Source organism: Meles meles, chromosome 2 (assembly GCF_922984935.1).
Source record: "Meles meles chromosome 2, mMelMel3.1 paternal haplotype, whole genome shotgun sequence".
Classification (NCBI taxonomy): Eukaryota; Metazoa; Chordata; class Mammalia; order Carnivora; family Mustelidae; genus Meles; species Meles meles.
This window is the reverse complement of record NC_060067.1, coordinates 195,403,806-195,525,701: the sequence shown is the minus strand read 5'-3', so window position 1 is coordinate 195,525,701 and position 121,896 is coordinate 195,403,806. Positions and strand designations below refer to the sequence as shown.

Genomic DNA, 121,896 nt, shown 5'->3' with positions numbered 1-121,896 from the left:
TGGGGTCATGCATTTGAGCTCTGGGGTCCTCAGTGGCAAATCCTTGAATTAATCCAAGTCTGGGAAAGAATGGGTAATTTGGAATCAGCCCTCCAAAATATGGATATTAGCTATTTTATATACAGGTGGATGGTTGATAAAAATGAATGCCTACAATATGCCCCATATTTTTATACCATCATCTTACTTAATGCTTACAGCATCCTTCCAAGTGAGGTGCTAATACCCCATTTTATATATACAAAGAAGCCACTTCTCATAGATCTTAGGAGATTGCCCAAAGTCATCAATAAGTGAGAGCTAAGCCTAGGTTCATCTGATTTCAAAAACCTAACGTCCTCCCACTACACGATGTTGCCTTCCCATATACCCTGGCTACAAAGGATGAAGTCTCCATTCCCTGGACAGTCTTACCTGGGGTTTCCTACTTTCTTTGGTGTTCCTGGCAGAGTGGCTTCTTCGAGGTGCATGGATGTCTTGAGTAGGCACTGAGTACCCATTCCCAATTCCTTCTAGTGTACCTTTCTCTAATGGAGAGCTTGGAAATCTAGCACCGCGTTTCCTAGTCCTTTTTGTATCTGGGCTTCTAACTGTGAGTGATGTTCAACTAATTAAATGCATTTCTATGAGACCGGAAGTCAGCATGGCAGCAAAATCCACCTTCCTGCTGATTTGGCTGAAACCCTTGGTGAATATGACTGTGGAGACACTGGGGCTTCCGGTCACTAATTCAGGGGGTGCCAGGACACAGTCAGAATAAGGGTGACAGGGACTTCCTGATTCTTATATTTCAAGGACAGCCATGTGTTTCCAGGGACAGTCTCTTGATCGCCAACCTTCACAGCCACGGCAGACGTGGAAGCAGCCCGAAAGTCGGCTCCTCCAGCCTTTCACACAATGCTAGAAACACCTGCTTCTCTCTGTTCATTGCCTTTCTGCTTAAAATAGCTAGAGTGGTTTCTGTTTCCTGCAACTGAACCCTGCTGATACACATGGTTTTCCTTCTTTCCCACTAACTGGGGGCCTTTGCAACTGCCATCATTTCAACTGATCCTTCAAGTTCTAAAATGAAAGTTTAAATATCCCCCATTCACTCCCTATCTCTCTTACCCAGCTTTATTTTTCTCCATAGTTTATTGTCACTCAGAGATGACTTATGGGTTGAATGTCCACCCCTCCTAGAATTTAAGCTCCACTGGAACAAGGACTTGGTTTTGTTCATGTCTATACAGTTCTCTAACACTGAGAACAGCCCTGGCAAAGAGTGGGAACGTAGTACACGGTGTTGAATCTATGAAACCAGCCTGTGGTTTCCTTCCCATATCATGGTGGTGTTGCAAATGATCCCTGAACCCATCAGGTGGAATTTGGGCAAAGGCTTTGAGCTGTATTTCACAATTTTACCACGATTCCTGTGTCTATCCCCTGGATGTGCCAGAGCTCAGCCTGGGAAATGAAATCTCTTCTGTATTTCATAATTACATTAAAACTACGATTCGTCAACGTCGCAGAGAAAAAAGGTGCTGCAGAATTTACAGCACGAGATCCCATGGAGAACGAAAGAGAAGTCAAAGTCCATAATCTCTTTGGGAGTCAGAAGAGTGAACTCCAGAGAATATTTTTATTTTATTTTTCCAGGGGTGGGCAGAGGGAATTATAACCAGGCTCCACATCCAGCGTGGAGCCTGACATGGGACTTGAACCCATGACCCTGAGATCGTGACCTGAGTTGCAACCAAGAGCAGAAGGCTTAACTGACTAGGCTACCCAGCCACCCCTAGGAGATATTTATCAATGTTATTTTTTTTTAAAGATTTTATTTATTTATTTGACAGACAGAGATCACAAGTAGGCAGAGAAGCAGGCAGAGAGAGAAGAGGAAGCAGGGTCCCCGCCGAGCAGAGAGCCCGATGTGGGGCTCGATCCCAGAACCCTGGGATCATGACCTGAGCCGAAGGCAGAGGCTTTAACCCACTGAGCCACCCAGGCGCCCCTGTCAATGTTATTTCTAAACCACTTCTATTTCCTGATAGATTAGTTCCCTAATGCCAAGGAACTCACCCCCTTTCTCCTGAAACTTCAGACAGTGGGTTCAAACATAACTTGGGGATTGGAAATGTCAGAACCTTTGAACTGGTGCATTAGAGAGAATCTGGAGAGTATAAGCCTTCTCTGATCTATGACCCAGGCTCCCGGCAGATGGAACATCTTGGGTATTCTCTTTCCCCGATGATTCACAGGGACGGGTGTTTGGGTATTTGAATTTTAAAACATTCTTCTCAACCAAAACTGAAACTGAGAGGCGCAATCACTCTGGAATTTTTTGCACCTGCAAAAACAGCCGTGTTACTAAAATCAGCTGCTTTTGCCGTGCAGGCTGCTGCGTGTGATGGTGGTGTTTCTCCAGCCATGCGTTGTTAGGGGTTCACCACGGGGCGCTTACACAGTCCCGGCATGGGACCTCTCGTGGAGCCAGCATTCTCTGCTCCGATGCGTTTATCAAGCAGATCTGGAGCAACGGACCAAATCTCCAAAGAGCAGCTCGCTTAGAGCCACAGAAGTTCCCGTGCAGCTTCTCTCGGTAAGAAATTGGTCAGAGGACTCCAGAAAATGCTTTTCAGACCGTGTGCACTCTGAAATGTCCTACATCTTGATCCTTCCACAGCATGACTCAAGTTCTTGGACAGACTTAACATTTCTGCTAAAACCAGCTATTAGGCCCGGCCACTTCCTTCCTTCCTGGCACTATTTTCAGGAGGAGAGACCCGGAGCCCCTGCACCTGTTGCCGGTGCGGCCACAGGAGGAAACGTCTACAAACCCTCATTTGTCCCCACAGCACAGCCAGGGGTGCCCCGAGCTGCGGCAGGGGCCAGAGTCAGTGTCCAAAGGGGCCGGCTGGGACTCCGAGGCCAGGCAGCCTCGGGAGGGAACATTTCCCCTGGCACTTCCGGCCCGCAGCTGGCCACATTCCCCGGGGGCACAGCCAAGAATTCTAGCCCTGTTCTTTTGATGCTGGGATGGCTGATCCCATGGAAGGAGGAGGAGGTTCTGGGGGTGGCTGCCAACCTTGTTCGTCATGTTGGGATGCAAATGTGACTGAGATGCAGCTCTGAGATGCTTACAGTCCCTCGGGCCGTGACGCTCTTAGGGAGGGGTCCTCTGCCCTGGGAATGGGTGGCGAACTGGCTCCTGCCCCCCTTGGCTGGTCAAGGGTCGGGTCCCGCTGGCTCTGATCATCCTGGCCCTGGGTATGCCACTGCGTGGAATTTTAGCATGAGGTAACTAAACACCACCAGGTCAAAACCGATTTCTGCTTCTGTTCTCTTTCCAAACCAAAACTAGTACGGAGACATCGGATATCTGGCATTGCATGCCAGGGACCCATCTGGCTACCTACTTGAAAACCTCTTCCTGGCATGCTTTTTGTCTTTCTTCAGTAGAAATCTGGCAGAAGAGCGGGGTTCTTATTCTCACCTTTTATCTGGGTCTGTTTGTCCACAGCTAGAATAACAGGGGCTTTTAAAAAACCTAATGAATTCAACGTTCAAAGAATGGCCTCAAGCAAATGGAATGTCTAATGGTCCCTCTCCTCGGCTTAGGGCAGCAGGGAGGCCGCAGGGGTTTAACATCATTTTCATTCACATTCAAAATATTTCCAAAAGCACAAGTTTTAAAATTCAGCATCCTGAGCCTGAATCCCTAATAATCTTCCTCGTTCCTAAAATGTTTATCTCAGTAGCGGGTCCCTGATAGTTTTAATATATTTTAGATGTGAAGAAAAAGGAATGGATACGGTTTGGGGGTTTTGATGTCCGGTGGATTTGTGTGTATTTCTTATCCATGTGTATTTCTTCTTCTCTATAAATACATTTGAATAGACTAAACACCTCCTTTGGCCAGCTACTTCATCAAAACATTGAAAAAATGCTCCTCTTGAGCACGGATTTATTTAGATATTTGCAAATGGGGTTCTGGAAGCCCTCTGCAGTTGGAGGATGGGCTGGGTTCTCTCAGCCTTCTGACTGGGAGGAAGTTGCTGTCACTGGATTCACAGTTCACAGCTATACCAAGCTCCTGTTATCAGCGGAGAGAACTGAGCGCCAGCTGCAGAGAATGGAGATGATTGTCCCAAAGGTTGCTAACATTAAACTTGCTACTTAGACACACACACACCCACACCCACACGCGCACACACACACACACGCCTATCATAAAAGCCTATCAGCTCACACAGATGCTGGCCAAATGAAGCACGTGTCCCTAGTACTTCCTCTAAGCGACAACAACAAGGCCTGAGGCTCGAGTCCCTGAGATGCCCCATCTCATCTGCCCTTCTTCCTCACGTCAACCCTGGGCTTCGTAGAACTAGCTTGTCTTCCTACACTCCCGGCAAGTAACACTTAGAAATGATGCGGCAGATGATTATCCCTTTAGTACTTCAATTGTGCATTCCAAATCCTGAATTTTCTTTCAGCTGGTAAGCTTCTGCAGTGTGGTTACAGCCACAGAGGAGGAGGGCGTAAGCGGGGATGGCGTCTGGGGATGGCGTCTGAGCGCCGCAGGGCTGCGGAAAGGGACAGGATGGCAGGATGTGAGCTGGTGCCTCTGCTTTCCGAAGGGGGAAGGGGTCCCGGGATCAGGAGCCACCCTTAACCCTCTGACTGCCAGACCACGTGGCGTAGGGCCACTTTCTGCTATTATTTTTTCAATTGATTTTAAAACAGGATGACTAAATATTAAGAGGACTTGGAAGTCACAACTGGGACGCCTGGGTGGCTCAGTTGGTGAAGCAGCTGCCTTTGGCTCAGGTCATGATCCCAGCGTCGTGGAATCGAGTCCCACATCGGGCTCCTTGCTCGGCAGGGAGCCTGCTTCGCCCTCTGCCTCTGCCTGCAACTCTGTCTGCCTGTGCTCGCGCGCTCTAATAAATAAATAAAATCTTAAAAAAAAAAAGAAGTCACAAGAAACCAGACTCCTTTATTTAGGACTCGGGGGAAGAGCAGGTCTTCACTGAAGAACAGAGGGCTTACGAGGCTGGGAACATCTCCTTCGTCTTCAGGACTTTTTTCACTAAGAAAGTGAGGCTTCCCCATGAAATTGAGGTAAACACACAGTCAACAAAAGGGCTCCTCATGGAAGCAGTCAACCATCAAGATGTGGCATTTCAACCCAACACATCAACCAGTAAAATGCTTCGGTTAATTTCTGTTCTGAGCTGGATAATTTTATGACCACTAATTATGTCTGCAGCCACACATGGGGAAAAGCATAAAAATAGCTCTCTGTCCTTTCACTGAAAGAACCTTTTCAAAGATGAACTTAGCAATCTCCTCCACAACGCCAGGAGTAGATGGGCAGGTAAGTCTTGGTTTTCTGATTTTACAGACATCCTGGACGCATGAGAGGTTTGTGCAGTGGTTCTCCCAAGGTCAGGGACGCACCTTGAGATGACAAATGGGTGACGGAGTCTGGAGTTCTATCATGTAGAAAGGCATGCCCTAAGAACCAAAGATGGCTTCTCTGGGGCCCTGGGTCCTAGAAAGAAGACTGAGGTAGACCAGAAGCCCAACGTGTATTTCCTGTTACTGGAAACGTCTTGCCAGTGGGCCTGCTATGTGACATAAATACAAAGTTTTCATCATACATATATGCCCATGGATAAGAACAGGAAAAGCACAGAAGTGGGTGGAATGGGCCCACAGTAGAGAAGGACATAGTGGGGTGGCTTTGGACTCCCTCCATAATCACACCAAACTTGGCCTTCACTCACGGCCTTGACTCTTATGACCCAGATGACCTTGAGGAAAGGCATTCTTTATTTGAAGCCTCCATTTCTTCCACATGAAATGGAGCTTGGTCCCTATCTGGGACACGACCTTGATGAGTGAAGAAGGTAGCTCATCCAAACGTGCAGGCCAGCACCTGGCTCAGGGCGAACACTGGAAACAGGAGGCTATTTGATCTTCATAGTCAGGACCCTTTTGGGGCTTCTTGTGGTTGAAACGGGAGAAAGTTTTGATCCCCAAGAAGCACGGACGCTTTGCCACCCCTGTCCCATGGTGGTACTCTCAAGCAGACACAGACAAAGTCAGGCACGATGCCCATTAAAAATTTAACTATATATCATATTCATTTATTATCAATCCACAGGATAATTTGATTGCTACATGAGCTCATAAAAGCTTTTTCACCTTTACAAAATTAAAAAAAAAAAATGTGCCACAAGGATGTAATAACAACTGCTGATAAACAAGAAAAGGAAATCTTAAAATTATAAATTTGCTGTAGAAAAGATAAAAAACAATTATATTTTCTTTAGAATTTTACCTTGAATAAAATATTCCCCTGTATAAAAAATAAAAAAGCTTGCTCTGGTTAGAATTAGAATATTTTTGTCTTCAAATCTGGGAATTTGCATAATATCTCCATGATAGTTTTCCTTTGTACCGCGTGGCATTCAAGCACAGCAGATTAGATTTTCTCTTTCTTTTTTTTTTCTTTTAAAGCAGTCTTAAAAATGGGATCTCCGTGGAGAAGCTCCTTTTCTTCTTCTCCTCCTCCTCAGGGATGTGGAACACAGCCTTTGCAGGGAGGAAAAGGAGGAAAGGAACTGGATGGGAGGGGCCGGGAAGCAGGACAAAGGGCCATGGTGGGGACGGGGGTGGGGGGCGCTGAATGTGCTGAGAAATAGAGCAAGGTCACAAGAAGAAGGTCTATCTGTAAGTGCTTTAAGATAAGGTGCAGAAGCAGACGGCCGCGTCGCTAGTACTGCCCTATGTACATATTCACAAGAATAAAAAATTCCAGCTAGTTCACATTTTCTCATCCGTTCCGAGGCATCCACTCCACCATGCTGGCCTTGACCGCAGGCAATGCAGCACCTCGCCGCCCGTGTTGAGTGTTGGTCCTATGACGTCCTTGAACTTGAGGGAGCAGCCCTGGGAGATCCAGCAGGCTCTAGAGATACGCGTCTACCAATGGGCTGGAGTCCTGAGTTAAGAGAAGCCCCAGTACTGGAGTTGGACACAGCAATCAATGTTCTATTGTCAAGGCTTTTTCCCTTAGATTTGTCTAAAATAGGCGTCAGAGAGGAAGAAAAATAAAATACAAACAAACAACAAAACAAAGCCAAGAAATCCCAACAACCACTGGGGGAAGTCGAAGGCCTAACAGCTCTTGACGCGGGCCTGGGTGATGTCCGACGTCTTCTTGATGACGCTGGCCCGAGTCTCCCGGTCCGGCCGACTGCTGCTGGGCGCTGGGGTCACAGAGGGAGGGAGGGGGAGGTCTGGTAGAGTGGGCCACGAGCTGTTGTAAGGCACCGGACAGCTCTCCTCTTTGATGGTGACCTGGAGGTCAGGTTTGTTGGAAGTCACGAAGGTCGCCATGCTGGGCAGCAGGTAGGTGCTTCGTGTCCCCATGTTGCTGAGGTACTGTTTGCCTTCAATGTTCCTCTTCCGCCAGTGTGGTCGTCCCTTTCAAAGAAAAAGAATCAAGAGACATATTTTTTTTCCTTTGCCTTCTATCGAATGGCTTAAAAAAAAATAATAAATAAGCCCCCTTGTTCCCACATGTTGGTGAGTTAACTGAGCTTCTTAAGAGGCGTGGAATGAACAGAAGCTTAGCGACCTGACGTCCCTTAGCGGAGACCAAACAATGGTTTCTCTTCCCTTTTTATCAATTCCCATTTGCTACCTCCCAGAAAAATAGGCAAAACAGTTCTATGAAGGCAGGAAAACAAGGCAGCAAGTTGGTTTCTGGTTCCCCTCTCCTCTGGCCCCCCAGCCTGATCAGGAGGTAGGTGTTAGGTCATCCTGGCTGGTCTGTCACAGAGTCTTGCTTCCTCACTCATGGCCCAGTCCAGTCTTTTGAGTCAATCTGTGCTTTCAGAGAAAGGGAAGTGAGGAGGAACTCGGAGGGCGAATGCCTTCCCACTGTGTTCAAACGGGTACGGATTTAGAGCTCCAACGTGCCAAGCAAACAGGGGGTCTCAGGGGTGACTTCACTCAAAGAAGGAGCTGGAATTTCTGACCTGGAAGAAACAGGGTTGGAATGTCTGTGAGCAGCTACACTTCCTGTCTTTTCAGAGTTCCTGGACTCCAGTTGAAGTGTCTAGTAACCGGGAAATCACGAACTGAAACCACCATCAGTCAGTCTCTCTCTCTTTCTCTCTCAAACACAGACATGAAGCAGGCGGTTACAGCCATTTCCTGCCATTGTGTGAATCCAGCCTGGAGCAGGGGAATGGGAAGCAGGAGACTCTGAATCCGGACTGAACACACATCTAGCCTCTGGGCACGGACCACCAAGGGAGGGGACCCCAGGTTCACGTGGAGATAGTTTAGCTGAGCCCTTTCTGATGCTGACTTCCGGTCACTGATGTTGGCCACTCGGCCCTTCTGTTTCTGCTGGTGAATCGGGACGTGTACAGTGGTGAGAATATCAACAATATCAACAATGGCCTCACTTGAGTCTCCCATTTCCTGCCATCATAGCCTCTTTTCCTAAAAGGAACACCTTACTGTCTCTCCTCCCATTCAGCTCCCAAAGCTTAAATGTAGAATTCAAGATCCAAAAGTATGGTCAATTTTCATGTGTATTTGATGACACTCCCCCCACACACAAACTCTTCTGGTAGAACCCATGATCGGATGTAGAGAAACGTAACCAGCACCAAGGAACCCGAAGTGGTGGTGGGGGGACGCTTTCCCACAGCGTCTGTTGGAGCCAAGCGGTGGCCGCCATGCTTACCTCGACGCTCTCTTCATCACTGGGCACACTATCGGTAGTTTCGCTTTCTGTTCACAGAGAGAAAAACACAGGGCCATCATTCCTGCCGCTCAAACCGTGGTGAGGCTCAGGCAGTGTTTAAAAAATATATCCGCACTTCTTTTTTTTCAAAAAAGAGAAATGGGTCAGTGAACTCATGATCTTCACCCCCTTCGTGAGGCTCAATAAACACTTGTACTTGGGAGATGCTAGAGCGGATTTTATTTCTCTGATTTTGGCCGTTCGTCGGAGAAAGGTTTCAGAGTCGGGGGTAGCTCCCTCTCCGAGGGCCAGGCTATGTCTTCTCACGGCCGCTACCTCCCAGGATTGGGGTGTTGGCCCCCGCGGTGCCAATCCGCTCTCTGCTTCCCGGGACCTCTGCTCACTCCCTTTCCTCAGGGCGGTTCTATCCACACCCCCACGGGTGCTTTTTCCCACTTCACTTCAGTCCCGACTCAGAGCCTTCCTGGATCACCCCCACTTACTTGGATCCCTCCTTCACCTCACATCCTTTTCATACTTCTATCTGGGGTTTATAAAGTTGCCCCTTCCACCCAGGGTACCGTGGTGGACAGATTCTGGGGGGCTCCCATGGTCCTCCTCTCCTGGTGTCTACTCGCTTGTTGGGGCTCCCTCCTCTGGAATGTAGCAGGGACCTGTGACTCGCTTTGAGGCAACAGAACACAGTGAGCGATGGGATGTTACATTAAGTAACTGAGCCCTGTCTCATGAGCAGAATTTCTCCCTTGTTGGCTTTGAGGAAACAAGGAGCCATGTTGGGAAGGTTTGCATGACGAAGAACAACAAAGAGCTGCTTCTGACTGACAGCTGGCAAGAAACCAAGGCTCTCAGTTGGAAAACCCACACCTACGTTCCACCCCAAACCATGTGGGCTTAGAAGTAGACCTCCTCCCTGCCATTCTGCCCTCAGACAAGCTAGCAGCCCCGGACCGCACCTTGACCACAGGTCTGTGCGGGGACTGGGCTGAGCAGAGAACCCCACTCAGCCATGCCTGCACTCTCGACCCTCAGAAGCTGGGCTGGGAGTGTAAATGTGTGTTGTCTGAAGCCACAGAGTTTCTGGTTATGTTGTGACGCAGCAACAGATAACTAATTCGCTTATCATCCTGAGCCAGTGTGCCAGCTGCGAGACACAGAACAGCTTCCCTGACTCCACAGAGTGTAGCTTCCTCGTCTGTAAGACGCGAGTATGAACATCTTCCAGAGAGGACTGAGTGATGAATCTATGGGAGGATGTGTGGGAAAAGGCCGAGCACAGGGCCTGGCCCTCAGCGTACACTCAACGAGCGACAGCACGCCTTCGTCCCGAGCTCATCAGCCTTGCTCAACACTGGCTTTGCACAACAAGCTAGATGAACAGAGTCAAAGTCGATAGCCAGTGATTACACATCATCTGTACCAATAATACAAGATTTTTTAAAATAGAAAAATTTAAGTTAAAATTTTTAATTTTTTAAAATATTTGTCATTTCTTTAAATAAAAAATTGATGGTGGGCAGCTCTTCAGTGTCTACGGCAGTGGGAAATGAAAGCACGGAGGGTAGAGAAATACACTGAGCCTTAGCGATCCCTGAGTCTGGGTCCTTCCTCTGCAGACAGGGCCTACAGAGAGCATCACGGGGAACGTTTATAGAGAGCTGGGGGCCCAGGCTGTGCCCCTGCAGAGATCCTCAGTGGGAAGCAGCTCCTACCGCCACCCCCGCCCCTGGTGCAGAAGAGCTCGGGTGCTCTAGCTCCGTCCCAAACCTACGGAGCAGCTGACCTCCTGCTCCCATCTGGCTGGTGGCACAGCAGGGACCAGATGCCTCGGCCCAGACGGAGCCTTTTCGACCATTCAGAGCACTAGCCCCATAGGACTTAAAGGCTAAAGAACAAATGGCCAAAGTGACCCCCAGGGTCATCCCTTCAACAATGAAAGCGAGAACGATGATCGGCCTGAGCCATTCTCCAGGGATGTCCCCTGGCATGATCGACCCCCAAGGGCCTACTGGGAGCAACCAGAGCATGGTCCTGGCCTCGCCTCTCCTCAGACCTCCCCAAAGCCTCCCTAGCTGGGAGCAACAGCCGCCTGGAGAAGGCTTTGTCTTAGCTGACCATGGCCATGACATGCTGACGGACGATAGCAGCCAAGTGCACAGCAAGGTAGAAACCTTGCTCCCCTAACCCTCGTGCTGGCCCAGTATCCCACCGAGGCAGCTAATCAGTATGGCCACTCCCAGGAAGAATGAGGAACAGAGATGTTGAAAACCCTGCCAAAGCTGTGGCCTGAGTCAGCACGGAGGACAGAAAACAAAACTACACGTCCGACTCCAGGGCCCCGGGCACAGAACGCAACAGCTCCGCTCCCGCTGCGCTCCTGCCGCCCCGGCTGAAATTTCAAGATCCCCTTTCCATTTTTGTGCTTAGCTCTCTGTGCCCTAAAGCCAGGGTTCCTCTTCCTCCCATACGTGTCTAGACCCTCTTTGCTCCTAATTACCTTCCATAAATACTGTCATCTTCTGTTCCTTTTCCCCCTTTGAATAGAAACAAGCAAACAGACGCCAACAGACATGGGGGGGCGGGGCAGGGACAGCTGGAAATCCGTGGAAATGAGCAATTACCACCAAGGTTCTGGGATCCAGCCCCAGCCCCTGCCCCAGTCCCAGCTGTGGGAGGAGGTGGAAGGCAGAGCCCGGGCAGACTCCTTGGTAAGACCCCGCAGAGACCCTGAACATGATCGGCATGCTCACTGCCCTTAAGGACCCAGTTTTCAAAGCTTCGGGGAACCAGTCTGTGACCAAAAAAGACATACATGTTCTGAACTGACATTTTCGGCTAATGCAAATGTTCGTCAAGAGCGTGCCTTCTAAATTAAGATCACCTGCTTCTGGAGTGACTCTGAAGGCTCTCCATATTAGCAAGCTGAGGTTTCCAGCTTTCATTGCTTCAAACCATGGGCCTGCGTGCCTTTCCCCCAGGAGCACGAGATGCCTCAAGCTCCAGCCTGAGGACTCGAGAGCCTTCTCTCTGGAGTAAGCCTGGCTCTCACAGCTGCCCCAACACCACTGGCTCCCGGGGCTTTGCTGGGCACGCACAGACCCGTGTTCCTCTGTTTTTCTGGTTCTCCTTCACTGTTGCTGTTCTCAACATCCCTTCCTATATCGCACGTGGGTTCATGGCGGCTGCTGTGTCCGGGTCACGGCCACCACCGAGTATCAGCATGCACTATTATTTCATTTTCCCTTTTGAAGAGTTTAGATCTGTTTTTTTTTTTTTAATTGGTTGTGAATACAATGGAATAAAAAGAAACTGCAGTTGCTTCCGTAGTGTGGCATGACTAAGCGGAAAAGCAGGTACGTTGAGTACCTGTAACAGGTACACAAGTAGCTCCGATTTAACACTGTGGTCCCAGGGTCCCTGAAAGTGACTGGTGAGAGGGAAGGGGATCGACCCTGGGACAGGCTGATCTCAGAGGTCCTTCTTCCAGAGCTGTGGTTCTGGGGAGACACTAGTTTTCGCTTCAAATGCCCCTTCAGCCCCATTTTGACTGTTCAACCACTCAGGAACATTCCTGGGGAGGGAGACAGGAGGCCTAGTGTGAAAGCCCTTTTTGCATTCTGACATCCTGGTACGTTTGCTGGAAGGCTCTTGTTCAACAAGTTTTACTAATAAGATTGGCAGGGATTCCTCTCCCTCCGTCCTTTTCCTCAACTTGCTAGAAAGTTCAATCAAAAGGTCCAAATCAGAGGCTTCCTCGTTTCAGAGCACGTTTAATTTTGCCCCACCCAGCAAAAGGGTCCTCTGGTTTCCATGGGGACCCAAAGTCTTCATTGCTAGTTGCTGGGCAAGAGGCAATCTCCACTCTCTCAGTGACAACCAGTTAATCCTTTCTTCCAAGCTCTCTTCTCCATCCCCTCGCCCAGTCCTCCATAAAAATCCTCCTTGGGCTTTCTTTTATTAAACCATCAATAATCTAGTAAAATCTTGGGGTCATACACACATCAGGCAAGAGACCACCACACAGAAGACCTTGAAACAGAAACTGACTGTCCGCCGGAGTTTCCCAAGGCTGGGCTCTGGCATCTCTCTCGGCAGCATGTAAGTTCGAATAATCCAATGAGAATTTTACATTGTCTTAGAACATCCCATGCAAGTACCTCCTCCACTCAGGGAAACCTCCTCTCTTCTTGCTCACCACTTAGACCATAGAGAAGATGGACTTGCAAAACAGACCGTGGTTTTGTAATACTACTGGATTATACTTCAGTGATCAGTAAGGATAAAAAAAAAAAAAAAAAAAATCGCCAACAACAGCCTCCAAATACCAGTTTCCTAAGCAAGTGAATGAAATGGTGAGAGGAAGCTGAAATTCAGTTGAATTTCAGTCCAAACAAAGGAAACTTATCACCAAAACCACCCCCCCAGAAAATAACAACAACAAAAAAAACCCCAACCAACAACAACACAAACCAAAAAACAAAAACAAAAAACCAGACAAGCAGTAAGAGGGGTGAATGACAACCCAAAAGCTGCCTTTCCCAGCAGAATGCTATAAAGTTCCTCGACCAAAAGATCTCAACCGGCCACGGTCCCTAACAGGTAAACTCCAGGTCTTTAAGCTCTGGAAAAGCAGCAGTGATGAAACATCTTAGCTCCAACCAATAAGCCTCACTCCAGAAGGTTCTGGAGAATTCAGACAATGAAAACAAGGGAGAGAACTAAAGGCTAGACTGAAGAGCCAGGCTCCGACAAAACTCCTGCTGCCTGCCAGGCTGGCACTGCGATCCTTCTTTTCTAATCTATGCAAATGTCCTGAAAAGGGTAATGAAATTTTCATCTCTCTCTGCACGGCTCAGCTGTTCCTGGGATTCTTCTGCTGAGGCAAAATGCCACTGAGGGCAGAACAGCAAGACGACATCTTTGCAGAAGCCTCCAGAAGGCTTCAGGAAGGCTCTAACAGATACACAGAGAAGTTGGTTCTGAAGCTCCAACCCTTGCAAAAATTTGAAACAGCCACATGGGTTGGAATAATGCCCACAGCAGCACCATGGAGGAGAAAGTCACACGTTTCCAGCCATAGCTGTGCAAAGTAAGCAAAATAGTCTAGTGTTATCTCAACTGTAAAACAAAGGCATAAACATGCTACTCTGGCCCCTTTGGTGGGTCCTGAAGATGGGGGACGAAGACGCGTTCTGCACCATAGAGCCCTGTGCACGTGTCTGGGGAAGGGTTGAGCACAGGCTTCTGGTACCAGCGACATGCAGGGAATATCACCGTTCCTCTCCGGACACGCTGCCTTACCCACACCGGCCTTAGCTCCCTGATTTTTTTTTTTTTTTTTTTTTTTTTTTTTTAAAGATTTTATTTATTTATTTATTTGACAGAGAGAGATCACAAGTAGATAGAGAGGCAGGCAGAGAGAGAGAGAGGGAAGCAGGCTCCTTGCTGAGCAGAGAGCCCGATGCGGGACTCGATCCCAGGACCCCGAGATCATGACCTGAGCCGAAGGCAGCGGCTTAACCCACTGAGCCACCCAGGCGCCCCAGCTCCCTGATTTTTAAAGAGGGACTAACGATGATACCCAGGCTGATGGAACACAGCTCCCAGGACACCATAACCCTGCAGCAAATAGGAGTTTATATCTTAGCAAAGACCACCAAGGATCTCAAACAGGGAGGGGCTCAAAATGTGATGACGAAACAACCCGCGACCAGCTTATCCTCTTTGACAGATTATAGGCTTCCCGTAGCCAAGAGTCACTCTCACGTTCCTTCTATGTTCTAGGCATAGAAGAAAGTCAGGATCTTGACGACCTTAGGCAGAATCAGCCCATCACCAAAGGACAAGCACGGTATGATTCCACTTCCGTGACTTACCCAGAGTAGCCAAATTCATGGAGGCAGAAAGTAGAGCAGGGCGTTGCCAGAGGGTAGGGGGAGGAGAGAGGGGGCAATTGGTGTTTCACGAGGACAGAGTTTCAGTTGTGTAAGATGAGAAAGTTCTGGAGCCAGATGGTGGTCATGGTTGCACAACAAGGCGAATGCACTTACTGCCACCAAAATGTGCCCTTAAAAATAGCAAAAACGGGGGCGCCTGGGTGGCTCAGTGGATTAAGCCGCTGCCTTCGGCTCAGGTCATGATCTCAGGGTCCTGGGATCGAGCCCCGCATCGGGCTCTCTGCTCTGCGGGGAGCCTGCTTCCTCCTCTCTCTCTGCCTGCCTCTCTGCCTGCTTGTGATCTCTCTCTCTGTCAAATAAATAGATAAAATCTTTAAAAAAAAAAAAAAAAAAGCAAAAATGGCAAATTCTGGGCTACGTCCATTTAACCACAATTTTTTAAAAATCAGCTAAAGATATAGAAAGTTGGTGTTCAGAAAATTGAAGGTTAGGTCAGTGGCTGACAATTCACAAAGACCCTGTCATTTGAAGAAACCTAATTCTAATACTGACCGTGTGCCAGCCACCGGAGGGGCACCCGAACTAAAGGGCTGTCTGGAGGCACATAATGGACACTGGGAAGATTCCTGAACATGTACGAGAGATGACTACAGTTCCCGGGGACAGGGCCTCTGTTTTCTATTTTTAATGTTTGCAAGCAGTAACACTGACTCAGAATTTATATTTCTAAGTATAATCGAGTCCCCAGAAAATGAAGCGGAGATTGTGGGAGAGCGTAAGATGACGTAATGGTGGTAGACAAGGGAGCCACCACTTTGTTCTGCGAAGATGCAAGAGCCGCCTGAATCCAGTTCTAATCCTAGGACTGCCTGGGTCCATTCCTGGGTCGTTATGTGGTCCTTCCCCGGGGAATCAGAGCCGGGCCCAGGCACCTGGCCTGATGAGAAGCTGCACTGAATTGAAAGAGAAAGGGAAATAAGTGGGAACTAGTAAACACGGTGGGATGGAATGAGGCTCCGGGTCTCAAGGCTAAGTTCAAGTCCTGACCCAAACACTCACTGGCCATGTAACCTAGTACACCTGCCTTCACTCCAAAAATTCTGAAGGAGCTGAAGGAATGGTCTTCGAGGTTCTATCCAGCTTGGTCCGACTCAGATTCCACTGAAAACACCCTTCCGGATTTCTGATCATTTATGCAAATAAAATAGACATTGATGAACTACTTCTCCAAAGAAAAATTGTTAGTCTTGCATGAAAATGTTATGAGTGATCGAGTCAAGAAATGCTGTGCCCACAGTCTTCTGAGAACACAATTACCCAAGAAGATGTTCGTGGAGAAAATAAAGCAAGAATAATTCCCAGGATGGAGGAAAGGTTCTTTGCTGTGTAGCGAAGCGGTTGGCCCCATGGGAGGGGCTGCCTCCCATCCCCCATCCTTGCTCAGCTCCAAAGGTTCCCTCCGACCCTCTTACCTGCATAGGAGGACACGGGGGAAATCTGCAGAGGGTAGAGCTCACTCATGCTGACCGGCTGTTCATCACTCTCGGTGGTCACCTCTACAACCTGGCAGATGTCCGGAGGATTAGCGACAATCTCTTGATCCTCGATGTTGCTGTCCAGGTGTGACTGTCCTACAACTTCAAAGACAAGATAGCCATAATGCACCGATGCCTGACTCCCCACGCTAGCAGGCACTCTCAAGAAAGACAACCTTTCCCCAAAGAGTTGAAGAGTCAGGAATCAAATTCTCAGTCACCATACATCATCGGCCGTGAAACTGAAGAACTCGGCCTTAGCTTTGGGTTAATATCTCCGGAAAAACAGCTTTGCCAGGAACCTGGCTCCCCGGGGCCATTTCCAGCAAGCTGGCCCATGGTGCTTACATGTGGCAATGTCCCAAACTCAATCCGGTCATAGCCAAGCCTGCAGGACCAGAGGTTGCACCCAGAACTAGCCCCAAGGCCAGACAGACAGTGCTTTGAACTTGACCCATTTTTGTCCTCTGCTCTTGCTTTGAAGGAAGCTGCTGTGCTGTGTGCCAGGTCCTGGGTCCAGAGAGACAAAATCAAATCTTACTAAGGAGAAAGGACCACCAGAATGCACTCCACTGTATCATTTCCAGCTGTGGGGGCTCTGTTCATGCCCCAGCCCTTTCCTACCCTCTAGGCAACGCAACCAGGGGAGGAAATACCAGACAATGGGCCAGAATGCTTGCCGGAGCTTCACACCCGCTAACTAGGACACTGAGATGAATTCCCACCACCCTGGTTCTGAAGCCCACTTCAACTTTTTGTTAATTAAACTTTTTAGTCTGAGTTTGTTATAGATTCACATACAGTGGGAAGAAATAATAGAGACAGATCCTGGGTGCCCTTCATCCAGTTTCCTCCAATGGAAACATCTTGGAAAACTCTAGCACAGCAGCAGGGTACTGAGACTGATAACATTCTACACGTTTTGTTCAGATTTGCCCAGTCTCACTCGTACTCCTGTGTGTGTGTGTGCGCGCGCGCGCGTGCGTGTGCGTAGTTAGTTTTATGCAATTTGATCACAGACGTCATCTCATGTGTTCCCCAGCACGGTCAAAATACAAAACAGGTCCATCATCACAAGCATCACCGATACACACCTTCCATCGGCCTCTCCTCCCCACCGTCTCCGACCCCCGACAGCCACTCATCTGTTCCCAGTTCCGTAATTTTTTGTCCTTTCAAGGATGTTTCATAAACGAGCTCATCCAGTAACCTTGAGAGAGCAGTTTTTTTCACTGCCTAATTCACTGGAAATTCATCCCTGCCGCTGTGTAGTGTACTATTAATAGTTGGTTCCTCTCCACGGCTGAGTAATATTCCCCAGTGTGGACATACCACAGTCTGTTTAACAAGTCAGCTCACTGGTGGTCTTCCGGGTAATTTCCATTCTTTGGCTATTACAAATAAGGCCGCCAAGAACATTGGTGTATGGGTTTTATATAAATGTAAGTTTCCATTTCTCTGGGATCAAGACCCAAGAGTGCTGGATCACATGGTAACTCTGCGTTAAGGAAACCACCAGACTACTGCTTGGCATGGCTACACTGTTTCACGTTCCCGGCAATGTATGGATGACCTGAGTCACGCACATTCTCACCAGCTTTTGGTGTGGTCACTATTTTCCTATTTCGGCCACTCTGAAACCTCTCAGAGTTTTCACTGTAGTGGTATCTCACTGTCGTGTTAATCTGAAAGCCCCTAAGGCCCTCCCCTACTTTTAAACAGAACTGACCTTATAGTTCCGTTGGCAACTGACTGAATGAAATGTCCTTGAAAACTGGCACCGATAAACAAATGGAAACAACAAAGCAATCACAATGTTTCCCCAAGGGCCTCAAAATACTTTGCCACCATAATCACCATTTTACTCAGACCTGTGTAAGTTATTTTAACATTTCCACTCCTGAGAATGACAGGCAAGCCGTCCTAATCCTTTTATCAATGAAGAAGCTCAGGTACAGAGAGGCAGATTAACCTCCCCAAAGTCACACAGCTCAGGTCCTGAGCAGGGCTCCCCATCCCTCCCATTTTCTTGACCATCGGGTTAGGCTAAGAGGCCACCACCACGTCCCTATCTTCTTGAGAAGTCTGCCATCGTGGACAAGTTCTTGTCTTAACCACTCAGTATTTTAATTGCTCCAGTATTTTTTGTTTATAAATGAGTTCCTGTTTTAATTGCTTTTTGGAGAGAGATGAAATGACTAGCACGAGGTAGAGAGAACATGACCTGATTCTATTCAGAGAAGCCTTGAGAGAGGAGTGAGAATTCTCGGGTTCTGGAATGAAGAGAGGGAAGGCACCCAAGAGGCTGGGGAAGGAGATGTGGGGATGTGCTAACCGTCCACAGAGCCGCAGCACTTCCTCAGAGAGGAAGGGAAATGGAGTGTTGTTCAGGTTCTTCTGGAGGGGATACAACTAAAGAAAAGGCAGGCAGGCTATAAGCGGCAGGCAGTCTCCCAAATTCTTATTTTATGCCTTGGACTATCCTACTTGAACCCAAAGAGCATCAGTTATGCTGTTCGCCAGACCCAGACTGAGCGCAGACACTGACCTCTCTCAAGTCTCTTCTTCCTCTTCTCCCAGGGAAGATAAAATGGCAGGAAAACTAGGTTTCCCAAGTCCTAAAAGCAGCTGGCAGATAGAAAGCAAACGGGGTGTGCATGCATGTGTCTGAGGAGGGCCTGGCGACAAGCGACACCCTGCCCACTGAGGCAACTGAGGTCTTCTATAAACTCGATTTAAATCAAAGCCGCTCTCACTTGCAACCCTCTAAAATTCACTTCTCTTTTGCCTTGTCATTCCAAGTAGACCGCAAGCGAGCCGGGAGCACACATAACGGCAGCAACTCAAGTGTCTTCCTGTCCTCACAGGCCCTCGCTCTGACCAGGAAGTCTCTCCCTCGCTGCTTCTCCCCACAGTGCCCAACTCAGCCAGTCATTCAACTCACGGGAGATTTACTGAGCAGCTACTTTGTGGGGGACATTGTTGTCAAGTATGAGGAGGGGCACAGCACCATCAACCCAGTCAAGGGCCTGGTTTGTGAGAACTCTGGGCTCTGGGCCAGCACAGAATGCTCTAGAAGTTAAGTTTAGGACAGTTGTGAAAAGAAGCAGAAGGGAAGGGGGCCAGGGAGAGGCCACATGAAAAGAGTTGAGAAAGTGGAGTATTTTTTTCCAGTCTGAGGACTCTGAGGCTTCACTGAGGCAGGAGCACATGGGCTGAAGTGTGGGGGGTGGGGGGGGGTGAGCAACAGGCAGTATTCAGAACGCCTCCGCTTTCTGGAGCCTTCTCCTGACCACCCCAGAACAGAAGGACTTCACCTTCCAGAGCGCCTCTCCCTCACTGTCCCCAGTGCTCAGCTGAAACTATAGCGTGACACGACCTTGTCCCACTTCTTGACTTTCTGCCTCATGGCAAGTTAATTCTGTATCTCTCCCTGTAACTTTTTTTTTTTTTTTTTTTTTTTTTTTAAAGATTTATTTATTTGACAGAGAGAGATCACAAGTAGGCAGAGAGGCAGGCAGAGAGAGAGAGGAGGAAGCAGGCTCCCAGCCAAGCAGAGAGCCCGATGCGGGGCTCGATCCCAGGACCCTGGGATCATGACCTGAGCTGAAGGCAGAGGCTTTAACCCGCTGAGCCACCCAGGCGCCCCACTCTCCCTGTAACTTTTTATTTGTGTGCCTCATTTCCCAACCAAGCCTCGGCTCCTGAGAGAGTTGAAAAGCGGGATTAGAACCTTCTGTACCAAGTTCCAGCACAGGTTCACGGTCTCCGCCTCAAGAGGCCCATGAAGCTCTGCTAAACAGACCGACCCGAGCCCAAGTCCTGCAGGAGGTCACGGCCATATGCAGACACCACATGCGACACCGAAAGCTTCCTAGTGAATTTCAAGACTTCTGGCAAGGGGGCTTTTCAGAACCTAGAGAAAGTGATGGAAACAGAGGGGGCCATAGCAGCCAGAAACTAGGGGGAAAGGGGAGGAAATGTTTCGGGGGGGGGGGGGGGGGAGTAACCAAATGTCCTGGGTCTTGAACATAGTGGTGGTCACACAACTGAGTGCTTCTGTCAAAATTCACAGAACAGTACACTGCAAGGGGTTCATTTCAGTCTATTTCGTGTAACATCTGAACATCATGGGGGGCCCAGCTCACAAGCGGCAAACCCAAAGCAGAAGCAAGGACTTGCCAACGTCTGAGATGCTCTCTGGATGCTCTCTAGGCACTAGCCCTAATCACCTGACCGATCTCTCTCTCTCATGAGTTTCCTGATCCACCAGCCTTTGCCCCGAGTGACAACACAGACAGCAACACTGACTCCGGACAGTCAAAAAGACACATGCATCGCAAGCCGTCAGCAATCTGCTACAGCGAATCAAACCAGAACGGACACCACGTGGGGCGGGGCGCCTGGGTGGCTCAGTCATTAAGCATCTGCCTTCGGCTCAGGTCATGATTCCAGGGTCCTGGGATGGAGCCGGCTCCCTGCTCAGCGGGGAGCCCGCTTCTCCCTCTGCCTACTGCTTCCCCTGTTTGTGCCCTCTCTATCTCCCTCCACTTTCAAATAAATAAATAAATATATTTTTTTAAAAAGTGGCACCGTGCGGGGCACCCGAGTACCCTGACTGATAATTAAGGGTAACAAAACCGAACACTTCCTGAGCACTTACCTTTGCCTTTCCCACTCTCCCCTGACCTCCCACCTGGAAGGTTCCACGACCCCACAGGGAGGGTACAATGATCACCCCCATTCTAGATATGAGGAAAGGCATCATGGAGAGTTAAATTTTAATTCAAGGTCAGAGGGCCCGTAAGTGGCAGAACCAGGAATCAAATTCCATTCTCCCCGACTGATGCTCAGCTCCAATGCTCTGCCGGGCGGTCTCCCCCAACCGAAAGGGCTCAGCAAGTTCCCACCCGGCTGCTCCCACCTTCTAAGCCCATCTGAGGCTGAGGACTCTCACCTTCATGAGACTCAGGACTCATAACCAGTAGGGAAATTGCTTTTTCAGCAGCCGAGGAAATTCTCTAATGGTTGGAGGGGCTAGGAACCCACTAGAGGTTCTCCAGTACATCGGGTCAGCCCATCAGGAAAAGAGTCACCCACAGGAATGCAGTTTTATCTGGACCTAGCTGCTAAGAATTGCAACAATATTATTCATGGCTGCTTACTGATACACCAGTTTGGTTCCTTAAAAGGTCATTCTAACTTTATGAACAATTGCTAACTTAGTGTGGGCCTCCACCTGAGAGAGCCGTTCCCCCCCCATACCTCACAGAAAGCTCTCAGAGCAGAGACTGTTAGAAATGAAGACACGGGGCTCTGGAAGGGAGGAGTGGGGTGGTCCTACCACTTTATAGCTAAAGAAAGCTGAAACCCAGAGAGGCCAGCCAGACTGCCAAGGTCACCCAGGTCCTTGTAGGGTTCAGCATAAAGCTTATCAGCAGGTATACAAAATCAGGCTATCCACGGTACTGTGGAGAGAAATTTCTTCTTGATCCTATCTGAAAGTTCGAGAATTGAAAGCAGCTATGCTCACCACTATACCACCAACGCTGAAAGTTCGAGAATTGAAACTGTTACTGTTAGTGCCGATGCAGCACAGACGAGGCTACACTCCCTACTCAAATATATTTCAATATAATTTTGATAATATCATAATCATAACATTATTTTGCCACCTTCTAACTACACAGTGATTTTTCCACTATGCTCATTTTGTGCTCCCAACAACCCTGGGAAGTAGGTAAGATCAGTATTATTATTACTTCCGTTTTATATTTCAGGAAATCGAGTCTCAGAGAGTTGAGAGACTTTGCCCAAGGTCATGTGGTAAGTAAAAAAACTGTGGGAGTAGGTCTAGAAACTATGTCTTTTAATTCCTAATCTTTGTGCTTTTTATTTTATTTTTTATAATAAAACGTAGCCATGATTTGGGTTAGATGCCCAGGAGCCATGGTGGGAAAGACGGTCACTATGGGGTTAATGGAGAACGGACCTCTGTCCTTGCATGGGCCAAATGTCCCAGCTGCAGCCTGTGCCCACCTCAACAGGCTGCTGTAGGTCAAGGCAAAGCCAGAGTTGACTGGGGCAGTACACACTCTTCATTCCCATGAGAAAACAGCACTGCGTGCTACCGTAAAAGGAAGCAAATAATCTGTCCCAGGAAAATCTCAGTTGACTTAATCAACACATCTCAAGGGCCGATGGGGTGGGAGCGGAGATGTGGATGAGACTTCCTGGGGTAGCGGCTTACACTTCCCAGCAGAAGTACCAAACGTCCATGTCCGTCTGGGTCATGTGGACGAGCCCTCACAGCCACTCTGCAAGGATGACACGAACAGCCCACCTCGCTTTCTCAAGGGACAGGCACATGGAAGTCAAAATGTTCAGAATAATTCAAGTTCAAAAACAAATCTAAAAGGGGTCGGCAGAGACCAGGTAGCAGGACTCTGGGGACACAAGAGAGACTCGGGTCTTCACCTTGCAGGCAATGGTGACATGGTGAGACTGGCATTTAAAAAAAATCCCCTGGGGGTGCTCAGCGGGCTAAGCATCTGCCTTCCACCCAGGTCATGATCTCAGAGTCCTGGGATTGAGCTCTGAGTTGGGCTCCCTGCTCAGCAGGGAGTCTGCCTCGCCCTCTCCCTCTGTCCCTCCCCCTGCTCATGCTCTCTCTCTCACAAATAACTAAATAAGATCTTTAAACAACTTTTTTTTTAATTTAAAAATTACAAGTTAAAGAAAAAAAATCTGTCCACATGGAGAATGAATGGGGAGGGGGCAGAACGGAAGCAGAACCCCGGCAACAGTGAAGGTGACTGGGGGTGATGTCAAAAAGAGAAAGAAGGGGCTGGATTTGGGAAGTATGAGGGGAGACAGGAGGAGCCGATGGTTAATTATAAATGAGGGGGGTGGCAAGGGAGAGGGGAGGGTGAGAAATATATAGCCTCATAAAACAAGATGGCAGGTTTCTTGGGCAAATAAAAACTTCTCAAGGTTGAAGGGCAACAGCCAAACCACTGCCAAGGCTCGTGCTGGGGCATGGCAACCGAGAGCATCCCGTGCAGTCCCGCATCTGTGACCAGGCTTCCCCAGGTCCAGTCCCCTGAAGGAAAATAAGGTTCACTATCGGTTCTGGGTCTGGGTCTATTGTGATGTTTGGGTTTCACATCTCACATGGAGTTTCACACTGCTCAGAGTTTTCTAGGAGTTCTGGTAAAATTGGATGCTTTGTCCCTGAGGGGCAGAGAGCTCAGCCCTCCCCGAAGAAGGCACGCGGCACGGCACACCGCCCACCGAGAAGGAGCACGGGAGACCTTCACTCCCTCCCCCTGCTGAGGGGGGCGCCTTCCATCTAAAAATCTACCTCAAGCTATTTTGTATCTTGTAGATGGAGTTTCTAACATGGTACACACCAGGAAAAATAGCAAAAAAGAAGAGTGGACATAGGGGCTGGAAAAAGATGAAGACACAATTCAATAGCCTAGCAGCACTTCTGGTCACCCTCAAATCATTGTGAATTCTGGTACCCGAGGCTGCCAACCTCGAGTCACAACCACGAGGACCCCATAGGGACCCGAAGATGGTCTCTACGTTGTGAATCTGTTCTCTTGCAACTGCAAGTCCTCTCTGGTTATACCTGAGTTTCTAAGCTTGTCCAAAAGAGCTACTCAAACTTTACTTTTCAAATCAGTCCAACTTGGGAGCCATTACCAAAAATGTACATCCCATAAGGTGCACTGTGGGCAGACAAAATCCAAATCGTGTTATTTCCTAATGGCTGTACGTCTAGTCACCGAGGATTGCTTGATTGACTTGGGAGTACTGAACAGCCTCCCTGAGTCCCAGCAATCTCTGCTTTATTGAAGGGCGGGGTCACCTTTTACCAAGAAACACAATGGGCTTATAAAGCATTGCCCAGCGAGCCTAACAAAGCATCCGCACCTGCAAACTTTTTACCCTGGCTTGGAGATGATTTCCAATCCAGCTCAGCAACAGCTCTGCTAACCCGGGCAAGACGCCAGCAGGGTCTCGTCAGAACCATTCAACATGTTGCTGGCGTCTTCCGCTTCCTAAAAACAGAAGTCACCGCACACAAAAAAGAATTCAATGCTAAAGAAAAGTAAAAATAAAAACGAGGTTTTTCTGCTTTGTTTTGCTTTGTTCTGTTTTGTTTTGTTTTGTTTCTGCCAACCTTCAAAGGAAAGCAGGCTTAGGCCTTTGGGCCTGCTCACCCGGGCCATTTCATCATCCAGGAGAGACGGAACGTTAGAAGACAAGACTTAAGTGCTGAGACACCGCACTCCTTTTTGGGGTCCCTGCCCAACTGGCTAAATCGGAAAGTGTGCTCGGCTGTCGAGGACAAGACCAGGGCCCAGCCCACCAACAGCCATAAGCGTGCACCCGTGTGTGTGTGTGTGTGTGTGTGTGTGTTTCTGCTGTGTAATTCGTGGCAAAAATAAAAGTCAACCACAGCAGCCGTCAAGCAAGAGTTCCCGTGTCACAGCGACTGTTTCGTTCACTGGCTGGTTTCACTCACAGCAACCTCCAACCGGCCTGGAATGAAAATGTACTAGGCGGCTGGACTCTGCTAGCTTAACTTAACTAATTTTCAATCGATTTTCCTCGCTAGGAACCGAGAGACCATGTGAAAACCTGCTACCATACAAAACACTCATTTCAGTTCCCAATTTAAAATCTTATCCACATATACGCTTATAAAAGCAGAATGAAAAACACCTAGAAGCTTCCTTCTTGGGGCCTGAAGACAAAACTGGAATGAACTCCGGGCTCAGAGACGCATGAACTGACAGCAAGGAACGGTGTCATTTTTTAAAATCAGGCATTTTTAAAAGGTCAAGAGAGACAATCTCTCAAATTCCACTGTGGCCTTGGGAGTCAGAATCCCTGTGTTCTCATCTCGGTCCACAAATCACAAAGGCTGGGGATGGCTAATTAATGGTCATGGCAGGAGTGGACACAAAAGCTCTAGGAAGGGTTTAAAAATCCGAGGTGGTGCTACCATTCACAATGATCACAAATTACCCCCTTCTTTAAAATACTTGCATGGATCCACTTGCTGTATTATTATGCACCTTTGTAAGGACCACCAGCTAATTAGAGATATTCAAACTCCTTTAACTGCCCTCATTATTATTTTATTATTAGGCCAAGGAAGAGACTCAATTAATCCAGCAGGTGATTTTCTAACCAAACTGGGCATCCGGCTTCCGGCTTTGCCCCGGAAGTAAGGACTCATTAAATCAGCACCAACCCCCATAGCAGCAATCATACCAAAGGGCAAAGAACAATCAACCTGACAGAGAATTTACACGCCAAAGACTCAACCAGATGGTTTGTGTTTTGTTTTGTTTTGTTTTTGAAGGTAAAGAAAGCTCTGCACTACTGTGACTTTTGTCCTCCGTTTTATCCCAGGCTGAATTCACCTCATAATTGAAGGAGAGCTCCAAACCAACCAGCTCACTCGACAGAGCTGAATCTTAAGAAAAAGTGCCTGGAGTCTTGGCAAATATTTTCTTTCTTTCTTTTTTTTAAAGGGCTCATTGGGCCAGGCTTTCCAGAGGCTGCCGGCTGAGGACGGGAAGAGTGTTGAGAACCCAGGAGGGGTTGAAGCAGCTCTAGGCAATGACGGGAGTGCTGGTCACTCCCCAGGGGAGGTGAGAAGCCGACTGGCAGGCACGGGCTCCCATCCTTCCCTCACCCTGCGCTCCGCCACAGCCCTCAGCGTTCAAGGGAGTCCCTGCACACACCACCAGACTTCCCAAACTCCAAAACCCAGGGGAAGAGGGGGGAGGAGGGACTAACATTTGTAGCATCTGAGGGTCCGGAAGTGAAGGTACCTGGACGGGAGGTTTGCGCTCCTAGTTCTGTGTGATCTCGCTGGTTTTACCAGCATCAGAAGCCCTGACAGTCTACAAAACGGAGAAGAGTTTAATGAACCACAAGGTGCCCAAGGGCAAAGCCTTTGCTTCTGGATTCTGGGGCTGGCGCTGGAAGATGAGATCACTGCAAGGCCTCCACTATCCACTAAGCACCGTGGCCCAGTGGGATCTGGCTGAGATAAAATTCACTCTGGTCCCCCTCTTGCCTGAAACCCTCCAAGAGGTGGGGTTTACTGTGTGTCTGTGTGTGTGTGTGTATGTGTGTGTGTGCGCGCGTGCGCAAAACAGTTGTGTATTTGACTGTCTCTCATACTTTAATTAAAAAAAATTTTGTTTCTAAACATACCCTCCAGCAGTTCGGCAATGAAACCCAATGTCCTTCTCATGGCCGGAAAAGTCCCCAGGACCCCACCTTTCACCCCTCTCTGACAGACCTTCGTGCCCCTCTCCCCAGGCTCACCAGCACTCTGCCACTCTGGACTTCCTTAGCCCTCCAAGCAGGTTCCTACATGGGGATCCACGCCAGGCCATCCTGGGGCTCCCCCTCACCCACCCACTTCAGGGGAAATGCCACTCCTTCCAGAAGCTTCCAGAAGCCTCCCATCTGACTCTGGCCCCAGATATTCTCCCTTGTTCTCTTCTTTGCAGCATTTCCCACACATGCTAGTGCGGTAGTCATCTGTGGCCGTAGGTGTTTACTGTCTCCTTCCACGGAACTAGGGATGGGGCTTGTCCTGTTCCCCAACCTATTTCTACACTGTCTGGTGGTCTGTGGAAGGTGCTCAAGAATCTTGGTGGAATCAAAATGTGCCATTTGGCCACAGGTGTCTGTGCCTCAGTTCCTTCATTTGTCAGAAGAGCTCCCCCTTTGTGGCAGGTTGTGCCACGGACCACGTTCTGAGAGGACCCTCTCCTTGTTCCCGAGTTCAAAGAGTTAACACTTTTGTCCATGGGACTCCTTACTGAAAGATGGAGAACCGCTAATCATGAGGGCGGAAGAAACCCATTTCATCTACTGGAGTCTCCTGGGAAGTCACTCTTGGCCTATTTTCTTGAGGCTGACCCATCAAAAGTTCCTTTATCTGGTCCTCAAAGGCCTTTATTCTTCAGCCCTGAAATCCGGGGGCTGGAACTTCACATTTTGAGATGGTTCCAAGACCTCCTCCCACTGACTATGTTATTTCAAATCACGTTTTACAAATTTTAGACCCCCGGGGGCTGCTGGTGTAGATAAAAAATGAGATGTCAAAACAGTTTACCTATGATGTTCACCGTACTATCCACTTCATTTTTTATAGCTGAAGTCAGGACGGCATACTCAGGAGAAAGATCACTTACTCCATTACTAAGCCCCAAAGATGACTCAACTGGTTCTTGCTAGGAAGAAGAAAAGAAAAAAGAATTGAGAATACTTCCTTCCCCCTCCTTTTTCTTAGCTTAAATTCTACCCTCTGTCTACTTTTTTTTTTTTTTTTTACTACTGCTACGGTCACATTCATCCCCTGAATGCATTCCCTGGTAATTTCAATCAGCCTGGAGCTAAAGCAGCACATTTCTGCATGGAATGTACTGTAGGTATTTCCCTGCTTTCATTTTCCTTCGAGGAAATGGTACGAGCACATCCGGTCGGCTTTTCTGAAAGGCTTACACCTGTAGACAACAGTCTGGGGGTTCAGTGGGGCTGTGCAACTATCTATGGAAAGAACCACGTGCCCAGCTTCCAGGTAGAGGGAGAGAGTGCTCAAAAGGATCAACTCCTGGCTTTCTAAGGAAGAAAAGCTTCCAGAAGCTTCCTTTACAACAACTTCGGAGGAAAAGGTCTGCCTCCCCCATTGCCAAGAGCAGGAAGCGGGGGAGACTTTGTGAATAACTTCTCAGATACGGTTTGCCCTGGACGCTGGCCACCTGAGCACTTGTCACTGAGGGGGTGGTCGGTAATGAGCCAGGCTGCTCAGAAGGCCACCTCCCCCTGTGGAGTCTAGTTGGGCAACTCCACAGCCATGGCGTCCCACAAATGCCTTTCGAGTGTCTGAATGTTCCAGACAGCCCGAGAGGTTATTCGTTCATACTAATGAAATGATGCAACAAGTTCCTCATCCTTAGTGTAGCTCTTACTTCCGGTCAAGTGCCTTGGAACCCTCCCACCTCTGAGAGGGTTGGGGGACTTTGGGGGAGCCAGTCCTGAGGTACACATGGACTTTCAGGACGTTGACGAGAAGAGTTTTTCCTCATGGGAAGATTGCATCTTCATCTATGACAGCAATCGAGTCAGACAAAAAAAAAGCCACACAGGACAGCTCCTTTGGGAAACCAAGATGGAGAACGGGGGCAGAGAGAACACAAGACGGGAGCAGAAGGTCATTAGAGGCAGACACGCCTGTGATTTGAAAAACCCAGAGAGGTGGGCATCTCTCAGGCATGCACAGTGTTCTTACCATTTATGGGTTACCCGGAATCAGGGATGAGCCCACAAAATCTTAGGGAAGCCACACAGGGTAGGAGGGGGAAAGCACCTCTTCCTTCATGATCCCCACCTGGCAAACTCCCATCATGAGAAAGAACTTCAACTTGGAAGACATCACTTCAGTATACAGCTCAGTCCTAAGAACTCTCCCACACGCACGCTGACAAGAGGCACCAAAGGGCAGGGGAGGGGCCCAGGACCCAGGCCAGACCCCCACTCCCCCAAGTGGAGTCTTTGTCATTTGCATTTGCCCATTTTGCAAGGCTTTTCTGGGGAAAAGTCGCTTGCCTGGGACTTGAGTCTCCATCCTTTCTCCTCCTCCCCTACGCCCCGTTAGAGCCTGTGGTGGGTCTGGCCGCCCCTCTAGCCTCGGCCTCAAGCTCCAGGCTCCCGCGGGGCTGGAATGACAAGCCTGTTGTCTGTCAGGCTTTGCTGTCACGCAGGGGTCAGAGCCTGACTCCTCACCTCGCGCTGGATGCGGGACCAGACTGAACCCTCTTGGAGCCTCTCCCGGGGCTGTGCAGACAGCGGGAACCTGAGGACAGAGCGGACTCCCCCCCAGGGACCACGTGAAGATTGAGATAAACAAGCACCTGGCACTTACTATCAAGTTAACACTTTCCACTATCCAAGCCTAAATAAATGAGGCTGATGAAACTGCTCTCAAGTACAGGGACCTGTCTTCCAGGCCTGTCACCCAACCCCACACACTGACATCCAGCAGGGAGGAAGGACTGCGCTGTCCCTCTTGACAACGCGACTGTCCCATGTTACCGTAATTCTCCGCCTTCTCATGGCACCTGCCTCTCTCACTGCCCCCTCCAGAGGCTCCTATTCCAGGCCTCCCGCCAGCCCCCAGTCATGCCCCAGATTTCATTCTGCCACTTCCTTTTCCTCGATGGTCCCAAAGGAACCATGTCAGAACATCTAAAGGAATTGTCGAAAGACCCCCCCCCAATCTGTACGGGTTCCTTCTGTTGTCAAGTTTTTTTTTTTTTTTTTAACTCATTCTGCTTCTAGGTTTCTGATAAAAGTCGTGCGGCAGTCAGACTTGCATATATTTAAAAACCTAAATTATCTTGCTCTCAGCGGAAGGCCTCTGTTTCACATGATCTACTGTTTAATTAGTGGCAAGTGATACTTCTATCACTTTCCACTTGAGAAAACTATGACTCAGAGACTAAATTAATTTTCCAAGATCACACTACTTCTGGCCTAAGGAGACACAAGAATTGAGCTTGGTCTTCGGTCATGCGACATGAGCCCATTCCAGAAGCTTTCTGCCTTAATGAACCCCACGTGCATCCCAACAGAAATTCAGACAGAACCATTTTCCACGTCGCTGTCCCTGCCTCACCCTGACCTTGTGTCCTGCGCTGCTTCTCTGATGGAACCGTACGCTCTACCACTGGAGACCACGTTGGACTATTTTGGACGAGGTTTTATTCCTCCCATCCTGCTTCAAAAAATGCCCTGTTGCTTCCGAAGTCTCCAGTGCAAACCATCTCGCGGGTTCTAGCACTCCGGAAGGAGAGTAGTGAACCGTCCCATGAGGGGCAGCAACCAGCATCTCTCCGAAAGTTCTCTGCTCAGGGTCCAAAACAAGGATCTCCACTGGACTCAGGCCTCAACGAGACACTTTTTTTTTTTTTAAGCAAGGAACTCAAAATTATGAAAAGGAGTGCACAGTTCTCTGTGGAACAAGCACACAGAGGTCTCTGTTCCGCATCTCCCGGTCCTATACGGTGCCCGCTCCCGCTCTGTCCCCTGCCTTGCTGTACCATGGCCTGGCCTGACCGACACTCAGCCAGACGCCTTTCTGTTCCCTTCCTGGCTTTAGACATAGGCTCTCCTGTGAATCAACTAGTTTTGGTTTCTAATCCGCCCCAGAGAAAGCCAATCCGAGACCATGTTTAAGTTCAGACCCCTCCGTGGTGTGTTAACTCTGTCAAATCTGTATGCCCAAGAACCTTCCTCCTCCATGTAGAATCTAAACTTTGGCCTGCAGTTTAAGGGGTCTGAGGCAAAAGCAAACAAACCGGCATGAGAGAGTCCAAAGGCAGGAGCCAGTCTCTTTCGACCTCTAACGTCTCAAAAGCTGAGCTTGCTGGAGGGTTTTGGGTGGGGGGGGGGGGCAAGTCAGAGGACAGCAAGGCCGCTCAGCCTCCGCTCCAAGTCCACTCCATCTCATCCCTGTGCCACAGCCCCTTGTCTAGATGTCCCTTGCCTAGAGGCAAGATTCAGTGGCCGTCTGAGGTTTTTCATCTACAACCCAGTCCCCTGAGATGCCCTAATTCATCTGCGCAAAGCCAGTCTCTCTGCAGCCCAATTGAAGGACATCTCTAGATCTCTCTACTAACTACAATTTCAGGCTGCCTGCTGGGCTTCATAGAAATAGCCTGGGGGGAGGGGCGCCTGGGTGGCTCAGTCAGTTGAGCATCTGACTCTTGATCTCAGCTCAGGTCTTGATCTCAGGGTCGTGAGTTCAAGCTCAGCATGGAGCCTACTTAAAAACGTAAAAAGTGGCCTGGAGGGGTAGGGTGAGGGGTTTGTACACTCCACACCATGGGACCACTAGTAAAATAGGTTGACGCCTCCTGCCCAGTCCTACGACATCTTCTTTCCTTCCTTCCCTGGAACTAGACTGTCTTCATCTTCTTCCTACTCTCATCACAACCTCCCTTTGACTTCTCTCCTTGGCTCCCTTTCCTCTCTATCTTGTCCTTGGGGCTCATTCTTCTCATTCAGCTTCTCTTCTTCTTTTTCTACTGTCAAGGCCCCCAATGTCATTCCTGAGTACCTGACCACACAGCTGCCGTCCCACACCTACCGGAACTCTGGGCCCGTTAGATCCCACTGTCATCTCACACTCAACACGTTCCAAGTTGAACTCACGTCCTCCTCCACAAAACATGCTCCAGTCCCAACTTTCCCTTCTATAAGGCTTGAAACTTTGATCCGCTGTTGTCTACACCCTCTGTATCCTCTCCAACATCTCCCCCTCTCCATTCTGAGGGCCCCCAACTTCATCTACACCTGCACTGCGCCTTCCTCCCCCCCCATTCCTTCCCACCACCATGAGAAAGACCTCCCCCCCTTAAATATAACTCCACTGTGCACTGCTCTTACCCAAGGAACTCAACCAAGCCTCGTTTCACATCATCCCCCGAGGTTACTCAGCCACAGAGCCTTCGGACTGAGCTCTGAGCGGTACCCCCAAGAGCCACCAAGAGCAGAAGGAGGCAGCGGCCCCAAGCAGGCAGGCAGGCAGGCAGGCGGGCCCTCTCTCCGGCTCCATCCGGGGCAGCTCGGAGTCTGCCTGTGTTCCAGGCGGGCTGCCAGTCTGTGTTTTCACCTGATGAAGACCTCTTCCAACCAATGATGGGAACACTCCAGTACCAGCCCTGAGAGGTGGTCTCTGGACAGTGACCGGGAGCTTGTTGCTTTTAATCCAGCTCAAGGTCACCGTTAGAGCCAACAGCTTGATTAGAATGTTCTGCTAAAAACCAGGACCTGCTTTTCTGTAACTTCTACCCAGAGGTCTAGGTTCAGAACTAATACAGACCGGGCCTGCTCTCTCCCGGGTGACTTGAGACACCCTCCTGGAATATAGTTCCCATCACAGCACCAATGCTTTGATCTGGAAGCATGCAACAAAGCATGCATGTTTCATCGCCAAACAATCCTAGGAGGCAGAACTATTCATTTCTAACCCTCCCCACCCACCGTCTTTTGTTTGCCACTGTTGCCTCACACCGACTCCTGCTCTAATTAAGCCAGTTTCCTGACTCATCCCGGGGAGACCAAACAGCAACTCTGACTTCCCGGCCTTCACGTTATGCTCCTGGTGCTGGGCACTGACCGCTGTGTTACTCCATTCACGCCCCAAAGCCTGGCTCAGGTCCCACCGCTTCCGAAAGGCCGAGAGGCACCAGGTGTGGAGAAAGAGTGTGGGATTTGGAGCTGGACTGACCTGGATTCAAATCCCAGCAGTGCTACCTTGGAGAAAATTATTCAACCTCCCTGTACCTCCAACTCCTCATATGCAAACAGGAGATGACCTGCCCATCCCAGGAAGAGCGAGATGACATATTAATTAGAGCTCAGAACTTGGTAGGGGCTCAAAAATGTCAGCTTCCCCTCCTCTGTTTATCCCCTTCTCTCCTTACTGATCTTGGCCCTGTGACCTTTTTTTTTGAAACACGCACAGTATGGGACTGTCCGCACTCCTGGGTCTTAAGTCTTACTTCCTTAGATGGCCAGTTACCTCCACACGGGCAAGGCCCGGCTCAAGTAAAACACAGCGCACGGAGTTCAGAGCATATATATTCACAACAGAGAACACTGAGCAATATCGAGGCAGAGTTTCTGCACCTACTACATGGCCGGTAGGCCTCAGTTTCCCAGTCTCGGGGGAAGCGATCTGCTGAGGGAACTTACAGCATGGAAGTTAAACTGCCTGAGTGACCTCAGAAAAATTCTGACACTTAGCCCACAGGTTCTAAACCTCATTTGCTAGTTAAAACTTCAAGTCGAACTGAATGAAGATTGGGAGGAGTTTGTCGCAATAGCAAATTTTCCCACCTGGTTCCTACACAGAAGACCAACGTTCTTGGTGGAAGAAGCCTATCTAGTCTCCCCTGTCACACAATGGCATGGGACCTATTAACTCAGAGCTTGGGCATTGTGACAACAAAAAGTCATGTATTAATAGCTCAGTAAGGATAAAGTCCTTCAACTGTACAATTCCGGACAAGCTGGAGAGATCCCCTGGGAAAACGTTCTACTGAAACATTCTATGAACGCCTGTCGGGAGCCAGAGAGCTTGGGAAGGCTACTGGCCTTATCTACGTTCAGAGGCCATATTGTGGGACAGATACAAGCAGATTTAAAGTCAGAAGTGAGGCTGTGCTTCTTTCTGATGAACCGCCTGCCTTCTGCTGAAGGGACAATGTCCCTCTGAGGGACAAATCTCAGGTATTAACCACATTGCTGTCACCGGAGGATTCCACGGTATACGCTTCACTGGGGACTCTCACTTGCTTCCCTGGGCCACCCTGGCCAAGCCTCACCCGGGGATGTCCCTTCCAACCCCTGCTCAACTTGCAGCCACATGGAAGACACCGCCACATCCCGTGCTTATGAGAACAGCCCGTGTCATCAACTCGAAGATGAACATCTCCCCGGATGTCCCCAGCCCTGAAACAGAATGTGCCCTGTCATCAAGTGTGGGCCATGGTCTCATCGCAAGCAGTTTTTCTTGCTCAAACCTAAACTGATGGTGTCCTCTCACTGCGGTATCTGATGTTCGATGGAGCATGGAAGGCATGTTTGAGTAAGGTTTGCTGACGGCGAATGTCGGTTACTCCCTTCTCACTGTCTGTTAACTGAGATGAGGAAATTAAATCTGTGCTGTGATGTAACACCCCACTCCGGCCTCACGCGTTCTATTTATGCATCTACGTAGTGATCGAATATGTACTGATTATCTGTTCTGTACCAGGCACTGAGCTAGATGCTATGAAAATAGTAGTAAATACGACACAGTCATACTCAAGATTGCAGCAAAGTCTTCCAAGTCACCTACCTGTGGGGAAGTCATACTTTTCTGACTAAACAATACTCATTAACGTGTAGGGCCCCGCAAAAAATCCCAGCTCTGGGAAACTTGATACAAATAATAACTAGTGGGGTTTTTTTTTCAATTGCAAGGAAAAATTAATTTTTAAAAAGATTTTATTTATTTATTTGACAGAGAGAGAGCACAAGTAGGCAGAGCTGCAGGCAGAGGGAGAGGGAGAAGCAGGCTTCCCGCTAAGCAGGGAACCTGATGTGGGGCTCGATCCCAGGACCCTGGCATCATGACTGGAGCCAAAGGCAGATGCTTAACGCACTGAGCCACCCAGGTGCCCAGAAAAATAAATTTTTTTAAAAAGTGATGTTAGGGCCCCTGGGTGGCTTAGTCGTTGGGCATCTGCCTTTGGCTCAGGTCATGATTCCAGAGTCCTGGGATCAAGGCCAGTGTTGGGCTCCCTGCTGAGTGGGAAGCCTGCTTCTCTCTCTCCTACTGCCCGTTTGTGTTCCCTCTCTCTGTGTGTCATTGTCAAATAATTAAATAAAAAATCTTTTAAAAAAATTAATAAATAAATAAAAAGTGATGTTAAAGGAGACCTACAGATTAAGAGAAAACTTAAGAGGGGCACCTGGAGGGGCTCAGTCAGTTAAGCATCTGCCTTCAGCTCAGGTTGTGATCCCAGGGTCCTGGAACTGAGTTCCACATCGGGCTTTCTGCTCAGTGGGGAGTCTGCTTCTCCCCCGCCTCTGCCTCCCTTTCTCTCTCTGTCTCTTGTGAATAAATAAAATCTTTTATTTTTTTTTTCAAAGATTTTATTTATTTATTTGACAGAGAGAGATCACAAGTTGGCAGAGAGGCAGGCAGAGAGAGAGGAGGAAGCAGGCTCCCCGCAGAGCAGAGAGCCCGATGCGGGGCTCGATCCCAGGACCCCGAGATCATGACCTGAGCCAAAGGCAGCGGCTTAATCCACTGAGCCACCCAGGCGCCCTGAATAAATAAAATCTTTAAAAAAAAAAATTAAAATAAAATAAAATAAAACGTAAGAGACATACTCCCAAATCACAATGTGTGAACCTTAGATGGATTTTAATTCCAATAAACAGACTGTATAAAAATGACATCATTTATGAGACAACTGGAAATCTGAACACTATTTTTTATGATATTTGATGAGACTGAGGAATTACTGTTAATTCTTCAGCTGCAATAATGATACTGTGTTATTTTTAAAGAGTATCCATATTTTGAAGGTAATTGAACCAGTTATTAGGGGAAAATCATATGATATGGGATCTGCTTCAAAATAGTGCGCTGAACCATACGAAATGGTTTCTTTTGAGTCAAAAATGGCCAAATATCGGTCACTCTCATGGGCTGGAAGGACGTGGATGGCGGCACCCACTCCTGAAACAAAAAAGCCCCGAGCTATTAATGTGGAAATTGGGGTGAAGGTCACAGAGCAAATTCTCCTCAGTTGTCTCCTTCTTGTGTGTATAAAATTTTTCCACAATAAAAAAGTTAAAACAAAATTAGGCCTCAGTACTGTGCTGTATTTAAAATAAGTCGCAAACTAAAAATATTTAGGATGAAACTGGACATGTCACTTCTGAAATACTCTGCTGAAAGTATTTGTTTTCCATTCTGAAATGAGCACTTCCGAAACTTTAACAGTCTACCTCAGCTGCCCCTCAAATTCTATCCACCTTCACAAGTCTCCCTTTATCTCAGAAGTAAATACTGTTGTGTTTTGTCTACTGGGACTAAGTGGCTTGTTTTTAAACACCGTGCTGTCTGGACAGTTGGGGTTGTTCCTCTGACAGCAATTCTGGCTTAGGAATTAAAGTAGTTGGCATTGGGCGCCGGGGTGGCTCAGTGGGTTAAGCCTCTGCCTTCAGCTCAGGTCATGAACTCAGGGTTCTGGGATCGAATCCCGCATCAGGCTCTCTGCTCAGCAGGGAGCCTGCTTCCCCCTCTCTCTCTGTCTGCCTCTCTTCCTACTTGTGATCTCTCTCTGTGTGTCAAATAAACAAATAAAATCTTTTTTAAAAAATTTAAAAAAAAAAAAGAATAGTTGGCATCACCTTAAAGTTCCGTTCTCAAGGACCGTGCCACTTTGGCCACGTGTGCCACCGCCCTTGGACCCATGTCACTCAACTCTCTTGAACCTCAGTTTCTCTATCTGCAAACCGAGTGCCGTGAGCCCTAAGACAATCTGACGATCTTCTCTCTGTCGGTCTGTAGGCCTGGGAGTGTCTGCTCTCCTGTCCACCACTGAAACTCATCCTCAATTTGGCACGGGTATTTGGCTATTCTCTGACTGTTTGACAAGGCCATGCCACGTAGGCACAAAGACCCTCACACTGCAGGGGGTTCCAGACCACACACCTACTGAAAGGCTCACCCGTGCGTGTGCACACAAGCACACACACACACACACACACACCCCTATGAAAAGGCTTGGGGAGTCGTGAGAGTTAGTTCTGAGGTGGGGCAGAGACTAGTGAGAACCACACGGACAGGGTATTCGAAGAGAACTCTGTGCCCCCAACCTTAGGGCCTGTCATGGAATATAAGCAGAACACGGAGATGATACATTTTAACATAAGTATATAATACTTAATAGAGACTTTAAGGTCTATTTATGAGCCTGAAAACATAACGATATCATCAGATCGTAGCTGGTTGCTAGAGCTCAGCTAGAACTAAGGGACCAGCTGGCAACAGTCGTGGGGACCAGATGGCGGCTGGAGTCCAGCTCAGTGTGAATTTGCGACTTCATTCATCAACTGCTCAGTGACACTGGGTTAAGCAGGGGAACAGGTACCAGAGTCTGTGCTAGGGGATAAGCCAAAGAGGAGACATGAAAAGCACACATAACACAAGAGCCAAAGAAGAAAGATGAAATACTTCACAGTGATCACGTTGCTTGTTTTTATGAGACAGAACAGGAATCATTAATATGGTCAAACTTTGGCTTTCTCTCTGAACAACAAAGATTACCTTGATGTGCTTAACTCTGTCTTCTTTTTCTGTCTTTGGTTTCTTTCCTGTGGCAACAAAAAACAGTCTGGGGTTAATGCACGAGGAACATACAGAGAACGGTTTCCCCTCAATTCTTTCTGGAACTTTCGATGAACCTGTACGTGCTTTCACCCACACATGGCCAAGTTTCTCTGACCGCCTTCAGCAACCTGACGGTCACTTCCCCTAGCCAGATAGGGGAGGACTATCACCCACAGTGTGAACAACTGTTCTCTCCTCGGAGTGACCACAGATGTGGAAATAAAGAAACCACAGAGATACTACAATATATATGACGTGACCATCGTTTTGGTCAGTAAATATCTACCTTTCTTCGAAGGTCGCTCAGATAAGGGCAACATCCGGTATACTCTGAATGCGTTGTTTCCCTTCTTTATACTTTTATCCTTGACTTCTTCAATGTCAGGCAAGGAGTTCATGGCACATCGAAAATTCGCCTTCCACGTTTTGGGATCAGGTTTATCTACTCCGGGCTGATGCTTTCCTAACAAGAGAGTCAAAAGAATGAAGGTTAAGAAAAAGAGCAGGGAAAAATAGAGCGTAGAAGTTTCTGGAAACATATAGGCTTGCTGGCCAGATAGCGCAGACATCCCTTTTTAATTCCAGGCTACTACAGTGACCAGCCATGCTGCTTTGTCTGGGACCAAGACCGAATTCCTGGGATGTGAAAATTTTTGTTTTAAAACCTAGACAGTTCTGGGCAAACTGGGACAAACTGGTCACCCCAGCTCTACCTAACAGCTTGAGAAAAGAATAATGGTAGAATGGAGAGTCAAGGTAAGTATCAGAGAAAGCTGGCAGGCTGGGGAGGTCTTTAAGCCCAGGTAACTAGAGTGTCCTTTTTCATCGAACTCTCAAATACTAGTAAAAAGTCTAATTCCTGTAAATAGCATTCCCTCCTTAAATTCTGTTATAAATAAATATATTCTTGACTACCTTTTGGAGAGAGAAATTCAAACCAAGTTTACCACTCCAGAACAAATAAGTTTATGGGGAACATGCTCAGAACCCCACATTCACAGGAAATTTAAGGACTAAGTGTCATTTCTGAGCAAAGCATCCCTTCCGAGTGAGGGAGTTCGGTCCCCCAGGCTGTGCCTGGGGACACGCCACAGGTTTTTCAGAGCTGTCTTCACGAGGCCATAAGCCTTATGTGTATAGTAAAAAAGAAAATATTTTCAATGGTTAACACTGTATTGTATAATCGAAATTTGCTAAGAGAGTAGAACATCAACGTTCTCACCAAAACCAAAAACAATGAAAGGTAAATATAAGAGGTGATAGGTGTGTTAATTAATTTGATGGGGGGAATCTTGTCATAGCGTAGACGTCAAATCATCACGTGGTATACTTTAACTATCTTATAATTTTATTTGTCCATTATATCGAAAAAAAAAAAAAAAAAGACACTGGGACGCCTGGGTGGCTCAGTCAGTTAAGCGTCTGCCTGCAGCTCAGGTCATGATCCTGGGGTCCTGGGATCGAGTCCTGCGCCAGGGTCCCTGCTCATCGTGGAGTCTGCTTCTCCTTCTCCTGCCCCTCCCACCACCCATTTGTTCTCACGCTGTAATAAATAAAATCTTAAAAAAAAAAAAAAAAGAAGGCATGAAATCAACAATAAACAACTGTCTGCTTCTGTGCCCCATGTGGGGGCTTTAATACCTGTGTGAATTGCCCAGTTTCTAAAAAGGGGCGCATCTTTTTCGACATCCCACCCATGTCTAGCCGCGTGCATCCAAGGGATCTGGAAAATCTTCTTTTCCTAAAAAAAAAAAAAAAAGAAAAAAAAAGTAAAAAATGAAAAAAAAAAACAAAACCCACAGCCATGGGGTTCAGGCCACCTTTGCAGAAGGTTCTTACATCCTAGCCAGTAAGATGCTCTCCTCCGTGACACTGGGTTTGTGGGGTGCCTACAATAAAATCCACTAGGAACCAAACCCGCCTCCCCCACTGGGCTCCAGATCTCGACAGCCCATTCAGGACAGATTCAGAGTCCTGTGGAGTCTGGCACAATAGGAATGCATTCCAAGTTCAGAGGAGTTGATTTTGGGCTATGCCAATGTGTTCTGTTATCTGTGCCATTTTTCCTTAAAGGACCACAGGGAGCTGGCCACTGACTGAAACCTCTAATGCTTATTGTTATCGTTGGTTTCCATCATTTGCTAGAGAGGAACTCCAGTTGCCTTAGGTAAATTAAAACTTGGGCAACTTTCCAAAATTACACCCATTTGTGCTCCTAAAGGGAAATCGGGGTTATCCGAGGTCACTGCCACAGAGATCAGATACCTCAATCTACTGTGCAGCCAACAGAAAAACACTGGGTTTACTGCCCTGCATGAAACAGCAAGAAATGCAAATAAAGATGTATTAAATGCGTGGAGATACTACTTTTTTAGAGAAAAGTCTCTTGGTACAATTTCTACAATAGACCATTTTCCATCTCTTTTACTGCTCAAGAGGTAACTCAAAATAGCTTACATCAGCCCTGGCCTTTAAACACGGGATTAGGAACCAGTGCTTTGGAAACAAAGTCACACTCATGAGCAACTTCTTCAACTAGCTCTCTCTCACCAGTCTCGGCAGTTAGTGATTTCCCACGGCACTTTACATGTGACTGCCCATGTGTTCACGTGGTCTTGGTTTCATTTTTTGCAAGAACCTACAGAGCTCCATGGACGCCATTATCTCTGCCCTACAGGTGAGGAAACTGAGGAACAGAATTAGATTCTACGACCAAGGAAATGATGGTAGCAGGCATCCGAATTCAAAACCAGGCCACGTGATCCCGTCCGTACTCAATCACTATATCACACTACACATTGTCTCCCAGTGGTCAGATTGAGGTTTCCCGTCTTATGACACATCCGTTGTCTTGACTTCTGTGGAAACCAAGCCCAGGAAAACTGTCCATTTTTAAGCCCTAAAGGTAGTTCAGGTAGTTTCTAGGTATGGGGATCTGGGGGAGGAAAGAAAATGTCAGTAGGGATTTTCCAACCACTCTGGTCTCTCACACAACGAAAGATAGAAACGATCCCAACTGACCCCAAAGGGACTTGATGCCTCTATAGAAGCCTGAACTAAAAATATTTCAGAATATTTGAGAGTTCCCCAAGAACCGTTAAAAAGGGAACATTCTACTGTATTTAAAACTCAGTTAATAAAGAACTGAAAGCAAGAGACTTCTCATAAACCCCTCCTCGTTCGGTCTGTCTCACCCACCGAGATAGCATGGTTTCAGGTTAGCCATTTCCAAAGAGCAGTGATCAGCCAAGGGCTGAGGGAAATTTTATTTTTTAACGTAGATGAAAATCAGAGCACAAAATCATAAGGCAGTTTTTGGTGTTGACGTGAAAATGAAAAAAATAAATTTATTTCGGTGAAAGAAACTTCTCCCGAAAGAGCGACCAGATCTAAAGGTTTACACTTAAACAGGCAGACCCTTTACAGAACCTGCTATTGCACATTTTTTTTTTTTTAAAGATTTTATTTATTTATTTGACAGAGAGAGACCACAAGTAGATAGAGAGGCAGGCAGAGAGAGAGAGAGGGAAGCAGGCTCCCTGCTGAGCAGAGAGCCCGATGCGGGACTCGATCCCAGGACCCTGAGATCATGACCTGAGCCGAAGGCAGCGGCTCAACCCACTGAGCCTAGGTCAGGGGAGTTCAGAGGGGACACAATCTAAAGTCTAGCTCATGAAACACAAAGTTGGTGCTGGTAAGTAGGTCTTTTTTTTTTTAAGATTTTATTTATTTATTTGACAGAGATTACAAGTAGGCAGAAAGGCAGGCAGAGAAAGAGAGAGAGAGAGAAAGAGAGAAGGAAACAGGCTCTCTACAGAGCGGAGAGCCTGATGTGGGGCTCGATCCCAGGACCCTGGGATCATGATCTGAGCTGAAGGCAGAGGCTTTAACCCACTGAGCCCCCCAGGCGCCCCTAAGTAGGTCTCTTTAAGCATTTGCACACGTGTAGTTACATGCACACACGCATGCTCTCACGCACACACCTACCAAACCACGTCTCACAGAAACTGTGCCCAAATCACGAACCCACAAACAGAGCGGCTAAACCTAGCAATCATCTACCATGTATCCACGGATCATCTTTCCTGGGCAAAAGGTCTGAGGGGACCTTTTTCGAAAGACGATAACTAAATGGCCAATAAGCACATGAAGACACCCAACACTGCGAAGCATCAGGCCAGTGCCAATCAAAACGACGACCAGATACCATTTCCTACCCCCAGGGTGGCTAGATTAAATTATTTAAATAATTAAATAAGAAGTTGGCGGTAATGAGGTGGAGAAACTGGAGCCTTCCTACATGGCTGGTGGGAATGTCACCCAGCATAGACACTGTGGAAACCAATCTGGCTATCCTTCAAAAAGTTACACACAGAATACCCACATGACCCAGTAATTTCACTCAAAGACTTATAAACGGGCGTCGAAACAAGTATTTATACATGAATGTTCAAAACAGCACTATTCACACTAGCCAAATGTCCACCAACTGATGAATGGATAAAGGAAATGTTGTACATGCATAAAATGGAATATTATTCAGTCACAAAAAGGAAGGCAGTGTTAACAGGTGCCACAACACGAATGACCCTTGAAGGTCACGTTCAGTGAAAGCAGCTTTCTACAAAAGGCCACATCGTGAACGGTTCCACTTAAATCCAAAGAGGCAGAAAGCAGATTAGTGAATACCTTTGCACAAGGAAAGGACGAGAAATGCTTTGCAATGGAAAGTGACCGCTTAATGGCCAAGTGTTTCCTTTCGGGGTGATGACAATTCTGGGATTATAGTCATGATGACTGTAGATAACATTGTGAGCAGACAAGTCCACCAAATTGCACATTCAAAAATAGATAAGTGGTAAATTAAACAGAAACCACGTGTAACTTTTTTTGGGCTGGGGTTTATAATAGAATTTATTTTTCTTCCTTATCTTTTTTTAAAAATTTTATTTTATTTCTTTTCAGTGTTCCAAAATTCATTGTTTATGCGCCACACCCAGCGCTCCATGCAATCTGTGCCCTCCTGAATACGTGTAACTTTTAACTAGTTTTTCATATTGCAAAAAATAAACTGCTACTAAACATATCACATCTCTCTCTCTCTTTTTTTTTTTTTTTAAGATGATGCTGAAAGACAAGGAAGGTAAAACTAGAAGAGATTCTGAGCAGCAAACATTCTGGTCTTCGGTCACTGTGTCCTATAGGACGGTGATGGTGTTGCTCCGTGTCTGTGTGGACCCCGGGCCATCAGTCTGTGCTACCAGAAGCCCTGGGTGCCCCATTCACAGAGGCTGTTCACACCGTGTTTGGAGAGACAGCATGTTCTAGACTCAACCCATGTTTATAGACAGAGGACTGTGCCCACCTGAGGGAAGGAGAGAGAAGCAGTGCTTGAGCTGACAAGAACATTTACGATTATCTTGAGGAATGCAGAACATACCTTGGCCCTACGTGGCAACTAGCTTTATTCATTTCCTCTGCCTCTTCTCTCCTCCAGTGTTTAGAAGATGTTCCGATTTACTCTGCTATTTTTGCTGGGGCTCCTCACCTTGTTCTGAGATGGCCTAACATTTAGACAAGCATGAGCCTGCTTTCAAAGTGAACAGAAGAATAAGGTCTGAAACTACCTGGTGACGCCACAGGCCCGGGGAGTGGCCTCGGCCCCCGGGGTCCAGGCGGATCTCCCACATGCAATGAGCATGTCAATAACCAGAGTGGAAATCGATCAGAGCTCCAAGAGAAACAATGAACCTGGTTGTGGCTGCCTCCTTCATTCCTCAAGAAATGGCCCAGAGAAACCACAAGCAAGCATTTGGACCAGCCCAACATGGACCTGGTCTCTTCGACAAGTCAAAGGCAAGAAGGGGGGAGAAAAAAGGGAGGGGTTACTGTTCATAATCAGGACAATCAGGAGACACTTCAAGGCTGAACAGCCTTCTCTGGATTCTGACTGAACTGATCAACTGTAAAAAACACATTCCGGGGAACACACAAGGCATGCCGAATATGGACGTGCGGTGATGATATTAAAAGTTATGATTAATGAGGAGTAATCTATGGTTAGTGGATTGATAATGGTATTGTGAACATACAGAAAATGGTCTTAAGTCTTAGAGACAGACATATGCTGTCACAGAGTTGCTTTCAAATGCCCCCGCCCACAGGAATATTCTAAATGTCAGTAATTTTTAAATCTGAATGTGAATTTTGAAAGCACAGGAGAATTTGCTATACTATTCTTTCTAGTCATTAGACAATTCAAACCTGCCATGGATGTTTATAAATACTCATAATAAGAAGTAACGGGCCCAAGCCAAGGCCTTCCGCACGGCCTTCCTCGCCGAACTTCCTCACTGCTCCCTCAGAGGACACATGCCATCACCGTCCTCCTCAGCATGCAGATGGAGACCAATTTAAGGCATTTATTAACCACCTATTTGTCTCTTACTAAGAATGTCCCAAATACGATGGACTCTCCACTTGACAGAAACATGCCAACTGCCAACCCAATGTTCTTAAGTCCATTTATCTTCACAGAACAAAGACCTGCTCACCAATGGTGCTCCTCTTCAAGTAAACATCGTTCTCTCATTTACGCATGGAACAGTGTTCACCCAGAACTTCCTCAGGTGCCCTAGCACTGAGCCAGCAAGCAGCAACATCAAGACAGGCCTGGCCCGCCCGCCGGGGCCGTCCAGCATGGAGTACTTCACCCCCAACACCAACACATTCCGAACAAGGCAGCTAAGGCGTAAGTGAATGACAAAGCCCCACAGTGATTTCTGAGTTATAACCAGTCTTCAGAGGGAGAAGAGATATTACAAAGACCTCAAACCACTCAACACACCATCGGGGACTCTCAGGCAGAATGCTTCTGAATAAGAAGGAAATAATAGGGGGCACCTGGGTGGCTCAGTCAGCTAAGCAACTGCTTTCAGCTCAGGTCATGATCCTGGGGTCCTGGGATGGAGCCCCACATCGGGCTCCCTGCTCAGCGGGGAGTCTGCTTCTCCTTCTCCCTCTACCCCCCCACCGCCCCCCTCTCTCTCATATAAATAAATAAAATCTTAAAAAAAAAAAAAGAAGATGGAAACAACAGTAAGGTCTCCAGTGAAATCTTTACATGGGCAGAAGAATGCCAAAGCCAAAGTTAATAGAAACCTATAAAAAGATGACCTGAGGAGGTGCAGGTATGGAGAGAAAACGTCCACAGTGACTGGGACAGCCCTGCCTGCACGCACAGACACAGCCACAGGCACATTCCACCCAGGCCAGGGCATGGCCTGCCTGACCGGTCCCCTGGCCCCTCAGCTCCCCCCTGGCCTCATGAGACGCGTCATCTGCTGAAGCCAAGGTCTGCTCACATTGAGGCCAAACCAGGTAGGTCAGGGGTCTCCTTTCCCTCCCTGCTGGAAGAGACCTCACAAGCCAGGGGCCGGGAGGACCACCTATGAGGGCCCAAGTGTTCCCACGCCCTTTCTAGTCGTCTATCAGAAAAACACGGACAGAGCGGACGGAAGAAAAGGTGTCTTAATGGAGAGTCCCGGTGAAGAAGCAACCACAAGAGGGTGGATTCGTTTCCCAGAGCTCTCCTAACAACTGACAACTGCCAGAAAGCGGGCAGCTTACACCACAGAAATCCATCCTACCACAGGTGTGGAGGCCAGCAATCTAGAAGCAAGATGTCAGCAGGGCCGCATTCCCCTCAGAGGCTGCAAAGACAATCTTTGCTGGACGCTTCTGGCTTCCGGTGGTCCCGGGCATTCCTTGGCTCATGGCTGCGTCTCGGTAATCTCAACATCTGTCTTCACGTGGCCTTCTGCTCTTCTGTCTTACGTGGACACTCGTCACTGGACTGGCCCAGCTAGATACCACGGGGTCATCCTGAGATCCTTCATCTTTTCCAAAGACCCTTTTTCCAAGTCAGCTCACGCCCACAGTTTCCGGGGCCGAGGGCGTGGATATATCGTTGTGGAGAGAGGGGGCGGGAGGCACAATTCAACCTACTAGAAGGACAGTTAACTGCGCCGTATCTAGTGCCTTCTCGTGCAGGGGACGCGATAACACGGTAAGTTTGCCCCTGCATCAGGGCAGCCAAAATTGGTGGATGTACTTTTTAAAAAGAAAAAAAAAATGACTTCTCTTCAGAAATCAGGAACTTCTGTTTCAATGTCACACTCTGTATCAATATAGGCGATGCCATCTTGTTCTTTAAATATAATCCTACTTGGGGCGCCTGGGTGGCTCGGTGGGTTAAGCCTCTGCCTTTGGCTCAGGTCATGATCCTGGGGTCCTGGGATCGAGCCCCACATTAGGCTCCCCGCTCAGTGGGGAGCTTGCTTCCTCTTCTCTCTCTCTGCCTCCCTCTCTGCCTACTTGTGATCTCTTCTGTCAAATAAATAAATAAAATCTTTAAAAATATATATATAATCCAACTTAATGTCTCTGTGCCTTGGCTTCCTTGCCTATAAAATGGAAAACATCACAGCATCTCCCCATTGTGGGGATTATGTGAGTCAACACACGTGTCTCGCTTAGAGGAGCAGCTGGCACTTCATAAGCATTAATTTTTATGATTATTATCATTATCGAGTACCCTATGTTTCTTCAATTCTCCTTGACGACAGTCTCCCCGCCCCTTCCTGTACCACCACCTGTGGCCTGCTAACCAAGCAGGCCAAGACCCGACCTGACTTCTTGTTTGCGTCTTTGGAGCAGGCTAATTACAAAACCCCTCCAGGATACAAATCTGAAACACCATGGATATAGCACGCCTAGAAAAAGAAACTATTTGCCCAGAGACCTTAAGATAAGGGGCCAGTTCCCATGGAGCGACTATATGGTTTACTTATTTCCATTCACTTGTTACCCTCACCTTGTTTCAGAAAAGGACCCACTGAAACCGTGCACTCAAATACAATACCATTATAGTTAAAATAAGTGAAAAGAAAAATAAGTGGGTGAGGGAAAAAGAAATAAGGCTGAGAGATATCTGAAAAGATAAGACGAAGCCAGGAGAGACAGGAGTAAGCACAATGTTACAGGACCCTCCACACTTGTTAGAAGTGGGCCACAATCAGGCTCGAGGCTCTCAAGCACGCCCTACGAGGAGAAAGCCTGACCAGCTGAATTATTCATCAGGTCCTTGAGATCAAAATGAGGAGGAGGCAGAAGAGGAAAAGGAAATTTACTCAGAAGAACTGCAATATTCCTGGTAGCGGGAGAGAAACTTCTCCCTTGGGCCCTCTTAAAGAAGGCGTGATATATTAGTGGCTTTCCTAGGTGATAACTATATATTTTCAGGTGTTCTTTATTTTGACAACCACTCTCTCCCTGTTTCACTCCTAACAGGTAGGATCAATGAGATTGAGAGTCTGAGGTTGACAAAGGGAGGATCTAGGTACGTGTGTGTGTGTGTGTGTGTACATGGAGGGTTGTAAATGACAGCCTGCTTTCTTAGGACCACATCACATGTTTCATGATAAAAAGAGGAGACTTTTTTTAAAGACGACAAACCAGAAAGTTCTCTTTACACAGACAATACTGAGAAGAGAGCCAAGAACTTTCTTTCCCAACACAGACCCCCAGAGTTTCCATGTTCTCCAATCCCAGAAGCCAGGAGAAGCAAGAGAGGCATTTAGAGAAGGAAGGGGGTCAGAATCATTAAAGAATAACACAGATCATTTTAGGTTGGTTGGTTTTGTAATTAATAAGCATAAGATTTTGAACACAAAGAACACAATTTTACTTTTTGGCCGTTTCCAGGCACATCTTAGTAAGGACCTCTCTCTCTCTCTTTCACACACACACACACACACACACACACACACACACACACGGGCACCCGCACACTTACCTTGTTAAGCCACTTCAGCCCGGGTATCGTATTTGAATTGATCTGTTCCTCCAGCCACGGGCGCATTCGCATCCTTTCCACTGGCATGGTACCCTTTGCAGAAGAAAAACACAGCATTAGGTAATTCTGCTAGCGATCGTCAGGTCTGACAAGTTCTACACCCCTGCCTGACCCTCTTCCGCTGTCCCCTTCCCCAAAATCACACAGCTGACGTGGTCAGGGGATAAGAGGGCCAGGTCGGGCCTGAGGGGGCCCTGCCCGCTGGGGCACACTCAGTCCCGAGGAGCCCTCTCAGTGGGGCGATGGTTCGGGCTAAGCCTGCTCTCAGCTGAGAAGGTTCCATGGGTGTAGGAGGCCTGGACTGGCAGAAAGTCTGGACACCCAAGTGACCTGGCCTAAAGAGAGATCTTAGCCCCATCCCAACCCGGTCGTGTTGATAGCAGACCCCTTCTGTATATCAGGCGGGTACTGGGGGAACCAGCAGTTTACAAGTAACTTTTGGGTGTTACCTTTCCAAGAGCCCAGGGTGGACCCAGCAGAACAGTTTTGGGAAACAGTGCTTAGAACCAACTCATGGCTCTCAGGCATCGAGGTGACAGAAATGTTCTGAACCACAAATGTTCATACTTGAATGTCGAAGAGCATCCATTCACTTGGTATGCTTTCTACTTTCAGAGCCCAGCGGCATCTTTGGCCTGGCTTCAGCTCGGGGCTCAGGTTCATGTCCTCTCGTGCTCCCTCCATCAAGGGTCTCCCATCATGGCCACCTCCCTGTGACCCGAGATCCTCCTCCCTTTCCTTTAACTAACCTTCCCTCTGGAAACGGCTGCCTGGTCTAAACACGGTTCTGGTACCAGCCCGCACACCGCCTCTCTTCCCTCCCTGCAGGTACATTTCTAGATAGTCTTTCCCGTGGCCACTCAAATACATCCCGAGTTCAGTCACTGACGAAGGGCTGTCTAGCACTCATCTTCATCCTATTTGCATGTAACTTAAATGGGATGTGGGATTCAAAAGCAAAGATGAGCTCCGTTCAAGCCTCCCCTCTACAAAACTTCATGGGCAATGCGACATCATCTTCTTTTCAACTCTTAGCTGTGTCTTCCTTCTTTACTCATTTCTTCCTCCAAAAATGAGCTCCGAAAACTCTACTGGGATGAACTTGGGTTGCAATGATCAAAGTCTCGGTCACCCTCTCTTCTAGCTTGCAGGAACTTCTCTCCCCTCCGTGCCTCCCCCAGTTCATGCCCGTGTGCGAGCATCACTATGTGAGCCATGTACGACCACAGCCTTGGCCTCGAGAGCCTGATGACGTTCTAGAACTCGACTCCAGAACCTGCACATCTCTCCCAGTTCAGATCTGTTGCAGGTGCCCCCTCAGAATCCTTGCTCACACGACGCTCTCTGCTCCTCCTTTCCAGGCCCTGCCCCTCCTCCCCCATCCTCCAAGACCCAGTTTCTGCCCTCCTGCTCCACAGGCCTTCCCAGACCACCCCAGCCTGAAGAAATCCTCCTCTTGGACTTCTCCAACAGTCACTGATCTTACATGGCTCATATGAAAAATCTAACATCGCTTGAGAGCAGACAAGCCGTGCTGTCTTTATTCTGTTCCGACTCTTGCCTGAACTATAAACTCTTGCACTGTGTACACCTCTCTTCCTAACCAAACTCTTCAGTTCTTTGAGAGCAGGAACTCTACCCCTTGTAGGTCTTTTTATTCCTATGAAGCCCAAACACTGTCTTCCACCCAGGAGATATTCAAACAAGATCCAGGCCAGTTCTGAAGGTCAGCCAAGCTGGGCTGCCATTGCTGGTTGGTCCTGTCCACTCATGTGGAGGCTTCAGGCCATGATTCTTTGAGATAAGTAGCAGGAAGCTCAGAGACCCCAGGGGGCACCCCCGGCACCGCTCCTCTTAGTGGTTCACAAGTCATTCTAGCACCTCGTGCATTCAATCCACCTTTTCAAGCTCATTTGTTGAGAACAATATTCCAGGAACAGGAAAAGGCAAGACATCCTCTAGCATCTAAAAACTCCTAGTCTAATAGGGGACAGGAAGGAAGAGATGACCATACCACGCGAAGAGTCCTGCGTAGAGAATGATACTAGAAAGCAGTTGGCAACAGGGAGGGTGCCAGAGACAGGGCCTGGAAAGCCATGCCTCGGGATTGTGGTCATCATCCCAAGACTGGAGGGGAAACTGGGGATTGATGAAAATGAATGAGACAAACGATTTTGTGGACAGTAAAGGGAAGAGTGGATGCCAAAATCCAGACCAGTACGCCACAGCAGTCCGCCATATTTAACGGGCACACAAACATTGACTTGGCAGGTCTAGGTGAGCCCTGTGATTCTCTACTTCTAATAAGCTCCAAAGTCCTTGGACCAGACTCTGAGGAGCAAGGCTCTAGATCGACTTCTATTTTTAATTACGAGCCCCCTGCTCTTCTCTGCTCTTCCTGAAAAGTCTGGTCATTCTGGCAGGCAGACCCCCTCCATTATGCTGAAAGTATCACGTTCTGTATCACCTGTCAGTCCATCCCTTATTTACATGCTGTGCCTTTCTAACAAGGACACAGCTCAGCCAAACCTCGGGCTCTCACTTACCTAGCCAAAATACCATGGAAATCACACACGTAAAAAATGTTCTAAATCTTGAGTCCGGACTGTCATTAATCATAAGCAGATTTTTAGGAAAAGCAAAGATGGCAAGTATCACCTTATCAGAGTAGGACAAACTCTGTTACAAAGGGTTTCTCTTATTTCAGGTTCTATGTTTCGTCTTGTTTTAAACACCTAGGACTTCCCCCAATGTTACACACCAAAAAAAACAAAAACAAAAACAAAAAACCTAATCCTTTTACATGAAGCTACTTCCTCTAATTATACTTGATCTTATAGCCTGGTCCTATGTCCCATACACTGAACAGGTAATGAATGACCAGTGGTCTCGCCATATGACACAGAAGAAAACAGGTTCCATCTGACATAGGTCTCCCATGACCATCACAAGTTGAATGCACATCCTGACCTCTGCGGAAGAAAGCGAAGGTGGAATTCTACATTGAGCCTAGAGCCAGAAACTCATCACTTAGTTTGATACAAAAAATAAATGAAATTTCCAAAGAATAAAAGGCTAGGAGGACAGTCACAGAGTCAGAGGCTAGATACTGAGAAAAGAGGCTTCCTTGGCATGCGTTTTCTAGCTTCTGTCAATGAAATTCACGGTGACAGATGGGTCTTCCTTCTGGAAGGCAAGTTTCCCATAGGCACCCGGTTCCATGGGCCACAGGAAACTTGAACAGAGTTGGGAAAGGTGTGGAACAGGTTAAAAAAGACAAAGACATGCTATTTTTGGCAAGAGAATCATATTCCACCAGAAATCAAAGACACTCGTGTCCCAGTCCTGACCTTGTCATTACTGGCATGTTTCTTTGGGCTAGTCACCCACCCTCTGGTCCGCACTCCAATGATGTAGGAAAATGAGAGGTTTCAAAAAGATAATTTCTCAAGTGATCTACGACTCTAGGAATCCTTTTGTGACATGAAGGCTCATAATCTGATTTACCTTTTGTGTAAGCTTCTATGCTTATATACTGGGTTGTTTTTAAGAGTAAAATGCTTGGGGCGCCTGGGTGGCTCAGTCAGTTAAGGGTCCGACTCTTGATTTCAGTTCAGGTCATGATCTCAGGCTCCTGGGATCGAGCCCCACATCCAGGTCCTCACTCAGCAGGGAGTCTGCTTAAGGATTCTCTCTCTCTCCTTCTATCCCCCTCCTGATCGCATGTGCTCTCTCTCTCTCTCTCAAATAAATATTTTATTAAGTGAAATGTGGAAATTATGGCTCTTCAAGCCTAAAATATGAATCATCTACCCTCGAGCCCGACGAAGGCACTTTCTAAAATCACCTATCATCACTCCTTTGAGATGTGGGTCTGGGATCATCTTTTAAAACCATGGTATCAGGGGCACCTGGGTGGCTCAGTGGGTTAAGCCGCTGCCTTCGGCTCAGGTCATGATCTCAGGGTCCTGGGATCGAGTCCCACATCGGGCTCTCTGCTCAGCGGAGAGCCTGCTTCCCTTCCTCTCTCTCTGCCTGCCTCTCTGTGATTTCTCTCTGTCAAATTAAAAAAAAAAAAAAAAATCTTTAAAACCATGGTATCAGCCTCTACATCAGTTCAGTACACGGTGGGTATTTAGAATATTACTGGCACCGGTGCTGCTGCGTGAACGCATGCAAGCTACTCCCCGAGACTCCTAGGAAGTGAACAGTCCCCCGTGAAGTTGACAATGGTAGGGTCACGCCCAGAGTCAGTAACGGCAGTCATGAATTTTAACCTAAATAACTGAATTTTGGATCTTGGAATCGTAACAGCAATGGCTACTATTTACTGAGCACATACTATATGCTAACCCATTACAACCCGAGTTTTTCAGAGTTTCTTGTATAATTCTTACAACCCTAGGAGGTAGGGACTTTAGTGTTCCATATTATAGATGACAGGATAGGTAAAGGAACTGCTGAAAGGCAATCTGCTGCTAGTCAGTAGGAGAGCCAAGACTCTCATTCTGATCTCCCTGAAACGCCCAAGCTTCAGAAACCCTAACACCTAGGGGCGCCCAGGTGCCTCAGTGGGTTAAAGCCTCTGCCTTCGGCTCAGGTCATGATCTCAGGGTCCTGGGATCGAGCCCCGCATGGGGCTCTCTGCTCAGCGGGGAGCCTGCTTCCTCCTCTCTCTCTGCCTGCCTCTCTGCCTACTCGTGATCTGTCTGTCAAATAAATAAATAAAATCTTAAAAAAAAAAAAAAAAAGAAACGCTAACACCCGCTTTTTTCTTACTCTAGAAAGCACTCAGTTATGTTGGTCTTTTAACTCTTCTACTTTAACTGAGCCTTTCCCAACTCCTGTCTGTTTTGCATACCACTGACATATTAAATTTCCTAAAATACCACTTAAATCATATTAATGTTCTGTTCCAGAGACTTCTAAACATCCCTGCTGGATTGAAGATAATAAAATCCTTGGCTGGGGGAGGCGGTGTGCTTTTGGTAATGACACAATAGGTAATTCAGACCTAACTCTCAAGGCGAATAACAAGAAAACCTACACAGAACATGTTTTTCAAATCTGTTTAGAAGAATCAGAGTACTAACAAGGCAGTAAAGAATTAGGAGAGCAGGATCTGGGAAAAGAAAGAAACCCAGGAAGGTAAGCCTGACATTTGGGGCATTCTTCTCCTAGCCTTGGGGCATCTGCTGATGCCTCCTACATCTGCTGATGTAGGAGGCTACAGGGCATGTAGAAACTGAGCAAAGCTTCTGACATGTTCTTTCATTCGGGGGACCAAGGGGGACCGGAAGTGAAGATCAGGACCTAAGTAGGAAAGGGAGTTCTGGAAACCAAACACACACACACACAAGCTTCATTTGGGATAAAACTAACTGGAAATAGACTAACCGCAAAGACAGAAGCCTAGCTTTGAATCACTTCAATCCCTGATCGAATTAAAATAATCCGGAACTCCCAGAAGTAAACGTAATCATATCTTGAGGAAGACAACATTATCCTAGGATTTATATTATCTCTGGAGTTTTTCATCCACACAATCAATATAGCTGAGAATACAAGGATAAAAGACAACAAAATAAAAAATCAATGAAATATGGACAATAAAAACAGACCCACAGGGATTCAGACACAGGTCTTAAACAGATTTAAGGGATACACAGATACCTAAAGTTTTCAGACACAGTTTTTGAGACAAGTATGCCTAACACCTTCAACAGCCTTTAAAACAAGTATGCCTACATAAAAGACAAGATGGACAATGCTGGCCAAGAACTAGAAACGAAAAAAGAAATTCTAGGACTAAAAGGTAAATAATTAAAATTAAGAACTCACCGGATGGGTTTACTAATAGATTAGACACCATGATTAAAAAACAAAACAAAACAAAACAAAACAAAACAAGAAGAAGACAGGTCAGAAGGAAATAAACAGAATGAAGCACTTAGAGACCAAAGGGTGAAAATGTTATCTTGCAACCACAAATTTAATAATTTACTACAAACCCCAAACAGACAAATACAAATAACGCCACACTACAGCACGCATGCTGGAAAACAAAACCATAGCAAAAAATCTTAAAGGAAGCCAGAGGAAAAAAAACAGGCATCACCTTCAAAGAACATATAACAAAACCCCAAGACCCAGAAGCTTTAGGGCGGCTACTCCGCAGAAACCATGGGAGACGGAAGACAATGGAAAGGTGTCTGTAATGTACTGAAAGAAAAAGCTGCTATTTTAAAAATCTGAGCTACGGCAAAAACAGCAGCCCCACAGCTCATCAGTTCCCAGTTGTAGGGGCACAGGAGGTGGGTCAAAATGAGGGAAGAGGGCAGGCGAGAGTGTGGGCGCTATGCCGCCAAGATGAGGGCTTCAGCGTGAGTCTGACCACAGCAGTGCTCCATCCCGTTTCTCCAGCACCCGCGACATTGATCTGCTCTTATTAGTAACCTGCCAGGGCTCTTGTCACCCCACAGCCGTGTGCCCGCCCCTCCTACCAGCCTACAGAAATGCAGCCCTTCTAACAAAAGCTAGCTCCAATCTCTTTTCATCTACGAAACCTCTCACCGCTCTAACCAGTGGACCCTCTCCTTCTATGGCATCCCAGTCATCCAAGGTATTGACAAATATTTATTACTAAACACACGTTTATTGCAAGGAACTCTGCTAAGTGCTAGGGAGGATTCAGAGATGTGTGAGACACGATCACTAGCCTCAAGGAATTAGTAAGTTAACTGGGGGGTATGAGACATAAATTCTATAAAGCGACCTAATAATACTCTAATTACGATAATAAAAGACTGCACTAGAGATCAGAAGGCGGTATACGAATAATTGCCAACTACGTGAACTAGTTCGTGAGGAATCCATAAATCGTCATGGGATGCGTTGGTAAGGCAAAGCTTTGCGGCACAGTTAAGAGCTTCTAGGATGGGGAAGAACAGTCCAGGCACGACAGGGCGGCAAGCGAGCCAGGCAAAGGCGAAGGCTGGTATAAAGGGCAGAGGCAGGACAGGGTAGGACGGGTTTGCGGATGTGGGCGGAGCAACGGACTTAGGCACCGGTGTGGGCGGAGCTGCGTGAGAATCAGCGAGCAGGTGAGCAGGTGAGCAGCGCGGGCTGGGTGGTTTACGGAAATCATCGCTCACCCACACACTGGCCGTTATCAGTTACATACTATTATCCCCATTTTAGGGAGGAGGAAAAGTATAGCTTGAAAAGGTAACTTAAAAAAAAAAATCCCTGTGTCTTTATCCCTGTAAAATGGGGATAAGACACTCTACCTCAGGGCGCCTGGGTGGCTCAGTGGGTTAAGCTGCTGCCTTCGGCTCAGGTCATGATCTCAGGGTCCTGGGATCGAGTCCCGCATCGGGCTCTCTGCTCAGCGGGGAGCCTGCTTCCCTCTCTCTCTCTCTCTCTGCCTGCCTCTCTGTCTATTGTGATTTCTCTCTGTCAAATAAATAAAATCTTAAAAAAAAAGAAAAAAGAAAACCATGTCCCAGCCACCTAAGCCCCTAGAAAAGGGACGGAGGCTTGTACCCCATCACCCAGCTTCTGTACAGAGCGTCCAAAAATACTGGCTGTGCGCCTGAGATTAGTCGTGTGCAGCAGTCACACAGGGGCAAACGGAGGCAAGGAGATGAGCCAGAGGCGACTGCTCCCAGGTCCAGGGCGCTGGCCGTGGGAATGCAAGCGACAACACCCGCGCAGGAATGTACTTGGGGCATTTCCTAATAACTTTTCCTGAGCATACGGTCATCTTTCCCCAAATGCGAGTGACTCTTGCATGAATATTCTACACTCCTCACACCGACCTTTGTACCCTTTTGGCAAAAGCTAAAAATTCCAGCTCAAAATTATGTGGATTGAGAGGAAGCTGGCGTTGCAAACTGAAAAGCCTCGCCATCACCATCGTCATCCTTGGCACCATCACCTGGTCCAAGTGCTTCCTAGGAATCAGTCCCTAGGCCAGGGGCTTTTCATGCATTACTTCATTTAATCTTCAAACACGCTAGATGAGGTAGTGTCTTTTTTTTTCTTTTTAAGATTTTTATTTATTTATTTGACAAAGATCACAAGTAGGCAGAGAGGCAGGCAGAGAGAGGGGAAGCAGGCTCCCTGCCAAGCAGAGAGCCCAATGAGGGGGCTCGATCCCAGGATCCTGGGATCATGACCTGAGCCGAAGGCAGAGGCTTTAACCTACTGAGTCACCCAGGTGCCCTGAGGTAGAGTGTCTTATCCCCATTTTACAGGTGAAGAAATGAAGCTGCTTACCAAGCTGCACAGCTATTAGGTGGTCAAGCTAGGATTTGAACCCAGATCCACCTGATACGAAAGAAGATTCCAGAAACCCCCCAGGCCAGTGTTTTTCAGACGCTGGGTCATGAAATCAATGTACGGCACTATAGTTTTCAGGTGTGTGAACACACAATACAAACGATGAGAGTTCCCCCAATAAGGGTAAGGTTGTTTTATTAAGCTTTTTTTTAAAACCAATTTTATCTTGTATTATCCTGGTACTATGGTTAAAAAGGGTATAAAACGCATTTTACTGGGCCAAATCGCTCCCCAGCTGTGTATACAGATGTGTGTACACACTTGTGGGTGGCTGGGGAGGGGGTCATAGTAGAAAGCAGGAAGCAGAAGAGAAGGATATAGCAAACATTAGAACCCTAAAGACTCCTGGAAGACAGAAGTGAAAAGCACGAGAGAGGTTTAACAGCAAGTGTCCGGCATGGAAAGATCGTGTTCAGAACTAAGTAACAGGGTGGGGTTTGAGACCGGTGCTGTTGGCAATCGTTAACACTTGTCTGCCTACAGCATTCCCACCACTTGGCACACTCTGGTGGGACCCTGGAGGATGAAGTCAGCAATTACCAGTCATGAAATCAGGAAGACATTTTAACCCTGGTTTGAGCACCAGACCCAGAAAAAACATGCCTCTCGCTGTACATGTTACCTGCACCAATGCAAAACCAACGTCAAAAGTTGTATTAAACTGCAGGAGTGTTGATACGCAAGGGAAATCAACTGTGTGATGTCTACTGTTGTCAGTGATGTAACCCTCATTCCAGGCACTTACTATTTTATTTTACTCAACTTTCGAAAGATGCGTGTCACAGATTCCTTTAATAATTTTAGTCTCTAAGCCACTTTTTCTCAAGGTTTTAAGCAATTCAACCATAGAATTCTCCATTCTCCTACTATGTGGGTTTTTCAAGAGCTCAACCTTGGAGCACCTGGGTGGCTCAGATGGTAAAGCGTCTGTCTTCGGCTCAGGTCATGATCTCTGGGTCCTGGGATCGAGACCCGCATCAGGCTCCCTGCTCACTGGGGAGCCTGCCCATCCCTCTCTCTTTCTTCCTTTGCCCCTCCTCCCTGCTCATTCTCTCCCTCTCTCTCTCTCTCTCAAATAAATAAAATCTTAAAAAAAAAAAAAGGAAAGAAAAGAAAAGAAAAGAAAGCTCGACCTTGAAAAACGGGGGCAGGATTGCCAGAAATGGCTACCCTCAATGTATCAGCACCACTCATTATACTTTTCCATTCACCTATACCAGCACCCCCCAAAATGCCGTGCTACATTAGTACCTGGGGAATTCTTTTTTTAAGATTTTATTTATTTATTTGACAGAGAGAGAGAGATTACAAGTAGGCAGAGAGGCAGGCGGGGTGGGGGGCGGGGAGAAGCAGGCCCTCCGCGGAGCAGAGAGCCCGATGCGGGGCTCGATGGCAGGACCACAAGATCATGACCTGAGCCGAAGGCAAATGCTTAACCTAACCCACTGAACCACCCAGGCACCCCATTACCTGGGGAATTAAAAAAAAAAAAAAAAAAGACTCCCTGGTCCCATCTTAGACTCACTAAATAAGAATTTCCAGGGATTAGGGACCAAGGATTTTTTTTTTAATCCCAGGGCAATTTGGATATGCTGCTACACAGATATCACAGTCATTCAGTCCCATCAGCTCAATGGCCTTCCAGATCCCGTATGTACAATAAACATCTCCAAATGAGTCATAGGAGAATGAGGACGCCAATGGTGAATAGATTTCATCATGAATAGAATATAAATACATAGGAAATTAGAATTCTAAAATGCCTTTAAATACCACGGAACAAGTTTCCCATACTGAGAATCATCCAAATTATAGTTTTGCATATTCACCGTTCCACCCACAATTTTCTTATTGGACGTGTTTTCTATATCCTTTCAGAAGATATTACCATAGCTATTTTTAAAAAGTTTCCCTGTCTCTGACCACAAACTGCTCTGGTCCCTGAAACAGGGTGATTGAGCCTCTGATAGTAACTCTGATAGCATCACTGCAACCGAAACTGACTGATGGCCTCCACGTGTGTGCTCGAAAGACACCAAAACGTATCACTGGTTTTTCGTACTGTTGGTGAGCCAACGGTCATTCTAGGAAACAGTGCTCAGTGCGGCCTAAAGAGAACAAGGGTTCTCTCCATCCAGAGAGCAAGACTGGAAGGAAAGAGGGGACACAATCTGTCTATGTAGACCTGTGCTTTTTGGAGAGGGGGCCCAGAGCCCTGCCCTCCATCCCTGCCTAACGAGCCGCACTCCCCCGTCCCCTCTCCCCAGAGAGCCCACTCTCTGCCCAACACAGCTACTCTAGCACTTCTCCCCTACAAATGGGTCTCACTTCCTCCCTCTTGCTTGCTCATGTGACACAAACTCATGCCTGGGCCGAATAAGGCCCAGTCCTGACACCACCATGACACACTGATGGTTTATCACCTCCCCTGAGCATTCAAATTCCTGCATGTCTTTTTTTTGCTTCTCCCTCATCAGCCCCTGCCGCTGTTCCCCACGGGAGCGATCTTGGATCTTTCCATCCTCGCGCTGCCTAATTCACCTTCACACTCGTTGATCCCAGCAAAGGCTCCTGCCTCTCCCTTCAGAGAGAACAACAGACGCCACCGGGCTCTTCTTTCTGAATTTCTGACTCCTCTCCCGCTTCAAACTTATCTGGACTTCCATACCCTCCTTTTTTCCTTCTCAGACCAGGTAGGTAGTGATACCACTCTTTGCAAGGGGAACATGGAAGGTTTGAGAGGAGAAATAATGAGATTGGTTTGGGTCTGTTGGCTTTGAGATATCTTTGCGATATCAAAAAAAAAAAAAAAAAAAAAAGTGTTGTGTGGGCCAATAGCTCCATCGAGGTTAGAGCTCTGGAGAAAGGCCTAGCCTGGAACTAGCCAGCCAGCCCACCCTCTTTGCAAACTTCCCTTGAACTCCTAAACACTGCCTCCAACATATATCCCATGCTCCTCTCAAGCTGGACACCTGGGTTAACATTGCTACATATATTAGCATGTACATCTGTGTTGTCTTCTGCTTTGCATCCAGCAGGCACCTGATAAATACAGACCAGCCCTATCCTGCAATTCTGCACACGTTCTGTCCCCACACAGTCCAACAAGGGAGCCACCAGCCACATGTGGCTCCCGAACTCCTGAACTGTGGCTGGTGTGAGTGAGGGTCCCCAACGATGGACAGGGAGTTTCAAGGCCAGTTCGAGTTTTTCCAAATCACAGTGAGTGCTCAGGTGTCTGGTCAAAACAAAATGTCTGCCTAGGACACCCTAGTGGCGTTTCTGAAGAGGCAGGTTTGCCACCTGACACTGAATCTGCTTTATTTTGAGAAAAGCCTGGGGTTTTTGTTGTTGTTGTTTGCTTGATTGTTTTTTCTGGGTTTTTTGGTTTTTGTGTTGTTTTGGGGTGTTTTTGTTTTTGTATTTGTTGTTGTTGTTGTGGGTCTTTTGTATTGTTTTGTTTTTGTTTTTGTTTTTTTTTTTGAGAAAATTCTGGTTTTAAAAGGCCTGACTCACACTCTGCAGGCTTAATCACCTTTTGGAAGGCAACCTGTCGGAAAGTGAGGGAGCTTCCGCGTGAGTAATTCGTATCCCTGTCCCGACCTGCAGGCCCCTGGAAACACCACCAGCTGGCAGGTCCAGAGCATGCAGGATCCCATGCTACGTGACAAGACAGGAGCAACAGCCGGTGAGTCTTAAGTGCGCAACAGTGTGAGGCCAGCTCTCAGCTTGTTTTATTAGTTCATCTGATTTACCTCCATCCTGTATGGCAGGAGCTCCCAGAATCTCCATTTTACAGATGAAGAAACTGAGACACGGAAGGTTAATAAGTAACTTGCCCAAGGTCCCAGATCTACGGAGTGGCTGAGTTCACATTTTTTTTTTTTTTTTTTTTTTCACATCAGATGGGTAACGTGCCTAGGTCGTAACAAGGTTTAGAGGGTGGCACATGTCTCACAGTAGCGTGCACACCCAATCAGCATGCTTATGAACTACAAAAGGATCCTGAGTTCACATCTTTAAACACAAGGGATCTGAGGCCCTTACCTGACCTTTGGACCAGGAGGCCAAATTAGGATCCACATAAAGAGGCATGGAGGGCCCAGTACCTCCCAGTCTGACACAGTGTCCGCACTGGGAGCCTGTTCTGAAGGGGCTCCCTGAGCCCAGACAGCCCCATGGCCAGTAAGCACTGCTCCAGCCACGCTGGTCTGTCCGATGCACTGAAAGCAGCTTCCCGACCTGCATTACCCAGCACACCCCCCATTAATCCGCACTTCCTGTCCCTCTTGCTGCCTATCCTGGCTGGTGGAAATCAGCAAGACGCACTGCCTATCCTGTCCAGCCAGAGCTTCATTTTTGCAATTTGTACTGGGAGAACAGTAGTCCGCCACTCCAGAATAGAACCATCTCCCTCCGTTCCGCCCCTTCACTTCTACCTCTATCTCCTCTTTAAAAAAGCCACAGGAGAGAACCGGAGGGTTTGTTATCTGTGTCTGTCCCTGGGTGCATTCCCCGGTTGTTTTCCTTTCTGCTTCTGCCATAAGGCAGGGTCACCTGGTCCCGAGCATGGGCCACCTGAGTCCTGGGTGGTCTGTAGAAAGGGAGGGAGGAAGAAAGTGAGCTACGCCCAGCCTATTCTTTTTTCTTCTTCTTCCTTTTTCTTTTTTTTTTTAATCAATTAATTGCCATATAGTGTATCCCTAGTTTCAGAGGTAGATTTTAGAGATTCGTCGGTTGTATATAACACCCAGTGCTCATTACGTCCTGTGCCCTCCTTAATGTCCATCACCCTGTTATCCCATCCCCCCAACCCCTTCCCCTCCAGCAGCCCTCAGTTTGTTTCCTAGAGTTGAATCTCTTACAGTTTGTCTCCCTCTCTGATTTCATCTTATTTTTCCTTCTCTTCCCTTATGCTCATCTGTTGTTCCTTTAATTCCACGATGAGGGATTCTTGATGAGCCCCAAGAACTATTTCGGGAGCACCTGTAAGACCCACAGACACTCTACCTCAACGCACATTTTGCATGAACATTTCTGTAAGGTCCTGAAAACCGCTCAGGTGGTAAGCATTTGGGTATTGGTCAATTTGCACCCTGGCCGTGTGTATGGAGAGCAAACATGAGCTGTGAAGGCATTTTGCTTCTCCCTCACTTTTAGGATCAAGACCTCTAACAAGAGCCAACCCTCATGCCCGCAAACGCCATGCCAACCTGCCTACATCCGTACATCCCTCCACACCATGTGTGTCCTACATCCGTCCACACCAACTCACTCCCCTTTTGGAACGAAGGGCCGGTTTTAAATCCACCCTTCCCCAAAAGCTTTCCCTGAACAATGCAGGTTCAACTCATATGGCAATAGCCTTCCTGCTCGTACAGAGAGAATGGCCCCTAGAAATAGCTGGATGTTAATGATAATTGATCTTGTCTGACTCTTCGCTAATTAAGTTGACCTGGAACTTCCCAATAAGTGATTACGATTGCCAAAGGACCTCGCACTATCTTTATTTGTCATTGACTAGCACAGTGGCCACGATGCACGGCTGACAGGCACCATGACTTGGGGACAGCATGACCATACGAGTGGGGTGAGACCTGGGAAGCCTTGGAGGCTCCTGTGTCCCAAGGAGCTACTGCCACATCCTTATCACCATGCCCTGCATGAGACTAGAACTGAGGAGTTGTGACCCCACTTAAGAATTCAACCTGTCATTCCTCTATAAAGTCAGAAATCTCTTTAGTCCCACCACTTTTTCCACAATTAGAGGGGGCACAAAGGTCTGGGAGTAGTTCCCTTAGCCACCCTGGCCATTCCCCAGGGCACTGCTTCAGGAACCAAATGCAGAGGGGAACAGAACCCCAGATTCTTAAGCCTCAGTATTCTCATCTGTAAAATGGGGACAGTTTGTGGTAGGATTAATAAGATGTGTAAAGTGCCTCGCCTATATTTAATAATTAATGGTTTCCACAGACACAAATCTTTGGTCAGGGGTATTTGATGGAGTATCATTTCCAACACCCCAAAATGTAAACTGATCCAAATACCAGACAGTAGGGACACGGTTACATAATATGCGGTAGACTCAAATAATGAAAAACCAAAACTCTAGAAGAGTACTTCATCTGCATGGGAAAGGGATCAGCATACATATATTAACACAGAGCTAATATATTTAAATATATATTCTATGTATTTTTATCTATTCCATCAAAATGATATATAAGTTAATATAGTTCAGAACACAATACTAGTAAATGAAAAAAAAAAAAAGCAAGCAGAGCAGCGCACTTCCAGAATATGCTGAGTCGGGGTGCTGACACAGGGCACCCCTCTTGACCACGGCCAGAACTCGCCGCCCACACACACACGCTCTAGCCGACTCCCATAGCAGCCGGCGCCTGGCAAAGGATGGACCCCATGCATCAAGACATAGCTGTTTGGCCTGGAACTCGGTGGCCAGGGGCCAGGGGAGCCCCCCAACCCCAGAGGTACCAGACCAGGTGAAGAAGTTTGCTCAACAGTGAGTAAAACGCTGTCCTCCATTACAGCACAGGGTGTCTGGGGGCGGGGAACAGTCCCCAGGAGGAATCCTAAAGCCACATCCTAATGAGTGCCATCCTGTGTTCACTCCAAGTCCTGAGGTTTCCAACAGCCCTGATGGCAGCACAGTGCTCTAATTTTAGATTAGAGAATAAGTACAGTATGGCAATAAAGAACATTCTTCTCAGAATGACAGGGTTCCCATCTCGCCTTCCTGCCCTTGCCCTGCCTTCACAGATGATGTCGTCCAAAAGCCTGTTAGCCAGAACCATGCAAAGCCGACGTACTGTGTTGAAGAGTGCGGCCCCCAAATTCATGTCCACCCAGAACCTTGGATATAACCTTATTTGGAAATAGGGTCCTTGCAGATATTGATCAAGTTAAAATCAGGTCATACTAGGTTAGGACCCAACACGACTGGTGTCCTTACAAGAAGAGGGAAGTCTCGGGGCGCCTGGCTGGCTCAGTGGGTTGAAGCCTCTGCCTTCAGCTCAGGTCATGGTTCTGGGGTCCTGGGATTGAGCCCCGCGTCGGGTTCCCTGCTCACGGGGAGCCTGCTTCCCTTCCTCCCTCTCTGCCTGCCTCTCTGCCTACTTGTGATCTCTGTCTGTCAAATAAATAAATAAAATCTTAAAAAAAAAAAAAAAAAGAAGAAGAGGGAAGTCTGGACAGACGACACATAGAGGGGGAGAAGGCCGTATGAAGACAGAGATGGGGGTCAGGGGGAGCCTCCATAAGGCAAGGAACACCAAAGACCACGAGCCGCCACCAAGGTGAGGAGAGAAGCAGGGAGCAGTTCTCCCTGAGAGCCCCCAGAAGAAACCACCCTGCCAACGCCCTGATTTCAGACTTCCAGCCTCCAGAACTGTGAGACCATGAATTTGTGTTGTTTAAATCACCCAGTTTTGTGGTACTGTATGGCAGCCGTAACAATCTGAAAGCAGACATTTGGGGAGCAGCACAGAAGCATGCCAATGTGGGGTCCTGGCACAAAGAGAGGGTCTCCCCTTGACATAAAGAGCGGAAGCTGTGTTACATAGCGTGGGGAGCACTGAAGCCCATGTGGGGCAGCGAGGATAGACACTGGGGGAGATGGCAGCCTGGAATGGGGTGTCAGGGCCCAAGTAGGGTGACTAGGCCCCCTGGTTCTCATCCAGAACAGAGCAGGCTGAGTAATGAGGTGGGGGGCAAGCTTATTTCCATGGGGAGGCCGTGGGGATGTGCAATGAGATACATACAGGTAATAGAGTAATTAGTTAATATAGTAAGGATAATGGGAGCCAGGTTTATCACTTTGGGATACAGAAGTTCAAATATAGAAAGAAATCTAGAATAACTCTGGGTGTTGGAACAGAGTAAGGGCTGAGTTCATAGTTCATCATGTATCTCAATAAATACAGAACTAAATATAGATGTAAAAATCTGTGTCTGGGGGGTGCCTGGGTGGCTCAGTGGGTTAAAGCCTCTGCCTTCGGCTCAGGTCATGACCCCGGGGTCCTGGGATGGAGCCCCACATCGGGCTCTCTGATCAGCAGGGAGCCTGTTTCTCCTCCTCTCTCTCTCTGTCTGCCTCTCTGCCTACTTATGATCTCTGCCTGTCAAATAAATAAATACAATCTTTAAAAAAAAAATCTGTGTCTGCATACAGTACATACACTCCCTGTCCACTAAGAGGGTCTGAGGGCGGCAACATACCATTGGTGAGCACACATAATGTCCCAATCTTAGTTTCTAATAACATTCTCCACTCGAAGGAATCAGGGCTTCATGGGAAAATGGCTGATTGGGCATGGAATGCAAAAGATGAGCATAAACCATTTTGGAGGACCAGAAAGACGTGTCCAAAGAACTCTGGGGACACAGCAAGAGGACAGAGCAGGCAAATTGCGGACAATCTGAACACTGAAATACTCATAAAAGTGTGTTAAGGTCCACTGAATAAAATAGGGATCAATGAAAAAGTAAACAATATAAAATAAAATATAAAGCAGAATGCCAGGTAGTAAGCATAAACAGAGTATAGAACCAGAAATCACCACTTGACAGCTACCGAAGAAATAACCACCAGCAAACACCAACGGATGCTAAAATGAGGGCATGAAAGACTCATGAGGACTGGAACACTTACAAGGTCTTGAAGTACCTCCCACAAAATATCTTTTTATGAAAGGCGTTGGGGCAAAGGGAAAGAATCTTAAGCAGCCTCCATGCCCACCATGGAGCCAAAGAGGGGTTCGATCTTGTGACCCTGAGATCACGACCTGAGCCAAAATCAAGAGTTGGACGCTTAAGGGACTGAGCCATCCAGGCGCCCCACCCACAAAATATTTCTTATTACAAAGGGAAAAAGAATAACCTTACAAGGGAGAAACCTGACGGAGACTTCTTTAAGCCAAATGATCAGATGAATATCACCGGTAAAGTCAAGGGCATTCACCACGTAGAGGATGCAGTGAGAACGGAGCCCCATGTCTGTGATACTCTTGCGGAAAACACACCACTCAATCTAGTCACAAGTGAACGGCCAACAAGCCCTAACGGACGGGCATTCCGTAAGATAGCAGGCTCGTCACTGTCAAAAAACTTAAGGTCACAGAAGTTACTGGAAGATGCAGGGGACAGGACACCTGAGCCTGGGTGGCATCCCTCTGCCATGAGGGTCCCTGAACGGGGTCTGTGGATTAGGCAGCCCTAATGTCAGACTCAAGCATCCAGGAGTGATGGGATGTCGTGTTGGCAAATGACTCTCTTTGGGGGGAAAAATGCTTTCTTTGCAGTGTTCTTGCCACCTCAGTCTAAGTCTGAAATTAGTTGGGAGGAAAAAGACTTGGTGAGAAAGACAACAGCAGAGCACATGAGTGATTTGCTGTCCAGAGGGGGAAACAACGGCAAATACATTTTTCTACAAATGCAACAAATTCTAGAAAAGTCCCTCTCTGGTGCTTCAGTTAAACTGCTGGCAGTTTCTTCTCAGTCCAAGTACCGCGACTGGATTAAGTACACGCAGCAATCACGATATCCATCCATCCATCAGGGGCAGCGCCATCAAGCAAAAATTAGCTCAACGAGGAGCCTGGAAGCTTCATTTCCTGGGGAAGATGAGGAGTGATGGTCCATAATTCACTTAAATTGCAAGTTGTTTGGAAAACCAGACGTAACCAGAAGTTCGCCTGCACAGTTCAGAGAAGGATCTCCGAGGTAAGCATGAAACGTTGACCTCCTAAATTCTGTACTAGTATCTAACAGCAGTTGGCAGTTACCTAAACTCGGAAACACAACAGTGGTGTCCCAGGGACGTGGCCTCACCCCGACAGTGAAGTCAGCAGCGAAGAAAAGCGGTTTGAAGCCCCCAGGTCTGGGCTGCCCCCACCGCCTTTGCCAGAGAGCCGGCCTTCAGAGGCCCCACGCCAGTGTACCCTCTAGAGGACATCTCAGGCCCTTGGTTGTCACTCAGCGCCCCCAAAGCTGGCATTCCTGGCATAGTTTCATCCCTCTGGTGAGGACGGTTCCCCCTCCCTCAGCCTGTCAGGCACTTGGCTCCCGGAGCGCCCACGGTGAGTAAGGGTTTTGCTGCTTGCTTCTCATTGACAACTTTTCCTCAACTTGCAGAATTCAGAAGCGTGAATACCCTTCAGTTCTACTTGCTTTAACTTGGCGGAACACCGCAGCAACGACTTTGGCTTCGGAGTCAGGAGCACAGATTTCCAAGAGAGTAACTCTCGCGCGGGGAAAATAGAAAGTGCCACCCGTGGGTCAGGAACAATTCCTTCCTTTAGCAGCGCCAGTCCCAAGCAGCCATTCTGTGAGCTCTGCGTTCCAGCCCCAATGCGAAAGCTATCCAGCAGCCAGAAACACCCCCCCCCATCTGTTTAAAGCCCATTGTTGCCTCTCCCTCCACTGTCCTTCCTCCCCAAACCTCCAGCTAGTGGGGTTGCCCCAAAGCCTCTGCCCCTGCATCTCGAGAGCATCCCCTTTCACTGCCTGACCTCACATTTTCCCAGCCTTAGCTCCCCAAACCAGCTCCTCCAGCAAGCCTCCGCTTGATGAGAAAGTCCATGAGACCCCAGAGCTCACCATGCTCTATATTCCCAGGTCGTAGACTATGGCAAAGGCTGAGGCTTCATAAATAAACCATGAACTTAGGATGTATGCTGGGCATCGACGATCGCGATGGGGGGGAACAGAGAGGGGCTGGCAAACTAGGAAAAACAAGGCTAGCAGTCACCATAAGGGAAGCAAGGATATGCCTTAATAAAAAGGTACATATACCTGCTACAGGGAATCCCACCTGAGAAAACAGTGGGGTAGGTATATACCTTTTAAAATTTTTTTCTTGAAAACAGCTTCAAATTATCGTACAGTTTCAAGATGTAATGTGGAACCTTGTTTATTTCAAAGCTGCATATATGACAGCTCACTAGAAACTGATCAACGCCCATCACCCCCGTGCGGCTGTCCCCGAGAACTCATTGATGATCGGGATGGCAACCAAATCATTTACTGTCCAAAATGGAACCGTTCTAAGCATGAATGGGGCCTTATTAATATACCTTGACTCTGAACAGATGTAAAGAGGGGCCGTCCCTGGAAAAACCAGGACGTGGGGGTGTTCTGGTTATGGGAGGCAAGGCTCTTTTATTCAAAATCCCTGGACCAGGCAGGTTTCAGATTCAGCCATGTGGGGACATTAGAGACAGAATATGGTGCATCTGCCTCACGGAACCAGAACACCCCCAGGAATATCTAGAGCAGAAGCCCTTCATCCAACACAGCAATTACTTCCGCAGTAAAACATGAACCCTCACACTGACTGGGATGAGAGAAAGCTACAAATCACTGCATGCCAGTTCGGGGCAGACCATCCTGCCAAATGAGTCATGATCGAAACTTTTAGTTTGCAGAGCTTTTTGGATTGCAAATAAAAGATGTGGGATCTGTAATTAATTTCAAGTTATTTCTACCCTTGGAATATATTAGTGTTCCCATATTATACAAGGAAATCATATCTTCTTCCTTAAACTGTACTTACATCATAAATTAATCTGGCATGCACTATGCTTAAATTAGCGAATAATAATAGCACAGTTTTAGTCCCGAAATGGGAAGGTTTCATGCAAACTTCTTTTGCACGTTAAAAAGTAGGGAAATACTTCTGCGGAATATTTTTATAAAATTTGCAATCTTAAGCAGCCATTTAAAAATTATTCTTGCCTTTATGTTAGACCTCCCTGGCAATATGGATATATTTTCACTTTACCAATCTTATATATAAAATATTTATTTATTAAATAAGAAAACCCTTAAATAAGATGCAAAATGTCTTTCAAATATCCTCCTTAGGCATTTGTTGTTGTTGTTGTTGTTTAAGATTTATTTATTCAACAGAGAGAGAGACAGCAAGAGAGGGAACACAGGCAGGGATATTGGGAGAGGGGAGAAGCAGGTTTCCCGCTGATCAGGGAGCCCCAAGCGGGGCTCGATCCCAGGACCCTGAGATCATGACCTGAGCAGAAGGCAAATGCTTAATGACTGAGCCATCCAGGCACACCCTCCCTAGGCATTTGCAATGACATTGTTCCTTCTCCCATAATATTTTAAATATTTCATTTCCAAAATGAAACTCATGACCAAAAAATACTTTTATGTGTGTCAGGTTAGAACGAGTTTATTTGTTTTATTATTGTTTGTGTCATCTGCACCATCCATGGACACAGATGGGTACAGGAACCACACTCCCATCTTGCTCCATCGCCAGAACCAAAAGCACTAAATACTCGGCATGGCACAAAAGCTCATTTACTCGAAGAACTGTCTGGAAAGTTTACCTGCCCCACTTTTTTTTTAAATCACTATAAAATAACTTTGAAGGAAAGAGCCTCACTCTCATGGCCATGTGAGAACTATAGTACCCGCTGGACTTGGGCAGAAAGTCAGTTCTGAGATCCCGAGGCACACAGCTTCTCCCGCGTGAAGTGTAAAGGGAGGAAACACACTAAGGCTAATGAGGGTCAAGGTGAAGAGCCCCCAGAGCGCTTCCTACCGTAAGGGCTAAAGCACTTATACCAGCGTTTACATTTACTGACTTGAACTGTTTATAAATATCCACGTTAGAAAGTCAAACTCGCTTAAAAAAATAAAGCTGTCCTGATTCTTTAGCAAATAATGATGGTGGCGTCAGTGGACGGCAATGACTATTTCTAGAGCGCCCACGATGCACCTGGTGTTAAATTCTATGCCTTCTATACATGATCTCATTAACCCTCACAGGAACCCTATGAGGCAGGCGCTGTAATCATTACCGTTTTAGGAACAGGAAGATGTGGCTTAGCCCTTCCTAGAGCTGATTCCGCCCCCACCCCACCCCGAGCTCCATTATCATGAGAACCCAGCGTCCCAAAATAGGCTCCAACCTTGAGTGGACAGTACTCATCCCCGTGTGCCCTTTCAGTCCTCAAACATAAATGCTAGAATGCTGGTGTGTTTCCCAAGCTTTCCTTGGGACACTGCCCTCCGTCTGACAGTTGCCTCCCCCAGTCAGGATCGTTTCAGGACAGGAGCTTCAAGTCAGTCACCCAGGGCTTGCCCGTCAGAAGGAAAACACAGAGGGGCGCCTGGGTGGCTCAGTCAGTTAAGCATCTGCCTTTGGCTGGGGTCATGATCTCAGGGTGCTGGGATCGCGTCCCCACATTGCGCTCCCTGCTCAGCGGAGGGCCTGCTTCTCCCTCGCTCTCTGCCTGCCGCCCTGCCTACTTTAGCTCTATTTCTCTCTGTCAAATAAATAAATACAATCTTTAAAAAAGAAAGAAAACACAGAGCAGAACTGCAGCATCTCCCAACACTTCCTGTTTCACTGGGTCTTTGTTCTGAGCGAGGTACAATTAAGAACACAAATCACCCACAAACAAGGATGGAACAAGGAGGTAAGTGAGAAGTCTGGAGCTTTTTCTAAAAGAGGGAGCCATTTGGCGCCGTGGGACTCCAGGGCTGCGCTGATGAAAACACTTCCTGGGCTGTGTGACCTATGGCACCAGATCCAGCAGCACAGATAAGCAGGGGGTTAAAACCTGACATCCCTAAACAGAACTTTGAAGAACCTTCCCCCCTCTCCCTGATGCTGCTGGCAACCACGGGATGACAGAGGCACCAAGAGGGGTCATCAGGGTACAAGATTTCATGCTGCCCTGGCCCTTTGCTTAGCCTCCAGCCTGCAGCACGAGGCAGGGGAGAAATGAGGAAAGGCCTCCGGAAGAAAGGTGCTTCCTTCCTGAAAGTGACTGCTTCTGAATTACACACTTTCCTTAATAATGGACAGACCAAAGGTTTTGGTTCAGGGAAATCGTTCTGCACCTGTCCTATCTGCTGCATTAAGAATGAGGGCAAAGGAGATTATAGCCGTACCTGGGGACTCCCAGGAGGCTGGAAAAGTCTCATCACAGCATGACTTTGTTCATTTTCTCCCCGCCAGCTGCCATGAAGGTAACAGAGCAGAAAAGGTCACAGTGTGCAGTATGGAGTCTGGCCCAGATGCCTCTTCCCCACTCTAGCTCTGTTGCTTCTTACCTGGGTGACCTTGGGCAGGTTACTTACCCTCTCTGTTCTCAGAGGCTTTTGCAAGGATTAGATGAGGAAACGTAATACCTCTAGAACAGCTCTTTCTATCTCTCATGGGTTATAGTATAAAAAGGCACAAATTTTCCAAATAGCAGCTTGGCCACAGGTATCAAAAATTTTATTTTATTTTTTAAAATTTTTATTTATCAGAGAGAGAGAGCGCGCGCATAAGCAGTGGGAGCAGCAGGTAGAGGGAGAAACGGGCTCCCTGCTCAGCAGGGAGCCCAATGCAGGGCTCGGTCCCAGGACGGTCCTGGGATCATGATCTGAGCCAAAGGCAGATACTTAACTGACTGAGACACCCAGGCATCCCGGTATCAAAAATTTTAAATGATATCCTTTGACCCAGCCACATCACTTCTAGGAATGTTTCCCAAGCAATTTAAACAAGCCTGTGTGAAATATGTTTTCTTTAAAACAAAACAACAACAACAACAACAACAACAAACAACCTACAATAATCATGAAATCTTGTTACAGATGCCAAGGTAATATTCTTATTTAAAAAAAAAGAAGAAAGTTGCATGCAGTTGCTCCCCAGATACATCTAATTAATGAACTAAGAGCATTTTTAAATCCATCACCTTTTTCAAGTATTTTCCAGAAGAATTCATAGAAGGACCTCAAAGGGCAGAAATCACACTGTGACTGCTGGGTGTGTTCGGGCCCAGAACCCAGTACCTAGAATGCACTGATTCTGCAATTCAGCAAAGCAAGAATCACGGACAGATTTCCAAGCATATGGACTCAGGCTCATCCTGCATGTTCAAACCTTCTTTCCATATGGAAAACAGGAAAACAAGCGACCCTAATTTTCCCTGAATCAGCATGTCCTCTGAGCACTGCCTTTGCAGTACAGAAGTAAAGCACTCTGAAAGGCAAGGTTTCTTTGGGGAGTTAAGTAAAAAGTTCACTTAAGCCTGTCCCTCATTCCACGAATAGGTTGGTGTCCCCGGGGCCACTGGTCTAAGTCAGCAGCACGAAAGCCTGGAAAAGACATCTTGGTCCTCAGGTATGCCAGGAAAGTAGGGAAGCCGTTCAAGGAGAGGGTGCATGTCAGAAAAGTGTGGACAACAAAGTAGGTAAGGAGGCCACGCTCACCTCGCTTGGGGAAGGGTGCGCGGCTGCAGATAGCAAGGACCCGAATTCCCCGATTTATTGCTATCACTCAAGTCCTTGTAACACTCTGCAGACCTCCAGTGGGCATGCTTGGTCCCGACTGGGAATACAGAAAGGTCAAGGAAGGGGACACAAGGGAAGAAGGGAGGGCAACGCTTTCGAGGCTGAGGTTTGAACAGACAAGTCACCAGGAGTCTCAGGAGGGCCAGCATCCTGGAACCGTCTAAGACAACCTGTCTGCCATCAGATGACAAAACTGCCATCTGATTTCAAATCCACTAGTGGTGGGCTATGTTGAAAACCAATGCCTTCCCAGAAAAAACAGGTGCCTAAAAATAATTTGCTCTGAAAAAGGTTGACTTTGAAGGGCAACTGCCCATCTTTCCCCCTTGATGAGAATAAAGGATCCCTTCACTCAATTCACATCCATAGGCCGTGCCTGAAGTCCTTCTTGCTGCCACTTTTCCTTTGAGGATTTCCTTTGAGTTGTCCCCCTAGCCAGTTAGCTCTTAATAAAGGTTATTTCTCCTTTTTCTTCTTCTTCTTCCTCCTACTATTATTTTTTTTTTTAGGATTTTATTTATTTGACAGAGAGAGATCACAAGCAGGCAGAGAGGCAGGCAGAGAGAGAGGGAAGCAGGCTCCTGCTGAGCAGAGAGCCCGATGTGGGACTCGATCCCAGGACCCTGGGATCATGACCTGAGCCGAAGGCAGCGGCTTAACCCACTGAGCCACCCAGGTGCCCCTTCCTCGTCCTATTATTATTATGACTACTACTACTGCTACTACGTCACCTGGTGCAATGTCTTCCAGCAGCTCCAAAAGGCCGCCTGAATAAAATCTGAGCCACAACTCAGCCTGTCCCACCTTCCCGACTTTGTATCCCACTGATTCCTCCCAAAGCTCACAGCTTCATGAACTTGAAAACGGGCGTTATCTCTGTATAAAGTCCTTGTGAGCAGGAATCTCATCTTATTCATCTTTATACCTCCCCAGATATCAAGGGCAGCGCATTGCAAATAACTTTACATAGTAATCGTTTACTGATAAGTATTGGAGAAGGTCACAGAAGAGCTGGAACTGCCGGCTGAACTGTGAGCTGGACCCCAGCAACAGGACACTCCTCACCCCGTCCCCTGTCCTCCAAATGTGCATTCTCCTTGCCTTTCCTGCTCCCAGAAGTTCTTCCAAGGTCATAGCCTTGAGATAGTGATGTGATGTTGAGAACACCTGCACAGTGTATGTGACTGAACCCAGTTAAGGCCTCTGTAGAAACGTGTAAGGTTTGGTGGGCAAGTGCAGAGATCCAATCGTCGTGCTGCCCCCAAGACAACCCTAATTTCCAAGTTCCCTTTGCTTATTAAAACTACCACCTACCAACCTGGAGTGGCCTGCTTCTTTCCCCATCTCTCTCTGCCCTCTAAGTAGAGGGGTCAATTTCAGATCACACCCGGGAAGCTCCCAGGAGAGTTGCAAACCAGCCAGAAGCAAGTGGATGGATCCCTCCGTTGTGGGCAGGGGGGCGGGGAGGAAAAAGCAGAGGATATGAACTACATGTTGTGATGGAAAGAACTTATTATATGAATGAGTGATAAACAAGTAGGGGGGACTAGTGATTACAAAAAGCATGCAACCCAAAAAAGAATAATTTTACTATTTTCATGACATTTTCCAGAAGAATTGAGCTTAGTATGTTATCAAAGCTTTGAATTACATTTACTTAACTTTTCGCTCAAAAAATCTTATCGAGCCAGGTACTATAAAGAGCCCTATGTACCAAACACAATGACAAAATTTGGGGGGGAGGGTGGTGAGGATACAAAGGAAATGAGGACGTGATCTCTGTCCTCAGCGTTGATTCTGCAATGATGGACCCAGGCACATAAGCACCCTACTCCAAAATGAGGTATCTTGTCCTTAGGTAACACTAGAGAAACAAAAGGAGGACAGTAGAACTTTCAGTGATGCACTTCAGGATCTAAAAGGGTCCACTGATAACTGATCAGGGGCATTCAACACCCCTGGGCTGTGGTTCATTTTCTGCATCAGACTCCCCTGTCCCCATCACCTTTCATCAGCCTCACAACGGTGTGACCCTGAGCTTTATAGAGGTGAATTTCTTTTGCGAGGCATTCTGGGGGAGTTCTACTGTATTATGTAAAATCCCCAAAGAGCTAACTCTGGAAAACTTCCAAGAAGAGGGGGCATCCGAACTGGGCCTGGAGAGGGAAGGGATCCTCAGGTGAAAAGCAAGAAGAACATTCCAGACAAAAGGGGGAATAACAAATAAAGGCAAGGGGGAGGAAGTGTGCATGGCATGTTTGAACCATTAGTAACAGGGAGAAGCTGTGCCCCAGGGAGAGGGTGGAAGTCGTAGAGAAACAGCTAGAAGGCTTGTCTGAGGCTGGCTAATTAACAGAGAACCATTTGTCCTTGCACCTTAACAAGGGTCCCTGTTGACTGATGAGGGGAAACACCCGATGCACCCCAGGGCACATACAAACACGGCTGATGTGCTCTCCACCTGCCGTCTGGTCCTGTTCCTTACTAGGCAACACAGCACATGAGTCCTGTTAGCTCCAAGGTACTACAGATGGGCCCATGTCTGGACAGGAAATAAATGGAGAACCAGGCCAATCATTACAATTTAATGCAGCCAACATTTACTGAGTATTGGGTATATGAAGTCATCTTGCTGAGCCCCGAGGAACGCATGACAGCACTCCAAAATTTATTAGCGGAGTCGAGAAGGCAGCCATTAATAATAGATGTATTATATATTAGATATATAATAGATGTGATATATTGTAATATAACCCAGAAAATTCTAGGACCTTTGAATAAGATCTTCAAACCTTAGCCCGACAGTGAAGTGGAGAGCCCAGCAAAGATCCATTACATGCTCTCAAGGCAGCCAGTCAACAACCAGGTTGATGTGGCCTCCACACCGGATGGAGGGAGCCATTTTGACTGCAGCCGTGCTGAGGGAATGCAGATGGGAAGGAGCCTTCACGTGGCACGGCCAATCTTACCAGTTTCCTCTGCACTTCCTGAGTCCCTGTAGTTTAGGCCTGACCCTAATGGTCCATGAACCAGCCCTTCCATGGCCTTCAGGAGGGGGAACTCAGAGAATGTGAGCCAGCGTACCAACCGCCAATCTCACTCCTGAGGGGAGAGCGAGATCCCCATCACTCTTTGAGCCAAAAGGACACCCTAGCCTGAAAACTTCTTGCACTCTGCCATCCACTCTCTTGGTTCTCTTGGGCTTCTCATCCATATTAAGGACAACCACCTACTGTAAACCTATTCATAATCACTTCCCTCTCTTTACAAACCAGATCAAAACAAACAAAAGAAAGCACAAAAAAATATTTTCATACCTGGGCATCACTTCCTCTCGGGAACCTATGAAAACACCTCAAAAGCAGGCCTGGTTCTCATCAAAAGCACAATCCGGTCCTTTCTACAATGCCCGTCATGCGTAGAATGATGCACACACACCCCCTTCCATCTCCTCTCCAGTGGGGCAGGCACACAACCCCGCCACACCCAGCCAACAGTCATCCCCTACCACTCTCTAAAACGTAAGGGAGTGATGTTCCAAATCCCCAATCCCCTCCCCCCCCCACCCCCGAAAACTCGCTCTATGCTCAGAACAAAGCCTGTGGTCCCCCAGACCCAGCCGGTCACTCCCATGATCCATCTGGTCCTGCCCCACCAGACCCCCTTCCATGCACCAAGACTGGAAGGAATTTTCCGCCTGTCTTTTCTTTGCTCTGACTGTTCTTTCAACCAAACACGCCCTGTTCACCCATTTGCCACCAGTGATCATGGCCGTCCCCCTGTGGTAGATGCAAAGTCCGTGGTGGAGCACAACCTCCATTTCTCTGGGCAAAGACACAGATCCTCTGGCTTGCTGGGCTTGTATCAAGCAAGCACACACTTCATTCTTTTTGTTACAACAGATGGTTATCTACCGCCTGTCTCTCTAAGTAAATGATAAGCTCTTTGAGAACGTGAAATTGTCGACTTTATGTCTCCACAACCACCAGGCTTCGAACACACCGGTTCGTAAAGGTCTGTTGAAGGAATTAATTCTCCTGAGAGTTACATTTAAAATATGTGCTTGCAGAAAGGAGCCTTCAACTTTATTTCATCATGATCGTATTTGTTTTCATAGTCCTGGAGGCAAATTCTGAGGACTCTTCTGAAAAAGCCTGGGCCCCCAACCTGAAGGGAATATAAATTCCACCCTCCCACCCCCCTTATGTCAGAGACATTATGTATCTTCTTCCCAATTAATCACAAGTCGCTCTTAGTTGTAATCCGTATGTTCTCTTGGCGGGCTGTATGATTTAATAAAGACCAACTCCACACGAGGATCTGGTGAAATGAAAAATCTAAGCACAACGTAAAAGCAAACCAAGAGTAAATTTGCTGCTGTACATTTGTGATATATTTCACTGAACTTCCTCATCTCCTATCGCTCGCATAAGAACAAATAAACAGGGCACCTGGGTGGTTCAGCGAGTTAAAGCCTCTGCCTTCGGCTCAGGTCATGATCTCAGGGTCCTGGGATGGAGCCCCGCATTGGGCTCTCTGCTCATCAGGGAGCCTGCTTTCCCCCCTCTCTCTCTGCCTGCCTCTCTGCCTACTTGTGATCCCTTTCTCTCTGTCAAATAAATAACTAAAATCTAAAAAAAAAAAAAAAAAAGGAAGAACAAATAAATGGTTCCTTATTTGGTCAATAATTCTCAATAAATATACAGATGCTTTCATTTTACTTTACAGATCTGTTATTACAGCAATAAATTTATTTTTCAGCCACACAAATAGTAGTTTAAAACATTACTGGGCGCATTACATTTAAATTCTCCTGCCCCAAGTGTTAGTCTAAGGCTGCTTTTACTCACTTTTATCCTAATACCACAGGGGTGATGAACCTGAGGGTCTGTTTACTGACCACCATAGGAAGAGCCCACTACAATTAATTCATTAACGTGTTCAAGCGCTGCTATGAGTTTCCTCATACCAGAAATCTTAAAATTCAAACAAAACACTATGAAAAGTTAATTCTTTACTACAGAGTTCAATACGACATACCAAGTACTTCATCTGGCCACAAGATCTTGGGCAGGTCATTTGATGTCTCTAGCTAAAAACCTGAAGCAGCAGACTATAATCTCTAAGGAAACTTCCAATTCTAGTATTCTATTAAAAGATTAAATACTTTTATCTGATTCCCTGTTTACCAAGCCACCCTGATTTACTTCATGCGATGTAATTTAATTCCTCAATGCGCACGCTTTATCAACTTTACAACATCGCAAATATTACAAATGATTTTATGCCCCATGCTACATATACTATATGAGGAGGGATCGTTGTTAGCTTTTCAGAACATCTAGCACGTCACTTTGGAACCAACAGCAAAGAGTGACATAATCCTACAACTCAGCAACCAAAAAGCCCAAATAACCAAATCAAAAATGTGCAAAAGATTTGAATAGACATTTCTCCAATGGAAATATACCAATAGCCAAGAACATCATCAGCTATTAGAGAAACGCAAATCAAAAGCACAATGAGAGGGGTGTCTGGGTGGCTCAGTCCATTAAGTATCTGTCTTTGGCTCAGGTCATGATCTCAGGGTCCTGAGATCAAGCCTCATGGTGGGCTTCCTGCTCAGCAAGGAGTCTGCTTCACCCTCTCCCTCTGCCCCTTCCTTACCATTTATGCTCTTTGTCTCTCTCAAATAAATAAAATCTTAAAAAAAAAAAAAAAGTACAATGAGATACTCCTTCACAGCCATCAAGAGAGCTAGTATTAAAAACAAAAACAAAAACCCTGAAAAACAGAAAATAACAAATGTTGGCCAGGATGTGGAGAAACCGGAACCTTCATGCATTCCTAGAAGGATGCAAAATGGTGTAGCCACTGTGGGAAAGTTTGGTAGTTTCTCAAAATATTAAAAACATGCAATTACCATATGATCTGCTAGACTGAAAGAATGGGAAGCGGGAACTCGAACTGGTATTTTGTAGACCAACCATCACAGCAGCACTCTTTACCATAGCTAGATGGTCACAGTAACCTGAGTGGTTATCAACAGGTGCGTGGATAAACAAAATGGGGGAATACTATTCAGTCTTAAAAAGGAATGAAGTTCGGCGCGCCTGAGTGGCTCAGTCTGCCTTTGGCTTGGGTCATGATCCCAGGGTCCTGGGATGGGGCCCCACATGGGGCTCCCTGCTCAGCCAGAAGCCTCCTTCTCCCTCTCTCTCCCCCTGCTTGTGTTTCCTCTCTTGCTCTATCAAATGGATAAATAAAATCTTAAAAAAAAAAAAAAAAAAAAAGGAATGAAATTCTGGCACCTGCTACAATGGGGTGAACCTGGAAGGCGTTCTGTGACGTGACCAAAAAAAAAAAAAAAAAAAACCAGACACAAAAGTACAAATATTGTATGATTCCACTCTCGTGAGGTAGCTGGCATCATCAAGTTCATAGAAAGTAGACCGGTTGTTGCCAGGGGTTGAGGGCAGCGGGGTTATCGTTTAATAGGTACAGAGTTTCTGTTTGACATGGTAAGGACGCTCTGGGGTGGACCGGCTGACAGTTGCACAGCATCGTAAAAGCACTTCACGCCACCAGATTACACACTCAAAAGATGTCTATAATACTAAATTTTGTGTTATGTAACCTTTACCACAATAAAAAAAAAAAGAAAGAAAGAAAAGTAGGCATTTACGAATTCACTGCTGGTTGCACTGCTTCCTGCAGGCCTGTTGTGGATGATAGTCATTCTTTGATTCCAGGCAACCGGAAGTTTTCATTAGCCAAAGGCGTGCGCGCGCAGCCAGTGGGCGCATGCGCACACACCGAGCTTGCGAGGAAAGAGGGAAGCGAGGGGGTTAATGAGGATTTTCGAAATCAAGTAAGGACCAATTTCCTGTTCCCGGTGATGACACCTCAAACCAAGTGAGGGAAAAGCCTCTCCTGGCCATGCACACGGTCAGCTCCTCCCGCACCCACCTCCGGGGGCGGGGGGGGGGGGGGTGGGGGGGGAGGGAGGAGAGCAGTGAAATTGATTAGCAGTGCTGCTAGTTGCAGCGCCTACCTTGAAGGAAAGGGAAGCAAAGGGCGAGATAAAGATCAGGACTTCCCCCACGTGGTTTTCCTGAACGATAAAAGATACCAAGCAACAGTTGAATTCTACATGCCAAACGAAGTGTGGAAGGATTGTAGAAAAACAAGGGTGACCAAGCAGCATGCTGTTTTGTGCCTGTTATATGGTTTATTATTAAGAATCTTTCAGGGGCGCCTGGGTGGCTCAGTCGTTAAGCGTCTGCCTTCCGCTTGGGTCATGATCCTGGGGTCCCCGGCTCAAGCCCCACATGGGGCTCCCTGCTCAGTGGGAAGCCTGCTTCTCCCTCTGCCTGCCTCGCCCCCTGCTTGTGTTCCCTCTCGCTGTGTGTCTCTGTCAAATAAATAAATCTTTTTAAAATAATAATAATCTGTCTTTCAGGAATTAAAATGTATACACCCGGCCAAAAAGGTGTGCTATTGGCGCTGCTGCTTCCCCTAGGCTCTAAGACAAGGCCATATGGCCCATGAAGACCTCTAGAGGGGATTCACCCATATCTAACAGCTCTTCTGGAAGTGGGGCCTTCCCAACTGCTTGATTCTGTTTTAGATAGCTGTTAAAATTCGTGATCTCCTTGCAGTCTTATCCTCGTAGCTAGGAGCACAGATCCTCTACCTAGCTTATTACCAAATCCAAGCTTATTACCTTGTTACCTTTTGCACCCTCCCTCCCCACAGTTAGGACTGAGTAAATACCTGTGAAATACATTAACTGAATGAATGAATGATCAAAATAGTCCACTGTGCCAATGGAATGACTCATCTCTCAACCTAAATTGCAACCTGACTTTAAAGAATTTTTTTCAAAAAAATTCTTAAGTCTTAATGTATGAAAAGCATCTGTAAGAGAGGCAAATCCTCCCCTGCAATATTGTAAATTCATCCTGACTTCTCGACTCCCCAGTATGACCACACCCAGAAGTGGAAATGTAGTTCATCTGTCTACATTCCCCCCTGGGGCCTCCTTGGCAGGCTCCCCATTTCTACTTTCATTTTATAACCCAGAGGAGAAAGGGGGGCACTGCCATCTGTGTTGGTCTCTGGGAGTACCCAGAACACCCCCACAAGCCTACAGTGTCCTTTTGGGGCAAGAGCCTCATGTCTGACTTCTCTGTCCCCATTCTACCCTGAGAATCTTAACTTCCAAGGTCAGCTAAACAGTGCACACGAGTGAAGTTTTTCCATATGAACAAAATCCCAACATTCCCCAAAACGAGTCAATAAAGATTTACCTTCAGGATCACTATTTTTTAAAGTGAGATTATACTTTCCTGCTCTTCTGACAGTTGCAAATCCCCAAACCTACTAGAATTCACTTAAAACTAATCTGCAGTGTTTTCATTGGTAGAAAGCAATCAGGAAAGCTCTGACCCACTGAGCAGCTGGGAATTTCTAGGCTGAAGGTTTGGTTTAGTCTTTATTTTTCTAGCTGTCGGCCCTGCTAACATGATTCAGTGAAGGTCGTATTTAATCTCACGGAGAAAAGCTACCTAAGCAGTTCTTAGGTAGGCTTCAGTAAAAATAAATTGCCTTGGCTCTGTGGAGAAGAAGTCTGTTGCTTCAACCCAACAATTATAGTCAGAGGGAACAAATGAAGGCAACTATGAAATATTGTACTTGATTTTCAAAGAATTTCACTGCTTAACACATTATGGCTAAGTGTTCGTTAATAATAAGGTTATTATTAATAACTAACCCACCAAGAAAGGAACAGCTCCCAAATACCCCAAAATCCCAAATATCTCCAGGTTATCAGTGACTATAGCTTATTTATATGTCCAGGGAGCAATTAGTACACTCATTGGAACTTAAATGTCAAAGAAAAGGGCTGGTAAAATCGTTTTAAAGTCCTAGGTACAAAGGAGAAGGAAAAAAAAAAACAATTTTTCACCTTCTGGATGTCGAACCCCTAATACAAAGCAACAAATCTCAATGTTTACGTGCCCAGTACATATACCATTAGGTTTTTAACCCAACGCAGCTCTGGGCCATCCATTCTGAACAGGAATTTAGCCTTCTGAACTAACCTTTGCTTCGGGGCTGAAAATCAAATCAACAAATATTTATCTACTTCTTACTGCGTATCAAGTACTGGTGGGGAACACCACCAGCCTAGCTCACAAATCACGTGCCATGTAGCTGTTATACATGGAGAAACCCAAGGAATCGAGGATTGTCTTAACAGTTCAAGGGGCCAGAAAAGGTTCAGGATGTTTGAGGTTGATCGCCAAAGGAATGGCACGTACGGAGTGTTGCTTCTAAAGAAATCCAGAGCGTTTTGGTATCTTAGACTGAAGAGATCAAGGTGGGGTTTATCTGGGGAGGTGGGAGGTGGGGGAGGGCCGTGCAGTTTTCACCAGATGACAGGACCACATCACCAAAATGACCGCTCAAAATCTGCTTTCCCTCAGTCCTGTTAGGTTCAGTCCTCCGATAACAACTTTTCCCTATACTTCTCTTCATGTCCTAATCCTGTACCACACCTAAGATGGCAGCCATTTGCGGCCACCACACTCTGGAAATGCGGCCAGACTGAATTCAGATGTGCTCCAGGCACAAAAGGCACATTGGTTCTCGAAGATTCGGTACCAAAAAAGAGCGTAAATGACCTCATCAGTATTTTCCTATGAATCACATGTTGAAATGATAATATTTTGGACATGCTGAGCTATATTAAATAGTAAAACTAATTTTTCCACTTTCTTTTTACTTTCCTAACATGGCTACCAGAAAATTAAAGATTATGCCTGCAGCTCATGTTTTATTTGTATAGGACAGTGTTTTGTTTTGTTTTGCTTTTTAAAGCTATGCTTTGGTACTCTGCCTCTGCGCCTGGTTATATCCAATACTTGGTCATAACAATCCAAAAATGTCTCCAGGATCTACAAAGATCCGGATGAAAACTATTCTAAACTTTTTTTTTTTTTTTTCCAGATACAAATCAGGGATTTGGAGGTTTCTGCAGTTGTGAGAAATCTTACGCCACACTCTGATGGGGTCACACACTAAGTCATTCTCCAATAAAGGTGGTTGGGTGACAAATAGAACTCCGCCGGATTCCTCAGTGGTCCTGTAAGATACTCTATCCCGAGACCCAGGAACGTGTGCAATACAGAGAATGTACAGGACATAGAGAGAGGGCATGTCTGCATTCACTTCCCCTAGAAACATCTGATTCTTCACTGGGCCATGAGAATCGGATCTGCAGCCATATGTCTAAATTAACTGCTCTGATCCAAGAGGATAATTGTACTCTTATCCACTCCAGGGGGCCAACTGATTACAGCTGGGACTAGGTCCTTGGGTTAAGTTCCCAGGGTGCCAGAAAGACCTGTCTCTAAGCATGGACATTTCAAATGGAATGAAGCCCGGATCTTAGGAATACTCCTAGAAAAAGCCTGACATTCCAAAAGGTTAGGATGAGAACCCTGAATCCTTTCCGTCTACTCTCACGGGAGCAAAGGCGGCTTGGATGGTTGGTTTTTTCTTTCTTTCTCCCTGTTCTCTCTTTCTCCCTTGGGTTGCTCTGATGTCATCTACAGAGCGTAGCCCATACCCACGTTCCACCTGCTCTCACAGCATCATCTGAGGGTCTGGGAATGGCTGTCCATAGCCGCAACACCACTCTGGCTGTTGACCTGGCCATGATGATGGCAAGAGAAGTCTTTTCCCCTCCCCCAGTGTCTTGTTTCTGCCGTATTCACGTACATAAAGGAGGTATCTGTGACGTGGGATAACACTTGTGACCCCCCCCAACACACAGTTTTTGACAAAACATGTCCCACCCTCACCAAGGAGCCCTCAATCTCAGTGGCTTCAAGTACCAAGAGCTGGAACTGGGATAAAGTCATCTCTCAGCATGAGGTAGGAAAGCCCAGCTTCTAGAGCCTGGCTCCATCCATCAGGGCAGACGGAGCTCAAGAATGGCCATATCCAAGGGTGCCTCGGGGGTCTCAGTCAGTTAAGCCTCTGACTCTCGATTCCAACTCAGGTCTTGATCTCAGGGTCATAAGTTCAAACCCTGCACTGGGCTCCATACTTGGGTGTGGAGCCCACTGGAGGGAAAAAAAAAAAGGCCTTATCCACATACAGCACCCTCCTCCGCAACGGCCCGATCTTAACCTTTATCAAGGTGAGGTCAGATGGCACACTTCAGAGTTGTCGTGAGAATACTTTCCCAGTTATAAAAGCAATTGTACTGCTATATTAATTTGGAAACTCCAAGTGTTTCAAGGGGAGAAAAAAAGCCAAGCGCCCTCATCCCACCCTGCAAATATCTTCTGCCAGTTATGTCTTTAATGATGTATATACGCATACACACACATTTGTAAAATAAAATGAGGGTCACAGTTAAGTATCTCTTTTCCTCCACTCAACATACATCACAAGCACTTTTCCATCATTAAATGCAAAAACATGAATTTGATCAGCTATCTGTCCTCATCTCCTGGATGTGCCCGAGTTCATTTACATGCATCCCCACTGTGGGTACTTAGACTGTTTCCAAACTTTCACTATAACAAAAGCTAATTCGACGAACATCCTCACAAAGAAATCTGTCCCATCTCTGGTTACTTCACATGAGTGGGTTCCTAGAAGTGGGATTACTGGAACAGAGAGTTTAACATTTTTAAGAATTCGAGAACGTAACATCAAACTGCATTCCAGAAGGTTTATTTCAACATACAATCCCAACTGCAGCACGGAGTGCTACTTTCACCATCGGTGACCTGCGGGACCCAGTGATGGCATTCGGGGCTCAGCCTTAATTCTGCCACCTGTTCTTTGGGGGAACGTGGAATCAACCCTTACCGCTTTCCTGATTCCTAGTCCCCTCCCACAACCTGACCCCAAATAAAAGAGCAGTGAGGAAGACCAGCTTGGGTCTAAGAGAGCGATTCCAATATTTCTAAAAATTTGTATCACCATGTATCTTCCTTTCGGGACCCATGGTTGCCTCCAAAGGCAATTCTGGACCGAGTTTAAGGGAGGCTGAGGCCTCCGGTCGGGATATCAATTCCTCTGGCCACTGCAGCCCCAGCACTCCTACCTCAAAAGGCTTCAACCCAGCCTAAGGGGTATCTACCCACAACCTCCTGTTCACTTGCCTAAAGTCGGCGGTTTTCCCATCAGACTCTACGTCCCGCACGATAAAAAACCTTAATTCCGAAGGCAGACATGGGGGGGTCCTTTAATATTTCAACTTGACCTTGCATCCTGTTAATTAACTACCAACTTGCTCCCTGCTGCCCTGAAATTCCTTCAGTACTTGCAATGAGACAGAAAATCTACCTGCCTGAGTCCCTCTTTGCTCTCTCTCCCATTCCAGAATTCAGGAGGTGCTATTCCGCCCTACACCTTATTCTGTTTTTTCATCATCTCCCCCCACAAAAGTGTCACCTTCTAAAGCCCGCCCATTCCTATCCCACCCATCCACGCACCCACAAACACCCCCTTATCCAGGTGTTAGGACGCTCTTCTCACCACTGTAATTCTCATCCTGTTCAATAATTCTAGGGTAAGGAGAACAAAAAAAGCTCTCTTCAAAAATAACAAATTAGGTATTACTTGGGGAAAAAAAAAAAGCAATTTGTATGCAGTCCCTTCTCAGTCAAAATGTCAACCTCATGAAATGGGAAAGTCAGTTGGATTCTAAGATTATGGGGACAGGACAGTGTATTCTATCTATAATATATTTCTTTAGATCCTACACAAAGCTGACATTTATAAGCTCAATAAGAACAAATTACACGGGAAGCTCATCTTTCCTTCCATCACGCTGGGTGTGCGAGCATAGCAACAGATTGCTCAGTAGGCCTGAGAAGAAATTATTTATGAAAATTACACAGCAAGTACTTAACTCCCAAAAATATTGGTTTAATGAAAATTAGAACCTTATCACACAAAATCCTAAATTAAGATATTTTGGTGAACGACACTGGCCTTGCCCTTGAGATAAACATGCTCAGAATCCCTCATCAGAAAGAACCGCACAAGCCTTGTTTCTCATAAAAAGGGGGACGATGCTCGAATTCACGATTTTCTCTTGTTTATCGGAGCTGAATAACACACTGATAAAGGGGGAAATGAGCTGTAGTAGAAACAAACACAAAACAAACCCATAACTTTTGATGGCCTTCCTAGACCAAGAGACATACCCATAAAACAAAGTCCTTCTTGCCTCTTCAGAATGGAAAATTCAAAGGATCACAATCATCACACTAATATCACATTCATAAGACAAGCAAGGTCAACACAAGCAGGCCAGTGGAGAGGGACCATGGATCCCCTACTCAAAAGTCCTGTCTAAAATGTGGGAAATGGGTCTGCATAGCATGGCCTGAGACAATACAAAAATAAATGATCAGGCCCTAAGAAGAGATACCGGATTCAGTGGTTCTCTGCCTTTGCTCTGGCCTATGCATCTGAGGGACAGGGATCCAGGAGGCTCTGGTACATAAAAGGCTTGCTATAGGGGTGGGGGTAGTGGGTTCTTTGGGTGAAAGAATCAAGGACAGGAAGGCACTGTAGACAATCTTTTTTTTTTTTAATTTTTTATTTATTTACTTGACAGACAGAGATCTCAAGTAGGCAGAGAGGCAGGCAGAGAGAGAGGGAGGAAGCAGGCTCCGTGCTGAGCAGAGAGCCCGATGGGGGGCTCGATCCCAGGACCCCGGGATCACGACCTGAGCCGAAGGCAGAGGCTTTAACCCACTGAGCCACCCAGGTTCCCCAACTGTAGACACTCTTGAATCTAGAAGTTCCTTGTGGCTTCTGAAAGCCCCCTTCCCCCAGGTGATGTTGAGGCCATACCCCGTAGCAAACAGAACCGTGCAGCCCCATTTTACAGATGTGAAAACTAAGGTGCCAAAAGGAGAAGTGATTGAGAGAGTTAATGAAAGGGCGCAAACTCAATTCCGGGACTCTGGACACTTGAGTTCACTGTACCTGCTCCACCCAGAGTCTTAAACACAGCTGGTGGTCAACAAGTATTTAATAAACTAGTGATAGAAAGGTACAAGTTTGTGTTCATTCAATAAAGTAACTGCCTGGGTTATTACAATGGTTCACATCCTGGGATCCCTGGATGAGTTCCCCAGCAGAACTCAATGTTCCTGCCGCCAGCAGGGGTCCTGGGCTAGTTGCAGAACTCAGAAAGCCTAAGGGGACTATGAGTTTTAGATGAGCCAGATTTGAGGATGCTCTTCCTCGCGGGTCAATCAGGAGTTCTGCCTAGAAGTCTTATGCCATTCTAATAATAAAAAGAGGCCTCAAAGTCTTCCTAACTAAACACAATTTATTTCAGGGACAGTTTGTTAAAAGATGGAGCTGGGGGCGCCTGGGTGGCTCAGCGGGTTAAGCCGCTGCCTTCGGCTCAGGTCATGATCTCGGGGTCCTGGGATCAAGTCCCGCATAGGGCTCTCTGCTCAGCAGGGAGTCTGCTTCCCTCTCTCTCTCTCTCTGCCTGCCTCTCTATCTACTTGTGATCTGTCTCTGTCAAATAAATGTTTAAAAAAAAAAAAAAGATGGAGCTGGTGAGGGGGAAAATTACTCAAAAAGGATGCTTCAAGGTAAAATGCTGGCAGCTAGGGGCCTGCTGCCTGTAGCCCATGGGGCCTGGCAGAGTCCCCAGGACGGGCTAGGGCTTGGCATCAGGTGCCCCAGGGCTGGATTTGCTCTTGGTATATCTCTCTTGGTATATTATAGGTAATTTATCCATCTTTGTTGAAAAATCAAGATTTATTCAAACTTCCTCACTTCCGTTCCCAGCATCCATTTCCTTGCGTGCCATCCCTGAACCCTGCCTTGGGCAGACATTCTGCACCCAATAGCAATCACATTCAGAACAAAAGCAGGACACATCTGGGGCAAATGAGCAGAAAGCCCTGACCTCCTACCCCATTGGAGAAGAACCTGGTGTCCCATACAGACACAGAGAAGAACTGATTTTATTCTTAATAAAACTGACACTTCACAGCAATTTAAATTCTGTACATATATTACTTTATGTACTTTTAGATGTTATAGTTTATTAAAATATACTATCCGTTTATTATATTAATTTTCACATATGCAGTGTTGGGCATACAGTAAGCATTCAATAAGTTAAAGTTAACTGAATTCCCTTAAAGATATTACAGCTAGGGGCGCCTGAGTGGCTCAGTGGGTTAAAGCCTCTGCCTTCCGCTGGGGTCTCAGGGTGGTCTGGGATCCAGCCTGCATAGGGCTCTCTGCTCAGCAGGGAGCCTGCTTCCTCCCTCTCTCTCTGCCTGTCTCTCTGCCTGCTTGTGATCTCTGTCTATCAAATAAATAAAATCTTAAAAAAAAAAAAAAAGATGTTAAAGCTAAATACTAAAATCAGCTAGGGGCATAACCATAATAAAGATAGTGAATTAGAAAGTCTGAAGCAACTGTGAAGAAAATTCACACTAAAGCACCCTGAGCCTGTAAAGATGGAGAGAGAGAGAGAGAGAAAATACATTGGCATCACTGTTATTTCCATATCATTTGGTCTCCATGGATACCATCTAACTTCTCTTCTGACAGGAAAAAATTCACTGACAATATTATATTTCACTATTAAATTCTTTGATGCTTTACATAAAATAGCTAGGCTGTGTTAATTCCTCGCCATTATCCATATACTCTCAGAAGTTAATCCTTTTTGCTGTAGAGTCTCTAAGAGAAAGTCACTGTTCAGTCCTGATTTCTGGCTTTTTCACATTAAAAATAATGACAGGGGCGCCTGGGTGGCTCAGTGGGTTAAGCCTCTGCCTTCGGTTCAGGTCATGATCTCAGGGTCCTGGGATCGAGTCCCGCATCGGGCTCTCTGCTCGGCAGGGAGCCTGCTTCCTCCTCTCTCTCTCTGCCTGCCTCTCTGCCTACTTGTAATTTCTCTCTGTCAAATAAATAAATAAAATCTTTTTAAAAAAAAATAATGACAATTCTGAAAGTTAATGCCTTACACATTTGTAGATTGCTGTAAGTTATAACAACCTTCTTTCATACCCAGTATCTTATCTGTTCCCCAAAGCAACCCTATCAGATAGGCATTTAAGTATTATCATCACCTTCCACAGAACTAACCTCAAAAGGTAATCACCGGTTGTGTATTATCAGCTCACCAATTACAATACAATTTCCCCAGAGGGTAAGGAAATTCTTCTCCTCTTCCGGGTTGAACCCACAGAGCCTAGAACTGTGCCTGATACTTACTGAATATCCCAGGAATACTTATTAAATGAATAAGTAAGGTCTTTCATCTGCTTTACTCCCTTTTTTGGTGTAAAGCACAAAACAGAACCATGTCCCAGATACCCCATTTAGAGTTCTGCTCTCTATCAAAAGGAAATGGAGCGAAAATGCTCTAGAAACAACAGAGCTCATACTCGATAATCATAAGAATAAAAGGACAGTGTCCCTGGAAACATGAAGCAATGGGTGCCCACCAAAAGTTAAAAATCCTACATCTCAAATGTTCCACTACTCCTTGTGAGGTTCACAGCCTTAATTCGCTTTGGTATATTCAACATCTGCCCAATAAAGGACTTCAGAAGGCAGAGGAAGAGAAAAGTGAGGCCGTGGTTCATACAGCTGTTAGGACCTTAGGACAACCACTTCTTTGCCATAATTTGCTTCCAATTTAATTACAAGCTCTAACTCTTGATTAACACATTTTTACAGGTAAGTCTGAAATATGCAAGATTATCTTCAACTTGTGAAGATCAAAAGAAAAAAGACAAGTCACTGAGGATGAAGCATATAAATGTTTAATATTAGGAAGCAATTACAAATCATCACAGAACAGAACTCCTGAATCCAAGAGGCCAAAATCTAACTTCTTACACAACAGGCTGCGTTATAAATTATAACCATTCACTAATTAGGAAATTCCGGACTTTGCCACCCATCAATCAATAGGCATTCCAAGGTTACCCCGCAGAAATGCCCGTTTCATTTCCAAATATGCCATCTCCGAAGTTTCCTTAGAAAAGATAAGTTTTTCTAGAATTTTTGAGGTTTCTATTTCTACCCCTTCCCCCTCCAAAAAAAAAAAAAAAAAAGAAAAAGAAAGAAAGAAAGAAAAGAAAAGAAAAAAAAGGGAAGGACATGGCGTTGGGAAAATTAGAGAATCCTGAATCTGTGTGCACCCCGAAGCGAAACAGGGATCCCTTCCAGGTCCTGGTCGGGGAGAGCGCATCTGCCTGACATCAAGACGACCCACCTTTCGAACTCAAGTCTGTCACCAGACCTCTGTCTGCACCTGCCCAGCGAGCACCAAAGTGTGCAGGCTCCTAAGCTACAGTGCCATTTGCAATCGGTCCGAAAACTAATAAATGACGGCAGGCTTGACAGCAGCCTTGGCGATTCCTGAAAATCCACAACAGGAAATGTTAACTATCCTCCACCCTCCCTAGCCATTCATCAAAAGCAGATCGAGTCGCAGCAACAGAGAGGCCAGTGGCACAAGGCAAATGCCAGCACTTTTCCTCCTGGAAAAAGCCTCTGCGTTTTCTTATTCCATGACCAAGGACGGGGAGCCCTCCCCACCGGCCGCACCGGAGGGAGGAAGCTGAAGAGGGACGGAGCGGTTAAAAAATGTCCCCAAGTTCCAAACACTCCACTAAGGGGTGGCAAACGAGTGAACGCCGCCCCGCTCCTGTGCGGCCACCCCGACCGCCAGTCCCGGGGCACATGTACAGCTGATGCCCCAGGCTTCTGCCTACACCCACGGACCCGGGCGCGCGCCCAGAACACCGTCTCAGCGCCCGGCTCGGGCTGCCAGCCTCCTTCCCTTCTCCCCCTCTAACAGGGTAAGGGGGTAGGGCGGCAAACGTACCGAGACCTAGGGCCAAAGACAGATGCCGGCGCGTCCTGGCGAGGGGACGTAGTTACACCCAGAGGCCCCTGGAACTTGCAGCGGCTTCCCGAGCCCCTCTCGGGGGCCGGCCCCTAGGCCGGGGCACCGAGCGCGGCCGCGGGCGGGCGGGCGCCACGATTGGCCGCCGAGGGCAGCGCTCGGTGGGCGAGCCCGGCCGGCGAGGCGGAAAGGAAGTGGCGGCCACGGCTGTGCACCAACCACGTTCGGCCGGCGGGCGAATGCCACTCGGCGCCCAGAGCGGGGTCGGAGGGCGCGGGGCGGGCACTCGCGTCCCCACCCCGCCGCTGCCCGCGCCCCTGGACCCCCAGGGGACGCCCGCCCCCACGCCTGCCAGCAGGGCGCCGCTCGGTCCCCGGAGGCTCCCCGCCCCCACCTCGCCCGCTCCGTAGCCGAGGCGGGTCAGGCCCAGCGCGCCAGGCCGGCCCGGGGGCGCCTGCGGGGACCCGGCGGCGCCCGGCGCTAGGCCGCGGCCGGGGCGGATGACCCCTCCGCGCGGCGCCCTCCCGGGACGCGCCGCCGGAGCCCCTCCCCGCGCGCCTGGACAAGTGCAGTGACAAAGCCCCCGGGCCAGGCCGGACGCTGGCCGGCGGGAAGGAGGTCGCGGCGTCCCTCCGGAGCGGCGCTGGCGGCAGCGGCCCAGCTCCCAGGAAGCCGGGCGTGCCGGCCAGGCCCGGCGCCCAGACCGGCTCGGAGCCCGCCCGCCGCCTCCGGCCGCTGGCACCCGACGCCCGCGGCCGCTCCCCCAGTCCCGCGGGCCGGCGAGCCCTGGGACCGCTGCGGGGCGCCCCACCAAGTTTCCTTTGGCCGCGGCGCCAGGCGCCTCTCCTGGCCGGGGCGCGGGGCGCAGGCGGCGGGGCGGACGGCGGGCTCCTGCTTGTTTTCGCTGGGGCTGCCCGGAGAGAGGCGCCGCCGCCGGACACCGAGAAGGACCCGCTCCCCTCCTTCGGATCTGGTGGCGACCGCGTCTGTAAACACACACGCACGCAGACACATGCACACGACAATTTTGTTTTAAAAGGAGGCCCCACTCCGGCGGTCCTGCACCCACACACACAACACCTGGGGCGCAGAATCACACAGAGCAGGTCTGTGTCCATGGAGCCACCTCTCCCCGTCTGCAAATCCAAAAGTGAAATTAAACCTCCACCAACCTCCTCCTCCTCCTCCTCCCTCTCTACCTCCTCCTCCTCCTCCTTGCAGCCTCAGCAGCCCCAGTAGCAGCAGCAACAGCAGCAGAACCTGCTTCCCCTAAAATCAGATGATCCATAAGAGCTCCGACCGTTCCTCCAAAAATCGGTATTAATATTCATGAACCCCAGCATTTTCCGCCTGCAAAACACTGTGTCAAACCATCAGGACGCGCGCACACACACACATCCCCTCCAGTCCTCACAAACATGCCCTCGAGAAAAACACACGCACAGTCACAACTATTATTTGAAAAATGTTACCTCTCGGTGTGCTTTTTCACACTACCAATACAATTCCGCAAGGTTTAAGTGTTGCTAGGGTGTGTGAAATGGAAATGAAAGCCCGTCAGTTGAATAATCGCAGGAGCAAAACTAAAAGTTACTCCCCGGCTTGCCTGAGAACAGTCCAGATCGAAAGCAAAACAAGGAGAGGAAACTGCGAAGAGCTGAGGCTGGAAATCCCCCCACCCCCCGCCCTCCTCCCTGCCTGGCTCCCTCCCTCCCTCCGTCGCCTCCCCCCCTCGCCTCCCCCCTCCGCCCTCCTCCCTCCGCCCTTCCTCCCCAGTGTTTGTTTCAAGCTTGTGCAAGCGGGAGGTGGAGGCGGAGGGAGGGCGCGCGCGGCCCGGCCGGGAGGTGCGGAAGTTCGCCGCCGCCGCTCATTGGCTGGCCGCGCCGCTTTCATCATTTCTCGGAAAAGTCAATTTCATTTTCACTTCCCCACGTCGCGGCAGCAGGAGCAACAAGCGGCTGCTCGTGAGTCTGTTGTTGGCACACCGGGACGCTCCCACTCGCCGCGCACACCATCGAGGCTGGGTGGGAGGGGTGGGCGTTGGGGGGGGGTGAAGGGGGTGGCCCGGGAGCGACCCGGGCGCCGGCTTTGGTTCTGGCCAGAACCTAGCGGCGGTAGGAGAGGAACGCAGGTACCCGAGCCTCCATCCTCGGGGTTACCTGGAGGTTGGGAAGGAAGGAAGGTAGGGGGAGGAGGCGGAGGGCGGCGAGGGGAGCACTGGGGGCGCTTGCCTTCCAGCTGGTGGGGCAGGTGTGAGTGGTGTTGAGCACCGCTGTTTTCAGGGGGGATGAAAATTCACTCTGTGACATGCCCGCCTCCAAGGAATAAAAGGAACATTGAACTGACAAGACAGCAGTACTTCGGTATTCACGCAAGAACTGGGCCCGCGGAGGACTGGCGACCTTAACCTTAACTGAACCGTCGTCAGGAGTTGAGGGTGTAACCATTTGGAGGGCTGCGGCCATCTCTGGCACCACCTGGCGCTCTGTTCCGGAGCGAGGGCGATAAAAGGGGGTGTTCCCCTGGTCGGTCCACAGCGGCACACGCGAGACCGGGTTATCGCCGGTGCAACACAAGTTCCTTTACTGCAGGAGTTGGTGCGCGAGGGTGTGAGTTAATCTTCCGTCCAGATGGCCTAATCGTGGCCGGTCCAGGAGAGAGGCTTCGTACTGTGATACGATCAGCCAGATTGAGATTTGGCCCCTTTAACTTAGTAGCTGGGCCTGCTCCGTCAAGTTGCTCGACCAAAGGCCTCGGTTTTCAATGCGTGAAACCGGGATAAGTGATCGAACCCAAGAATACAACTACAGCACCTGTCCCCTTCAGGGTGTGTGAGCTCACACCAGCACAATTCATTTGAGACCTACGGCTTTGGGGTCCTTTGCCTTAACAGTATCAATTCTCATCTAATTATACCTCTTTCTTCCCTCCAACTGTAGTTTAATCAGCCTTCTCCCAAACTTCTCTCTCCCACCAAGAAAGACCCTTCCTGGAGGCCCTAGCTATTGCATGTGAACACTTCTAAAAACATAGCTCCAACATCCCTCTTTGCCACTGAAGTATTGAATTCTGTGGATTGGAAGAAATAAAAGTCTCTCAATGTGCATATGTGATGAGGAGACGGCTGAGTGTTTAGGATTCTGCTTCGTGGCTGTGATCTCGGAAACAGATCTCACATACACACATTGCTTCTTCTCCCCTCTCCTGTAATACCGTCTGACACAGACACTTGCTTCCTTATTTCATAGAACATTGACCACTCCAGGCAGAGAGTCCCTATAGACAAAGTCTGTAGGGCAGCTGTCACCCGTTACGCACCTAGAGATGCAAGTTAAAAACCCAGTAGTCATTCTTGATGTCTTCTTTCCCCCAACATACATCCAATGGATAGCGCCCTACTGACCTGTTGATGCTAATACATGTGGACCTGGCCCCTTCCCCATCCCCACTGCACTCCCTGCGACCAGTTAAGCAGCTTTCGCCAACCATGCCCACCCTTGGGCTCCTCCGGGCTAGCAGCCACGCTACTGTCCAATGCAGTAGAAAACTGACTTCAAATAAAGCATGATTCTAACCCTGACTCTGCTTCTCATAAACCGCTCTGTAACCTTCAGAATAAAGTCCATGTTTTTTTATTACATATTTACTTATTTGGGGAGAGAGCGCGCAAGCAAGGTGGGGGGCTAGGAAGGGACCAGGCAGAGAGAGAATCTCCGGCAGGCTCCACACCCAGCGTTTGGTGGGACACAGGGCTCCATCTCGCAACCCCGAGATCATGACCTGAGCCGAAATCAGGAGTGACTTCACCGACTGAGCCCCCCAGGCGCCCCATCAAGTCCATATTATTTAACGAAACCTATAAAATCCATTATGACCTGGCACCGAGCTACTTTTCCAGCCTCATCTCCTACAACTGCCCCCCTTCAGCCCTATGCTCCTCCCTTTTGTGTACTCAGCTGTCATTTCTTTCTGTAAATCACCAAGAGCCAGCCTCTTTGTTGTTTTATCCTTCGCGTGGTACCCGGCACACAGACACTCAAATACTTGTGAATTAATAATCACCTGCCCTTTTTTTCTCATGAAATATTTTAGGCTTTTCTGAGTATTTTATTTTTTAATGTATTGTAACTGATATTTACTGTACAGAGTGCAGGGTTGGGAGAGGAAGATAAGCCACCTGGAATGTCACAGTCAGAAATTGGGCTGTTGATGTTTTTATGCATTTCTTCCTTTAATTTTCCTAAAGGGCCATTTCCGGTCCTCATTGGCACAGTCTCTCTGTATCATCTAGAAATGCCCGTGGTGCTGTGCATTTTCCATGATGTCTGAGTGACTTCCCTCTGTCCTGTTCTATTTCTTGGCCGGCTCCTCTTCTGCTGCCGGCCCCCTAAATTATGGTGTTTCCAGACATTCCATCTTAAACCCTTCCATTTTCTCATTCCATGTGCTTTCCCTTTGAGTGCTCTCGCTCAAGGCCAAAGCTTCAGATAGCTTTATTTGGTGTTAGCTCCAAAATCTGTAGCTTCTGAGGGCTGCATGCATTACCTCCTGGACGGTCCTCGGGTTCGACGAATTATGCACGCCTAAAACTGGACACATCACATCTTTCCCAACAATCTTGTATGTTTGTCACCTCGCTGACCCACCAGCAGACTGGCAGACATCCCTGACTCCTGCCCTTCCTGAGCCCCCTGGAGCTCCCGGAGGCATGGGTACTGTTTCCAATTTTTCAGGCCCCTGAACACATAAAGTATGGGATGAATTCTAACCTTGATGACGTATCGCTACAGACCAAAAGTATAAATACGCCCCCCAAATCCACATGGTATTGATATACACAGTCAAGAAATATTTCTTAACCCTTTGATGAGATACATACACTAGCAAATCTCTGGAAAATGGATTGATATAGCAAAATATAATCTTTTGGAAAGTCCCTGAATAAAGTAACCTTTGCCATTGCAAAGAAATTTGACCAGATACCTTGGTCTAATGCAAAACCATTGTTCAGGCAGTCTTCTGTAATGAAATCAGAGTGATCTCCTTAGTGAGGCCTGTTAATGTTTCACCTGTGGAATGGAACCTTCTAAAAGATCAGTCTGCATGCATTAGAGCTCATTTCTTTTCAAGGAAGTTGAGTAAGAGCAGTGATTGGTTGGCCTGTAGTGATTGATCTCTGTGCCCTGAAGGATTTCAACTAAGGAAGAAATGTAAAGATACGTTCAAGGTTAACCTCTTTCAGATGGGTTTTTCATTTATTCTTCTAACAAGAATGGTTTGATAAAATAATCATTCAAAGAGCAAATATTTATGAAGTGCCCACAAACTTTTCTCAGCGCTGGGAATACAGCACTGAACCAAAACCATTGGAAATCTTGGCCTCTGGAGAAGGTTTCTTATCGTCTAGTAAATTGGCATGTTAATTTCCATTACATTGTCCCCTCCATCTATAACAACAGCCTTTAGAAATGTACATTAAAGTTAAGAATGCAATACAATGGCTGGCTCACTGAAGTGTTAAGTATTTGTAGTTCTGATTAAATCAGTAGTCTCTCATCCATCAGTCAATGGATGTCGCAGTCCTCTCCACCTTATCAGTGATACCACTCTGTTCTGGTCACAAAGCATCTCCTTCATGGTGCTATAATTCAGGGGATTATAAAATCATAGAAAAGTATTCCACATGTGCAAGAGCAGTTGGACCAATACAGAGGCATAGACTATAGTCCTGAACTCCAGAGAATATTATTGTGAAGTCCATGTTAAATAAATATATAGTCAAATTGGATTTTTGTTGAGACAACAGAACTGTGATGACATTGAAAAGCACTCAGTCAAAGTTCAAGGATCAGAGGCATCAAGTTGGAGAAATTCTTTTTTTTTTTTTTTAAGATTTTATTTATTTATTTGACAGAGAGATCACAAGTAGGCAGAGAGGCAGGCAGAGAGGGGGGAAGCAGGCTTCCTGCTGAGCAGGGGGCCCATGCAGGACTCCATCCCAGGACGCTGGGATCATGACCTGAGCCAAAGACAGAGGCTTAACCCACTGAGCCACCCAGGCGCCCCAAGTTGGAGAAATTCTTGAGTATTACCTCATGTAATGCTTTCTCCCACTTCACTAGAAACTGAAATGAGGTTCATTTTGTTGCAATTATTCTCTGAAAGTCATGAATTTAAATTGAGTGATATATTGCCCAGTCCTTAGTAGTAAATATTAATTTTGTCCTGTTCTGATAAAGTAAGGGAAAAAATACTCTTTAAAATTGCCAGGATAGGGCACCACACCCTGGCTGGCTCAGTTAGTGGAGGGTGTGACTCTTGATCTTGGGGGGTGGGGGGGGGATTGTAAGTTCAAACCCCACATTGGGTGTGGAGATTACTTAAAAATAAAATCTTTAAAAGTAAATAAATAAAAGGAAAAAATAGGGTGGATGTGTGTGTGTGCGCGCGCATGCACACAAGAGAGAAAGAAAAGGGGAAAAGAGATTATATTGTCTAAAAGCAAGGTTTACATTTTGAAAACTTCGTAAATCGTTTTTTGCTAAAATTTCTCTATTCCATCCCACATAGCTTTGAAATATTCATCACTTCTTCAAGGTGATAAACTATAAAGTAGTACTTTTATTTTTAAAGTCAGAAGGAAAAGGTGTCAAAAAAAAAGGAAAAAGGAAAAGGCATCCATGGTTCTTTCTTGAGGTTCTTCAGAAAGAATTACTAGAATAATTTCAAATATTAAAAATATTTTAAACAAGAAATAAATTTCAAGTTCTTAATGTAAATTCAGCAAACCACACGATTCACTGGATCTGGATATTTAGATAATTTTTTTGTTTTGTTTTTTGGTGTTTTCAAATGACTTTTTTTTTAACTGATGCTTATTTTTTTATATTTTTTTATTATGTTATGTTAGTCACCATACAGTACGTCATTAGTTCTTGATGTCGTGTTCCATGATTCATTGTTTGCATATAACACCCAGTGCTCCATGCAACACATGCCCTCTTTAATACCCATCACTGGGCTCACCCATCCCCCCACCCCCCTCCCTTCTAACACCCTCAGTTTGTTTCTCGGAGGCAATAGTATTTCACGGTTGGTCTCCCTCTCTGATAACCCTCCCCCTTCATTTTTCCCTTCCTTCTCCTAAATTCAAATCAAAACCACATTGAGATACCACCTTACACCGGTTAGAATGGCCAAAATTAGCAAGACAGTAAACAACATGTGTTGGAGAGGATGTGGAGAAATGGGAACCCTCCTACACTGTTGGAGGAATGCAAGTTGGTGCAGCCACTCTGGAGAACAGTGTGGAGATTCCTTAAGAAATTAAAAATAGAGCTTCCCTATGACCCTGCAATTGCACTACTGGGTATTTACCCCAGAGATACAGATTTGGTGAAAAGAAGGGGAAGCTGCAACCCAGTGTTCATAGCAGCAATGTCCACAATAGCCAAACTGTGGGAAGAGGTGAGAGATGCCCTTCAACAGACAAATGGATAAAGAAGATGTGGTCTATACATACAATGGAATATTACTCAGTCATCAGAAAGGATGAATACCCAACTTTTGCATCAACATGGATAGGACTGGAGGAGATTATGCTATTTAGAGAATTTGTTGTTACAGCTTCCACTCTTTGTAAATTCCTCACTTCCAGCATATGAAGTGCAATGACACAGCGTGTTCTCTTTCTTGCATTCTGAATGACACCCCTTTGTTCTACTTGCAAATGTTTGGAAATTTGCCAGTCAGACAGAAGAGTGTCATGAAACAAAGGATTGAGAGTATTTTTAAGTGTCTGACTTACCGGGAAAAACTTCACCTCCACTAAATCCGACATGCACGTCACAGTTCACACACACACACACACACACACACACACCCCCACCGGGAAAAACTTCACCTCCACTAAATCCGACATGCACGTCACAGTTCACACACACACACACACACACACACACACACACACACACACCCGTAGGAACAAGACAAGCCCCTGTTCTCCCAGAGTTTACATCCCAGCTGGGGGCAATGTCAACAGACAACCCAACCAATAAAAAAGTTACAGATTTGTCTTGGTCTTGGTGTTTTGAAGGAAATAAACAAGGTGGTCAAGGAAGGTTCCTCAGAGAAAATGACAGTTAAGCCAAGGCTTAAAGAACAAGAGAATAGGGGCACCTGGGTGGCTCAGTTGGTTGGGCATTTGCCTTCCTGATCCTGGGATCGAGCCCCACATCCACATTGGTCTCCCTGCTCAGCAGGGAGTCTGCTCGTCCCTTTCCCTCTGCTGCTCCCCGTGCTTGTGCTCTCTCTCTGGCTTGCTCTCAAATGAATAAATAAAATCTTAAAAAAAAAAAAAAAAGAACTAGAGGATCCTGTGTTAGTTTCCTAAGGCTGCCATAACAAAGCACCACAAACCAGGCAACTTAAATAAACAGGAATGTACTGTCTCCCAGTTATGGGAGCTGATAGACCAAGATCAAGGTGTCACAAGAAAAACGTTGGTTCCTTCTGAGACTGAGGGAGGGATTAGCTCCATGCCTCCTGGCTTCTGGTGGTTTGCCAGGAGGCAAACCTCTTTGCCAAAGATGATCTCTTTGTCTTTACATGGTGTTCGGAAGTGTATCTGTGTCCAAACTTCTCCATTGTATAAGGACACCAGTTATTGGATTAGAGGCCCGCCCTACTCAGTATCGTCTCATCTTAACTAACGACATCTGCAAAGACCTTTTTCTGCATAAGGTTGCGTTCTGAGGTACTGAAGGTTAGGACTTTAGCATATGAACTTGGTTGGGGCGTGGGGGATGGGGAGGACACCATTTCACACATAACAAGTTCTAGTCCTGCACTTAAGTCCTGGGGCAGTGGAAAGCGTGGGGACAGAGGCCCTAAGAAGCGGAAGGGTCTGGTGAATTCTGAAAAACATGACTGAAGATCAAGGAGTTTGGGTTTTATTCTAGGATCAATGGGAAGATTTCCATGGGTTCTGTGGTTTTAAAAGGTCATGTTATAAATTTCCCAGTCGTCACTTTAGCACTGCAATGGAAGGATTTAATTTGTTGGTTTCTTAGGAGAATTTGCAACTGTTCTTTTTTTGCCCTCTCAATTCATTACGTGTGGAATTTGCTGAGGAAATATAACATATTTATGATATTCTGAAAGTTCTGTCTTTTTTATTTTTTTGAAGATTTTATTTATTTGTCAGAGAGAGCGCATGGGCACAAGCAGGGGCAGTGGTAGGCAGTGGGAGAAGCAGGCTTCCTGCTGAGCAAGGAGCCTGACATGGGACTAGATTCCAGGACCCTGGGATCATGACCCCGGACCGAAGGCAGATGCTTAACTGAGACACCCAGGCATCCCCAGTTTTGTCTTTTTAGATTCATTTTTAATTTCTCAGTTAAAATATTTATTTCCTGTTAACTTTCTGATTTTCATCTCCAGAAATGAAGTAAGTTTTTACTTCATTCTTTCTACCCCTAAAGAAACTTGCCTTAAAGAAGAAAGAAAACAAGAAGACATATCCAACTATAGATTCAGGCATTTTCCTCAGACTGTTTTGAGTGAACAGTGATCATTTCCAAGAGATTGTGTCGCTACAAAAATCAATATTCATTCCAAAGTTCAATGGCTCCAAACTATTTCAGTGTTTTGATTTCTAAAAAATTTCAGATTTTTTTCTGTCAGAAACTCCTCATGTAATAAATCGTTTTCACAAAACTGAATTTTTGTTGGCAGAACAATCAGCATAAGTAAGACTTCATGGTTTGCCTTGAACGTTCTGTAATTTGAAAGCAAATATTGGTTTAAACAGCCCCTCACGTATTTTCTCAACCTCAAGTTGTGGATCCTGGTTTCTGCACCACTCCTCTCTTGGCAACCAAAAAAAAGGTTAAGTTTTTTTCTGGTTTATGTATTGAGGTTCTGAGTAAGCTTTAATTTAGAGAAAAGGTTCTGTTGCTTTAAAAAAAAAATTTTTTTTTTCAATTTTAACACTAACGGCCACAAAAACTGGTTGTTAGTTTTACTTCGTTTTCAGATAATCGGGGAGAAAAAAGAAAACACAACCGACTGTAAGCGGGAAACCACGAAAGCCTGAAGGAGAGAAAGGAATACAGACACCAAATGACAGGAGGCGATTGTGAATGTCCATAGAACAGAGTCAGGCCCCTTCCAGGTACCAGCATTCTAGGCTCATCAACACTTGACTTCCTCAGGTGTTGGCTCCCGTTTTTCTTTGTTTTTATTTCCCATCTTGATGAGGCCTTCTCGTGATGCAGAACAGAAGAATCGTGACCACTTGTTTTCATGTATGCGGTTGAGGTTTGAACAGACCCTTTTCCCTCATTGAGAAACTGGAAAAAAAATGACTCCCCGAGCCTGTCATCTTTCATAATGCTCATACATGTTTTACCATGTATGTACTTTTCCTTTTGTTGGTATTTTTGCTTATGATGAACTTAAGTATGATAGTAGGAAATATTTATACCACACTGAGGGGAAAAGGAAAGTAGAGTTTGTAGGTACGGTATGACCACCCCAAAGATGTCTTATGAATAAGAACAAATGGAACTACATCAAAACCTTAACAGTGATTGTCTTTGAGCAATGAAACTATGAATGATTTTTGTTCCTACTGAAAAGTTAATGTTGTTTGAGAATAGATTTCACTTTTATTAATGTAAATTTTAAAATACTACTGTATAGGTGATTTTGGAAAAGTATTTTTGGATATATGATGTTTATATAAATTACTTGTGAGTTTTAGCTAGTTTTTTTCCGTAGAACTTCAAAAAAGAAAGCACTGATGAATGTATCTTATATTTTAGACTACATTCTTTTAAGAATTTTTAAACCTATATCTCTTTAAATTACATGGAAGATAATATTTTTCCTACAGATAAATACCATGGAGCTTCTCCTAATCTTTTATTTTATCAAAACATTCAACTTTTAAAACCCATTTGTGTTTTTATCCTAAAATTCAAATAGTGACTCTCCAACAGAACATATATGAACAAGCTTATAATGTGTATCCAAATAGGTAGCTATTAATAAAAGATACATCCCATGATCGTTAATATTTCAACAGCCTTTTGCTTTGATCCACATCATGGCTTAAATATGCTATTTGAAAGCAAATAAGAATTAAGAGAAATCCATAACAACTAAAAGATCTTGTCTAATTATAAATTTTCATTTCACTTATATGCAAATTTCAGTTACTATATTCTTAGCAATCAAATTCAAATTCTTAGATCTCAAACATGAATGGGGATAAGAAAAATATCAAACTTCTATGTTAAATTTGTTCTTCCTGCATCTCGTCTTTCTGGCACTTTCATATTTAGTCATCACATTTCCTTTTCTGCTTGCTCAGTTTCCACATACAACCAGATCAGCAGAAGGGGAGGGAAAACATCTCATTTGAGGGCAGTGAAGGAAAGAATCTCTCTTTAAGTATCCGTCTCTCTCTCCCTCTCTCCTACATGCACGCACGTGTGAGTGCGTGCGCGCACACACACACACAGTAGAGGAGGGTTCTCTGCTGTGCAAATGCTCATTTGGAATTCAGAATGTATTTTACCACAGAAATAATAAGAAACTATAACAATGTAAGTAATACAGTTTACCTTCATTGTGGGTTAGAATAAGAATTTGTAGGCTGGTTTTGGAAGCCAGTTTGACAACACTACATATGGGAAATTTCCAGTCTGAAATCTTAACAGCTGTTTTCCAAGGACGTTGTTAGAGTACTTTGGATTGTGTGGGTCTGGGACTGCCTGCCCTCTGCAGGGCTGTGCTTGGCAATTTGGAAGAGAAGAGGAGGAAGGAGGCCCGGTTCCTGACCTCAAGGCATTTGCAGGTTCCACTGGGAGACAGAGCCTGCCATGAAATGGTTATTTCATCCCAGAAACAGGTTGGTGGCTCCACTCCCAGCTATCATTTTATTTATTTTTTTTAATATTTTTATTTATTTGACAGAGAGAGAGGTCACAAGTAGGCAGAGAGGCAGGCAGAGAGAGAGGGAGAAACAGGCTCCCCACTGAGCAGAGAGCCTGATGCGGGGCTCAATCCCAGGACCCTGAGATCATGACCTGAGCCGAAGGCAGAGGCTTAAACCACTGAGCCACCCAGGCGCCCCCCAGCTATCATTTTAATACATTTATTTGCCTGTTTGTTTAGCAAACAAGTTCAGTGTGTTTCTTGACTTTATATTTGCTTCTTACATACTATTTTCTAATATAAGCATTACGTGATTATACTGGAATATTAGAGCAATACAGGCCTATTTTGTAGTGACAGAATTGGAAAGCACTTGAATGTCTATCGGTAACTAAATGATTGAATAAACCGTGGTTGATCTATTCTATGGGATGTTACGCACAAATAAAAAGAACATATTAAGACTTTCTGTTGAGCTAGAAAGGAGACCAGGGTGGTTTTTTTTTTTTTAATTTTTAAAAATTTTTTATAAACATATAATGTATTATTAGCCCCAGGGGTACAGGTCTGTGAATCACCAGGTTTACACATTTCACAGCACTCACCATAGCACATACCCTCCCCAATGTCCATAACCCAGCCACCCTCTCCCTACCCCCCTCCCCACCGGCCACCCTCAGTTTGTTTTGTGACATTAAGAGTCTCTTATGGTTTGTCTCCCTCCCGATCGCATCTTGTTTCATTTATTCTTTTCCTACCCCCCCCAAGCCCCCAACGTTGCATCTCCATTTCCTCATACCAGGGAGATCATATGATCGTTGTCTTTCTCCGATTGACTTATTTCGCTAAGCATAATACCCTCTAGTTCCACAGGATGTATTTTAAAGAGAAAATGACGATGCAAAGAGCTGTTCCTATTATGATCTTATTTTTGCAAAGACAACAAAAAAATTGTTTGAATTAAAAAAGGATACAGGTATATATACAAAGCTGTTAATATTGGACAAGTGGGCTACTAATTTTGTTTTATTTCTCTCTGTGTTGAGGAAAAAATGATATTCTAAAAATGAAAATCTGGAAATACAGAGCAGATTTAAGAGAAAAAGTAAAATCACTTTGATTTCTGATTTTTATTTTGTTAGGGTAGTGTGTGTATGGGAGAGAGAAACAGAGAGAGAGAGAGAACAAGTCTGGATAACTGATTATTAATAAGTAGATTTTTCTTGATTGTCCACTATGTGTATGTCACTTCAAGGGCCTTCTGGCAAAAGTGCTTTAATCCAAAGCCACCAGTAGACCCAGAGTGGAAAGGCTTCTAAGCAGGCAGGTATTTCAGTTCCCTTTGGGATCTGCCTACTCTCCCTGTGGGAATGGCCCATCTTAGCCTGTTCTGTACATCTCTCCTACCTAAATGGAAAGGAAGACTTTCCTAAAGTGTAAAACTGTGGGAATAAAGGGTGTTGTTCTCACATCAGTATGAGCCCTGCTCTTGTTAATGGCTCTCTGCTTCATACTGATGAATTTTCCAGCATCGTCTTAAAGAACCAGCATGACTTCCCACCAGGCAAGCTGGATGTACTCACAGGAAGGGAGGAAGCAGATAATGGAGTCCGGTCTGCTAACTATGTTTTAAGAAAATGCCGTATACATTTCTGCTCACCATTACCTGTAAGCCCATGATACAAGTTCAGTGAGCTCTGAAAAAAGGAGTAGCTTAGTCCAGTTTTCTCTATATTTCTTCTGAAGAATTATTCACCAGGAGGTAGATAACCATTATATCAACATGACACTTTCATCAGTACAAAACTGAACAATTCCAGCTAGTAAACAACAAAGCATGGCCAGGACTTCCAAAGGAAAAGCTAGCAGGCTTCCCTAAGGTAGTAGGACTTGAGCTGTATCTTAAAGAACAGGTTAAAAATAGAGTAATTAAAAATACATATTTGTGTGTGTGATTAACAGCCAGCATTAAAAAGCCTTGACAGAAGATTTCAGACTTTAAAATGTCCCCTCATCCCACAGAGAACACCCATCTAACAAACTCATCTGGTCCTATAGTCCGAGCTAGTTCTAAGCCAAAGAAATTTTGTCAAATTATACATTAAATGTATTGGTAGGGTTAGGAACTAACTTCTTCCATTAAAAATTGGAGATGGGGGCGGGGAGAAAGATTCCTAGATCCAACATGTGGAAGAAATAAACATGTGTGTGTTTACTATGATCTCTAAGGCAGATCTTTAGCCTCTAAAACTATAGATGGAAAACTATTTCCCTGTGATACTTCAGCTGATTCCTTAGGAATGAAAGAAAAGTTACAGTCACCAGATGGTGCCTGTAGGTGTGAATTTCTTGGATCCTCTTAGGGCACGCAGCGATGGGCAGCTGATACTATGTTGGTGATGAGCGTATTCATGGTCATGGTCAGGATGTACAGAAGAGTAGTCTCAACTTACTTATCAACTCCGCATTCCACTCACAAATGGCTTTGATTACAAATCTGTGTCTGTTCCATGATACCGAACAGCTGGTGGAAACTTAATACCTTTTGTCTAGATGTTTAGCTTGTGGTCGTGTAGGCAGAACACCTGGGCACTAACCTAGTATTTCATCCAGATGTTTGATGGTGTGTGCCTATGAACCTTTCACTATATACTTTATTTCTTCCTGTTAGCCAATATAAAGCCCAGATTAGATTAAAGTGCAATTTATCTCCAAGTTTAGGACCTAATTAAACAAAAAACAAAGGAATGCTAAGAATCCACATATGGTGAAACATGTTTTCTGCTATAAAAATGTGAGAGAGACTCTTGAGTTCAGAATAACAGAGTAAACACATACCCACCCAAATAACTTTTGTCAAAATTCACCAAGAAATTTCAGGGAGAACAGGTAACAGAAATGTATATCAATCATTAGGAAGCTAAATGATGTCCATACCCACAATATATGGAAATAGATTTTAGAAAGGGGAATAACAGCAAGAGGCAAAGGTTGAGCAAAGAGAAAGAAAGTCAGACCCTAACATCTGCGAAGGGAGTTGGAGGGATAGCTGTGAGAAGTGGGCTAATTTTCCACACAGGACCCAGAAAAGACACAGGAATAAGAAATACTGGGAAGGGGGTAACAGGATTAAATTAAGTCTATCTAAGGAGCAGTTAGATCCTTACAGTTCTCCACCCTTTTCTAATTCCCAAGCAGTTTGTTGATTTCTTCTTTCCCTTCAAATACCGAAATGGGCAGAGGTAGAGTTCCTTCCAAAGTAAGTGAATCGAGGTAGTTCTGTGTGCTAAACAGTGAAATCTCCATCTCCCGTCCAGTCTCAGACCCAGAACACCCCCAACATCCAGAATCAAATTCCTAGATTGGAGATTGGAAGGTGTTACCCCAGAGGAGATACTGGCCAACAATATTTGGAGAGCTTCAGTAGAAAACCAACTGGTCCCCCCCAAGTTTGCCTCAGTGAAAATCATCAGCTACTGTTCAAAGAGCTTCTGACTGGGTCAGCTTTTTGGTGCCTTAATCTTAAGAGTGAACACCATAACATAACCACAGTGAAAACAAAAAGAATAAAGAATTTCTGCAACAAAGATGATGCAGGAAAGAAAACATTAAAAAAAAAGTTCATTAACATCATTAAAGATATGAGAAAAGATACTGCATCTATAAATTAGGAACAAAATGATACAAAAAGGAACCAGTGGAGAACAAGGAAAAGTTCCTAGAAATTAAAAATTAAACAGAATGTTTAAAATTCTATAGAATAATTGGAAGACAAAGTCAAGTAAATCTTACATAAAGTATAATAAAATAATAAAATAAGAGAAAAGGAAAATAGGAAAAACGAATGCTCCCAAGACATCCAATATCTAGAAGAAATTCCAGAAAAATGATAATTAAGATAACAGTGGAGAGAAAATTAGTAAAAGCATAAGAAAATTCCTCAGGACATTTTGAGGAACATGATTTTCCAAATATAAAAGGTACCCAATGTCTAGCACCATGAGGGAAGGAAGATACTTGACATCTATACAAGGATTATCATCACAATGAAGAACCAAAAAGACAGTTTGGCAATGAAAAAGTAACAAGGACTATACCTGACCTCCTGCAGTAAGCAGCTAGAAACCGGGACAAAACATGGAACAACTTGTTTCAGGCATTGACTAGAATCCTTGAGAAAAAAGGAAAAAATAAGCCAGCTCTGTGCTCTCTGTTAGAGGCAATTTCCACACTGTGGTTGCAGTGATGGGATGGGGGGAGGGGAACCAAACAGAACCAGGAAAGGGAGTAAAGAAACAAATATGATAGGTCAGAGAGGCTGAGGGGCTGGGAGTTGTGAGGCAGAGCTCTCAAAAAAAGGTAGTTATATAGAAAAAAGATTCAGAAATGTGTATGGTCCCCTTTAGTGTTTGCTGACTCCTGAACCAGGCATGTGGAAACTGGTACTCCAAAATACCGGACAAAGAATGCCTGGCAAATTAAATGTTCCCAGCGCTCACACAGACCTTGAAATTGAACATTCAACCCCTAACAGGCAGAATGAAGAGGACTTACTGATCATCCAAGGCATTGACGCCTCTCAGGTAGGGCTGAACAATCCCGGGAGTAAAGGCTACTTTCAGTATTTCTTAGCAAAGCTTAAAAACAGGCCTTAAAGGGATAAAGCTGATATGGAAGCAAAACTACCTGCTCAAACAAAGCCAAAAACTCATTAAGGTAAGACAAAAATCAAACAAAATCCAGACATTCAACAACATAAAATACACAGTGCCTAAAATCTAATAAAAAATTACTAAATATGACAAGGAGTTAAGAAAATGGGACCCACAATCAAGGTGGGGAGGGGAATCAAGCAATAGAAACAGACACAAACAAAAGCCACAGATGGTGGACTAGCAGACAAGGATTTTTTTTAAGCTATTAGAACTGCGGACACATTGAAAGGAAAATAAGAACTCAATGCGGAAATACATGGAAGATATCAAAAAGAACCAAATAGTGAAATGTCTAAGATACAGAAGTACATCATCTGAAAAGAAAGTTTAACTAGATGAAACCACACCCAGATCTTGGCTTCTCCAATAGGAGATCACCAAGTCTCCTTGGTGATCAAAATTACTATCATTGTTCGTAAGTCATGTGGGTAGCATATATCCTTAATATGATGTGATGAGAATGGCACTTTACCTCTGTGGTCTTCCTCCCCCAAACCCATAACTCCAATGTGGCAGACCAAAAAAATGTCCCCCAAAATGTTCACCTTTCAAAGCCCAGGGCCTGTGAATATGTTACCTATGGCAAAACAGACTTTACATATGAGATTAAGGGCACAGTCTTTGAGATGGAGAGATAATCCTGTATTTTCTGACTAAACGCAATCAAATTGCATGAGTGCTTAAAAGTAGCGCCCCTCTACTGGCTTTGTGGTCAGTAGAGAGGGAGAGAGAGAAAGATGTAACAGTGGAAAAAGCATCAGAGAGATGGAAGGGCCAGAGAGAGCTCCTAGGTTTGTAGATGGAGAATAAAACTACCAGCCAAGAAATTGTAGATGGCCTCTAGCTGCAAAAGACAAGGACAGAGAGTCTCCTGAGAGCTGCCAGAAAGGATCACAGCCATATTGACACCTTGATTTTGGCCCAGTGAGACTCATGTCAGACTTCCGACATACAGAATCATAAGAAATAAATTTGTGCTATTTAAGCCACTAAGTTTGGAGTAATTTGTTACCTCAGCAATAAAAAATAAGTCTAATCATGAAAAAAAATCAGACAAACCTACACTGAAAGACATCCCACAAGATATCTCCCCAAAACTGTCAAGATCATCAGAAAACAAAGTCTGAAAAACTCACAACCTAGAGGAACCTAGGGAGACATGATGACTACATGTAATGTGGTATCCTAAATGGGAAGAAGGATGTTGGATAAAAACTAAGGAAATGTGAATAAAGTATGGGCTTTAGTTAATAGTAATGAATTGACGGTTCATTATTTGTAACAAAGGTACCACGGTAATGTAGAGTTAAGAATAAAGGAAAAAAATATTACGTAGAGAAGAACAAAAACAAAGAAGATAGCAGACTTCTCATCAGAATTTTGCAAGCCCAGAAGACAATGGAATGGTACTAATTAATAATCTGATTGATGAATTTAATTTAAAAAGCAGCACAATGCAAAAAAGCATAATTAAACAAGTGGAACTATAAAAAGCTTCTGCACAGCAAAAGAAATCATCAACAAATGAAAAGGCTACCTATTGAAATGGGAGAAAAGAATTGCCAATCTTGTATCCTGTAAGGGGCTAATATCCAAAATATATAAAGAACTCCTATAACTCAAAAGAAAAAAAAAATCAATCAGATTAAAAAATGGGCAGAAGATCTAAATGCATATTTTTCCAAAGCAAATATGCAGATGGCCATCAGACACATGAAAAATTTCTCTACATCATTAATCATCAGAGAAATGCAAATCAAAACCACAATGAGATATCACCTCATACCTGTGAGGGTGGCTAGTATCAAAAAAACAAGAGATAACAAGTGTTGGCAAGGATATGGAGAAAAGGGAACGCTTGTGCACTGCTGGGAATGGAAAATGGTACAACTGCTATGCAAAACAGTATAGAGATGTCTCAAAAAATTAAAAATAGAACTATTATAAGATGCTGGAATTCCATTTCTGGGAATTTATCTGAAAAAAAATTAAAACACTGAACTCAAAAAGATATGTGCACCCTCATGTTCATTGCAGCATTATTCATAATAGCCAAGATATGGAAACAACCTAAGTGTCCTTTCTATGGTTGGATAAGAAAATTATGGTATATATACAATGGAATGCTATTTTCCATAAAAGAGAATGAAATCCTGCTATGTGCAAATCTATGTATGGACTTCAAGGGCATTATCTTAAGTGAAGTAAGTCAGACAGAGAAGAAGAAATACTGCATGATCTCTCCATATGTGGAGTCCAAAACAAAACAAGACAAGACAAGACAAGCTCATAGATAACAGAACAAATTGGTGATTGCCAGAGGCAAGGCACGGGCAGTGGAAGACAGAGGTGAACTGTTCTTTGTTTTCTTGTTTAAATAAACGGACTTTGTATTTTATTCTTTTTTAAGATTTTATTTATTTGTTTGACAGAGAGAAAGAGACAGTGAGAAAGGGAAGACAACCAGCGGGAGTGGGAAAGGGAGAAGCAGGCTTGCCGCTGGGCAGGGAGCCCAATGCGGAGCTCCATCCCAGCACCCTGGGATCGTGACCTGAGCCAAAGGCAGATGCTTAATGACTGAGCCACTCAGGTGCCCCAATAAGTGGACATTTTAAAAACCAGAAATTAAAGGTTTTTTTTAATGATATTGTAAAACAATAAGAAGAAAATATCTTGGAGTGGATAAAATCAAAATCTTGGAAGTCATTGAAGAAAAAAATTAATAGATTTAACTACATATAAATGTATTTACATTCAACATGAAAAAACAAAGTAATAAGACAAATAGCAAACTGCAAACAAATATTTGCAACATATATAACAAGGTCATGATTTCTATGAAATAAAAAAATAAATAAGATTTCTTCCTAAGTCTACTTATAAAAAGACCAAAACTCCAATAGAAAAAAGGACAAGTACATAAGCAAAGGGAGATATTTCATAGAAAAAAATGGGTACTAGACACTTTATAAAGATATTTGATGGCAGCTATTATGAAATAAATGATCCTTAAAATAAGAATTTTTAATAAATAACTTTTGGCAAAGATCAAAAAGCCTGATAGAAAAAAATTTTCTGCAAGCTCAAGGGAAACATGCTCTCACACAGCTGTTGTAGGAGAGAAAAATGGGTGCAACCCCTTGGGGGGGCAACTTGACAATACGTATCTTAATGTAAACTTCCCATGCCCTTTAACCCAGCATTTCTGTATATTCATCGTATTGCTAGCTTAGTAGATATAAACTTAGGCACTTGGTATTCATTGCAGCACTGTTGTTCTTATAAAAATGTGTAAATAATCCAAAACTTAAGAAATAAGAAGCCCTGTAGTGGACACAAAACTTAGAATTTAGTTAAAAAGACAAGATTTGGGGCACCTGGGTGGCTCAGTGGGTTGGGCCTCTGCCTTCTGCTCAGGTCATGATCTCAGGGTCCTGGGATGGAGTCCTGCATCGGGCTCTCTGTTCAGCGGGGAGCCTGCTTCCTCCTCTCTCTCTGCCTACTTGTGATCTCTCTCTGTGTGTCAAATAAATAAAAATCTTAAAAAAAAAAAAAAAGACAAGATTTACATATTGGAATCAGTTAGAAAATAATCCTAGGGCAATGTATCCACTTGCACATTGTATGTAGACAAATTATGCTGCTGATCCCCTAAAGTAACTTTTTGAAAAAAGTACAGAGTCCGCCATTGTCATGGGTTAAATAGTGCCGCCCCTCAAAGGCATGTTCATGTCCTGACACCCAAAATCTGTGAATATGATCTTATTGGAGACTGGACCTTTGCAGACATGGTTAAGTTCAGGAAATTGAAATAAGATCATTTGGGATTATTCTGGTGGGCCTAAATCCAAAGACAGTTGTCCTTAGGAGAGACAGAAGAGGAGAAGACACACTCACAGAACAGAAAGTGTCAGGAAGACAAAGTCAGAGAGCAACTGCACAGGGGACGCTTGGTACTCCAGAAACAGAAAGAAGAAAAAGGAAGGATTCTCCTCCAGAACTTTTGGAGGTCAAGAACTATAGTCGTTTTTATGTTTTTGTTATTTATATAATGTTACTAACTCCTGATTAACCACCCCTACCTTTCAAAGTCCACAAAATCCAATAGATGTAAGATCCTTAACCCTACAACTATCTATATTATTTCACCCAACACCCAGATTCTGGGTTGCTTAGAATTTCATCATACCACATCTCAACTTCATGGGCCCATGTGGTCCCATAGGGGGTTCTGGGTGCTTTGTCCCCTTTCCAAGTTGATCAGTTGTCACTCTCAGACAAATGTATGACCTTGGTGTTTTATCCATCTTTATTCCTATTCAGCACCAGGAGAGATCAAGCGATTGGGAGAAAATGGAATGGCACATAAAGATTAGTTTTTGCTTTGTTGTTTTTTTTTTTCTCTCTAAGCTTACAAATAATTTTTAAAAATCTTTTTGCTATATTAATACTTTCAATGAAGACAACTAAATGATTAAATGTGTTTTCAGAGGAACAATAAGGCCAGTAATCTTGATAAACCCTAATCCGTACACACATTTTAGCTATTTCACAGGGCTCAGAAGAATAATGAATGCACAACCTCGAGCACCCCCCCCCACAGGTATCCTATCACAGACTCATTAACAAAACTTAAACACTCACTTTAATGATATTATCTGACCTATTTTTCATAGAATGACCCATTTTTCTAAAAGACTTAGACCACACCAATATTCCCAGGTTTGGGACCACCAAAGAAGGAAGGAAGCGGACAGAACTAACATTTACCAAGGGGATGTTACGTGCCAGGCTCTCTTCTAGATGCTTACCCACACTATCACCCTGAGAACTCATTCCCTTTGAGGTTCAGGCTCTAATTCCATTTCAGTGTTTTATCATCTCTGTCTGGTCGGCTGGAGGAGGCTTCTACTTTGGTTTCCTGACAGCCCATTCTGGACTCAGATGCACCAGAGTGTGATTAAAATAGATCGTGGTGCTTTCCTGCCTAAGCCCCTTCAGGCACTTGCCATAGCAATTAGGATGAAATCCACACTCCTTTCAATGGCCTACAAAACCTCTGCTTGTGGTCTGGCCCGCACCCTACTTAGTTAGCTTTGTCTCACTTCATCTGGGATGACTCTCTCCCCCACTCACTCCCGAAGCCTCAGCTCCGGGCTCAGTCAGTACAGTGCAGCCCACAGGCAAAGAGCTGACCACCAGTCTCTGAGCAGTCCCTGAGCTCAGAATGGTTTTTCACATTTGTAAAAGGTTGGAAAGAACCAGAGAAAGAACACGATTTGGTGACCCGGGGAAATGACAGGCAATTCAAACATCAGTGGCCATAAATAAAGTTTTATTGGAACTCAGCCATGCTCATTCGTGTATCCATTATTCAGGGCGGCCCTTGTGCTACAAAGAGCTGAGTAGTTGGAACGAAGACTGAGCAGCTCACAAAGACTTGAAATCTCTACTAGGTGGTCCCTTGGCAAGAGAAGTTTGCTGGACCCTGCTTTACTCACACTGATCTCCTTTCTGTTTCTGAGACTCGCCCCGTGCATTCTTTCCTTGGGGCTTTCTATTTCCTGTTCCCTCCTCCTGGAATGTTCTCCAGCTCTCCGCATGGTTAGTGTATTCTCCTAGGGTCTCATTATCATGGACAAAACCAGCAGAAAGTCACGTACTGTGAGATTGTATCTCTCGCCTATGAAAGGGTCAGACTCCGATCCCCGGATAAAGGATTGGATTTCAGATTCTTCCTTTCCTATCTGGCAGCAGCAAGGAAACAAGAAGCTTTTTGGAGGCCAAGGCTGGCTCTGAACTGCACTGACCTGGTGATTCCCTCTGCAGCCGGTGGGAATGGATGTCCCTTGCCTGTCACACTCAGGACTCTAAGAAGCTGGAGGAGAGACTGCGTGTCCCATCTTCCAGACTCGAGGGAACAAAGGAAGCTTCAGACACTCTTCTCATGCTGTTTCAGCCACTTCTCAGTCCCATTACAACCAGCAAAGCAGGTGCACAGCCCAGAATTCTTAGTGTAATCTGCGAACATGGGAATGCAAAGGAGGATGAGGTTTTTATGATTACAGCACACTGGTACACGGAAGACAGTAGCCCTCAGTATAAAAGATAAATACATTCGGTCTACGGTGTCGTCCAAGTGCACAGATCTTGGATCAGGAGACCGCCTCTCCCCCTATCAGCGGCAGGATCATGCCATTTGCTGGCCCACTCTGAGTCAGCTTCCTCTTCTGTAAAATACCAACTTGCTTAATCCTCTTTCAGATTCCTAAGGATCAAATGAGAAAACTTTTGTAGAACTGCTTCTGCAAACTAAGTCTTAAAGAAAAAGTATTTCACGAGCCATCTTGTAATGCTATAAAACAAGAAAAACATATACTGCTTAATAAAGCCCACTGTGACAACTCCCACAATTTTGTGCATATTTTAAGACTTTTTAATTAAGTTGGTATGTGCTTAAATGTTATTTTGTTCTGAAAATAGATAAAGAAGGGGCACCTGGGTGGTGCAATCAGCCAAGCCTCTGACTCTTGATTTCAGCTCAGGTCATGATCTCCAGGTGGTGAGATCGAGCCCCATGTCAGGCTCCATGCTCAGTTCGGAGTCTGCGTGAGATCCCCTCTCCCCTACTCTTTCCGCCTCCCCCTGCCCCCTTTCATGCTCTCTCTCTCTCAAATAAATAAATGAATCTTTCTAAAAATAGATAAAGAAAAGATACATATAAGATTCTAGGGGTTGTCAGCTTAAAATGCAAGTACATTCAGTGAGATGCAGGAGGCAGCCTGTCTGAGCTGAGGCGAGGACGGGAGATTCTGAAAAAGAAAGCCACGGAGATAACAGATCAAGGTCAAGTGGGAGGGAGAAATGCACGGTACCTCCTCTCGCATTCATGTGGCAGTTTTAATATAAAAACAATATATTTCTCGGGGCTCCTGGGTGGCTCAGGGGGTTAAGCCTCTGTCTTCCGCTCAGGTCATGATCTCAGGGTCCTGGGATTGAGCCCCGCATCAGGCTCTCTGCTCAGCGGGGAGCCAGCTTCCTTCTCTCTCTCTGCCTGCCTCTCTGCCTACTTGTGATCTGTCTGTCAAATAAATAAATAAAATCTTAAAAAACAAACAAAAAACCCACAATATATTTCGCAAAGCAGTTGGGTGAATGGAGTGTGCTTCAGGAAGCGCTGCCGTGTAAGTGAGCGTACGCAGTGCCACGGGGAGCATTCTGACGGAGCCCTCTGAGGGAAAGTGTGAGTTGGAAAATAGAGGAACATGCAATAAATCTGTAGTCAGTGGGGACAGCTCTGGGCCAAGAGCCAGTTTTAACATCAACCCGTATATCTGTTACAACCTGCAAGAGGGCCCCATCCCGGGGGGCTGGAGACTCGGGTCCAAGTGAACGCTCTAGTGCCTTCCGGCCATATGAAGTTGCTCTCTGGGAGCCAGCTTTCTCATCTGCGAAATTGGGACAGTATGCTCTATCTTTCAGGGTGGTTGTGGGTAGAGATAAGCGTGCAAAGCTGCTAGCAGTGTACGCTGCACAAAGGGAAGCCGTTGGGGCCGTTCAAACGGGCTGGGTCTGCAACTACACTTTGTTCAAACAGCCCCGTCTTCACCGGTTTGCGAAAGATACCAGGGTCACAGCACAGCCAACACTAGAAGCTGACAAGTCGTACCTGAGGTCCTAGAGATGATTCACGGTAAGAATACACAGAACCCAGGGCCCAACGTCGCAGTGCGGATCTTCACGTGACTCAAGAGTCTGGTGTCCAGGATGTGACTTAGATCAAATGAGGCCAAAGCCACAGGCCTAGAGAAGCAACCCCTACTGTCGTTGAGAAGGAAAGCCAAAGCCTGAGCCAGAAAAGCTGAATGGAACAGCAGGTTGGAAAGGTAAGAACAGGAAGCAGAAAGTAGGCCAGGACCCAGGAGAGTCCTGAGCATGGGGTGCATGTGGATGGTTGACACGGGATGTCCGCGCTAGAGTGTGGCAGGGGGGCTCTTTTTTCCATGCCACTGGGGAGCTAACTGAACTGCCCACAGCTTCTGGGATGGACCCTTGCCCAGCTGTCTGTCACACCCTAGCAGCATCCCAGCTCTGCTCTTGTTCTCTCACCTGTAAAGAACAAGAGAACAGAGCGGGGAAGAGAGGCTGGCCCAGGTGAGAGGTTGTTATGCTGGCCAGCAAGTGTAGGTGAGCAAGGAAACTCCAGGCCTGTAGCAGTCTGGAAGGTCTCCTTGGTACAGATGGAAGGGGTGTTTCCATGCCTCAAAGGCCAATCTCCTTGCCCACCTACAGACCCAATTCCCTCAGCACAGATCTTTACAGAAACTCACCAATTGCTTTTGAAGACATGGGGGTGGTGACGGACCAGTTTCATAGACCTGGGGTCCAGTGTGGGTGGCCTCTCTCTGCCTCCTGTCCACCTTCCCTTCCTGACCACCAGACCCAGCTGGCAGATGAGATCACCACGCAGTAGTTCAATATTCCCAGTCAATGTATAGAAGATGAAAGACAATTTAGGATTACCCATAATGTATAAAACAATGGCGTGTACAGAAGATGATTACTGGACCTTGTGTAATCTTTCGTTACAAACGTACATTGTGAATTTTCAAGAAAATCTAGCACGTAGCATTTATCAAACTTTATTGTACTAATAGAAAAATGTTATGGGCTTCCCGATTCATATGTTGAAGCCTGAGCTGCCAGTACCCCAGAATGTGACCGTATTTGGAGACAGCACCTTCAGAGGGGCAAGTAAGTTCAAGTGGAGCCATCAGAGTGGGCCCTAACACAATGTCTTTATAAAAAGAGGACATTGGGACACAGACAGAGATACCAAACAGGTCCAGGCACAGAGAGATGACTGTGTGAACACACAGCAAGAAGGTAGTTACAAGCCAAGGAGAGAGGCCTCAGAAGAGACCAACCTTGCCAACACCTTGGTCTCAGACTTCCAGCCTCCAGAGCTGTGAGAAAATACATTTCTGTTGTTGAACCCACCCCCCTCTGTGGTACTTGGCTGTGGTAGCCTTAGCAAACTAATGCACAAAACCCATTAATATCTTAATGCCCAGTTTGGGATATGCTGGAATAACATGAATAATCATTTCGATATGATTTTATTAAAATTTATGGTGGATATTTATTCATTTTTATGCGTCGGTTACCTAGTAGCCCTGGTTTATAAGCACTAACTTAGCCTTTGTGTTAGTTCTTTGCACTGGACCCGCGCAAATGCCCCAAGGGGAAGACTCTGCCATTACAGACAAACTCAGTCTGTTCTCGGGCTGTGCTCCTAATCCCTAGCCGGGCCTTTGGGACCGTGTTGGCTTAGTACCGCGTCCACATGGCTAAGCCGGAACCATGTTTCCCGGAAATCAGGGGCAACCTTTGGAAGGCGGAAGTGACGCGGCGGCCATGATTGAAGCAGAAGGTCCATGTGGGTGGCAGCTCGCGCGCCATGCAGTGCCTCTGCTGGCTCTCCGCTTCTCCAGCTTTCTCTGAATCCTGGGTAGGTCTGTAAATAACTCCATGACAAAGTGCACCAGCTCGTCTGCAGGTCTGCTTCATCATGGAAGTCTCAGGACGGAAGGCATCATAGCCCAGTGTGGGACCTACAGGTCCCCTCTCTTCCGCGCAGGTTCCGGTCGTCGCCTGCGCCCCTCGCGGCTCCACTTCGCATCCGTCTTCCCCTCCTGAAGCTAGCCCAGCCTGCTGACTTCAGACCCGCATCTTGACGCGGGGACAACAGATTGCACAGACTGCTTAACCAGCTCCCATAATCATGTACATTCTAATCCCTACAATAAACTCCTTGTTTCACTCAAAGTGGTTTTGCTTCTCCAATCAAACTTTAATTGATAGAGATTTTGGAACCCGAGTGAGGGCTGCTGTAATAAAAACCTAAAACATATGCACTGGCTTTGGGACTGTCCTTGAAAAGTCTGTCAGCAAAGACTTAAATAAACATGAGGAAAATATTATTGGAATCTGAAAGAAAGGAGACATTTTTATGGAGTGGCTTAGGGAAGTTTAGCAACATTGACATCCACGGTAACTTGGAAAGTAGAAAACGCACCAATGAACTGTGTGATCTGGCGGAGGAAATTTCCAGGCACAGTGTTGAAAGTGCCACCTGGCCTCTTCCAGATGCCTACAATAAAATGAGGGAGTTATAAAGATAAGCTAAAGAACAAACAATTAATTATAAAGGTGACAGGACTTGCTGAGTCTGAAAACAAAATGGCTTCTCGTTCCCAGATGGCAAACAAATCTAAAATTAAGAGGTGGCTTCTGGATCTGGTTCCAGTAAAGATGGAGCAAGCAGATTCCATAGTCTCTCTCTCACTGGTTACATCTAAAAACACTAAACAGAACACATAAAGCAACTAAGGAGAACTCTGAAAGGTAATAATACCGGGTGGGTTAGGGAGGGAAATCAAAACTCCAAGAAAGGCCAATAAGGTGGTGAGAAGTCTGGGGTGTTTTTCCTTCCCCAGCTCTTGGCATAAACTCACAACTTGAAACTCGGAACAGCTTAAGTTGCAGAGACAGAAACATATCTCAGATAAACCCTTTCTTTCTGATCAAAAGAATAGGGAGGGTAGGGTGCCCGGGTGACTAAGTCGGTTGAGGATCTGACTCCTGTTTTTGGCTCAGGTCATGATCTCAGGGTTTTGAGATGGAGCCCCGCATAGGGCGCCTTACTCAGCAAGGACTCTGCTTAGGATTGCCTCCCTCTGCTCTCACCCCCCTCTCCCATGGGCTCTCACTCTCAAAGAAAAAAAAAAAGAGAGAGAGAGAGAGAGATAGAATAGAAAGGGGAGTCCCTTCATAAAAGAGAGTCATTAAGGAAATCCTCAATTTTGTTTCTTTCTGACCTGTCCTGATTCCATAAAGCATTGAGACTTAGGGGTCTTGGGGAGGGGATGAGTGTATTTTGCTTGTGGGAGGGGTGTGAGTCATTGGGGCCAGAGGGCAGACTGTAGCTGACTATATCACCTAAAGGCGACCATAAGAGTATCTCCCGTCCCACCTACTCTTCTGACAACACGATCTTATCATCTCTGTTAAGAGATGAAGTCTGTATCTCTTCCCCCTTGAGTCTGTGTGGAGCTTTGTGACTACCTCACGCAAAAGTGATACTAACAGAACTTCCAAGGCTCAATCATAAAAGGCAATGCAGTTTGCTCCTGGCTTATTCTTTGGACACGTGTTTTTGGAGGCCAGCTGCCATGCTGTGCAGAAGCCCACAGCACATGGGGAAGCCAGGCATGAGTGTTTCCCCATGGCCCCAGCGGAAATCCCTGCTGACAGGAAGCGATAACCTTGGATTCCAGCCCCAGACACCCCCAGACTTCAACCAAGCAAGAACAGTCTACCAAAGCCAAATCAACGCCTACAATCATAAGAGATAATAATAATAATAAATATTTATTGTTGTATTATGCCACTGACGTTGGGGTGGTTTGTTACATGGCGATAGGTCACTAGAATGGGGACCATAAAAACAGCTGTTCTGATTTCTTGCTCAACAGCTCTTTGGACTTTCTCCAAATCTATTACCTCCCACTTGGAACAGCCAGCCCTGCATATTGATTGCCAAAGCGTTCCCAACTTGTCATTCTCACACTGTGGTTCACACTTCTCATCTTGATCCTCCTTGACTGGGAAACCCTGCAGCCCAGACACCTACACTAGGAATTGCCTCTAAGATCCACCCTCAAGCTTCACCCTTCAGATGTGGGACCAGCAGAGTAGGAAGGAGGACCTGTCATGACTTGGGGATCATAAGTGTAGAGAGAAGCTTAGTAGCCCCTTGTGAAATTGAGAGAGAGTAATGGGTATAATTATTGTAATTATCACACTACAGAAATCTAGAGAAATGTTGTCAAAAATACAGAGTAAGTCCTAAAGGGAAGAAAGAAAAAATCAGGAGAGAAAAGAGGAAATGAAAGGGACATGTCAAGAACATGAGAAAAATAGACACAGGGTTCTGAGAAAAAGGGGGGAAGAGATACAATCAGGAGGTAAGAAATGGAAAATGAGGGCAGAAACCCAGGACTAGTGCCTAATGCTTGAAAGGTAGCCTAAAAGATCTGCTGAGCCATACAGACGTGTGTGAAGCTCCGAGACAGCCATGGCGTTGTGCAAAAAATGTGCTAACACTCTACCATATGTAATCTATACTTCATCGAAAAAGTGAACAAGAAGAAAGAAAAAAAAAAAGCCCTAACTGGACTAATGTATACCTATCTTCTGCCTCTGCTGTCAGAACAGTAACATTCAAGTCAGTTATATATCTAATAATAATGCAAAACTATGAGCTTTGGAGATGAGACCTAAAATTTTGAGGGTATTACAGGAAGAGATTTGACAAGGATGACTCTGCTTTCAATGGTACCTATAATGCTGACAGAGCAAACTGAAGGATGGGCGTTGGCTTCCCGACCTCTGTTGGGATGTTAATCATTTAAGGAACAAAGTGTGCTCTACCAGTAAATAAATTATGCTGTAAGAAGATGAGAGCCATGACAGAGGTCGAGAAAAGCAATAACAAAATAAGCAATATGGTAGAAAGCAGGAGTCTATAGAATGTGGCCCCACTTTACTGAAGGACCCCAAACCAAAGAAGCATGTTCTTTCCTCCCTATAGCCCTGAATGAGAAAAATTATCCTACGAATCTGAGACAAATCCCAAGAGAAGGTAAAATAATCTGGCTTTACTTCTCGTAGCACCCTGCTTTGAAAGGGCATTTAATGGAACATTCTAGCCAGGCTGCTTGAGCACATGGGGTACAGGTGGGCCAAACTATTGAGTCCCTCATCCCTGGGAGAGGCCGTGTGCAGCCCCATGCGTTTGCCCCTGCATACAATACACAAATATTTTCTATCATTATGATTTTCTATATGTCTCCAGTGAAGTAGAGAAAACTGAGAGTTGTAGTTGAGTTGATCATTTATTGGCTTCCATCCTGGTTAAGGAGAAGGGAAATCCACTTCAAACTACTTTACTATCCACTTGGAACCCTCCCTCCAATCTGGGCATTACACCCAAATTTATGTGGGGAGAAGTAGACTAAGGTAGGGGAAGGGTAATGGAGTTTACTGACCAGCTAAGTGACCTTGGGCAAATTACAAATATCATCTAATGAAATCCCTTCACTGTATCCATGAGGAGCCCAGACTGAGGTTAAATGGTTTGAAATATCAACGCTATGGCTAGGGGTAACACCAAAGAGTACAACCCCTGTTATCTCCAGTGCCGTTATGAGGCTGCCCCTGCACTTGAACCAGACTACTGCCCTGCTGCCCTGAGGAAATTACTCATTTAAAGAACAAAAGAAAAAAACCCACCATGTCACATAGGGAAATCAGCAGGGTTGTGGTCCAAGAGGACTGGCTGGCCACCAGGCAGGAAGTTCAAAATGGGCGAAGGGCCTTGACCTACTCATCACATTTAAAGATCAGGGTTCTGCTTTGTTGATCCAGAAACCCCAGAACTGGTTGCCTCATGGGAGGACAGACTCACACCAGCTGTCCCCAAAGACCGGAAATATAAACCAGTGTATTCCTTGATAAGGGGGACTAGGTCCTCCCAAGGACTATTTCCGCCATCTTCAGTGGCTCCTTCCGGTCAACCAGGTCCCTTAGGGGCTAAGCTGAGGAGCACGAAATCAGAGCACCCCAGCCTCCATGAGACCTGACAAAATTCCTGCTCATAACAGGGGATCTATGACAACTGCTTCCTCCTCTACCCCTATCCCACATGCTGCTGAATTCGGCTGTCTATCTCCTCACCTGAGAGGGCGTCGGCCATCCCACTCCTAGTAACACTTCCCTACGTAGAGCACACACAATTGATTCCTGGTCCTCTGTGGTAATACCGCTCATGATGTTCAGTCTCAGATAGGCTTCTATAGATGTCCTGGTATAACACATTGATTAGTGGGGGACATCTCTATTTCCTTAGTCACTAATTGACTGACTATCCTTAGTCTGACTTCCCTCACTATCTTTTGATACGTCCTCACTGAGTCCCAGAGGTGAACTTTATCTCAAAGCTGTGCCTTCTTGTTACCGCATGCACGGACCACAGAGGCTTCTAGAAGCAATGCCTAGTGACTAGTTCGGGAGCCACCCAGTGAATTCTCACCCACCCGATTTTGGGAAATTGGGAAGGTTAACACACATTAGAGTTGCTCACTTGGGATTTTTTTCCACCCAGTGGCACAGAGGGCTGATTGTGTGTCACTGAAATACCCTTTAGTGTGACTTCTCCACTTACCCCTCCCTTAGTCCACTTTCCATTTGTTTTCTTCTTTTTGAATCTTTTGCCTCCTTTGCTCCTGCGTATTTGTACCATGGCACAAGCATTAGCTGCACTGACAAACTGCCTCACTTCCTCCCGGAGAGAAGCAGAGATGAAATCCTTGCCTTCGGTGCCCGCCTCCACTCAATGCTCAGCTAGGAGACTACTTGGGGGGCCTCAGTTTCCTCAACCGCAAAATGGTGACAGTCCCTTTTGTCACCTGTCTTCTTCCCAGGATTGTTGCGAAATTCAAATAAGATAATATAGCTAAAAATAGTATGAGAGGCTTGGCAAGCCACACAAATGTAAGGAAAACATGCAGTCATTTGCAACACAAATAATTAGGCATTCATGTTCATTCATTTAAATGTGGCTTTGTTCCTTTCCTGTATCTAATTAAATCAAGAGAAATGTCAGGTGTAGGATTCTAAGGGGCCAGGATTATATTCTTGCAGGACAAGAGAAATATGCCCTCGAGTGCCTTGGAAATAGAATCAACTTGGTTTTCTGTGCTTTAGGATTAAAGCCCTCTCTGGAATTCGTATGGCTTTTTATCTTTCCCAACCATTTTGATGCTAATGTAGGAAAGTTCAGCAGGGATGAATATTCTAAATATATATTACTTTGTTTAATGAGTATCTTCATTAATAGTTATGGTTCATCACGTGACTGGCTTTTTTCAAAAGCAAGAGTAGGCGGATAGCAAGCAAACCCTTGTGCTTGCTTGGAGAAGAAAATTCGGAGACCCAAATAAGTAAATTTAATTAGAGATTTCACATGGAATGATTGCGGGATGCAGGCAAATTTCACCCTGCCTTACAGTAGGAGGGCTTTGTCCTGGTGCATAGCGTTTCCAAGGCCCTTGTTCCTGAGAGCCCTTTTCCCTGCTGCATACAGGCTTTTGCAGCTGCTGTAAGGTGTAGAGATTTCATCTGAATCGCGGAATATTCTCCAGCTTCTGTAATAACCTGCAGCTGTTTGACCACTGGTCGCAAGAGGTTGAATGTTGTGCATTGTCCCTGGAGCTACTTCAAAACCAAAGCAAAATATTTTCCACTTCCGAGAACCAGTGAAGGGCCACCTATTAGTGGAATTTAAAATATTTCTCCAATTAAGCCCCAGACTTATAGAGTCAGTTTTGAATGTGAGAAGAAAGGGACAAGGAGTTAGTCGAGTTGCTCTAAAGAAGGCTGTTCTTGAGATGACAAAGCTCGCTGTTTGGAGCAGCCTTCAGCCCTCCTTCTGAATAAGGAAACACCTGCGTGCAGCGGGAACACAAAACCCTCATTCCCTCCAGGCGAAATGAAAGGGAAAAGTTTGTGGATTTTTCTAGGCTGTTGTCGAATGCTCAACACCTGTAAGTGAATGCCTGACTAACAAGTAGTGTGCATCGAGGACAGACAATAAGTTGTTGGTTGAATTAGTAATTAGTGAAAACAGTAACTTTAGGGAGGATTTCTTTTATACAATTTTTTCCAACCGAGTTCAAGTTTTTCCTTCAAATTCTAAAAATACGTGATTGTGAGATGCCTGGGTGGCTCAGTCAGTTAAGAGTCTGCCTTCCACTCAGGTCATGATCCCAGGGTCTTAGGATCGAGTCCCACATCGGACTACTTGGTCAGCAGGGAGCCTGCTTCTCCCTTGGCCTGCTGCTCCCCCTGCTTGTGCGCTCTCGCTCTCTCTCTCACTCTGACAAATAAATAAATACATAAATAAAAAAAAATAAAATAAGACAAAAGTACATGGTTGCAAGGTTGTAACACCACTCTGGGAGGGACACCCACAGATTGGGGAAGGGTGTATGCTCCTGGCAAGCTAGATTCGTTGAACCAAACCTGACTTGGCAAACTAGATTAGTGGAACCAAGGGGATGACAGCAATCCCAGTAGATGTCTCTTATACCCTGTGTCCTTTTCTATCCGTGCATTTCCACTCCGGCGGCCATTAGACCCTGTATTATTGCTAGGCTAACACTTGTTTTCCTTTTCAAATTGTTTAGGAAAGACCACCCTGGAGCTGGTTACATTCCAAATACTTACACCAAATATCTTTAACACGGGGGGTAAAACAATGGTATTTAGTTGTGTTCTGGAGGAATATTTGAGTGATGGTTATAGACTCTAGGATTAGAAAAAAGACATAATGGATATGACTGTCATGGTCTTCTATTATCTCTTCAAAGCCACTC

The 121,896-nt window shown here is 46.2% G+C and overlaps 1 protein-coding gene and 1 non-coding gene across 4 annotated transcripts; both read right to left on the bottom strand.

Annotated features, from left to right (window-relative positions):
• Positions 1 to 6,158: 6,158 nt before the first annotated feature.
• On the bottom strand, positions 6,159 to 90,390 carry IRF2 (interferon regulatory factor 2). 3 transcript variants are annotated; one of them, XM_045988300.1, is made up of 9 exons: positions 89,820 to 89,844; positions 47,060 to 47,152; positions 38,845 to 38,944; positions 37,490 to 37,666; positions 37,141 to 37,187; positions 27,361 to 27,478; positions 16,140 to 16,304; positions 8,753 to 8,799; positions 6,159 to 7,476 (listed from the first exon to the last, which is right to left on the bottom strand). In XM_045988300.1, the coding sequence occupies exons 2-9, from the start codon at positions 47,144 to 47,146 to the stop codon at positions 7,168 to 7,170; spliced, it is 1,050 nt and encodes a 349-aa protein (XP_045844256.1). In that variant the 5' UTR covers positions 47,147 to 47,152; positions 89,820 to 89,844; the 3' UTR covers positions 6,159 to 7,167. The 3 variants fall into 3 exon arrangements, with proteins under 3 accessions (XP_045844256.1, XP_045844248.1, XP_045844239.1); XM_045988292.1 differs by lacking the exon at positions 89,820 to 89,844 and adding an exon at positions 88,719 to 89,777; XM_045988283.1 differs by lacking the exon at positions 89,820 to 89,844 and adding an exon at positions 90,212 to 90,390 and having other exon boundaries at positions 6,160 to 7,476.
• On the bottom strand, positions 59,362 to 59,466 carry LOC123937848. Its single transcript, XR_006817629.1, has one exon. It is a non-coding gene; the product is annotated as a small nucleolar RNA U13 (small nucleolar RNA).
• Positions 90,391 to 121,896: the final 31,506 nt, after the last annotated feature.

Bases quoted from the DNA above. Each gene is read 5' to 3' on its own strand.
- IRF2 (XM_045988283.1), bottom strand. From the start codon at position 47,146: ATGCCAGTGGAAAGGATGCGAATGCGCCCGTGGCTGGAGGAACAGATC. The intron at 38,945-47,059 runs GTAAGTGTGCGG...TTTTTTTTTTAG, and splicing joins GGCTGAAGTGGCTTAACAAG to GAAAAGAAGATTTTCCAGAT. The intron at 27,479-37,140 runs GTAATCTTTGTT...TCTTCTTCCTAG, and splicing joins ACAGAGTTAAGCACATCAAG to CAAGAACCAGTTGAGTCATC.